Below are 144,179 nucleotides of genomic sequence, written 5' to 3'. Positions count from 1 at the left end.
ATGATAATGCTTATTTTTTTTCTGATGATAAAGACTGCGGAGGAAATGACCCGGATTTGAAGAAGGAGATGGAGAAGCAGTTCGTAGACCTGCTGACCGAGGAACTCAAGCTGCAAGAGACAGTGGCCCAGGAGCATGCCCACCATATGAACATCACATTTTTGGAAGCAAGAAGAGTAGCTTGGCAGTACCAGAGAGAAGCAGAGAAATGCAATGCTGCCACTGAAATATGTGAGGGCGCCAGAGAGCAGGCAGAGGCATTGCTGATAAAGGAGAGGAAGGTGACTTCCCTGTGGGAGCGACGAGCCCGCCAACTAGGTTGGGATGGTGAATGATTGTTCCCATTGTTCCTTTATTCTCAATTTGTGAATTTTTCCCCCCTGCACTGCTCTTATGAGCTGCCTTAAGTCGGCATGCCCCTATCAATTTCTTTCATTACAAAAAAAGTGGCAGCATTTTGAATCCTTCAGCTGTATAATTTATTTATTCTATACATAATTAATTTACACTTTTAACTCGTAATCCAGGAATGCTTATGCTGTGTTTGGGGAGCATGAATTCTGATTCTTGAATTTAGATTTGGGTGGATTTGGACAAATTTTAATACAATAAAAAATCTAGGAATGTTTATGCTGTGTTTAGGTTAGATTTAGGTGGATTTGGACAAATTTTAGTATAATTTTATATTACATTTTATTCAAATTCAATACAACTCTAATCCAAGATTTGTCCAAACATAAGGTTAATTTTTGACATGTTTTGAGCACAATGAAATATGTTTATAGTCAAAGATTACTATTATGACATTATCTTTTTAAAGTTCAATAAAAGTGGAAGAAAATTTTGCTTTTTTAAAAGCAAAAAAATTGTTCTTGGAAAAAAAATAATGCTGCGCTTGAGAGTATATATTTTGGACATTAGATTTGGATTTAGATGGATTTAAATAAATCTCGGTGTAATTTTATATTACATCTTATTCTAATTCAATATAACTCTAAATTTAAGTGCTTTCCAAATATGGGGTAAAAGATTTTTTTAAAAATGAAGGAATTAGAATAATTTTTTAGCGAAAGGGCAAAATTTTATTTTTGGAAAGGGTGAGGGTTTAGAGATTAATTTGAACGAAATTTTATATAATATTAGTGGATGAGAGATTGAACTCTTTGGTGAACTTTTGGCCATTTTAAAATTTTGACAAACTTGCATTGGATTTTAAGGGATATTTATGCCACTTCAATTAGTTTATAGTTAAGTTTTGAGTGGTTAAATCATGTTAGATATGGTTGTCTAATATTTGTTAAAATGATGCAATGATTGACACTTTAAAATTTTCATATGCCTCTCTTCATATATTTGCTTTTGTATTTTAGGATAATTGTACTTTCATAATAACCAAATAAAATTTACATATATGCATGAGAATGAAAAAAAATAATAATATTTTGTGTTAAAATGCCGGGGTGCATGGTTCTACCTTGCATTTTTTCCTCAAAAATGAAAAATATTATTGGATCCAATACAAACATGTACACATGCCAAATACTTAAAATATCAATGACCAAAGTCAGGCTTGGCCTCGAAGATATTGCATAATTGAAGAAAAATTTCAAACCTGTACTTTAAGAACATTTTAAATCACAATGGATAAATGTTTGTAGTTGAAAAATTGGCTTTGAATCCAATAAATGAACACCATGCCCTGTTACGAAGAAGAGGACTTATGATAATGGCTACTTCCATAAACAATTTCAACGACAATTATTTTTAGCAGGCAATTAGTAAACTATTATCTAATCATAATCTATCCTTATTACAGACACCTTATTTTGGCTAGGGGCTTGCTTACAATTTTAACATAATTCATGGATTTTATGTCATGTTGCTAATTCCAAGGCACTTCGAAAGCTCTCTTCGAGCTCAAGTTGACTTGATATCTCCCATATATATCAAGAGATTGGTGTAAAAAGTTTAAAAACAAAGGTAAATGATTGGTGCACTTGCTTAGGGTGTCTTGGTGCTATGACATGCATCAATGTGGTGTAGGAGTTTTGCAACTTTAGTTTTAACACTATGTGTGCCCCTCTTTAGAACCTTATGCCCCTAATTGTCAAGACATACTTTTCTCCAACTATTTTCATTTCAAAGAGGCTATAAATATGACTTCATTGGACCTCTTACGGCTTCAAGGAAGCTGTTAGAAAGGGTGTAGTCCCAAAAGAGGGATGAATTAGGTATTTAAAAATTTAAATTAATGTTTTAACAATTATAACCACAATTTGAGCAAGTGATTTAAATACGCAAATGCAATCAATATTCACAACAAATATGTACAAATATAAATGTGTTTAATTTAAAGAGATTAGTGAAGAGAGAATAAAACCTGTATTTTTGCAAGGCAATCCTTGCCTACGTCATTACCTCAAGCAACTCACTTGAGGATTCCACTATACACTCCTTCAATAGGAGAAATCTCTCTTTTAGTAGACGAAGATGCCTTTTACAATCCCTCATTCACTAGGCAAAGATGCCTCTCTTCTTTGCGTAGGTGAAGTTGCCTCTTTCATTTGCTTGGGCGAAGCACCCCACTCCTTCCCTAGGCCGAGTCTCCTCTCTCCTTTCAGTAGGTGAAGTTACTCTATCCTTCAATCGGCGGAGACACCTTTATAAGTGGAATCAACGAAAATAATGTATGAAGAATGCTCCTCAAATGAGCAAATCAGTACAATGAAAATAGCAAGCTAATACACTCTCAATATGATTATGAAATGAAGCTCAATGAGTAACTAGATGGTGAGCACTTGAAAGATAAAAAAAGAAATTTGCAAAGTGTTTGAGAAAGATTTTCAACAAAAGATCAAAACCTTGGATTTGTATGATGTATGTATATCTTTTTTTTTTTTTTTGATCAGTAAGGGTAAATCTGTATTGACCAAAATGGATGTACATAATACACTGGGCATACCCAAGCGAAGGGGAACCAACTCCCCAACCAACATACAAAGTAAGAAACAACTTACATCAAAAGCCTTGATCAAGGCCAAATCACAAAGCTAGAAAAGCTAACATCAAAACAAAAATTATTTCTCTCCAACATCACTCAATAGCATGGAATCCACATATCTCTCTTTTTTTCCTTCCTAAAAAAAGGTTAGAAACCTTGTATTTATGGGTAAGATGGTCTACTAGCCGTTTTATGGTCGTTGCGGCAATCTGCCACGATTTTCGGTCAACCGAATTGAGAATTTGGTCACGCAAATTTCCTAAAAATTTTAGCCATAAACACCTTTCAGTATTTAAGGCACAACTTTTGTTAAAGAATTCCAAAATAGGGCAATCTTGGTATCAAAAGAAAGCTAAGAAAAAATCTCATAACTTTCGTGTTGAACATATTTGAAGATGAGAAGTTATTGATTTATTGGTTTTGAATAAGTTGGTTAAATCATTTAAAAAAAAAAAAGATGAGAAGTTATTGATCGAGAAAATCGCTCATCAATGTAGCAGCAGAAAAAAGAAGGAAATTTAGAGAATCTTATTTTGAGGTTTTTTCATTTCAAAAATGATTTTAATACTTTGGAATAATTTTTGCACATTTATAAAATAATTTTTAAGGAAAATAGAGTGCCTAAGGTTCAACTAAGTTCACTATGAGTTTCTTCACATAATCAATAATAATGTACTCACATATGTCATATTTGCAAAATATATGAAATAAGTTCTTTAAATTCTTCAAACTTGGACTTCATGTGCTCCATAATTATAGCCATAGTTTTCAAGCTTGGTCTTAATATGCTCCATGTTCATAGTCAAATAACATCGTCTTGTGTGCTTCATGACTTTTCAATTTGCATATGTTATTGTGCTTAATACCTTAATTCCAGTGAACACATTTAGTAACACAATTAGATGCCTTAATTTGTCATTATCAAAATGGGATGAAACCTAAAAAAGCCAACAAAAGCATCAAGAAAAATCTCAAAGAAAAAGTGAGAGGAGAGCATGCTTTGGCAAGGAGTCAAATTTTTTCAACAGAAGAAATGTCAAGAATGAATGGTTTACTAACATGGAGAGTCCTAGGAAATCTCGAGTAAGAGTATACAATTGGAGGTTATTTATCCAAGACATCAAAAGGAAGGACAATTAGTTGATTGAAACTTGACTTTTCAAACAATTCTCTAAACCTAGGTGAGTTCTTATCACATTTTTATGCACAAAGGTGTAAATCTTATTGCTTGATTGATTGTTCGTGATCTTTAATTGGCGTGAGCATGTGCTTGCATGGACAAATAGTTTTAGATTGCCTCTTTACCAAGAGTTTTTAAGTACTATAAATTTGGTTCAGCTTCAAGAATGAGATCAGTAGACACCTAGGGATGTAATACTCCAAGTGCAAATCTACGATAACACTTGTTTTTTTTTTTTTTCCTGTGAATTTAGGTGTAATTCTAAGAGGGGGGTAAGATGGGTATTTTTAAAATTCTACGTCTTTAAGTCCTAATTTTAAAATCGCATAATCACACAAACACAAATTTGGAGATACACTAATTTCAGTATTTCACAACTTAATAGATTCAAGCAATGTATATCCCAAACAATCAGTATTACCCAATCAATTCCAAATGTAGAAAATATTTAGGACATATGCAACTAACAAATATAAAATAAATAATCAAACGCAAACTAAAATAAAATGAGATAAGGGAGAGAGATGCAAACTCAAGATTTTTACGAGGTTCGGCCAAACCCGGCCTACATCCTCGCCTTGGGCAAACTACCCAAGGATTTCACTATACCACTGAGCAGAGCTTCTCATTACAATATGTTGCTTGCAAGAGGCGTAGCTACCTCCTTACAATCTGTTGTTTACAAGAGGCGTAATTACCACCTTACAATTTGCTGCTTATAAGAAGCGTAGCTTCCTCCTCTTGGTTCACAACCCGAACCGTCAATACAAGTAATGTCAAATAATTTTATACACTAATGTTTTTCAACAAGCTAATGAGTACAATGAAATCCTAAACACACTCAAAAGATATAACTTGAAGCTCAATAGAGTAGATGTGTTTTTCTCAATATGATGTTTGTAATAAAAAATATGATCTTTGTAAAAAAAAAAAAAGTGTATAATGAATTTCTTCAAAGATCTAAACCCAATAAAATATATCTCCAAAAATTGATTTTTCAAATAAAGTTTGTTAGAGAACCTAGGGTTTGCTTGCAAATAACATTTGCACAAATAAGATGATATTAAATCTTTAAATAAGAATATGAACATACCTTCAAAGATTCAAGCCCTAGTAAAAACTTTTTCCCAAAATGTTTTTCAAATAATGGATATTTGGAAAACTATGGTTCTTGCACCCTAGTAGAGATTTTAAGTAAAGTGAATGGAAGAGTAGATAGATTTTAAAACAATAAGATTGAATACTCAAAATGAATTTTACCAAACCTCAAAACCTCAAGATCAATGATGCTTTGTAAAATGATGTGAGTGAAAGCCCTTTGAAAACTGAGAGAATGCCCAAAAGTATCTGAATGTGATAGAATGTAGGCAAAAGGTTGTAAACTAGGGTTTTGGGGTTGATATTTATAAGTACTTTCAACATCTAGATGTTTTCTAACCGTTGGATCATTAAAAGATATTTTTAATAAAAAAAAAATGCTCGTTACGTGCTAGAGCGCCAGTCTGCCTGACAAACTCGTCGACGAGTGGACACACAAATTGATGAGTGTCCTTCACTCCATCACCGAAGAGACCTGGGGATTAGTCGACAAGTGGCTTGCCTGAGAAAGTTAGGGTCTCGGTATTTTCTTGTTGACGAGAACAGACATTAGTCGATGAGTGGCCTTAATAAATTCGTCAATGAGACCAGGGCACTAGTGGACGAGTTTCCAATTGTTCAGCCCTATTAACCTTGTAAAATGCTAAACTAACCTAAGATAACTGCAAATGAATATTTCATGAAAAACATGCATCTTAGGGTTAGTCTATTGGTCATTTTGAGCTTCCTATCATATCTTATGAGACATGTAAATATGAATAAGACTAAATATCAACTATAACTGAAAACATGGATTGTTTCATCCTTTTACTCTTCTACTTGCATGGATTTAGCCAAGTCGTATGCACTTCAAGTTCCTCATGGTTTCTTTAGCTTCCTTACCATCCGTGCGTGTTAAGTGATAATCCTGTTCAAAATCTCAATGTATAGGTAAGATATTAAATGATTTATCATTATCAAAACAAAATTGAACTCGTAGAGTCAACAGTTTCATTTTTTCACTCTCCTTTGAAAACTCGTGATTAATTCAATTTTTTTTGTAATGGGTTAGATTGGTCCATACTTTTTGAAATATACTTTACAAGCTCGATTGGTCTTGATAGTAGCTCTTTGCTTGAATGCATAGAAAAATTTCTTTGTCATGTACAATTTACTTGGATCAAGTTAATTGTAGTCGTTGATTAACATAGATTATAGGATTCCTCTCTCCAATGGCCTCCTATGCTGAAATCAGGGTAAATCTACTTGATTTGGATTGTTTCCATGTCAATATATCCTCCATTGAATTAGGTTGCACTATAGTTGGTCTATTATATTCATTGCATCTTGACTTCTTCTCCTATGCCAATTTCAATGATTACCACAAAGACTTTAAGCTTACAAGACTTTGTTATACCCAACTCTTTTTTTAAAAGAAGAACCATAAGAGTTGATCAAGGGGCTACTGAAGTGCCAATTACCAAGTAACAAGGGCACTTTTTTTAATCTAGCCTTTTAAAAAGGTATGAGCTAAGTCCTCCTTTGAAGAAGACTATATATATAACTTAAAAGCCATTATTTTTGCATAAAATGGTTCTTCTCTTGTAGTTGATAGACATATAACCACTAAAAGTTAAAAAAACTTATTTTCTGAACACATTTTCTCCTAAATTATAATAATTTGTAATTTTTGAGATAAATTGTTTGGTTCTTAAAAAAATTTTACAAAATAGAATGTGTTTGTGAAGAAGAGAACGTGTTTCAATCAAGATAAAGAGAAATTATACAAGAGATCCACCTACATGTTATTCACGTGTCTATTTTTCAAATGTAAAACATATAACAAGTGGGTCTCGCTCCTAATACATTTAATACTAATAAATATGGACACACTATCACATGTTTCACATCAAATGCAAAGAGACAAGTTGTATAATATCTCCAAGGTTTATCTTTCGACAACAACATGATTCCTACTAGAAGTTGAAATTATGTTTAAAAATGGCAAATTTCAAAAGGGGAGTACTTTTGGAGAATACAAGAGGCGCACTTCAAAGGTTTATTATAGCTGCATTTAGGAGCATGGATTTCAAATTTTAAATTTGGATTTGGGTAGATTTGAACAAATTTCAATACAATTTTATATTACATCTCATCCAAATTCAATACAAATCAAAAATTAAGACTTCTCCAAACATAACTATAGAGTTTTTCAAGAGACATAAAAAGACATCTCCTTTTTTAACCGTGTAAGTCACCATTAAGATTTAAAATTTAATACAAATTATAGTTTCTCTAGGAATATAAGATTTTTTTTTTCCAAAGAGATAAGTTGTTGACACTGTAGTGATTCTAAAAAAAATTAAAATTAAAATAAATAAATAAATAAATTATTATTAATTAAATAATATAATAATAATAATAATCTAATATTATAATAAAATACATATTATGTAACATCTTCAAAATTTCTCCATATTTTTTTTTATTATATATATATATATATATATATATTCATACTTAAGCAGCGGAACACAAATCATATAACCATATCTATATATACTTTACAATACCAGAATCTAGTACATAGAGACCATAGCCATACAAAATAAATCCCTCCAGTATCATCTACCCCCAAAAATACAAAACTCTGTCAAAAACTCACCCTACAACTAGGGTAATCAAGTAAACTTCCTATCCGCGAGCCTGATCTGCTCGCCTAGCTGGTTCACCTGAAAAATGATAAAGTAATGGGGTGAGACGATGCTCAATAAGTGAAAATATACTATTACTAGTGTGTGGCGATTGAGTCATAAAATTATAATAATAGTATTTAAAACTACATGATCTGGTAAATCTATAAAACACATGTATAATAACTTAAAACATTTGTATCGTCTGAACTTTCTATCATTTATACTGCTATATCATACTATATACAATAAAAACTATAAAATTGTATACATATACATAAATGTGTTCTTTCCTTTAAACTCTGTATGTCATGATTTGACCCCTCATGACAAGGTTGTGCGGCCCGTAGGAGGGACTTAACTTGGTCGGACTTCCAAGAAAGTCATTATACTCTACACTACCTCAGCCCGACCAAACTGCATACTCTCCTAGGCGCAGGACTGGCTGCTACCTCGTCAAACTGGCCCCCTCAATCTAGTGAACTGGGGAGCTACATACTCTCCGAGCACAGTTGACAGTACTCACACACTATCTGAGATATGTGGTTACACTCTATATGTATTAACATCGGTACTGTGCTTTATATTTTATATCTGTACTGTTTCTGTCTGTAACCTTTCCACAAGGATCTAATACTCTATATATATACACACATACTATACTCTTTATATTGTTTTCATTATGTTTCCAAAATAACTATAACACTATATTTATGTACTGTAAATACTGTAATATCTGTAACATCTTGATGCTATAACTATATAATCTGTCTGTATCTTCTATCTGTATAATCTATCTGTATACTCTGAGTGTTATGGCATTTAGGAAAACATAGCTTTCTATACACACTATATTTACTGTTCTGAATAAATATATGTATACTGTTATATACATCTGTCTGTGTAATCATCTAAATAAAACTATATATGTACATATATTCTATTTGTATAAAATCTGCAAATATCTAACTATGTCTGTATAACTTGAAATACTGAAAAGCTGCATAAAATTCCATATCAATATCGTGTACTCAGGCCACACATACTTTAAAAATTCATATTCTGTATAATATGTGGTATACATGCATATATATATAAAATTTCTGATAACGTAAGTTAGTATAACATATTTCTCTTACTCAGTTCTGAAAAGCCCCTTACTGAACTCTAGCCCTACCCCCACAGGGTTCTCCACTCAACACCCTGAAAACTACATCCTCCAGAACAAAACATTAATATTTTTCTACATATAACATTTCTTATAACTGTAGGGAAAGCATACTTTGAATAAAATGTGTTACTCTAAGTTTGGGATGAATTTCAAACCACTTCTACTGATGATCCGCTCCGGCAGACTTGCAGAGAACTTCGTCAGGAGCGTCGTGGTAGCTTCACATCATCAATTTGACTTAAAACAGGGTCGGGATTGAAGAGAGAAGGAGGAAGGGGCGTAGAGAGAGAAAGAGAAAGAGAGGGTTTCCTGCGCTGAACTTCCATAGAAAATCTGGGTTTTCACTATTTATAGAACTGGATTCGTTGACGAGTCCTTGAGAAATTTCATCGATGAACTTCCTCCCTCGTCGATGAATTTCAGATCGCCCAAAAGCCTCTCTCGGTATCTTCTCGTCAACGAGGCGTGACTTCGTCGACGAGGTCCCCTTATGCGCTCGTCGACGAATTCGTTATGTTCATCGACGAGGCCCTGTGTAAGAATTCTGGGTTATTATATCCAAAGTGCAAGTCGACGAAGCCTGCTACCACCTTCTGTTTCTATTTCCATTTCCCTTCCTTTTTATTATTTAAAAAAAACCATTATTTTTCGAGTCGTTACATATTATATATATAACCAGGAAGGAATTCATTTTCTTTAGGAAGAAGAAAGCAGAGGCGCCCCCCACATCTCCTCTGTCTCCTCTCTCCCACTTTCCTTAATTCGGCCGATCGAAAATTCGAAGATTCGTTGGGTTCCTATCACCCCTACCGACAATCCTACTGGAGCGAATTTGTCGTAGGAGTGACGTAGGCATATCTCCTGGGGTAAGGCCAATTTTCACTCTTACCTTAGTTTTTCTTAAACCATAAGCCCAATTAACAAACAACAAATTGTCAGGAGACTCATGGGGAGATTCTCCACAATCTAACCAAAGCGGGTTTTCGAATTGGAGCTCCGGGGCACCAATCCTAAATCAGGGTAAGTTTTATAATTTAGGCTTTTTATAGGCTATTTAGGGTATTTAGAACTTAGGAAAATTGTATGGAAAGTTACTCTGAGGATTGTGATGAATAATGTGGTTAAGTTTGAATTTCAGGGTTTCATGGGTTTTTAAATGCCTAGGGCGTAAGTTGGGGTGTTATCGGGCTTTTAAGGAATCAGGTAAGGGGATTAAGTTAAGTCAATAATTTTATTTAATTTGAACCAATTAAATATATATATTTAAGAATTTGAAGGTTATTTCGAAAACCAACCGTTTGAAATGAATTTTACAAACTTAGGATATATGGTATGGTATTTTGAATAAAAACGAACGGTGGAAAGCTTGGTTGTTTATATGGTTATGTTTAAATGTTAAAATCATGTGGCCGATGATTATTTGGTAGGATTTATTGTTTAACTGGATTTGAGATTGTTTGCGAAATACTGGAACTATTTGTGAAACACTGGAATTGTTGAGAAAAATACTGAAACTACTAGTGAATAATGCAGGAATTTGGTATGACGGCCGAGGGCCGAGTTTTAATTGACGACTATACGTCGGGTTGTATTTTTTGGCTGGGGGCCAAATTTTTGGAATAATAGGAAATATATGTAAATTTATGTTTTAAATGGTATTTTCTATTATCTAAATTGCATAATATGCTTTAGGAATCCTAGGGACCAGTGTATTGTGAGCACAATACCATTTCTAGGGATTTGTTATGTGGCCATGTGCGCCCACACTTGTGTTGAGAGGTGTAGGATGGCCTTGTCTGATTTGCCTATATGAGGTGAATGTACCTCCCTGGGTGAGGGCAATTGGACCAGCAATTGGAGCTGCACATACCCGCGGAGTATGTTAGTGGAGAGTACAGATGACTATTTTCTGGGTGGATCCCCTAGGACAATAGTCCAGCCTTCAGGCCATACAACCCGTGCCATGTGAGAAGTAAATGGCATGTTTGTCACAAGGAGTGTCTCATATGCATATCTATTAATTTATGTGAATACGAATAATTAATAAGATAATTTTGAGGGCTTGCTAAGAAAGGTGAGTGCCCTAGTAGTAGTAATGGTATTAGAGTAGAGGGAAGCTACTTGTATGGGCGGGTAATCTTACCTATCCTCGGTTAATTGTGTGTGTGAGTGTAAAATAAGAATGTTTTCATAAATATGTTTATCTACTTAGTGAACTAGTTATTTTCTGTACGCTAAATGCATGTTGACCCTATACTGACATTAACTTAGTCTTTCCCTTACTGAGCTGTGCCTCACTCGTACTTTACAAACTGCCTTTGTAAGAACCCGACTCGAGATATGTAGATTAACTAAATAACGAAAGGGTAAAAAGGTAAGTTTTTCGGGCTTCGTCGATGAAGCCATTGTTCTCGTCGACGAAGGCCCTCGTACTTTTCATCGCCGAAATTTAGAGTCTTGTTGACGAAGAGATACCGAACGTGTTGTAAAATATCGGAATAGGGTTCGTTGCCGAAGGAGCCGATTTGTCAACGAAATGTATGGATGATTCGTCGACGAAGGTGCCATCTCATCTATGAGGTTGGTCAGGTCAAAAGGGTTATAAATATCCTATTTCATTGCTTCATGGCTAAGTAAGCTAAAACTCTCCCTCCCTCCCTCTCTCTCTCTCTCTCTCTCTCTCTCTCTCTCTCTCTCTCTCTCTCTCTCTCTCTCTCTCTCTCTCTCTCTCTCTCTTCATCTGATTCAACGATTTGACGTTATTGCATGTATCAGGGGAGGAATTTCGTTGAGAATAGTAGATCAGATCTTTGTTTCGGGGATTTTCGAGTTTTAACCCAAAATCGAGGTAAGGGTCCGATTTTAGTTTCTTTTCGGTTTATATGTAGTAGTAAGAATTATAGTGAAGTATAGTTCTTGGATGTTTAGGTTTTGGGAACTCGGTTCGTAGTTTTGGAGTCGTAGAGTTCATATTTTGGTATTCGAGAAAAGGTAAGGGGATTCTGTTTATATCATTTATTTTTGAAATTGGGATCGATAAACCTGTAGTTTACGATCGTATGTATGTTTTGATTACTTGGGAAAATCTATCAGGTAAAACTGTGGAATTTTCTGGTTATAGTTTTTGAAAAAATTTGGGTGTTTCGGGTATCATCTCTATTTTGTTGGAGAAATCGTATGTTGTATTAAAATTGTAGTATTAAGATGACTGTAACCATATTTGTATTAAACTGTATTCTTGAACTGAAAAACGATATGATTTGTTGTATACTCAAATAAGTGTGGAATGAAATGTCGTATGTAAATGTTCTAAGTTTTTTAAAACAGGTAGGGGCGGCTAATTACTGTATGCTAATGAGTATAGGGACATGAGTTCCAAAATTGTTCCAAGTTTTTGTAAATTAGCTAGGGGCGGCTAATTACTGTACGCTAAATTAGCTAGGGGCGGCTAATTATTGTACTCTAACACCATGTCTCGGCTAATTACCGTGGGCGAGAGTGTCCGGCTCTATATCCGAGGGTATGCAATATCGCCTGTTCTTTCCGGCTGGTCACCTATGGGTGTGAGCTACACCGTAGTGGCAACGATATCGCTGTGAGGCATCGGTTATCACAAGTTATTGGGTGCCCGTATTGGCAATGTTATCGCTGTGAGGCTTCGGTTATCACAGGGTAATTGAGTGCTTAGTGTGATGACACTAACCATATGTTTGGTATCGTATGTACTAGAACGGATTTGTGAAAAATATTGGAACCGTATTTAACTATATTGTACTGTATTGTATTGTGTTATGTTTTACGTCGAAATAACACTCATATGTCACACACTGATATAACCCGCATTCTTCTTTACAGAGAGGTGTCTCACACCGAATATACAAATATTTTCTAGGTCCTTCGGGTAGCCGAAACTAGCATCCTAGTGTCTACCAGCGGGAGTGTCGGTTAGCTGCATTTAGTACATGTGTAAGTACGAATTTTGTAACCGGGTTGTTATTGTTAGGTTTTGTAGACACCCGGAGTATGTACTGAAATTTTGGGAACGTATATTCTAGTTCTGTATAGGCTTTGGTATGGTATGATGTATGTATAGAAAGAACATTTTCGCTGCGTATTTGATGATCATGAATATGTATGTGAATGTGTATAGGGTTTACGTGTACCCCTCGAGGTCAGACCCTCATTCAGTGTTGTATCATGTATGTTTAATTGATACAGAGACAAGTTAGGTTACTATATTCACACCTAGGACCCACTTACGGGTTTGGGGCGTGACAGCCTTTTCAGGAATCCTAAAGATCGGATCTAGCAGGCTAGAGGAGCTGGGCTAGTGGTGTAAATTATATGTATGTAGTGTGTAGATAGAGATTTTATTGTTGTTTAGTTTTATGAGATGTAATTATGTGAAAATGGATATACTTGTATATAAAGATAATTAGAACTCTAATAATATGATTTGAGGATTTTGTATTTTATTTTCGCTGCATATATGTGTTTTATATATGATGAACAAGGTATTAGGTACACAGATTACACTAAAGTAACACTCCGGCACACGTGACAGGCCGAGGTCGTTACAGGTGGTACTTCGAGGATTGATAATTACCAGAGTATAGGTTGAGATAAAATGTAACACCCTGAACCTTTAAACCAGGGTTCGGTGCATTATACTTGATAAAATCCCTAATAATCCATAATCAACATATACGTAGCAGAAAACATAAATATAATCTTCATACATATAATACCATAATACTAGAGTTACATGACTCCCAAAACATTTCAGTATTTTTACAATCATTCCTTACTCAACAACCTTAAAACATAAAGACATAAAACATAAATATTTACATTCCCCAAAGTATTATCAGTGTATACCCTTTCTTTTAATACTTCGCAAAAAGTCTAAAAACCCTCGAGCTCTTTAAGCCCGACCTCGAGGATGTCCTGAAAAAAAAATAATCATATTTGGATGAGACACATCTCAGTAAGGGAAGAAATAATATATTAAACACAGTGTGTGGCTAACATAAGGTATATAAATATCATTTTAATAACATTTGTAAAACATTTTCATAAACATTGAAATCATTCTCTTAATCTAAACAATCACATGCAAAGGTTTAACCCACGAGATTACCCAAGGATAGGGGTGATTACCCGCCCATACAAGTAGCACACTTCTGCTCTGATACTTAGGTAACCCAAAGGTCACTATTGAAACATATCAGAGCACTCACCTTACTCAGCAAGCCCTTAGGTGTTAAATTGATATCGTACTCACACTGTTCAACAATAGCTTACCGGCAAAGGCCCTAAGGATGGGGAAATCTACCCGCCCATACAAGTAGGTTCCCTCTACCCTAGTACGTTATGCAGCTACTACCACATCTGAAACTACTAGTGTACTCGCTTTTCTCAGCAAGCAGGCGATGAGTACGCCCCGCCCAAATCATAGCACCTTCTACGTACATAAGTACTTCTAATATCATAATACATCATTCTTTCTGTCTTTATTTAATCATACACATCTATTCATGTTCATAGCTTAACATTGCATTACATTTCACTTTAAGTGACTCTTTCCCATTTGTATCGTTCACGTTTCAAATTTCCTTTAATTACATTGTCATTCCATTGCATAACATTTTCATTTCATTCTTTCATACTACAACTGGTCTTTAGCCATCATTTGTTAGTCCACATAGAAATGCGTTAGAATCTGCTACAATTAGTCCGCATAGAAATGTGTTAGAATCTGCTAACATAGTTGTCTTACATTTATATGGTTACATTTAACATACATAGACAACACCGTCCATATCATATTTTATTTGAAATACTTTACTTGCTTAACCTGAATTTCACACATTTAACATATATTTGCACAGAATCTCATGCCACACAGTTCAACAATAAAATTTATATACATTCCTTACAAAATAAGCCAACCCATAATTAACATTTATATACTGAAAATACATTTCATTTCTTACTTAATTCCTCAGAAAATTCCTTTCACTTTTATTCGTTTACTTTCACACGTACATAGCTATATAAACAATCCTAGGCTCAGAAAACATAAATTTCATGGTTGGCATTTTAAACCCACATAAAAGCATATATATATATACGTAAGTAAGACATAATTCTTTTTAATTCATGAAAAACCTGATTTAATATATAAATTTCCTCTTTACCTGGTTTCTTGAACTACGCCAACAGGAACCCCGAAAAGATACCTGCAGCGCTCACCCGGACCCTGAAATAAAAATCCTAATTTCATTAAATTAACCCTAAATAAAATATTATTTTAATATTTTATAGGCCCATAAATTCTAAATAAATAATTATACCTTTAAATATAGTCAAATTACCAAATTTCTCAAATCCCACTCTCGCTTTGGAGTGGGGACTAGAAAACCTCAATTGGAACTTTACTTATGTCAAAATGACGACGATCATTACTAGGACCTCGTGGTGGTGTCTGATTGTCGATTTAATAGCAAGTTTAATGAGAAGTTGAGAAATTAGGGGAAAGTTACCTTACCCTACGAATGGTGCCTACGCCGCTCCCACGACAAATCCACTCCAATAGAAATATCAGTGGCAGAGTTAGGAATCCAACGACACATTTTGTTTCTCGATCGGCGCTCGTTAGGCTGACAAAATTGAGGAGAGAGAGAGGCGGAAATGGAGACGACGGAGAGACGACTAAGAGAGTTGCGCTCTCTTTGCAATTCGCAGGAGGCTTCCTTATTTCTTTTTTCTTCTTCTTCTTCTTTTTTCTTTTACTTACTTTATATATATTATAACAATATCATATTATATTTTTTATATATATATATATATAACCAACATTTTACTTAATTTAATTAATTCAATTTAATAATATTTAATTAACTAATTAATTAATTAATAATTACTCTTAATTTTTTTCTACTATTTCTTTTTATTTGTTTATTTAATACAGTAATTTAATAATGTTTAACTAATTAATTGATTAATAATTTTAATTTATTAATTAATTTTCTTTAATTTTTTTCCTGAGTTATTACATTCTTTCCTTTTTTAAGAAATTTCGTCCTCGAAATTTTGCTAACTAATCAATCATTTCCTCAACCTCTGAAATCAACTAACCAACCTTATACCACACATTTCCATATCCTCCAATTTAAATATCAAACACCTAAATTATTTCCCTTCAAATATTTTTCTTCCGAAATCAACCAAACTAACCTTCAAGTTCAAATTCCAAGTTCTAATTTATATGCTCAGAAACATCACCATCGATGGATTTACAATGATTTTTTAAAGCTAACTACTTCTTTAGAAAAACACAGAAGACCATCAATAAATTTTTGCCCCAAAACTTACGAAACACGACTCTAAATTCCTAACGGTATTTTAATCTACCCATTCCTATCATTATCACAACTCAATCCTATACTCTGGTATAAATCATTCCTAACCTAATACTCTAATATTTTCATATCCAGGCGATGTGAATCTAATCACATTTTTGGTTGGACATTGCTCTGATACCATAATGTAACACTCCAAACCCTTAAACCTGGGTCTAGCGCATTATACCTGATAAAATCCCTGATAATCCATAATCAACATATACACAGAGAAAAACATAAATATAATCTCCATACATATAATACCATAGTACCAAAGTTTACTAATTCCTATCTATAATCCATAGTAATCATCCATCACCTGCATTTCCATAAATCTACATAACTCACAAAACATTTCAGTATTTTCACAATCATTCCTTACTTAACAGTTTTAAAACATAAAGACATAAAACATAAATATTTACATTCCCCAAAGTATTATCAATATATGCCCTTTCTTTTAATACTTTGCAAAAAATCAAAAACCCCTCGATGTAGTAATCTTAAAAATATATATATATAATTAATTAATTTTAAAAATAATTTTTAAAAAATTAAATTAAAATTAATATTAAAATTAATATTAAAATTTTTTTAAAAAAAATTTAAGTAATTAATATTAATTAAATTATATAATAATAATAATAATAATATAATATTATAAATAATATGTTATATATATATATATACATTATTAGGTAACCTGAAGCTTCAATTGAAGCTTCAGGAACTTTCAGTCGAACAGAAGAAGAAGCAGAGAGAGAGAGAGCCGCTTTCGTCTCCTCCGCCTCCTCTCCCACTCTCCTCCATCACGTCTCCGTTATTCGGCCTATCAAAAATTCGAAAATATTATTGGACTCTGCTCGCCGCCACCAACATTTCTACTGGAGCGGATATGTCGTAGAAGTGGCATAGGCATATCTTCTGGGGTAAGGTCAAATCTTAAACTTACCTCAATTTCTCTTAAACTGTAAGCCCTATTAATGAACGGAAATTGCCAAGAGACTCATGGAGAGATTCTCTACAATCTAACCGGAGCGAGTTTTCAAATTGGAGCTCCGGGATACCAATCCTAAATCAGGGGTAAGTTTGATAATTTAGGATTTTATTAGGCTATTTAGGGTATTCAGAACTTATGGGCATTTTAGGGAAAGTTGCTTTATGAATTATGATGAATAATATGGTGAAGTTTGAATTTCATGATTTTAGGGGTTTTTGAACACTTGGGGCGTAGACCGGAGTGTTATTGGGTTTTTTTCAGGAATCAGGTAAAGGGATTAAGTTAAGTCACGATTTTTATTTAATTTGAACCGATTAAATTTATATATATATATATATATATTTATTTATTTATTCATATGGGAATTTAAATGCTATTTTGAAAACCAACCGTTCGAAATGAGTGTTATAAACGTAGGATATATGGTATGTTATTTTTGAATAAAATGAACGGTGGAAAGATTGTTTATTTATATGGATATGTTAAAATGTGAAAAATTGTGTGGCACATGATTTAATTTGTATGGATTAGTGTATATTTGGATTTGGGATTTTGAAATACTAAAATTGTTGTGAAAAAAACTAGAAATGCTTGTGAAAATATTGGAACTGTTTATGAAATGCAGGGGTTTGAACTAACGGCCAGTGGTCGGGTATTGTTTGATTGGGTAAGGGTCAGGATTATTATTTGACGGCCGAGGGTCGAGTTTTAATTGATGGCTATATGTCGAACTGTATTTTTGGCCGGGGGCTGGGTTTTTGGAATAATAAGAAATATATGTGAAATGATGTTTTAAATGATATTTTCTATTATTTAAATTGAATGATATGCTTTAGGAACCTTAGAGACCAGTGTAGTGTGAGCACGGTACCGTTACTAGATATTTGTTATGTGGTCGTGTGCACCCACATCTATGCTGAGAGGTGTAGGGTGACCTTGTCCGATTTGCCTATGTGAGGAGAATGCACCCTTGGGTGAGGGTAATCAGACCAGCAGTTGTAGCTGCGTGTACCCGCGGAGTATGTTAGCGGAGAGTATGGATGACTACTGTCTGGGTGGATCCCCCAGGACATTAGTCCAGCCTTCGGGCTGCACAACCTGTGCCATAAGGATATAAATGGCGTGTTTGTCATAGAGAGTGTCTTATATGCATATATGTTAATTTATGTGAATATGGTTGATTAATAAGATAACTTCGAGGGCTTACTGAGAAAGGTGAGTGCCCTGGTAGCAGTAATGGTACTAAAGTAGAGGGAAGCTACTTGTATGGGCAGGTAATCTTCCCTATCCTCGGCTAATTGTGTGTGTGAGTGTGAAATAAGAATGTTTTCATAAATATATTTAATTGCTTGGTGAACTGGTTATTTTCTGTTCACTAAATGCATACTGGCCACACACTGACATTAACTTAGTCTTTCTCTTACTGAGCTGTGCCTCACCCCTACCTTGCAAACTGTATTTTCAAGAAATCCTAGAGATTGGGTCGAGTGGGCTAGAGGAGCCAGGCTAGTGGTATAAATATATGTAGGTAGTGTGTAGATAAAGATTTTAATTTTGTTTAGTTTTATGGGATGTAGTTATGTGAAAATGGATACTTTTGTATATAAAGATAGTTAGAACTTTAGTAATGTAATTTGAGGATTTTATATTTTATTTTTACTATGTATGTGTATTTTATATTTGATGAATAAGGTAACAGGTACATTGACGTCACTAAAGTAGCACTCCGAGCCCACGTGGCGGGTTGGGGTCGTCACACTCGAGCTCTTTAAGCCCGACCTTGAGGATGTCCTGAAAAAGAAATAATCATATTCGGGTGAGACACATCTCAGTAAGGTAAGAAACAATATATTAAACACGGCGTATGACTAACATAAGGTATATAAATATCATTTTAATAACATTTGTAAAACATTTTCATAAACATTGAAATCATTATCTTAATCTAAACAATCACATGTAAAGGTTTAACCCACGAGATTACCCAAGAATAGGGGTGATTACCCGCCCATACAAGTAGCACTCCTATGCTCTGATACTTAAGTAACCCAAAGGTCACTACTGAAACATATCAGAGCACTCACCTTACTCAGCAAACCCTCAAGTGTTAAATTGATCTCGTACTCACACCGTTCAATAATAGCTTACCGAAAAAGGCCCTAAGGATAGGGAAATCTACCCGCCCATACAAGTAGGTTCCCTCTGTCCTAGTATGTTATGCAGCTACTACCACATATGAAGCTACTAGTGCACTTGCTTTTCTCAGCAAGCAGGCGATGAGTACGCCCCGCCCAAATCATAGCACCTTCTACGTACATAAGTACTTCTAATATCATAATACATCATTCTTTCTATCTTTATTTAATCATACACATCCATTCATGTTCATAGCTTAACATTGCATTGCATTTCACTTTAAGTGACTCGTCTATCGTTCACGTTTCAAATTTCATTTAATTACATTGTCATTTCATTGTCATTCAATTGCATAACATTTTCATTTCATTCCTTCGTACTACAGGTGGTCTTTAGCCATCATTTGTTAGTCCACATAGAAATGCGTTAGAAACTTCTACAGTTAGTCTGCATAGAAATGTGCTAGAATCTGCTAACATGGCTGTCTTTCAGCTGTCTTTCATTTACATGGTTACATTTAACACACATAGGCAACATTGTCCATATTATATTTTATTCGCAATATTTTTCTTGCGTAGCCTGAATTTCATGTATTTAACATATATTTGTACATAATCTCATGCCACAGTTCAACAATAAAATTCATATACATTCCTTACAAAATAAGCCAACTCATAATTAACATTTATATGCTGAAAATACATTTCATTTCTTACTTAATTCCTTAGAAAATTCCTTTCACTTTCATTCGTTTACTTTCACATGTACATAGCTATATAAACAATCCTAAGTTTAGAAAACATAAATTTCATGGTTGGTATTTCAAACCCACATAAAAGCATATACATCTATATATACATAAGTAACACATAATTCTTTTTAATTCTTGAAAAACCTGGTTTAATATATAAATTTCCCCTTTACCTGGTTTCTTGAACTGCGCCAACAGGGACCCCGAAAAGATACCTGCGACGCTCACCCGGACCCTAAAATAAAAATCCTAATTCCATTAAATCAACTCTAAATAAAATATTATTTTAATATTTTCTAGGCCTATAAATTCTAAATAAATAATTATACCCTTAAATATAGTCAAATTACCAAAATTTTCAAATCTCACTCTTGCTTTGGAGTGGGGCCTAGAAAACCCCAATTGAAACTTTACTTATGTCAAAATGACGACGATCACAACTAGAACCCCGTGGTGGTGCTTGATCGTCGATTTAATAGCAGATTTAACGAGAAATTGAGAAATTAGGGAAAAGTTACCTTACCCCAGAAATGGTGTTTAGCTCCCACGACAAATTCGCTCCAGTAGAAATGTCAGTAACGGAGTTAGGAATCCAACAACACCTTCCGTTTCTCGATCGGCGTTCATTAGGTCGACGAAATTGAGGAGAGAGAGAGAGGCGGAGACGGAGACGACGTAGAGACGATTGAGAGAGCTGCACTCTCTCTACAATTTGCAGGAGGCATCCTTATCTCCTTTTTTTTTTTTTTTTTCTTTTACTTACCTTATATAAATATATATATATATATATATATTATAACAATATCATATTATTATTATTATTATTATATATATATTATCCTTATATATTCATATATATATATATATAACCACCATTTTACTTAATTTAATTAATTCAATTTAATAATATTTAATTAACTAATTAATTAATTAATAATTACTCTTAATTTTTTTCCTACTATTTCTTTTTATTTGTTTATTTCATGCATTAATTTAATAATGTTTAACTAATTAATTGATTAATAATTTTAATTTATTAATTAATTTTAAAAAAAAAATTCTCGGGTTATTACATAAAATAGGAATAGGATTGGGTAGGTTAAGATGAGTTTTGGCCTGGAAGCTTGGAGGTAGAAATCTATTGACGGACTTCTGTGATTTTCTGAATCAGTCGCGAGTTTCAGAAAACCATGGTAAATCCATCGAGGGTTTCGATTCTGGGTTGAGGAACTGGAATTCAGAAAATTTATGTTGGAATGTTAGGATGAGTGGGTATGTGTGTGAAGTTAATGTTAGGATGGAGATTTTTACCAAAATGGTTTTGTGATAGAATTGGAATATGAATTATTAAATTAGAACTTGTATATTATATCAATTCCATTATTCCATATTTGCATTAATTATGTTAAATGTGAAATTTCTAAGTCGGGTTATATCCTATTTACAGGATGGATTCCAAGGGAAAAGATGTTGTGATTGGAGGAGATATCTCTAGCGAGGATGATGCTGATGCTTCAGCAATGCTGCGAAATATAGTGTGGCGGGCTAGAAAGGAAAATAGGAGGGACTTTAGAGAGTAGGATTAGCCAGTGGTTGATAGGGGTTGCACATTTCAGCAGTTCACCCAGGTGAACCCACCGACGTTTGCAGGTGGACCGAACCCAATTGCAGCCGAAGATTGGATTCAGGAAATATAAGAGCTGTTGGGGGTGTTGGAGTGTACTGAGGAGCAAAAGATGAAGTATACCACTTACAAACTAGTAGGGGAAGCAAAGAAATGGTGGCGATCGAAGAAAATGGTGGAGGAACAGTGCCCAGGGCCCGCGGCTATCACTTGGAGCCTATTCAGGGAGGTTTTTTTCGACAAGTATTTCCCTGTTGTCACCCATGTAGCTAAGGTTGAGGAATTCAGGGGCCCATGACTTTGTAGCAGTATGTGGCCAAGTTTGTAGAGTTATCTCGTTTCGCTCCACACATGATTTCAAACGAGCCAATGAAGGCACAAATGTTTAAGAGGGGACTAAGACAAAGCATACACGCGCAGGTGGTGGCGTTGTTGACTCAGAGCTTTTTTGAGTTAGTGGATCGGGCCATGGCAGTTGAGGCCAGCATTTAGGAGGGGAGAGTGGTGAACCAGAAGAAGAGGCCCTTGCCTCAGGGGTTTCAGACCAGCACTAGTCAGGGCTCATGGAAGCGGCCTAGTAGTTTCTCGGGCCAGCAACATAAGATGGGATACTGAGGCCATCAGGGGGTCCGTAGCGTCCTATCTGTTCCAGATGCCATCAGAGGCATTAGGGCGAGTGCAAAGGAGGATCAGTTGTCTACCAAAAATTTGGAAAGGCAGGACATTGGATGCAAGATTTTCGCGTGGTGTTGAACTATGCGCTGCCATAGCCACAGTATTGAGGAGGTAACCAGGCACCCCGAGGTGGTCACCAATGGGGTATGGCTCAAGCGCGAGTATACTCCCTTATGCCAGGTGACGCAGAGAACGTCGGCGATGTGGTGACAGGTATTATTTCCATATTGTCAGATAGTGTCATTATATTATTTGATTCAGGTGCAACCCACTTGTTTGTGTTTCGAGGATTTGTTAAACTATGTGGTGGGTTAGAGGCTCAATTGTTAGAGGTCGAGTTAGGAGTGGGCACACCAAAAAAGTCAGTGTTAATATGTAGCAAGGTGATTAGGGATTATCCAGTAGAGATTCAGGAGAGAGTGCTGCCTGCTAGTTTGATAGTCCTTGATATGCATAGTTTTGACATTATTATGGGCATGGACTAGCTAGCATCCAGCTACATGAGCATTGACTGTCGCAGGAAGGAGGTGGTAATCAGACCTCCTGGGGAGCAGGAGTTTGTATTTGTTGGGTCGTGTGTGTGTTCGACACCATGGATCCTTTCGGCTATCTAGGCGAAGAGGTTACTTTTGGGGGGATGCTAGGGTTACCTTGCAATGGTGAAGGAAGCGCTGAAAGAGGAACTCAAGTTGGAAGATATCATAGTGATAAGGGAGTTCTCTAACGTTTTTCTCCTGATCGGGAGGTGGAATTTTTAATTTATCTGATCCTAGGGACAACACCAATCTCCAAAGCCCCATACAGAATGGCTCTAGCTGAATTAGAGGAGTTAAAGGAGCAACTACAGGAGCTTCTAGACAGGGGTTTATCAGACCGAGTGTATCGCTCTGGGGTGTACCGGTGTTGTTTGTGAAGAAGAAGGACGAGTCGATGAGGATGTGCATTGACTACCAGGAGATTAATTAAGTAATAGTGAAGAACAAGTGTCCATTACCCCGAATTGATGACCTATTTGATTAGCTTCAGGGTACATAGATTTTCTTTAAAATTGATCTGCGATCTGAATATCATCAGGTGAGGGTTAGATCAGACTGCTTTTGTTTTTGCTGCATATATGTATTTTATATATGATGAACAAGGTATTAGGTACATAGATGACGCTAAAGTAGCACTCCGGCCCACGTGGTGGGCCGAGGTCATTACAGACACATTCTTAAAACATGGATACTAAGGTTAAAAGCTACTTTTACACAAAAGAAATTCTTCTATCATATATCGCCATTAAAAATTTCTTCATAATTATATTTACTTTTTTTTTTAGAACAAATTCCTTGTTGATTATTAGAAAAAAAAAAAAAAAAAAAAAATTATAAAAAAAAGAAGCAAATGCTTGTAGAGAATAGGAAATGTTTAAGATATCTCATAACATATGTTACTCTTAAAAATTGAAATCATGTTTAAAACAATATGATTCCTCCAAGTTTACAAAAAAATATTTTTTATTTTCAAAAATGCAAGTGGTCAATGTTTCTCTTAAAGATCAAAAGAAATGTTGAGAACTAGTTTTTGTAAAAAAATAAAATAAAATTATCTTGTAGAGAAAACTCATGTGGCCATTGCAAAATAAATATCTGTATTCTTGAAAAAGCATATGTAAAAAATGGAAAATATTTGCAACAATGCTTTGTAGTTTTTTTCTTTTCAAAAAGATGTTACTTCCCCTCTCGAAATAACATCAATTCTCACTGAATATATAAATTATATTAGAAAATACAATTTCTTTAATACAATATTTTGGAGCATAGAATAAAAACTTTGGATTTGAATGTACATGTATTTGGATAAAACCTCATTTGATTTTATTTTATGTTTTATCAAGATTGTAATGCCCCGAACTCGAAACTAGGGTCCGAAGTGTTATTTGAAATATATCTCTGATACCACCTTGTGACGCCCCGAACCCACCAAGTGGGGCCCGGGTGCCACGTGTTCTATTACCCGTACCTGACTCAAAATTACGTAGCGAAAATAATGACAATTCTTCCATAAAATACCAGAGTATCTACACATACACACACACACACACACACACACACACACATACATCTCAAAATCATCTTCCAACAACCAGTAATCAGAATCATACATCTCAGAAAACATAAACAAACCCAAAAATATACACATCCAAAAGTCTATACCCTCTCTCTAAAAAATTCTATACTAACCTCGAGTTCACTAAGCTTGATCACACGAAGGTCCTGAAAAGATAGAATTTATATCGAGTGAGACACATTTCAGTAAGGATGGAATACATTAAATCAATGTGTAGCTATCATGAGGTTTATGTACAACAAATATATGCATTATTTTCAAATAATACCACAATTAAGAAATCATTCTCTATTCCTACTCATACACATGTATGGTAATTTACCAATGAGAGTTCCCAAGGATAGGGGTGATTACCCGCCCATACAAGTAACACCTCTCTGCTCTGATACCTTAAGCAAACTATGGTCACAACTAAAGCATATTAGGGCACTTGCCTTACTCAGTAAGCCCTTAGGTGGTTAGTTTATCTCGTACTCATGCATTCACAAAAAGGTTTACTAGTTGAAGTTTCTGACAATAGGAAAGATTACCCGCTCATACAAGTAGCTTCCTTCTGCCCTAATACGTTATGCAGCCTAATAAAGCTACATTTGATACCTATCAGGGCACTTGCCTTTCTCAACAAGCCCTCGGGTGGAATGTTTACTTCGCCTCAAATACATACTATAATGACCTGAGGAATAATGGTATTTAAATAATAAAGAGAGAGGAAAATGGAAAAAGTAAAGGGGGCAGCAGACTTCGTCAACGAACACTTTGCATTCGTCGACAATGTGGCATTTTGGGCTCGTCGACGAGAAGATACCGAGATGTTGTTTTTCCAAGTTCGGAATTTCGTCGACGAACCTTCTTCTTGACCTCATTGACGAGGTGACATGGCTCATCGAGGAAGGCCAGATTATAAATAGTACAAATCTTAGATTTTTACGCAAAAAATTTGGAAAAAATTCCCTCTCTCTCTCTCTCTCTCCTTTATGGTTTCTCCCTCCTCTCCCTTCTATTTCGGCTCCGTTAGTCACCAGATCGACAATCTGAGGTCACCATGACGCTCCTGGAAAAGTTCTCTTCAAGTCTGCTGGAGTGGATCGTTAGAGAAACTGAGTTGAATTTCATCCCAGATTTAGGGTAAGGTCTTTTATTCAAAATTAGGCTTTCTAACAGTTGTAAGAAATGTAGTAGACGCAAAAATAATGATATTTTATTCTGAAATATATTATTTTTAGGGTGTTGAGTGGGGAACCCTGCGGGAATAGGACCCATGTCAGTAGGGAATTTTAGCAGGAATCAGGTAAGGGAAATATGTTATGCTAGGCAATTCTATTATGATTCAGTACAAATCATATGTTTTTTGATAAAATTATTATTAAAAACAAATTATTATCAAACCATATATACAGTTTTCAGAGCCTGATAATATTGATATCTAGTTGTGTGACATAAGTTTAATATTAAATCAGTACAAGGTTTATATAATTTTCAGAATACCATAATTTACAGTATGCGTATAGAAACTTGTATTTTATAGTATTTTCAGATTACTATGATATACAAACATCAGAACCATTACATTTAGTTACTACAGTTAATCAAATATTTCAGTTATTCAGTTATGCAGATATCTCAGATATTCAGTTATTACAGTTTATTCAGATCAGTTTATATAATGTTATGGTTATTTCAATTGTTACAAATTATGGTAAAAGCAATATTTTAGAAATATCAGTTATATATATATATAGTATCAGACCCTGATGGACCATAATCAGCCAGCAGAGCACGGTACCATAGCTATATTCAGTTTAGAGTGCAACCACTACTCAGATAGTATGTGGTATTCAAAAGTCGATCGTGCCTATGTCGTGAATAGGCTCCCCATTAGATATGGGTTGAGGGGGCAAATTTGATTGTCAAAGTTCAGTTGACTTACCCTGGTCAGCCAGCCAGGTTAGGTCCCACCTTCAAGGCTGCACAACCCTGTCATGAGGGGTTAAATCATGACTTTCAGTTATCCATCCAAGGAATCTTTTCAGTTATTATTTATGTGTATGATTAGATTTTTAGAAAATAGTCATACCCATAGATATTAGCAGTATTATGAATAAATATTCAAGAAAATCAGTTTATGTTAAGCAACATAGGTATGATTTATATTGCAACAGGTTTACATGTTTGACTCAACTTTGTTATTTATGGTATTTTCTATGTCAGATTGTATTAGCATGTAGCTCACTTGCCACACACTAGCAATAGCATATTTCATCTTACTGAGCGTCGTCTCATCCCATTAAATTAATATTTTTCAAGTGATCCAACTAGGCAAGCAGATCAGGCTCACAGATAGAGGAGGCTACAGTGCTGCCCTGTCAGTAGGGTGAGTGTTTTGGGAAAAAGGAGTATTTTTGTGTAGCCTTAGTTCAGCTGCATATGTGTATTTTGGGGTTATTCTGGCACTTTGATATTGTATATATATTTATGGTTGTGGAAATATGAATTCAGCTTCTCGCTACTTAGGTTGATAGTTAGATTTTTATTGGAAAATATCAGAGTAGTGTAAATTTCAGTTTACATGAAGATTAAAAATAAATAAATTAGCAGGTCGTTACACATACTATAATACAATATATAATACATTTCTTTCTTTACTTTGTATTTGTTATCTCTGTATTATTCACTTCACATTTCACTTTTCACATTCACATTCATATTCTACATTTTTCATCTCTTTATTCATGTTTGCTTTCACATATTCTATTTTCATGTCATTTTCGCATGCAGATCATATATCTGTTATTCCCATGTCTGCTATTTCCATATCAGTTATTCTCATATTATCAATGATTAAAATAACAATTATGCGTTTAGAACTCTCTATAACGGTGAAAAATCATAGTCATGCTTCCGCCCCATGACGGGTTGTGCGGTTTGAAGGCTGGACTTAACCCTGGTAGACCCACCAGAGTTAAATCAACCACATTCTACAATTTGTAGGTCCGATTGGCTGTTCCCATACTAGTTTAGACTCTAGGGGGACACTACCCTTCCCAATACAATCGACCATCCCGTATCCACACTCTATCTAAGACGTGTGGGTGCACTAGCGCTACCATACATATCTGCAACAGTACTGTGCCCTTTTCTAGTCCATTGGAGTTCTCAAACCATACATTGTAATTTAAAATTACCAAACACATGCAAAATAAGTCATATCACATTTTAATTCTCAATACATTTCCAATATTTCCTGCATTTCATACATTTCCTATGCAGTTCATATATTTGTTATCCCCATGTCTACTATTTCCATATCTGCTGTTCTCATATTATCAATGGTTAAAATAACAATTATGCATTTAGAACTCTCTATACCTGAGACGACCTGAAAAATAATGGTATTTAAATAATAAAGAGGGAGGGAAATGGAAACAGCAACAGAAAAAGGTAGCAAACTTCGTCGACGATATTACACTTTGAGAGTAATAACTGAGGAAATTTATCAGGTCCTCGTCGACGAACATAGGGGATTCATCGTCGATGGTAGAAGAGGGCCCATCGACGAAGACAAGTTTTGCCGACGAGAAGATACCGAGAGAGGATTTTTGGGGAAGTCTAAAATTCGTCGACGAAAGTGCAGGTTCGTTGACGAACTTTCTATAGGACTCATCGACGAGGTGACGTGTCTCGTCGATGAATTTAACCCTATAAATAGCAAAAACCAGGATTTAAACATAGAAAATTAAGAAAAAATCACCCTCTCTCTCTCTCTCTCTCACTCTCTCCTTTAGGTTTCTCTCTCCTCTCTCTTCGATTTAGGCTCTGTCGCTCATTGGATTGATGATCTAAGGCCACCACGACGCTCCTGGGGAAGTTTTCTCCAAACCTGCTGGAGCGGATCGTTGGTGGAAGCAAGTTGAAATTCATCCCTGAGTTAAGGTAAGACTTTTTATGCCAAATTTGGTCTATTGGTAATTATAGGAAATGATATTCACGTGAAAATACCGAAGTTTAGTTCCGCGAGTTATTGTTTTCATGGAGTTGAACGGGGAACCCTGCGAGTGCAGGACTGAAAATTTTAGGGGGTTTCTTTCAGTGTCTGGAAGGGAATAAACTAAAGCAGTTATTTTCTATGCAAATTATTATTTTTTATCAGTAAATTAATTTTCAGGAAAGCATGTATTATATCCGTGTATAATGAAGGAAATGCACATTTGGGAAAATACTGCTATTATGTTGAAATGTATATATATGTATGAGATGCCAGAAATTATGATTTTAGAATATGAAGTATGGTTTTATACAGCAAATGTGTGGCATGAATATTACTTTATGTGAGAAGTATTATGATATGACTATGTTATGAAAGAAACATGTTTTCAGGAATATGAAATATTACAGTACAAAATGATGTTGAAAATACATGATAATTGATTTATTATTCAGAATGATATGTATGAGATATTTGGCACAAGATCATGATTGATAGCCGGCGCGAGGCCGTATTTTACATATGATTTCAGCGCGAGGCCGTATTTGTTAAATGTTCGGCACGAGGCCGTATTTATGAAATGTTCAGCACGAGGCTGTATTTATGAAATTATAGAAAATGCTATCAATCCATTTATGTTAAACGCTATATTATCATGTATTATATGTTATTAGAACCTGGATGTTAGTTTAGTTCATTTAAGGAGCACGATACTGTAGCTTATAGATTAGATATCTATGTTCAGATTGGTGCTAACCACCCCACAAGGGGATGGGAGATGGATAGTCGATGTGACTTTCGGTGTAGAGTTATAGACGTCCACCTGACCGTCCGAACCAGGGTGTGGCGGGCCAATCATACTTACAAATATTTTTGATTCGGCAGTGGTCGACCAACCATTGTCGAGTCCCGCCTTTGGGCTGTACAACCCGTCATGGGAGGTAATACATGACATCAGCTAGCTATTCATCTTGGGTATGTTTTCAATATTATTAGCTATACCAGATAGTTATGATTAGTATGATTTATTAGAAATATGAAAGTATATGTTTTTGAAGTTATTAAATGATGCATGATTTCTGGTATGAAGATTATACTGTATATCTATATTATCATTAAGTATTTATGTTGCCACACAGTTGTATTTAGTTTATTTCTCCTTACTAAGAAGTGTCTCACTCCCGAACATTAAATGATTTTCAGGAAACCTAGAGAGACTGACGGGTTAGGGCATTCGTTGAGTGAGTTGAGCTTCCATGCTAGAAGGGTAAGTGTTGATCTAGGATTAGGAGATTTTTGTATGATCTTAGGTTTATTTTGATGTTATGGAGATTGTATATAAACACAGTATTTTGGTGATGTAGTAGACTCTGGTATTATGTAATTATTGGTTGATGAATGTGATTTACATTTACTGCTGCCTAGGTTGCGCTGTGTATGACAAGTGTTCTCGCTACCCATAGATTCGGGTTGACTATTTTATTTATTATGTTTTATTATATGTTAAGATTAGCAACTCGTTACAATACCGATGAAAAATCATAGTCATGCTTCCGCCCCATGATGGGTTGTGCGGCCCGAAGGCTGGACTTAACCTTAGTTGGCCCACCAGAGTTAAATCAACCACATTCTACAGTCTGTAGGTCCAATTGGCTGTTCCCATACTAGTTTAGACTCCAGGGGGACACTATCCTTCCCAGCACAATCGACCATCCCATCTCCACACTCTATCTAAGACGTGTAGGTGCACTAGCGCTACCATACATATTCGCAATAGTACTGTGCCCTTTTCTAGTCCACTGGTGTTCTCAAACCATACATTATAATTTAACATTATTAAACACATGCAAAATAAGTCATATCACATTTTAATTCTTAATACATTTCCAATATTTCCTGCATCTCATACATATATCATAATTCAACACAGAAACTTCATTTTACTCATGCCACACAATTTAACAACATATATTCACACATTCACTGAAAATAAGCTAACTCATAATCATCGTTCATATACTGAAAATATACATTTAATTTCTTACATAATTAACCAGAAAATCTACCATTTTAACTTTTCATTTTCACAAATAATATCTAGTAGCACAACTCTAGGCTTAGAAATTTACAATTCAAAGGGCTGGCATTTCAGAACCCACATGAAAATAATACACATATATACATAATATTTCCATTTTTCACCAATTATTTCCTCAAAAATATTGATTTAATATATTTCCCTTACCTGGTTTCTTGAACTACGCCAGCAGGGACTCTAAAATGATGCATGTGGCGTTCACCCGAACCCTGATTCAAAAACCCTAATTTAATCAAATAAACCCCCAAATAACCTACTATTTCAACATTTTCTCAACTCATAAATCTCAGATAAACATTTTAAACCCCCAAACTAGGAATCCTAACCCTTACCTCAACTTTGGAGCGATTCCTGAAAAACCCAATTTAGAAATCTGCTCCACTAGATGTGTAGAGAATCTCCCCTAAAACACCATAGCGATTTCCGTTTGTTGATTCAGGCTGAATACCTGCCGGAATCGTAGAGAGAAGGCAGAGAGAGGCATTTTAGAGAGAGAAAAATGAAGAAAAAGTAATTTCTTCGCAGAGAAGCAACCTCAGATCTTCTTATACATGATGTTGCCACGTGGCTTCGTCGACGAGAAGATAGGGTTCGTCGACGAACCACAGAAGGAAATTCGTCGACAAGAAGATGTATTCATCGACGAAACCTAAAATTTGAAATTCACCCTCTTGGGATATCTTTGTCAACGAGGGACTGAATTTCGTCGACGATCTCTAGAAGGACACTCGTCAACGAACTTTGTCGACGAGGTCTACTATCTTTTTCTTTTAAATCTTCCCTTTTCCCTTATTATTTATTTATCTACTCTATTTATTATCTTTTCCTAATTATTTTAATAGTTATAATTTTTATGGTCTCTACAAAGATCCACAAAAATCCAAATTTAAGACTTGAAAATCATACTCCCAAACATAGTATACGAGAATAAAAAATATTTTTCTTAAAAAAAAATATTGTAAGGATTTTAATAGATTTTGTGGATGAGATGCTTGGGCACAATTCCACTGAAGTCCTACTTTTAGGAGACATTTATTTTTGGAGGTATAACCATAATACTTTTATCTAATATTGAATTACAATATTTTTTACTTATGATTTTGAAATAAATATATAATAAATATATTATTGACATTAAATTAAAGACTTTGATTTATGTAATCAAATGATTTATACTCTATACACTTCAGATTAAAATTAAAGGACATAACATATCTAAATATTAAATACCAAATAGTTAATATAATTTTGTATTCATATTTAGAGTCTAGTTCAAATTTAAATTAAAAATTTGGACTGAATTTATTACTTCATTTAGTTTTACTAGAAGCTCTAATTTGAGGAAGTCGTGAGATGACTAGACTGTCAACTCTAGAATGTACAACCATAGAATGAATACTAATAGTACTAGTATCAAAACTGAGAATCTAGATCGAGTCTTGCAATATTGATTGGGTTGATGATTAATAAGCATTTCATTTGGAAAAATTAAAAAAAAATTTATATCCAACTAATTTCATGTATCAATTAATTAAATGAATTGAATTCAATTTGTATGGATAAATTTTTACCCTTTTATCAGTTCTATATATTTGGTCTCTTAGGCAATCCATCTAGAAAAGTTTTATAAAAAGTTATTTGACTACACTTGATCATTTTCTCCTTAAATTTAATTCGACAAACCTATCAATCATTTCAACTTGCTAATTCCAACTTTGAAAAGGTGTTTTTTAAAGTGCATTCAAAGCTTAAAACTTGTGTTAGATCTTCTTCCATCTCGCTGTTCTAAGTAAGACAGATGAATCTATTGAAGACTTTGTCGATATATTTATTCCTAACTAATTTTCCCCTAAGCCAAACTGTTGGGTTTTCCCTCCTTGTGGGGCCCAACTATTGGAAAGAGTTTTTTTTTTTAATGGTCGTTGGATTCTCAAGGAAGCAGTACTCACCTTCAACACAAAAGGTCTCACACGCAGCAATAGTTGGCTGCCCCTTCATCTCCCTTTTTCTTTTATCTCCATTTTTCCTGCTTGCTGCCATTCCACTCTCTGATTTTCAATACAAGCTCCCTTTGCCTGCAGCCAGCATCAGTACCAGTTGTCCTCTCCATTTTCTGCAGCAGCTCTATCAGTCACTCCAACTCAAGGTGTTTATTATTAACAACATATTGGTATTTTGCTGGATGTGTTAATTTGTTTGGTTCTTTTGGGAGTTTTGTTTAGAATATTTGGTGAGGCTTTTTCATCTTACTACATTTATTTATACACTCTTGTGTATTTGTAAGGCTTATGCCTTTTGTATCCACTTTGTACAACATATTTGGTGATAGTGATTTGGACTGCCATGCCCCGTGGACGTACCTCAATATTTGAGGGAACCACGTTAAATTTATTGTGTCTTGTTTTTTTTATTTATTGTTTGCATTACACCATTGATTTACTTGTGGGAATTTGTATATATATTATATTTTTCCTAACAAGTGGTATCAGAGCCATGTTATTTGTACACATTAAATTTGTGTAAATCATGGATGGTAATGTTGGCTGTATGATTAGCTTCAATGGAAGCAATTGGGTAACTTGGAAAACAAAAATACAAGATCTTTTATTTTGCAAAGATTTGGATGGGTCTATTGAGGGTGATAGCCGAAAGCCTAAAGACATAAGTGATGATAAGTGGAATAGGCTTAATAGGAAAATCGTTGGTGTTATCCGGCAATGGATTGATATAGTGTTTTTCATCATGTTTGTTGGCCTTACAAAGTTTAACATCTTATTTTGATACTAACAAACAAGTAGAACTTAACATACTTTGTTTAAGTTATGTATTTTCAGGACTCAATGATGAATGCAAGGTTAAAGAATTCATGAAAGCTTATATTTCAAAGAAGGATGATTAATATGAAGCTTAAAGCATGGATTCAAAAATAGATTTAAAGATAAAACTTGAAAATCATGAGAGCATAAGGATTAAAGAGAACTTGATGAAAGCTCAAAGAAAGATGAAGCAAGTATAAAGACCTTAAGGAATTCAAGAATTGAAAATTTAAAAGAGTTTATAGGAAATTTCATGTAAGTACTGCAAATAATTTCAATATGGATATATGAAACTCGTAGTTTAATTTATTGGACCTAAATACCTTTTAACATACTTGTAAAATATTTTTTTAAGGTCAAACATTATTTCAAAAAGGTTAGAATCATTTTTGGAATGAAAAGCATCAAAAAGAGGATTTTCAAAATGCTGTTAATTTTTCTACATTTGCATTGAGGTGTATTTTTATCTATCAAAAACTCTTTATTTTAAAAAGTGTTCAACATGAAAGTTGTAGTATTTTCTTTTAGATTTTATTTGACACCAATATCATCAAATTTGGAGTTACACATAAAAATTTATGACTGAAAAGTAGAAGGGTACTCGAAGCTGACAACAACCAGTAGACTGCCTAAACTAGAACAGGCGCCTAGGTGGTCAAGCCAGGCGACTGGCTGTGTCCTGACAGGCGACTGCCACCCTACTACCCCTGCTACTTATTTAAAAATAACATGGTTGGCGACTGCCAAAGTGTGGCAGGCAACTGCCATGAATAGAATTTTTAAAAAAGAACCTCAGCAGAAACATTTTTTAAATGGTTTGCTTGGGGCTCAAACTTTGTGAAAACTTGGGGAATACTCTAAGTCACTTGGGGAACAAGTTACATACCTTTTAAAGTTTATAAATAAGCCTTAAAGATCATCGAATCAATACACCAAGAATTCAAATTCTGCAAAAATTCAAAATCTCTCTCAATTGCTCTCAAATTCTCATTGCTCTCTTTTGCTTTCAACTTGCACGAATTCAACTAAATTTTTTCTGATCTTCTTCCACCAGAATTGTACTACAAATTCTAAATCTTTCAATCATTGAAAAATTTAATCGGTGATATACTTCATTGAGTTTCAAGTTAATTTCCATATTGTTATTTACTCGGCCATTGGTTCCTTAATATATGCAATGGTTTGCACAAGACCGGATTTAGTTTATGCTGTTGGAGTTGTTAGTCAGTTTCTCTCTAATCCAAGAAAGGAGCATTGGTTAGCAATAAAATGGATTCTCCGATTCCTTAGAGGCACTTCAAAGGTGTGTTTGTGCTTTGGAAATGGTAAATCTATGCTCCATGGATTCACGGATGCCGACATGGCCGGTGAGTTGATTCTAGAAAATCCACTTCGGGTTATTTGATGATTTTTGTAGAGGGAGCTGTGGCATGGCAATCTAAATTGCAAAAATATGTTGCTCTATTTACTACGGAAGCTGAGTTTATTGCCATTACAAAAGCTTGCAAAGAATTACTTTGGTTGAAGAGATTCTTGAAAGAGTCGGGCATGGAACAAGAAAGGTATGTTCTTTATTGTGATAGCCAAAGTGCAATTCATTTGAGTAAGAATTATATCTTCTATTCAAAGTCAAAACATATTGATGTTAGATGTCATTGGATTCGGGATGTGTTGGATAAGAAATTGTTGGACCTTGACAAAATTCACACTAATGATAATGGTTCGGATATGATGACAAAAATATTGACTAAAGACAAGCATGTGAAGTGTCGAGTTTTGGCCGGATTGGTGGAGTTGCCTCCATAAGTTGGGAGGGGGAGATTTGTTGGGTTTTCCCTCCTTGTGGGGCCCAACTATTGGAAAGAGGTTTTTTTTTAATGGTTGTTGGCTTCTTAAGGAAGCAGTACTCACCTTCAGCACAAAAGGTCTCACGCGCAGCAATAGCTAGCTGCCCCTTCATCTCCGTTTCTCTTTTATCTCCATTTTTCCTACTTGCTATCATTCCAATCTCTGATTTTCAATACGAGCTCCCTTTGCCTACAGCCAGCATCAGTGACAGTCATCCTCTCCATTTTCTGCAACAGCTCCGCCAGTCACTCTTGTAACTTAAGCTGTTTATTATTAACAACATATTTGTATTTTACTGGAAGTGTTAATTTGGTTGGTTCTTTTGAAAGTTTTGTTCAGAATATTTGGTGAGACTTTTTCATTTTATTATATTTGTTTATACACTCTTGTATATTTGTAAGACTTATGCCTTTTGTATCCATTTTATACAACATATTTGGTGATAGTAATTTGGACCGTCGTGCTCTGTGAACGTATCTCAATATTTGAGGGAATCATGTTAAATTTCTTGTATCTTTTTTTTTTTTTTTGCATTATTACTTGTGAGAATTTGTATATATATAATATTTTTCCCAACACAAACTGCCCTCCCCCACAATCCACATTTTCTCACGATCCATATACTAAAATACTGAGTTCCTGGATCTGTAATCGTAGCAGTAGTGTTGGTACTGGTGGGGTCTTCTGCGTCAGCCCAGGTGAGCACCATTGACTTCCCTGACAAGGGCAGTCAAATACAAGCAGCTGCCGAGGGACAACCATGACGCGGTTTCAACTTTCATGGCTGTTTATCGTGAATGACCCATTACGCTTAAACATTCAATACAGCTGTGATCCTCAACACAATCTCTCTCTCTCTCTCTCTCTCTCTCTCTCTCTCTCTCTCTCTCACGCAAGCGCTCGGAGAAGTGAGGGAACACTTGGTTTTGTTAGATGCATTCAGAGACTGAATAAACTTGCTTTCTTCCTTCAACTAACAGTCAATACACTTTCCAGATCCTAAACCACTTCGACCCAGATTCAGAAATATCCTCAAGAATGTATTTTTGTTTGATATCTGAGCAGCTCTATTATCTTCCGTGAAGCTTCCAAGAGCATATTTCTTGATCTGTAGAAGTTAGATACATATTTTTTTTTGCGCGGGTCTAAATCTGGAAATATAACTTTTTGAAAAAAAAGGGGTTGGAGAATTCCCGAAATGGAAAGTTCAATAAACAGAAGAGTGGAGAAGAGAGGGTTTACACAGAGTGTGGAAGATGAAGATGGCAACATGCCGCCGCCGAAGAAGCCCAAATTGCCTGCTCTAGCTGGGTTTGTTTTCTGATTCTTATTGAATCTGTTATTGTTAATGGGTCTGCTAATTTGATTGCTTAAGGTCAACTTTTGTTTGTGGTTCTAGGAATGAGATTGGTTGCGTGTTCTTATAAATTTCTGCGTCGTTTGAGCATTGATTTTGTTTTAAGGCAACGAGTTGCTTATTTTCATTTGTTATTTTATTGGATCGTTTGATTCAATCGTTTGCAAATTTTCTTTCGAAATTTTGATATTGAATCACAGTAATTAAGACCCAAAATGGATTTAGATAAGAGTACATATGAATGAATTGAGAAACTTATTCTGAATCAAATTCTATGAGTCATATAATGACATTGCTTATGTGTTTGTATTTGTTTGTTGGTGCTAATGCCCATTAACCATGTAAATGTCCACAGATTTCTCTCTTCATCATCCACAATCCATCACATAGTTTTCACTCCCCCATGGTCCTGGTGGATTAAATACTGATTAGTTCTTTGTAGTAAGTTGTCATTCAATTCATGTATAAATCCATTGGTGGAGGTAATGGCAATGGGGTAAATAGTTCCATATTATACCATCATTATCATCTCTCTTTTTTTCTTCTTGCTTCTTTTCTTCTTATTGTCTTTGTTCTCTCTCTCTCTCTCTCTACATCGCAATCTGCAACCATCAATATCAAGCTCAGTTATTTGATTGCATTTTTTGGGAGCTTGTGGTCTGCTTTTAGTATGGATGTTTGATTGCTTGGCATAAAACAAGCCTGGCTGCATGTTACCAAGTGGTCAGAAGGAATTGAACTACTTTTAGATTTATAGTAATGGAGCTGACTTGTCACATTGCTTGGTTATTAACTCTTGAGTGAGAAAGGATAATTGCTAATATACCTGGTAAAAGAGTGTTGGTATTGGCAGGAAGAATTAAATGAGATCTCTGTGTAATTTTGTGTTTCGCTTCTGTAGTATACAAGGTTTTAAACTCATAGTTCCATGGATTTTTTACTTTGGACTAACCTAAGTTTGATCTTATGTCAGATTTGAAACTTATTTTATGCCCTCGAGGGTCTATTTTGATTGTCAACTTTCTTACTTTTTTTCTTGAATTTGATTAAAGTTATAGTTGTTGCTATTTTGTTGCGTTAACCTTTTTTAGTGTGCTTTTAAAATGATTGTATGTCATGTGTTTTTTTCTGCAGTGTAATTATGGAAGCTTTGAAGTTAGATAGCATGCAAAGACTTTGCTCATCTCTGGAGCCTCTTCTCCGTAGAATTGTGAGTTATAAACTCATTTTTACTACAAATCAAATGCTGCAAAACATAAGTTATAAGTTGTTGCAGATTGAAATTACTCTGTGATTGGGTGTGTTGATTGCAAAATTATGTGTTTTAATGTTAGCTGTTAAATGAGAAGAATTAACTCATTGCTAAACAATACCAAGACTGCTACTGCTTTTTCATGATATGTATTGCTTAATTATTATTATTATTATTATTATTTTCTGAAGAATGGTATTGTATTTTAAGTGCTTAGGCCTACTGTAAAATCACAGACTATGGAAATTGTATGTAAATTGTGCCTAATATATCATCTTCTTCATTGCATGTGTTGCTTTGGAACTAATTTGTTTGCTTGCTAACATATATTTTAATTATTAAATTTGAATAATGAACTTTACAAGTTTTAAGGGGAATTACTACGGAAATTTTGCTTCTCCATTTTGCTGTTCTCTTTTACATTGGTGATGCAAACTGTAGAGTTTTTATACTAAAGAAATGCAGTGGAGTAGCTTCTGTTTGTTACTTCAACTTGCATAGTCATATTCAACTATAAAATGCCTATAAAGTATCAAACTTTTTAATCCATTTTGCAAATCCTGTCTACAGTAGATACTTCATTCTTCTCTAAGCATTATCTTCTTATGCTTTGTAGCGCTTTTCTGTTGTTGAGTCAGCGTCTTGGCCATGATATCATATGTTTGCTTAAGGGATTTGGAATCTTTTTTTCCTGTGTGAAAATGATTACTGTTAGGTTTGTAATCTTTGTAATGTCTATTGAGGGAAATAGAAGAGTCTTTCTAAATCTTGATAATGACAAATTATTACTATATACTGGGAATTTTCAAAGTTCTTACCATCTTTTCATTGCAACTAGGTAATTGCTTATCTTGTAAAAGTCCATCTTATTAGAAGAGAAACATGAAATTGTCAATATTTTGCATGCTGGCTGTTGAAGGTTTTGTTTGACTGCACTGCTTAAGTGTTATTGTGGACACAGACATGGAAGGAAAGAATCAGTTGACTTGGAAAATTTAGCTGCCCCCGAGTATATGTAACAGGGATTTATGATCAATAGTATCAAACCGTCAATTGATGTGGAAAATTGCAAATAAATATGTTCTTCATTACATTACACCAGAAATTGTGCTTCAGTTGTTTTAATTATAATTGTACAGCATATCCTGGGTCTTCACCTTGTGTTAATACTGCATCTTTTATGGGAAAAATACAGGTGAGTGAGGAAGTGGAGCGTGCTTTAACAAAGTTAGGCCATGCGAAGATAGCTGAAAGGTGTGCTGCTACTTTTTTCTGTGGATTTCTTACCATTAGCATCTCTTTCTTTGTTGTTTCCATGAATATACAAGCTGTTAATTTATGACACAGAAGTGTTTATTTTTTTGGTGATTTTGCTTCTTGTTATTGTGCAAACTAAGTGGATTAGCTAGCTGGTCAATTAATGGAATCCCACAAATTGTACTGCATATGAACCACCAAGCAAAACAGAATGTGATGTAGATCAAGTTGTGGTATTTATGGTTTTGGACCAATTAGCAGACACTGGGAAACATAGGTCACAACTTGAAGTAAAATGTTATAAGGAATTGATAGAAAAATTCTCAACTTTAAATTAGATCAACCATCTTCTGGCATGTTATTTCTTATGATGCATCCTGCTTCTAATGCCAACCATTAACAAATTCCTGTCATTAACCAATTGCAAGTTTACGTATGGCAGATCTTCAGCACCAAGAATAGAAGGCCCAGGAGGAAAGAATTTGCAGCTTCTGTTCAGAACAAGAATGCCGCCTCACCTGTTTACTGGTGGAAAGGTTGAGGGAGAACAGGGAGCAGCTATCCGTGTTGTCTTGCAAGACCTGAACACAGACACTATTGTGCAAACTGGACCAGAATCAACTGCCAAACTGAATGTTGTGGTGCTTGAGGGTGACTTCAATGAGGATGGTGATGACGATTGGACCAGTGAGCACTTCCAAAGCCAGGAGGTAAAGGAGCGTGAGGGGAAAAGACCACTTTTGACTGGGGATTTACAGATGATCCTCAAAGATGGGGTAGGGACTCTTGGAGATCTCACTTTCACTGATAATTCTAGCTGGATAAGGAGCAGAAAGTTTAGACTTGGTGTGAAGGTTGCTCCTGGATACTGTGAGGGAATTCGCGTCCGTGAGGCTAAAACAGAGGCTTTTGCAGTTAAGGATCATAGGGGAGAATGTGAGTTTCACAACCTTTGCGGCACCTATATTTTGCTTGTGATTGCTCCAAAAACATTTCAAAGAATTTTTCAAAACAATATTTAATGAGCATTTTTACATATAAACGTAAGCCAAAATCGGAGGCAAAACTCCCTGTTGTAAATCTGTAAATGCGGTCAAGCTATGGTCAAGCCAGCATGTGGTAGTCTGTGGGTGCAATGCTCATTACAGTTGCAAGCCTGCCACTAGAATACTCAAATCTTTCAAGCCAAATCCTATTAGTAGGTGCGCTGCCATCAATTGTGGAAAAACAAAATGATTGAACAGCGAACTGCTCTCTTTTTTTAAGGGAAAATTTGTGGAGGCCTTTCTACATTATGAAATGCAGCATACTAGTTATTAATAATTGAGCAAGTGATATGATCACTGAGTCTTGGAGATCTTCTAGGCAAGTATTACTTTTGTCAACTGATTAAAAAGTAGTATCCATTGAGGACGGCCTGAGCAAATATGGGTATATATCTATAGTTGGACCATAAGCAATAACCCAGTTTCTCTGCATGTCCAGGTATGGTTTAGAACGTGTGCTTAAACATAGTCCTCAACATTTTGCTCTTTTTCTTGTTATTTGTTTTTTTACCTGATTTGAAAGTGTACCAAAACAGTTTGAATAGGTGACAAGCATCTAACTGCAACGTAGTGATTGGTTGTGGATCTAGTAATCTGTATTGTTCTCTTTTAGCAGATAAATCATACTCAACAGACTAAATAGGGCAGCAAATTGGGCGTAAGTGGATAATGGCAGTACAATTAAGTCCTTGATGAAATACTTATACACCTGCAAAATGTCAACTATAATGAAATACTATTCATTTCCATTTATAAATACTAACAGTGACTCCTAAAGTGAAATTTGTGTAAGTTGGAGCACTGTACTATTTGGTGGCTGTCAAATGTGACGCAAATGTCTATTTATCAAGATTAAGATTTGCAACATTAGCGTGTCAGGCCAAGAATCTAGCAACAGATTAGTAAAGATGTACTAAATTTCTTACTGCAAATCAGTCTGATGGTAACCCTCTTAATTTAAAATCAAAATTATGGCTCTTGATTAGGAAAGCTGAGTGCATGTGAGTTTGATGTCTTGCAATGGGTGACTGCATAAGAAAATAAGAGTTTTTGTTTCTCCTTTGCATGCCCTATTTTAAGAAAGTCCACTTCATCCATGTTTTGTATTCATCAGGCTGAAACCTGCCTAATGATCACTTAAAAGTCAAATCTATAATGCATAAGGTCATAGATTCACAACACGATTCATAACTTGATGCACGCCCCAAGTTTGGTGGTCGATCATTAATATGATGATACTGAGGTGTAACACATTGCTGCTAAAGTTTTAGCAATTATCTAGTGAAGATATTATAATCATAAAAATAAATCTTGTCATCTTGCAGTATACAAGAAACATTACCCACCTGCTTTGCGTGATGATGTTTGGAGACTCGATAGAATAGCAAAGGATGGAGCGCTACATAAAAAATTGCTAACGGCTGAAATTGTTACTGTTGAAGATTTCCTCCGGTGCCTTGTTAGAGATCCACAGAGATTAAGAAATGTGAGGATTTCTTCTCTCAGTTTGTTTTTTCATTTAATTAATTATTTTTTTCTTAATTGTTTATGAATTTTCCTCTAAACTTTGACATCTCTTCAGATACTTACTTTCAATTTTCCTCCCCCATTCTCCCTCTTTGTTTTTTGTTTTTTGGTCTTTATAATGCAGATCCTTGGGAGTGGAATGTCCAATAGGATGTGGGAGAATACAGTGGAGCATGCCAAGACGTGTGTTTTGGGTGGGAAGCTCTATGTTTATTTTGCAGATGACACTCATAGCACTGGTGCTGTCTTTAACCATATCTATGAGCTTAGGGGCCTTATTGCTGATGGGCAGTTTTTCCCTCTGGAATCACTTACCCACAATCAAAAGGTTGGATGCCATCTTTCAGAACTCCAACGTTTCTCTTAAATTAGAAATTATAGATCTTTTTTAGTTTTCAGGTTTGATTTTTACTTGAGAACCTAGGTGCAATGGTAAAGTAATCGCCTCTGACCTGGAGGTCACAGGTTCAAGGTGCGGAAACAGCCTCTTGCAAAAATGCAAGGTAAGGCTGCCTACTATAAACCCATTGTGGTCTGCCCCTTCTCACCCTGCATACGCAGGAGCTTTGTGCTCTGGGCTGCCTTTTGTGTTTTTGCAGTTCAATTTCTTAGAAAAATAGGATAAGAAATGAAAACTTGCATTCTTTCAAACTGGTTAGAGTTGGAATGAATGTGCCAAAATCCCAAATTCCTTAGCCCTGTTCAAGTCGTCTGCGTGCAGGACGATAACGATGGACTGATGGCCCTTCAGTTATGCAATTGTTGGGTGTCTGAGGACCATATGTTTTATATACCAGCACTTGCAGTTGTGTCTGAAATTGCATGATTTTTTATCTTAGTTTATTCTAGTCCTTCATGCTTTCTTTTATAAAATAACTGTTTGATAATTTGAGAGACAGATAGAGGAAAAAGGAACTTGTCAACCGTGTTTCATCTGGAACTTTTTTTTTTTAAATCTTGACAGATTTCTGTGGATTCTCTCGTGAAGAGAGCATATGAGAACTGGGGTCAAGTTGTAGAATATGGTGGCAATGCCTTGAACCCGGGGACTAGTAGTATAAATGGAACAAGATCATCAGCCAACAACCACCATGTGGTTGATCACTATTTTACAACAGCTCAGTGCAGGCCGCAGCAGTATATTGCTTCTGACCCGACGCTGCAATGCCAAAATGATGATAGCCAGCAGTCAATTCCTCATCTGATTGAATTCCCATTTGTAAGACATGATCCAATGAATGGTTTATCATTGACTGATCACCATGGAATGGTGCCAGGCAGCACGGACTACCGGCCAGTTGAAGCATCTACTGATGGGGATTCTTATATTTCAGCAGGAGATTATTCCCAACCAAGGGGTGGACAGGGATTAGAGGATTTCTACTCTGAAGAAATCAGGCTGAGGAGTTCACAGATGTTGGATAGCGATGATATGCAGAGGCTACTAATGACTGTTGGTATGGGTGTTGGTGTTGGAATGGGGCATGCTTTTGGTCATTCTAATGACGCTTCTTACTGTTATGATGTTCCATATGAGCCTCAGATGGATGGGATGGCGGTGCAAGACCGTGGCCGGAGCTCAGGAAAGGCTGTTGTGGGGTGGCTCAAGCTGAAAGCTGCACTGAGATGGGGGATATTTATAAGGAAGAAAGCTGCAGAGCGGAGAGCTCAGCTTGTTGAGCTTGACTAAAGTCAGTTTATGTATATTTATATTTACAAGGAACATTGCTTGGGTCTATTTTAGAAGATTTCCTGATTTGGTGCCTCCAAATTTTCAGCTTTGCTTAAATTTAACTGCAGTTAAGTTGGTGATATCCCTTTCTTTAATTCCTATCTTTTTGTTGTTGGCAGAAGGGGAAAATATTAACGAGGGGAAAAAATGAAGGGTGTCTAGGTTAAGTTTTTGGATACAATTTATTTTATCTGAAGATTGTGGATACAAATGAAAGTGTGATTAGTCATTTGTATAAAAATATTTTTAGTATTGTATCAAACTTCCTCGTCTTTAGAATTCTGTAAAACATGTTTTCTGTAAATTTAGATACAATTTGAAACTTTCAACCGTCTCTTCCTATTAGTAGCATTTTACTTTTTTTTTTTTTCCCACCTCTCATCATCACCATCGACAGTTGGCAGCTGCTGTTGCCACAGCTGGTCATTGTTGCAAACCACCACCACCCACCATGCTGCAGCTGCCCGGGCCCGGCGACCCATCCTGATTGTCTGAACAAATAAAAGTAGAACAAGGAAATGCTTTTGAACTATTAAACTTTAAAATCTTCAAAAAAAAACTAAAGTCAGATTGATTATCTAAACACATTTTTAAACACTAAAAATGCATTATACAACTTACACTTATTATTTACCAAGACAAATTTGGAGCAATGTTGCTACATTTATATTACCAATACACAAGCCCCATCCCCTCTTCAATTCCATGTCAAAGCAGGATGCCTCATCTCTATTGTATGATTCAGAAGAACATGGTAGAACAGTGCCCATGTACCATACCATCCCTTACCAATCATTTCATATTGTCATTCACATGAGATTTTGTAGCTCTTTTTTGATTGCTATATCAACCTCTAAATGCTCTTCCAGAATTAGTATTTTTGTTTCAGATGAGAAGAAAACAAGCCTATACAGTGTTGAAAACAAAAATTTATCTGACAAAAAAAATGACCATCCAGGCAATGTAGTGGGTTATGTTATGGCTACCTGGGGTTGGTCTTGTATCGATGTTTCTTTCCTAATGCAAAACAAAATCTTTTATTATTAAGTGGCAATTAGAATTCCGTGCCAAAAGAATCAGAGCAATACCATAGTGTACCTGCCAAATCTAAAAGAAGACAGCAATCTAAAAATTTTCACCTCTGCATCTTTTAGAGGTCCAAACTAGACTCTGGAATCCAAAACTAGATGCAAATGTTCGAATCAGACAAGAGGGCTTGTACTCATTGCAATGTTTTTGTTGCTCTCAATCATGAGATATGACAGAATCTTCATGGTAACCTAGTGCCATTCACACTAAGCTTGAGGGGAACAATGTAGTCTGCTGAAACAGTTGAGAAAGCAAACATACCAGCAGAGAAATGCATTTTAGGCTGACTAATGCACAATAAATAAAACTTCAAATATGCTATGGGTTAAAAACTAGCAATGGCATGATGCAGACAGATATGGTAAGAGCACCGGCCCAGGGGTAGAGAGGATTATAATTTCACACATACAAGTATGCCAGAGGCAAGACATCACATAAGAGAGAACAATAGGAGACAGGAAGTATCTAAAAGAATCACAGGAAATCAAAATTGAGTAAAATAGCAAAAACACAAGGAAGACTAAGAAGAGTCTTTGAACTCCTTTTGCATCAGGGCACTTCTGCTGTGCCAGCGTTTCTTCTCCTCTGGTGAAGTCAGCCCCCAAGAGCTCCTTCCAGAGTGGCCAAAAAGAAACAGAAGTACTTGGTCAGGGCTAAATTAAGTTCTAAAGACTTTTCATTGTCAGCAAAGAGAGACTTGTGCACCTACAACTGGAGCATTCGAAAGATAATTATATTGTGCTCAACTAAATAAGAGAATAGTCATATCTCGTTTTCTATTCTGGGTTGAGGACAATAAATATAGAAATTAAGAATCCTTTCTCTAAAGAAGAATGATAGCAGAACTCTTTCACCACTTTTGTTAAATCCTTATATAGAAATTAAGGATCCTTTCTCTAAAGAAGAATGACAGCAGAACTGTTTCACCACTTTTGTTAAATCCATCCTTCTGAATCACACCAAGGCTTCATAAAAAGCCAGGTTTTAGCCATCAGCAACAGTAGTCCAAATGCCTCAGCTCTTTTGGATCCCTAGTAACTCCAAAAGAAAATTCAATTCAAGTTACATCTGTAAATGAATCAAACTGTTGGGGTTGGGGATGGGGAAAATCCAAGGATGTAAGAAGTTGTTTTGTCACTCTTCCATCAACAGGAGTAAAGGAGATGTGGTGAGAATTAAAATTAAACAAGCATGGCCACCAAAAACTGCAGTCAGGAAATGAAATTGGCTTGGAGTAGAGCCAATAGAAGAAACTACATAAATAAAAGTAGAAGTTACAGAACACCTTGGGAAGTACACATATACTGTTGCAGCCTATCACTAAAGATTAGTGATTAAAAAAAAGTTTCATATACATGACCCCAGGGAGTAGGCATCAATACCAAATTCTCCATCCATTAATATTGTTTCACCTTGTTCCTGCAAAAAAACCAAATCTTATTTTAAAAGACTAGATTTTTTTTTTTTTTGAAAATAGAAAGTTTAACAAGAGTGGGATTTGAACAAATAGATAAGATTGTGATACACTATTTGAAATCACATAAATATTCAAAAAGAAAACAAAAATGTGAAAATTTGGAAATATCCATGCTGTTGAAGAAAAGGAGAAGCAAAGAAGACATTAATTAATCAACTACAAGTACAAGAATTGAGATTCAAGAATAAATTATGAGTTTTCCCCTTGTGTAATCAAAACACACATTAGGACCGCAATACTGCATTAAGTTATACATCATCCAATTACCAGCATCCCTATACTGACAATGGAAATCACAATGTGGAGCCACACTCCCAATTCCTAGTACTTCTTGCACCTTAGATCATGATGGTATGTACTCTGGATTCCCAAAGTGGCTACCTGATCTCTTAAATATTCAATCAAAAAAAGAAGGAAAAAAATTGAGGATACTAAGGAAATCAAATCAAATTCCTAATAGCACCACAAATATTTAGGTGTTAGGGCGTTATGTCGAAAAGCATTTCAAAGCACACCACAATTTGACATATGAACCAACCAAGCACTTCCAGGTGACTGGTGACCACTATTCAAGAAATGACTCTAAATGCAGCTTTGAATAAAAATAGCTATGTCAGAAATGGGTTTTCCTTCTGGGAACAAATATTTTTCAACTGGAAATAATAAACTACAAAACCAGAAACAACAACAACAACAAACCAAGCTTTGTCTCACTAGGTGGGGTTGGTTACATGAATCATTTTCTGCCAATTTACAAAATCATGGGCAATTTGCTCCAACAAATTTAGGGCTATTAAATCCTTACTATCTCATTCCAAGTTATTTTAAGTCTATCCTTACCCCTTCTATTGCCCCTCACATTAACTAACCCACTCTCCCTTACTAGTGCACTATTTGACCTGCATTGTAGATGCCCAAACCATATGAGCCGTACCTCCCTTATCTTCTATAAGAGCTACGCCTAACTTACCGCAAATATGTTCATTCATTATACCACTCATCCACCTATGCATTCTATCTCGATAACTTTTACTATTTAGATATGTTGTTTCTTAATCACCCAACATTTTGATCCATATAACATAGCTGATCTTACAGCCATCATATAGAACTTCCCTTTTAATTTTAAGGGTATTCTAAAATCACACAGCTCACTCGAAGCACATCTTCATTTTACCCAACCTACTTTAACTCTATACATTACATATTCTTCAATTTCTCCTTCAGCTTGCATAATAGATCCAAGGTATCGAAATCTACTAATGTTATTGATTTCTTGACCATCAAGTTTAACCACTTCTCTAATATTCCTCTTACTATGAATGAAATTACATTTCATATATTCTATCTTATTTCTACTCATCCTAAAACCTTTAGATGCTAAAGCTCCATAATGCTAACTTAGATTCTGCTTCACCCCTAGTTTCATCAACCAAGACAATATCATTTGCCATACACCATAGAACCTTATTTTGGATACTCCCCGTAAGTTCATCCATGACTATAACAAAAGATATTGGCTCAAAGAAGATCCGTGATGTACATCTATTGTCATAACTTAAAACCACCGTGCAATGAACAAGAAGACACTTGACATACCCAATGATCAAAATGCGCATAAAAGTACTGAGCCTTAATTTCAAGGTAATTCTTCCTAATTTAAAATTTTCAGGCGTTTAAGAAAGAATGAAAAATTTTGGTAGCAGCCAACAATTATAAAAATTTTACTATCTACTCACTAGAGTTGAAAAAACATTTTCATATAGACATGGCTAATTGTCTGTGTATGTCCAAACATTTTATTTCTTGGACAGGCATCTGACTTGTTAGGGTGTGTTCAAAAGTTTCAAAAAAAAAAAAAAAATTCATTTAGACATTTCTTCAACCCTTCTTGAACAATCCTGGTACATATAATGGAGACTCTGCAAGACAATTTTCCCTTGCAACTTCGACTAACAAAAAATAACTACTGTAACAGAAAAAAAAAATTATTTAACTAATCTATTTTACAGAAGAGAGTGATCTGGCTAGCATTCATAGACTGAAATAGCTTTATTTGTTATCTGGCTTGAATGTCTTAATAGAGAATTGGAGCATTATTTTGGTCCAATGTTTGGAGATCCCAACAGCAGTTGTTAGTCTTGAACATGACAGATTTAGCTTAGCAATTGAATTTCTAAACTTGTGGAAGTAGGAAAATAAAGACAAATAGAAATTTATAGCTAAAAGGGACCCCCTCCGAAGCCAAATTATGTGGACATCTGAGAGAGTCAGAGAACCATGAGTATAAGCCAAATCTCAGGATTGACTGATACAACAACCCTATCAGAGAACCATGTTGACACTCCCACAATGGCTTATAGTGCCTGAATATGTTAAGCATCCACCAAAATATTAAAATACGACTCCAATACAATATAAAATCAAAAACATTGGGTAAATTTTTTTTTTAAAAAATTGCTATAAAAATTTTTAAGACAATGTATTATACAAACTGAGAAAATGTCTACAGCAAATGTAAAACAAAAGCATGAGCTCCATATTTTAGTTACTATTGGTAAAGAATATGCCCTACCTAGCATTGCAAAGTACATCTTTCCCACTCTCACTGAAGTCATCACAAGACTCATCAATTGCTTTCTTGTTTCTAGGTCACTAATGTTGCCCAATTTACAGAGGAAAGTGCTGTTAGGGCTAAAGAACAGGGGGTGCAGTGTAATTCAGTGACACATCAGGGGCTTGCAGTATAATATACCCATCTATTTATTTTATTTTATTTGCTAATTTCTGACTCATTCTCTCTTTTTTCCCTTACATAGATCAATCTCGATTAGCTAATGCCATGATAACAATACACAAGTATTTATTTTTTGCAATATTCACAAGAGATGCATTAACTAACAAATTGATATTAACAATTTTTTGTTAAACAAATTTCATTTTATTTTCTAAATATTAGTAATTTGGAATTTCTTGTCTATGTTGTTCAACTTCAACCTTCTTTTATTTTCTATTTTCTAACACATTCTAGATGTACGTATCCCCCTTTTTAACAAATGAGTTTTGTGATTATTATAACATTGTAGTTTTATGGCTTAGGTTACATAATATGACTATGTAAGTCATTGAAAAAATATGGTATAAAGTACTATATTTTTAAGGCTTCTTCTAACAAAATAATGGAACTTGTAAAATTTATTATAAATTTTATGTGCCTAATAGATTAGTAGTGTATGTTGTATTACAAGCCTAATTCAGTTTGTTTCATTAATTTCTTATCATGTATATGATTAATCAATGATAAGTATATATTTTTTGTCACAAAATAATGAAAAGTGAAAAAGAAATTAAAATTTTCTCTTGATAGCATTTTGAGGCCAATAAAATTTATTACACTCACTACAATCTCATAGGTTGAACTAAAGAAATATTGAAAATACAATAAGAATCTTCTTAGAATGGGCAAGGGGCTTAAAAGTTTTGACATGCAAATCTACCAATATAGACAGGGTTGTGCTGTGCAAGCTCGAAAAAAAAAATTTCACAGCAGCCACACCTACCTCCTGCTAGCTTCTGGCTACAGACGCATTCTTTTTCTATACATGTTACCACTATACACTAAGCTAAGTACTACCACTATTTAAATCAAGATTTCTTAGCTACATTTTGGGGATAGGTTCCACTATTTATGAGCTAAAAATGCTTCCCATCAAAGGATTTATGACCACCTGTGTGATCACCAGAACAGATGTCCAAATCTTCCAAACAGAATGATAAAGTTGGGATTCACTTATAATTATTCCCACATAAATAAAAACATATGAGAGGAATGCTTGAAGGAAACAAATTCAACTCAAGGCAGTTAATATGGGAAAGAAATCTCAGTATTATGTATCCAACAAACCTATAAAACTAGGATTCACTGAAAACTTCAACCAATGTCCTTGAATGACTCAATATTTAGATAGATAATGAAAACATTGCTCCAAATCCAAGCACCCAAAAAAAAAAAAGTAGATGGCATATCTTAACGATAATAGGATCCATCATCCATGGGTTTCTTTTCCTTTTCTTCTGAGACATGGTGGTGGTAGGGTTTTGTTAACTGGCCAGTTAAATAAGCAGTAGGATTGCCAAACCGACTTTTCAAAATGCATCATCATATAAGTTTAAAAAGATTAAAAAAGATAACACTTGCATGAAAAGCATCATCATTGGCAAATTAGATATTATGAAAATGGATTCATGTCCCGTTTTGACATGGAAAGTCAAAACACTGCAACTACACATGCACCCCTAAACATCATGCATTTTATCACTTCTTGCTTTGTGTGGTTGCGCCATAGACATAATTCAATACACAAGACTAGTGGTGATGAAAAGATGTGAGATTCAGGTAGTAAATATAGAATTTTTGAAGTCAAAAAAGCATATCTTTTGGTTAACTCTGGTCATGCTAAAGAAACACTTTAATATCATCAGACTCTGGTTGAAGTGTAGCATGTCTCTCATAGGATGAAATAAGGAAGTAAACATAAAAGATTATGGTGAATAGATTCATCATTTCCTCTGCCCAAAGAAGTAAAGCACAGAAACTGAATTTTTTTCAATCATAAGCTGAAGAGACTCATTGTATGCATTGTCTATTTATGGTTTACTACTACTGGAAAAATACAAACAAAAATTCAGTTGAATCACCAATGAGTTTTTTAAACTGGCAAGGTAAAGATAACAAAGAAGAAAACAATGACAAATAATTAACACCTTTTCATATATGTACTCCACACTAGGCTACATAAACATCAAAACCGAGAGTCTTAGTTTTCATGCTTCACTCAAACTAATATACCATGCCAATTCTAGAATTAGGGCATGAAACAAAAGATTTTTTGCAATAGATTAAGAAAGTTGAGCAAAACATGTAATCATACCCTTTTGATCATAGCAGCCATTAGATCTTCCAGTGATTCACATCTGTTCCGAAGAAAATCGTCTTGTGACTTTCTTTGTTCCAAGAGGTAGTCTTCGTTTGACCTGATTTTTGGGTCCATAGCTAATTTATCTATCTCACTTTGCTGCATGGGAGGTAGAGCACCACTATTCAATTGGCCACTCAAAGACATATCCATCTTTCTATTGCTGGCAGCATCTTTTTGGTCCAAGCTCTGGCTCAAGGAACCCACAACACCACTGGCAGGAACAAGAGAGTTCAAAGTGCTGAAAGTATGATCTGAGTGAAAGGTATAATCTTTCCTGCATTCTTCCCATCTTTGTGCTGGTGCAAGGTTAACATTCTGAACAACATTATCAAGCAAACCTGCTTGGCATTGCATGTCTCCTCTTGAGTTCCCAAATGGTGTTGAAACTGCACTGGTAGAGGTAAAATCAGTTGAGCTGTTCACAATATGTGGTCCTATTGAAGAAATATTGTCCATCAAATTATTAGGAGATAACTGACTGTTATTGAATTGTTCACTCAGTGGAAGAGGATTTGATTGAAATTTAGGTAACTGAACTGCACTCTGCCAGTTTTCATTAATACTACCATGATCCAGAAAATTAGAACCATAGGTGCCAATCTCGTGAGGTTCCTGTTTCAGAGAAGCGCCTTTTGGAGATGCTTGATTTACAAATTCTACCCTACTTAATGTTTGTTGCGGATTTCCATGTAACAACAAAGGGTTGTTGGGGACACTTGGTAGAGAATTGCTTGAGCTACTAACAGTCATTCTGGTGCCTGAGATGCCATTGGCAACAGTAAAAACTGCTGGATCATCAATGGGATTGAAATCTCTGATATGGGGAATGCACTTGCTCTGTTGCAACTGGTCAATCTCCAATGTTGCTGAAACCCCTGGAAATATACTTCCATTTTGGTCGGCAGACAAAGTCACTGGCTGAAGCTTAGCCAATGTATTCATTGAGTTGCTTGAATTTTGAGTGTGACTTGATTGTATCATTCCGGGAGAAGTAAGCCCATGCAGGTTCATACCAGAGGCGGTATTTAATCTACCAAGCATACCGCCATGTGGATATGATGGCAAAGCAGTATTAGAAAGCCTTCCTGGTCCAGCCAAGGCACGAAAATCACCAAATCCATTTAGTGAAGTCACACGCAGATATGATGTATCTTTGCCCCCAAGTGCAGCAACTAAGTTAGCTTGCTGGGAAGCTGCAGAACTGATCCTTTTCAGGTAAAGCCTATATTTCTGCAACACAATATAAGCCAGTAAGATTCCACTGTAAACATTGTGAAACAAATCTGGATCTCTCAGAAGTCCAAAACAAAGCATGACTTCTTTGTGCGTATACATAATATAGGACACATGACCCAACTGTCATGTTGAGCACACAAAATAAAACTAGAATCCCCAAATAGCTTAAATGAATGCTATTTGTACTTCAAGAGTCCCCGTTGTTAATAAAGATGGGTGCTCCTAATAAAGAAGTTGCAAGGTCATAGTACCATGACCTGTTCAATAATCCATCACTTGCACTACCAAGTAAATCATTTACATATTCAGGCTTAGTTTATGATGGGACTATTGTTTTTTTTTTAATTGAAAACAGGATTTAGGAAGTCTGCTAATAATAGGAATACTTTAACAAAGATAACATTTAGTCTGTTTTTATGCAATGCTTTCCCCTCAATAAATTCATTTTTGAAATTTTCCCTAAGGAACCATGGCTATTCTTGTGAAATTTTTGACATTTGCAATAGCTTCTTTAACATTTAAAAGTATTATTTCCAAATCTGCAAATTTGGAAGAAATTCCTTTTTTCCCAGGAATTCAGGGGTTCCAAGCAGAAAGTTACGAACAAAGTAAAGAAGGAAATGGAGCGTGCCTGCAGATGACTTGCTACATTTTCCCTAGTGAGCCCCTCCACATTCATGAGGTCAAGAATCCTCTTAGGAAAAGCCTCTGCAATAGAAACAAGAGGGAAAGGGGATGAAAACATTAGGAATGGGAAACTTCAGATACAACATGTTATTTATCAGCAGTCAACGACTCACTATCAACGCCCAACTGATTAACTGCAGCAACAAACTTCTTGTGCAAGTCCACTGACCAAACAACGCGAGGCTTCTTCTGGGATGATGGATCATCATTCTCTTGTGCATTCTCTTTCCCCTCTTCTTCCTCATCCTCATCTTGGTCCTTCCGTTTTCTATTGTGTTTCCCATTCTGATCAGCATTACCTGCGGATGCAGGTCCTTGTCCACCTTCTCCAGCACTATGGTGACCCTTTTCTTGATTCAAACATTTGTTCTGATTCTTTCTCCGGATTACATGTTGCCATATGTTCTGCAGCTCTTCAATACGAACAGGTTTTAGCAAATAGTCACAAGCACCATGAGCAATCCCTTTCATCACAAATTTGGTATCACCGTATGCAGACAACACTGTGGACATGTTAAGAAATCAGAACAAAGTTAAAAGCATATTAGCTTAAGTTTTAAAGAATTGTTATATACTGCACAAGCTGTACAATCTTCTGTGGGTAATTAAAGAAAATCCCGAGGACTTGTACAAGTTTGCAAATGAAATCACTCCTTTTATACAAACAGGAAATTAATCTTTTTTTCCTTTTTCTCATGTTTTTAAAGAAATGTTTTTCCTTTTGGAGGGGGGATCATGCAAAGAACAAAGTAGGGAGACTCCTGACAAGGGCTTTTTGCTTACTGATGACAGGTAGGTCCATTTCGAGCCCCACAAGTTCAAGGAGCTTAAACCCATCCATGTCCGGCATTTGAACATCACTGATAACAAGGTCAAACTTGTTCATGTTCTCCCTTAACATGTTCAGTGCCTTGACCGCTTGATTGGTTGTTGTAACTGCAAAACATAATTTTGCCAACAAAGAAGCAGAATAAATTCGACAGCCAAAAGCATAATTGCAATCATTTTTTACCAATACAATTATAATCTAATATCAAAAATATGATATTGATGAGAAAACCAGTATATAACAGTTCAAAACTGCTCAGCCAATGCTAATAAAATCAAAATTAAACTACAATAAATCAAAATTCAAGGAGACAAATCGAATACGCATGATCACAATCTCTCACATGAACCCAAATTATTTTCAACGATTCACAGAAATTCTCAAGTGAAAACTGGGAGCAGGCATGGGATCAAATCAATAATCTGACGAAACAGAGCAAGTAACCAAATATCAACAGAATTTTAATCGAAGTTGGAAGAAAACAAATGTAAACGTTTCATCTTTGAAGAATCAAATACGAATCCATGAGGACGAGAACGCGTGTGTGTGTGTGTGTGTGTGTGTGTGTGAGAGAGAGAGAGAGAGAGAGAGAGAGAGAAGAGCGCTCATACCATGGTACTGGCATTTGCGAAGCAGAGCCTCCAACACCTTCAAACAACCTAGGTCGTCGTCCACCGCAAGAACACGCATGCCCACAGGAAACCTGTCCTTCGCTCCATCTTCGCCCGCCAGACAACCCCTACCCTCCTCCACGGTCATTCTTGAGCAACAATCTCGAAGACCCAGATAAGAAACACCACAAACGAACAAGAACCGCAAAAACAAAATCACAAATGCTATAGTCTCAGGTCCGGAAACTCTCGTTTCTCGCCGATCCCAGAAAGCAAAAACACGAAATTTGGGAGATATCAAGAGCAGAAAAAAGTGGGTAGTGAGACAGACAGAGACTGGCAGCAAGCAAAGCAGTTCACTCCTACAGTGACGGAGAAAGATTGGCCGATCGATCCTTCTCAACCCAACAGAACAGAAGCCCAATTGTGTTCTAGCACTCCAACTCTCCCCTTCCTTGTCTGCAACTGCAACTGTCTTCAGCTTTTTCTCCTCACAGACCACACTAACCTTTTCCTTTTTTTATTTGTCTATGATCATAGACTTTTGTTTTATATTGATTATTATCATGATACATACAACCCTCTCTCTCTCTCTCTCTCTCTCTCTTCTCAGAGTCCAGCCTTTGATCAATCTGGACCATTCATTGCTTTCATGGCATAAGCCATTGAATCTGCAGTAAAACTTGAACTGGGTCTCTTTAGAAAATGAGATCTGGTATAGAAATTTAAGGTTCAAGGGTGAGTGAGAATGATGGATCTTAGTTCCGTAATCGGTATCACAGATTTGTGAAGAACTCTATGAAGGGCATTACATAGAAACGAGGAAGCATATGCAGTAAATTTATCTTCAAAATATTTCACAGAATCTCTTAATTACTCAGGTCTTTAATGTTAATGATGTTATCATTGTCCATTTGTGGGATTTGATTTACTCCCCCCCACACCAAAGAATCCTCCTCTATTTTTGGAAACCTCCATGATTTTAGCTCTCTCTCTCTCTCTCTCTCTCTCTCTCTCTCTCTCTCTCTCTCTCACTTTTTTTTTTTATTGTGGGAGCTTATAAGTCACATGTGCATAAACCATTTAAAAACTTTATATGGCATAGAACATGTGGGTGGTAGAATTTTTTTTTCTTTAAAAACAATTACATGAAAGTGCATGCTAGTGCATCACTTCACACTATTAGTCCAAGAGGCATCATATAGTTTTCCTAACCTAAGTAAATAGATATAAAATCATTGATAAGGATCGACACATAAAGTCAAATTGATATTGCCCTAGAGGAGTATCGTACTATTATCTACTACAATTAAAGGATGTATCGTTTTTTTATGTATATTCGGATTTCAATTCTTAAATATATTTGATTTTCCTTTTTGAAAAAGAAGATGACGATGAAATTGCAAGTGAGCTTGATAATAAACCAGCAAACCCTCTTTATATATTGTTTATACATTATAATTAAGTTTTTAGCTTTAAAGTTAATATTAAGAGTAGCAATCACTTAATTAAGCACTTAGATATACTACTTTTGGTGTGGGATGGAAATTTCAAGATTAATGTTAATGCTTTAATAGGAACTATGTTTGGTCATGTTGCTATGTATCAACTTTATAGGAGAAATTATTAGATTGGATTAATTAACCATAACACAATTGGAGGCTACCAATCAATTTCGAGGGTTTTAGAAAATTGTATCTAATAATTTTTCATGTTTCAGTGTCAGATCATCTTGCTAATAAGATTTGCCATAAAATATTATTATTAAAAATTTATAAGATTTTTTCGTTAATATATTAGACATTTATATTATTTTAGATGTTATTTATATACAAATCAAACATAAATGATGATATAAATTAATATATTTAATATATAATAAATAGGATTCCTTAAATAATTAAACAAGAATTATACAATATTAAGTGAATTTTTTTTAAGTGTTACATGGAAAATAGCCTTGAATTTTTTTGGCATACCGAGTAAATCTTTGCTACGAGATGATCTCTAATCTCTAAAATATAGTCCAACAAGCATAGTAATATAAATCATAAGAGATAGACTCTTAAAAAAAATAAGACCTAATAAAGATAGAAAATGTGTATTTATTTATGATAACCGCTTCTTAATAAAATTGACAAAGTCATCTCTAAATTAATAATATATTACCCTCCGGCTTAACACCCCTTAATTTTTACGAATTTAAAATTTACTTCATTGATAAGAACTACTTAAACCCTGTTTCAACGTATAATTCTTTAGGACAAAAAATTTAAAAGTAACAAATAATAACATTTACATTAACTATCGTTTTCTATGTGAAATGTTTAATATAAGAACTACTTAAACTCTATTTTAACATATGATTCTTTAGGAAAAAAAATTAGAAGTAACAAATAATAACATTTACACTAAGTGTTGTTTTCTATGTGAAATGTTTAATATAAGAACTACTTAAACTCTGTTTTAACATATGATTCTTTTGAACAAAAAACTTAGAAGTAACAAATAATAACATTTACATTAATTGTCGCTTTTCTATGTGAAATGCTTAATAGGCTACTTAGAAAATAACCAAAATAAATGTCATAACATTTGTTTGAAGTATTAGTGATGAGTGAAGCATTTGGAGTGAAAATTAGCAATGTTGTACCAATAATTAGGCAGTTAAATTTTATCGTAAAAACTATGTTTAGGGTTTCGATGTACACACACACACACACATAACTTAATTTGTCAATATTTTGAATATTTGAACTTCAAATCTTGGCTATTAGTATGATAATGAAGTTTTTTTTTGTGTTGTATATGTATGCGCGCATGCACGGTGTATCAGAATTCTATTGCTACAAGAATTACCTTTGTCTCAATTTCTCAAAAACCAAATTAACAAAGCACGATTGTGAAACAACAAGACTTCATCAAGTCGATAAGAACAGATGAATATACAAAAAAAACTTACTTAGTCTAGCATAACTAAGCATCACTTATATTATAATAATCAGAAATCAATTTATAACCACACAATTTTTTGAAATTTGTATACAGCCTAAAATACAAAAAAATAAATAAAAATTAAAAATTATTAGGTGTTTTGATAGCCTCTCAGATAAGCTTCGACCCCAGACTCCCCACGACACGATCCCAAAAATCCAATCATTATTATAAATACAATGATGCTATGAATCACTGCGAAATATTTTTGATGATATAAATTGATTAATCTTACTATAATTAACTCCATTAGTAATACACTATAATTAAATTGATCTTACTTGCTAAAATTAGGTTTATCTTAATGGATCTTTTTTTACTTTAGGAAAGTAACTTTTATTTCTATCTTAAATTTTGAACAAAATAAATTTTTAATAAAACCAAGAACCAATCACCGAATGCCACGTCACTTTTACTTTAGAAAAGTCAAAATTATGTGAAATTTTCCAACTTTTTTTAAATATGCAAATTAATCGAAATATTAAACGTTTACTTTTACGCGTAAGTGTTCTTAAATTTCATATCTAACGGATATAAAAAGTAAAAACATTGCTTGATCACAGCGGGGTGAGTCCACGCTCTGCAAGAGCGAGTGGGAGGACACGGCGGCCTCTGTGAAAGGAAAAGTCCAAAAGGTACAGCTGGTGGCATGCAGGGGAGGCCACGTTTCGAATGGTGATTGGAGGGTAAAAGTGTAAAAAGGACGAACAGCTGACGCAGAAAGATATGCAGCTTCTCTCATTCAATGGGAAAGTGACGACTCGGTCGTAGGATATCATTTCCCAGGTTATGATTCCACGCTCCGCAGCCGAAATCTGAAAACTGCTCATTCATTTCTGGCCATCCGATGCGGAGGGCTGACGTCATTGATCCGTTGCCATGGATCGTGGAGCCTACAGTGCATAAGGAAAAAAAGATCCGTGTTATATGTCACGGGCCGCGATTACATGAGCTCACATGACAGACATCGATTGAATAATATAGTTTGCGTGCATTATGTAACTGATGTCTATCATGTGAGTTCATATCGTCACAGACCATAATTTTAAGAATTTTTGAGAAAATATTATCATTGAATTGCGAGCGCCAATTATATTCTGTCATGTGTCCACATAGAAGAAATTATTAGGATAAGTTATGTACTTACGTTTCTTTGTAGAGTTCAGACATTTAATTTTAGTTTGATTTAAGATTGATAATATTTTAATTCAAGATCATTTAAACTTAAAAAATATGATTGATTGTTTAAAATTTGAATTTTGACTGACCAAACATTAGTATTTTCTTTTAGTTTGACATCTCGATCATATGGTAGAACCAAATCAATTACAGTAAATGTATTTAAGTGCACTTAAATATCTTATTTTTCCTTAAAATATAGTGAGGATGGAGTTCTAATTATTTAAAATTAAAGAATATGATTGGTTATCAAAACTCAACATGATTATATTAATTTTTAGATGAAAGATTTATTTATTTTTACTAGACTGGACGTTTAGTATCTTCTTTCAATGTGACATCCTGGACCGAATTGATTACGGTTTATCAAATCAATTCACTATGTTATTAATATATACACACACAAAGCATACATTTCATTAATGTAACAAACCAAAACGAGTAAATGCTATAATCAATGTTATTAAATTCTTCTTAAATATTGACTTAGTATATGAGTTGGAACAATTGTACAATTGTCCTATGGCGGGGCAATGGTCAAACTAGTGGATCGATGCTATTCTAATTAAAAAATTTATAATATTTCAAATCGTAATTTTTAACTTTCATTGATTCGTTTACATGTTAAAATTTTGATTCACAATTCACTAATTGATGAACTAGAACAATAGTACATTGGTTCTATGGTGGGGCAATGGTCAAACTAGTGGATCGATACTTTTCTAATTAAAAAAATTATAATATTTCGAATCTTAATTTTTAACTTCCATCGATTCATTTAAATTAATGCGTAAGTGCAATGATAGTTAGACACTAACTAGAATATTATTACACTCTTTAATAATGTGTGTGTTCCAATTATGATTAAAGCATTATAAAAGTACTTTTTTTTTTTTACTTAGGACTTAATTGCATACGTCGAATGATGTCATTAATGCAGTGACAAACTATTATTCAACGAACACTAGTACTGTGCAGAGTGGCCTGAATGCCAATGTCAATGCCAATGCACAGCGGAAACCAACAAATCGAATTGGAACAAGTAATTTAAGCAACCAACAATGAGTACATGGAATAATCAATTACAATGATAATAATGGAAAGTAATAAAAACAAAGACATAAGAATTTACATGGTTCAGCAATGTGCTTACATCTACGGGAGCAAGCAGTTGATTTTCATTATCAAATTGTCAAGCTTATATCAAAAGGTTACCAAATATGGTTTATATTCTAACCATATGTGCATAAGACTTAGAATACAACTAAAACACTTCTGTAGAAAATCCTAGAGGAAAATCCTTCAAATCTCCCAATTTACTGATCTCCTGTTTCAAAATGTGTAATCTACGCTGAAAAAAACAGTCGACAGTTTCAACAAACCATCGATGGTATGGACTGAAACTGCTTGAAACTGTTGACGGTTATCTACCGAGAGTTGTTCCTTCTATAGACTAGAACTGTCTACGGTTATCTCCCGAGACCAAAACTGTCAATCATCGTCGACCAAATAGTCGACGGTTTAATACTGCAACCAACTTTTTTGTTCTCTGCTTTACTATGTTTTCCCAGTGCATGTGTTCCACTCAATATGTCTCATATATCCAACTGTAAAGACCCGAAAAATTAAAATGATTAAAATCATTTAAAAAATAAATAAATAAAATAACTGATAAATAAATAAAAGGAATGGTGTGTGAAAAAGAAATAATAATAATAATAATAAAAATTAAAGAAATTAAATTAAATTAAGATGAATTAAATAATTAAATAATTAGTTATTAAATTAAATATTTTTACATGGGATTAAAAAAAAAAACTAATTAGAATGATATATATAAGTAAGTTATTATAATATATATATATATATATATATATATATATATATATATATATAAAGTAAAAGAAGGAAGAAGAAAGAAGAAGAAGCAGAGACGTCAACCCCTCCCCCCCGGGTGAAATTTCCTGCGCCAACCACCTCTGTCTCCGTCTCTCTTCTTCTCTCAATTTCTCGGCCAGTTTGCGACGGATCGGGAAACGAAAAGTGCCGTTGGAATCCTGGTTCCACTGCCGACATTTCTATTAGAGCAGATTTTTCATGAGAACGACTTAAGCTCTGCTCCTGAGGAAAAGTAATTTTTTTCCATTTTTTTAATTTCACTGTTAATATGTTGTTAAATCGACGATCAGACACCACCACGTGGTCGTAGTCGTCGTCATCATCATTTTGACGTAGATAATTTTTCAATTGAGATTTTATAGGCCCTACTCCAAAGCGAGAGTGAGATTTGGGAATTTGGCTAAATTTAAGGGTATTATTATTTATTTAGGAATTATGGCCCTAGGAAATATTTAAATAATATTTTATTCATGATTAATTTATTAGAGTTATGAATTTTTGATTCAGGATCCGGGTGAGCGCTGCAGGTATTTTTCGGAGTCCCTGTTGGCGTAGTTCAAGAAATCAGGTAAGGGAAAAAATATAAATTAAATCATAATTTTTATGAATTAAATGAAAAATAAATTGTGTTATATGTACGTGTAAATTTTTCAGTATAGGTTTAAAATGCCAACCATTTAAATTATGTTTTTCCAAATTTAGGACTGTTTATTAGATACATATATGTGAAATTGAACTGATGGAAGTGAAATATTTTTCAGAATAATTATGTAAGAAATTAAAAGTATTTTTCTAGTATATGAATGTTAATTGTGAGTTGGCTTATTTTCAGGCAATGTATAAATTTTACTGCTAAATTGTGTGGCATGAGTAAATAGAAATGCTGTGTGGAAATATGTTATATGTATGAGATGCATAATATACATGGAATGAATTGAGTATAAAAATGTTAAATGAAATATGCTGCACATGTGTATTAATGCAACCATGTAAACAACTGAAATATACTGGGTAAAACAGCTGAAATATGATGAGTAAAATAGCTGAAAGTGGTTGGGTAAATGTGTAACAATTGAAAAATGTTTGATAAAACAGCTAAAAGATGCTCGATATGAAATGAAAATAGAAATGAATGGAATGGAAATGAAATGTGAACAATGTAAAATGGGAAAAAGTCACTTAAAGTGAAATGAAATGTAATGTTTAAGTTATGAACATGAACGGATGTGTATGATTGAATAATGATAGGAAAGTATAATGTATTATGATATTAGAAGTATTTATGCTAGTAGAATATATTACGCTTGGGCGAGGCGCACTTTTCGCCTTAGGGCTTGCTGAGGAAGGCGAGTGCACTAGTAGATTTAGATGTGGCGGTAGCTGCATAACGTACTAAGGCAGAGGAAACCTACTTGTATGGGCGGGTAGATTTCCCTAACCTTAGGGCCTTTGCCGGTAAACTTTTGTATGAACCGTGTGAGTACGAGATCAATTTATCACTTAAGGGCTTACTGAGTAAGGTGAGTGCCTTAGTATGCTTTAGTTGTGACCTTTGGGTTGCCAAATGTATCAAAGTAGAGGGGTACTACTTGTATGGACGGGTAATCACCTCAATCCTTGGATAATCTCGTGGGTAAAATATCTTACATGTGTTTGAATAGGATCAGAAAATGATTTCGAAAATTATGTTAAGAATTTGCAAATGTTAAATATTATGTTGATTATAAACTCATGTTGGCCACACATTGTTTTAATATATTGTTTCTTTCCTTACTGAAATGTTTTTCACCCGAATGTGAATTTTTTTTTTTCTTCAAGATTTCCTTGAGATCGAGCTTTGAGAGCTCGAGGTTTTTATTACATTATTGGGAAATAGAAAAAGAAAATGGTATATTTCTATGTTAATTTTGGGGAATGTAAATATTTATGTTTTATGCCTATATATTTTAAGACTATTGAGTAAGGAATGATTGTGAAAATGCTAAATTGTTTTGAAAGTTATGTAGATTTATGGGAATGCAAGTGATGGGTAATTTAATATGGATTATAGTTAGAATTAGTAAACTCTGGTATATTATTATATGGAGATTATAATTATGTTTTCCGCTGCGTATGTTATGGATTATGATTTATCAGGATATGATCAAGTATAATACACCGAACCCAGATTTAAGGGTTCTAGGCGTTGTTAGAAATGTTAGAGTATTAGGTTAGAGATGATTTATACCAAAGTATAGGAAACAGTTAGGATAAAGATGCTAGATGGATAGGTTAGATTAGGTGTTGAGCAGTAGGTATGGTGTAGGGAAGTGTAGGATTTTGTCTTATAGCTTGGAGGTGGAAATCCCTTGGCGGACTTCTGTGATTTTCTGATTCATTCGAAAGTTTCTGAAAACCACGGTAAATCCATCGAATGTGATATTTCTTAGCCGTGAGACTGGTCCTTATATGGAGAATTTGGATGTGCATTGGATTTAAAGTATATAATTGTGTTGTTGAGATTATGGTGTGGGATATGGTAAATCGTAGAATTATGGGAATGAAAGATCGGGTAAAAAATTTTTAAGGATGAAATTTTTTAAGAATGGGAGAATATAAAGACCCGAAAAATTAAAATGATTAAAATAATTTAAAAAATAAATAAATAAAATAATTGATAAATAAATAAAAGGAATGGTGTGTGAAAAATAAGAAAATAATAATAATAATAAAAATTAAAGAAATTAAATTAAATTAAGATGAATTAAATAATTAAATAATTAGTTATTAAATTAAATATTTTTACATTGGATTTAAAAAAAAAAACTAATTAGAATGATATATATAAGTAAGTTATTATAATATATATATATATAAAGTAAAAGAAGGAAGAAGAAAGAAGAAGAAGAAGCAGAGACGACAACCCCCCCGGGTGAAATATCCTACGCCAACCACCTCCGTCTCCGTCTCTCTTCTTCTCTCAATTTCTCGACGAGTTTGCAACGGATCAAGAAACGGAAAGTGCCATTGGAATCCTGGTTCCGCTGCCGACATTTCTATTAGAGCAGATTTTTCATGGGAACGACTTAAGCACTGCTCCTGGGGAAAAGTAATTTTTTCCCATTTTCTTAATTTCGCCGTTAATATGCGGTTAAATCGACAATCAGACACCATCACGTGGTCCTAGTTGTCGTCATCGTCATTTTGACGTTGGTAATTTTTCAATTGAAATTTTATAGGCCCTACTCCAAAGTGAGAGTGAGATTTGGTAATTTGGCTAAATTTAAGGGCATTATTATTTATTTAGGAATTATGGCCCTAAGAAATATTTAAATAATATTTTATTCATGAATAATTTATTGAAGTTAGGAATTTTTTATTCAGGGTCCGCGTGAGCGCCGCAGGTATTTTTCGGATTCCTTGTTGGCGTAGTTCAAGAAACCAGGTAAGGGAAAAAATATATATTAAATCAGAATTTTTATGAATTAAATGAAAAATAAATTATTATATGTACGTGTAAATTTTTAAGTATGGGTTTAAAATGCCAATCATTTAAATTATATTTTTTCAAATTTAGGACTGTTTATTAGATACATATATGTGAAATTGAACTGATGGAAGTGAAATATTTTTCAGAATAATTATGCAAGAAATTAAAAGCATTTTTCTAGTATATGAATGTTGATTGTGGGTTGGTTTATTTTCAGGTAATATAGGAATTTTACTGCTAAATTGTGTGGCATGAGTAAATAGAAATGCTGTGTGGAAATATGTTATATGTATGAGATGCATAATATACATGGAATGAATTGAGTATAAAAATGTTAAATGAAATATGCTGCACGTGTGTATTAATGCAACCATGTAAACAACTGAAATATACTGGGTAAAACAGCTGAAATATGATGAGTAAAATAGCTGAAAGTGGTTGGGTAAATGTGTAACAGTTGAAAAATGTTTGATAAAATAGCTAAAAGATGCTCGATATGAAATGAAAATAGAAATGAATGGAATGGAAATGAAATGTGAACAATGTAAAATGGGAAAAAGTCACTTAAAGTGAAATGAAATGTAATGTTTAAGTTATGAACATGAACGGATGTGTATGATTGAATAATGATAGGAAAGTATAATGTATTATGATATTAGAAGTATTTATGCTAGTAGAATATATTACGCTTGGGCGAGGCGCACTTTTCGTCTTAGGGCTTGCTGAGGAAGGCGAGTGCACTAGTAGATTTAAATGTGGCAGTAGCTGCATAACGTACTAAGGTAGAGGGAACCTACTTGTATGGGCGAGTAGATTTTCTTATCCTTATGACCTTTGCCAGTAAATTTTTGTATGAACCGTGTGAGCACGAGATCAATTTATCACTTGAGGGCTTACTGAGTAAGGTTAGTGCCCTAGTATGCTTTAGTTGTGACCTTTGGGTTGCCAAATGTATCAAAGCAGAGGGGTGCTACTTGTATGGACGAGTAATCACCTCTATCCTTAAATAAGCTCGTGGGTAAAATATCTTACATGTGTTTGAATAGGATCAGAAAATGATTTCGAAAATTATGTTAAGAATTTGCAAATGTTAAATATTATGTTGATTATAAACTCATGTTAGCCACACACTATTTTAATATATTGTTTCTTCCCTTATTGAAATGTTTCTCACTCAAATATGAATGTTTTTTTTTTTTTCAAGATTTCCTTGAGATCGAGCTTTGAGAGCTCGAGGTTTTTATAGCATTATTGGGAAATAGAAAAAGAAAATAGTATATTTCTATGTTAATTTTGGGAAATGTAAATATTTATGTTTTATGCCTATATGTTTTAAGACTATTGAGTAAGGAATGATTGTGAAAATACTAAATTGTTTTGAAAGTTATGTAGATTTATGGGAATGCAAGTGATGGGTGATTTAATATGGATTATAGTTAGAATTAGTAAACTCTGGTATATTATCATATGGAGATTATGATTATGTTTTCCGCTGCGTATGTTATGGATTATGATTTATCAAGATATGATCAAGTATAACGCACCGGACCCAGATTTAAGGGTTCTAGGCGTTGCATTATGGTATCAGGGCAATGTCCAACCGGAAGTGTGATTAATTTCACATCGCCTGGATATAGAAATGTTAGAGTATTAGGTTAGAGATGATTTATACCAAAGTATAGGAAACAGTTAGGATAAAGATACTAGATGAATAGGTTAGATTAGGTGTTGAGCAGTAGGTATGGTGTAGGGAAGTATAGGATTTTGTCTTATAGCTTGGAGGTGGAAATCCCTTTGCGGACTTCTGTGATTTTCTGATTCATTCGAAAGTTTCTGAAAACCACGATAAATCCATCGAAGGTGATATTTCTTAGCCGTGAGACTGGTCCTTATATGGAGAATTTGGATGTGCATTTGATTTAATGTATATAATTGTGTTGTTGAGATTATGGTATGGGATATGGTAAATCGTAGAATTATGGGAATGAAAGATCGGGTACGAAATTTTTTAAGAAGGGGAGAATGTAAAGACTCGAAAAATTAAAATGATTAAAATAATTTAAAAAATAAATAAAAAAATAACTGATAAATAAATAAAAGGAAGGGTGTGTGAAAAATAAGAAAAAATAATAATAATAATAATAATTAAAGAAATTAAATTAAATTAAGATGAATTAAATAATTAAATAATTAGTTATTAAATTAAATATTTTTACATTGGATTTAAAAAAAAACTAATTAGAATTATATATATAAGTAAGTTATTATAATATATATATATATATATATATAACGTAGAAGAAGGAAGAAGAAAGAAGAAGAAGTAGAGACGTCAACCCCCCCCGGGTGAAATTTCCTACGCCAACCACCTCCGTCTCCGTCTCTCTTCTTCTCTCAAGTTCTCGGCGAGTTTGCGACGGATCAGGAAACGGAAAGTGCCGTTGGAATCCTGGTTCCGCTGCCAACATTTCTATTAGAGCAAAATTTTCATAGGAACAATTTAGACACTTGCTCCTGGGGAAAAGTAATTTTTTCCCTTTTTCTCAATTTCGCTATTAATATGCGGTTAAATCGACGATGAGACACCACCACGTGGTCCTAGTCATCGTCATTGTCATTTTGACGTAAGTAATTTTTCAATTGGGATTTTATAAGCCCTACTCCAAAGCGAGAGTGAAATTTGGGAATTTGGCTAAATTTAAGAGTATTATTATTTATTTAGGAATTATGGCTCTAGGAAATATTTAAATAATATTTTATTCATGAATAATTTATTAGAGTTATGGATTTTTGATTCAGGATCCGGGTGAGCGCTGCAGGTATTTTTCGAAGTCCCTGTTGGCGTAGTTCAAGAAATCAGGTAAGGGAAAAAATATAAATTAAATCATAATTTTTATGAATTAAATGAAAAATAAATTGTATTATATGTACGTGTAAATTTTTCAGTATAGGTTTAAAATGCCAACCATTTAAATTATGTTTTTCCAAATTTATGACTATTTATTAGATACTTATATGTGAAATTGAACTGATGGAAGTGAAATATTTTTCAGAATAATTATGTAAGAAATTAAAAGTATTTTTCTAGTATATGAATGTTAATTGTGAGTTGACTTATTTTCAGGCAATGTATGAATTTTACTGCTAAATTGTGTGGCATGAGTAAATAGAAATGTTGTATGGAAATATGTTATATGTATGAGATGCATAATATACAGGGAATGAACTGAGTATGAAAATGTTAAATGAAATATACTACTTGTGTGTGTTAATGCAACCATGTAAACAGCTGAAATATGCTGGGTAAAACAGTTGAAAATAGTTGGGTAAATGTGTAATAGCTGAAAAATGTTGGGTAAAACAGCTGAAAGATGTTCGGTATGAAATGAAATGAAAATAGAAATGAATGGAATGGAAATAAAATATGAACAATGTAAAATGGGGAAAAGTCACTTAAAGTGAAATGAAATACAATGTTTAAGCTATGAACATAAAGGGATGTGTATGATTGAATAATGACAGAAAAGAATAATATATTATGATATTAGAAGTATTTATGCTAGTAGAACATGTTACGCTTGGGCGAGGCGCACTTTTCTCCTGAGAGCTTGCTGAGTAAGGCGAGTGCACTAGTAGCTTCAGATGTGGTAGTAACTGCATAGCGTACTATGGCAGAGGGAACCTACTTGTATGGGCGAGTAGATTTCCCTATCCTTAGGGCCTTTGCCGATAAACTTTTGTATGAACTGTGTGAGTACAAGACCAATTTATCATTTGAGAGCTTACTAAGTAAGGTGAGGGCCCTGGTATGCTTTAGTTGTGACCTTTGGGTTGTCAAATGTATCAAAGCAGAGGGGTGCTACTTGTATGGGCGGGTAATCACCCCTATCCTTGGATAATCTTGTGGGTAAAATATCTTACATGTGTTTGAATAGGATCAGAAAATGATTTCGAAAATTATGTTAAGAATTTGCAAATGTTAAATATTATGTTGATTATAAACTCATGTTTGCCACACATTGTTTTAATATATTGTTTCTTTCCTTACTGAAATGTTTCTCAGCTCAATATGAATTTTTTTTTTTTTTTCAAGATTTCCTTGAGATCGAGCTTTGAGAGGTCGAGGTTTTTATAGCATTATTGGGAAATAGAAAAAGAAAATGGTATATTTCTATGTTAATTTTGAGGAATGTAAATATTTATGTTTTATGCCTATATGTTTTAAGGCTATTGAGTAAGGAATGATTGTGAAAATACTAAATTGTTTTGGAAGTTATGTAGATTTATGGGAATGCAGGTGATGGGTGATTTAATATGGATTATAGTTAAAATTAGTAAACTCTGGTATTTTGTTATATGGAGATTATAATTATGTTTTCTGCTACATATGTTATGGATTATGATTTATCAGGATATGATCAGGTATAACGCACCAGACCCGGATTTAAGGGTTCGGGGCATTACACCAACAATTAGGTTTTTCACCTCATAAATCATTACAAAAGTTTGCGTCTTTTATGGTAATTGTCAAAAGTCAAGTGTACAATGTACTACTTTTGAAAACTCAAAATGTTAGTGAATTTTACCTATTTCTGTTCCTGATGAGCAAGAGAACACATTGATCTTGACCATGCTACTAAAGTTTTAGATCATATACCTTAAATATTAAATTTTTAAGTAATTATAAATCTAAAATTTCATTGTTAAAAAATGGTGTAATATTAATTTATAATTATATATAATTTTAAATTATAAAATAAATTTAAAATTGAGTCATACTTCCAAACATCCCCTAAGCAACTTTGACATTATTTACCTATCCAAATCAAAATAAGAAGACCTAGATTGAGGTGAATCAAAGTCTGGCCTTCCATGATATTTTTCTTAGGTGTGGTGTGTAAGTTCATGATTTTGTGGGATAACAGTTTTTAAATTATCATAATGTATGGTTTGATATCTTACGAATAAAGGGAAAAAAATATCATCATTAAACAAATGACAATTCAAAAATTTTCATTGACTCATAACACAAAATCGAGAAAGATGGTTATTTTCATTTTAAATAGTGGAAATATTTGTTATTATGCTATCCAAATATTATGAAATTTTAATTTTTAAAAATAGATATTTAATGAAACCAATGTGGCTAACGTTTTTTTAATAATTACATGCTGATGACACTTTGTTATAATGTCAGACTCTATATATAATGCCATTAACGACAAAAATGAAAATCCTACAACAACTTTTGAGATTAAAAAAAAAAATTATTTCAATCCACAAGGCATGTATAAAAGTGTGTTTTAACAATAGAGTTTCTTTTCCTCTCGTAAGATATGACGTGATGATGTTTATGAAGTTCGAAATGCAAGTTAATTTGAATTTTTTTGAATAAAAATCATATTGTTGTTATGTTAAACCACTTATTTATTAATGGTTAAGTAATAAAAATATAGAATGTGCTATGTGTCACACCCCGAACCCGGAAATGGGCCCTAAGATGTGATTTAGTAACCTAACCTGTCTCTGTATCATACAACCATTCATGATACTACACAACATAAGGGTCCGACCCCGTAGGGTTCGCCTATACCTTATCCACAATCACATACATAATATACATAGCGGAATAATTCAACTTATTCCATCATAATACCACACCTGAGTCTATACAAAATCAGGCTCTACTCCCATAATACAACACATACCCCCGGGCGCCTACATAACCCAAAAATGATGACCAAAGATCAGTACTTACACAAGTACTTCTACGCAGCTAACCAACAACCACGCTCCTGAAACGCTAGGACGCTAGTGTCAGCTACTCGAAAGACCTGAAAAAATATTTGTATGATAGGAGTGAGACACCTCTCAGTAAGGGAGAAACAAGTTATATCAGTGTATGGGCGCATGAGTGTTGTTTCAACGGCAAAACATAATACTTCACCATCTAGTATTTTCACAACACAATTCTAGTATAGTTCACAACATAATTCCTGAAATAATTCACAGCACAGTGAATTCACAAACACATAGTATTTTTCACCACACATAGTATATCTTACAACACATATCCACATCGAAAATAAACCAGATTTCCCAACTCATCAATAACAACCCAGATAAGCGACTCGCCAGTATCAAACACATCAGAATTAAACCAAATGTCCCAACTCATCGGTGACAACCCAGATGAGTGACTCGTCAGTATTAAACACATTGGAATTAAACCGGATGTCCCAACTCATCAGTAACAACCTAGATGAACTACTCGTTGAAATTAAAATCGGATGTCTCTGCCCATCGGTAGCGAACTGGATGCCTTAGCTCGTCGGTAATTAAACTGAATGCTCAGCTCGTCGGTAATTAAACCGGATGCTCACCACATAATAACAATCATCACATAGAACCCTCAGTATTTAACCGGTATTAGTTTTCCACAGATTCCTAAAAATAGTTTTGGAACCACCGTTCCTATATCTCATTTCACGATTTCATAACTCAACTCATTTCAATATACCAACTCATGCCACACTTATTTGGGTAAAACAAATAATCATTTCATAATTAATCCGAGAATACAATTTAACATAAAATGAAGGTACGGTCATCTCTATATTACCATTTATTCAAATACGTGATTTTCCAACAGAAATTGAGATGAAACCCGATAACCCTAATTTTCCCAAAACCGTAAACCCAAAAATCCTGTAATTTCACCCGATAGATTTTCTCAAATAAGTAACCAAAAAATTTGCATAATCGTAAACCAATGTTTTACCGATTCAGATTATAAAAATAACTAATATAAACGGAAACCCCTTACCTTTCTCCGATAACCAAAACACGAATTAAACGGCTCCAAAAGTGCGAATCGAGTTCCCAAAACCTAAAAATTGAAGAACACAACTTCAATATAATCATATCTACTACATATCTACCAAACCAAAAACAAAATCAGACCCTTACCTCGATTTCAGGACAAATCCCAAAATCTTCAAAACGAAGATTTGATCCACTATAACCATAGAGATTCTTCCTCTAATCCACGTAGTAACGTCGGATCGTCAATTCGGGTAACAGATAGCTCGAATCTTAGAGAGAGAGAGAGAGTTGGTTCGAGTTCTAGAGAGAGAGAGAGGGAGGATTTTGGTTTCTTCTTCATTAAGAAATGAAATAAATATTTATAATTTAGTTGACCCGGCCAGCCTCGTCGACGAGACGACGTCCTCATTGACGAGCATAAGAAGGAAGTTTGTCGACGATGGAGTTGGCGTCGTTGATGAGCCTGAGATTTCAGAATTCGCAAAATCTCTCGGTACTCACTCATTGACAAACCTCTAAATTTATCTGTCGAGCTGTAAAAGGGACTTCATCAACAAGAGAAGGAGCCTCGTCGATGAGCTTTGCTATTTTTCTCCTTTCAATTTTCCTTCTCTTTTTTTATTTATTTAATCCACATTTTTCGGATCAGGTTCTTCCACTATGGGCAAATAATACCAAACCAAGCTTGAGAGTGTAATGCACTTTTACTAATCCAATTTGAAGTTGGAAAGTGTCTATGAATGTCAAAGCTTCAAGGAAAGTTCTTTTGACTTAATTACCTATTTTTATGTGAGCTATAGTAGTGTTTAGTTGAATCTCAAAATTAAATATTTATGACATGAAATGTGATGCGAACCTCAATCGACACGCATTGAGACTCAGCAAACAATGTTGGAATGCTTGCCCAAGAAAGCTAAAAATCAAGTTTTTGATAGAAAACCCCGACCCAACGTTTATAAATGAAACGCGAACCGTAGGTATAAAGTAACAAACCTTGACCCAATTATTATAATTAAATCACGAACCAAAGGTATAAAATTTGAACGCCATAAGAAAGAAATCCTTGATGAGTTCACAAGTTCTCTGAAGAACTAATAGAAGAAACAAAACCTCACATTTTTTATTCAATGTCCTTTTTTTTTAGAATGTGGCTACAAGTCTATTTATAAACCCCTCCAATTAAATTCAAATTCAAATTCAAAATCAATTACAAATTCAAATTTTAATTTTAATTTTAATTTGATTCAAATTCAAATTCAAATAACGTAACCCTAAACACCTATAACTAATAAACATAAAATAGGCCCACATGCCTATACTTATTGAAATAAAAAGTCTACACTAAACACTAGGCTATGTCGTCACCCGTTGTAATGGATTGCACCAATCCTTACATCGCTTCCTTGATCTTCTTAACTCTTGACCTTGTGATTGGTCCATCTGGAACTTGCAATGGATCCTTTAGTGGTACTTGTCAATTCTCATCGACATGCTTTTCAATAACTTCTTATTACATAAATGTAATATGTCACAACATAGTGTTCGAGACCCTTTGAGCACTCGACTAATCCATCGGGATAACGAGTCTGCTCCTCTACATTTCTCCGTTTAAATACCAACATATTATTTTAAATAGAAAGTCATAACTCTCAAAACTCGAATCCTGATCATATAACCAAGAGAACTTTTAGTTTACCACTTAAGCCACTGTTAGAGGGCAGTGTCATAGCACTGTTAACAATTACTTCTTATAAGTTAAAAATGTGTGCATTTGATAGGAATAGGATGACTCCACTTTAAAGTTGTAAGTGATGACACAACTAGTGACAAAGACTTTGTTTAATTTGGTCCGATTATGTATTAAAATCCTCAATTGTTCAAAACAAATGTACTAATTAATTACAAGTAGTGTTCTAATGCGCGTGTCCAAAATGTAATTAGTATTTGAAATGATCATTTCTCATTTTGTTAAAATCAATAGTCACTTTATTAAATTTTTAGTTTTAGATGAAGTCACCACCTCACCTAATGAGTTAGAAATTTTAATGAATAGTGAAGTTAAACCTTAATTAATGAAAAAGTGATATCATTGATAATGAATAGTGATATTATCGATACAATTTCTTAAACCTTGTGCTCTAAGCAAGATTCATGATTTAGAAATTTTAACAATGACTATTTTAAAAGCAAATCATTTAGGCTATGTTTGGAACTTGGAAAATCTAAATGAAAGGAAAGCAAAATATGAATAAATACCCTTTTTTCATATTTGGTTATCAAGGAAAATTACAAGCTATATTCAAGAAGAAAAAAAAAAAGCAATTCTAAAATTTTATTTGTTTGTTTGGTGGGAAAATCATTCTCGTTCCCTAAAAAAATATATATTTCTACTAAAAAATACAAGATATTCTTTTCTTATCCTGTATCTAGGAGTATGTAATCGAAACCTTTGAATTTGAATTTCTAAGGATTTGTATAAAATATATTACAAAATTATATTAAGTTTCTTTCAAATCCACACAAATTCAAATATAAGTCCCGAAATTCATACTACCATGGGATGGATCTATTATTTCAATTTGTTACTTGTTTTGTTACTTAATTGAGTTGGTTGGATTTCTGTAAGTATAAAAGGTCATTTTTGTGAACAAAAACAGTTTCTTATTTTCGTTTTATGTTTGTTCCGTATAGTTTTTGCTCGAATGAGCACTCTGAAAAAACTTCAGTCAAGTTATGCTGTAAATAGATTCTTGAGTTTTATCCCTCCTATTTAGAAAGCATTCACATTCTTCAGTTCATTTTAATTCCATTGCTACACACAAGAAATAAGCCAATTTGGCAGTCTGCCTATATATTTTGAGCAGTATTCGATATTTTGAACAATATTCAATATTTCAAAGGAAAATTTTCAAAGACATATCGTAAGCTAATTTTAAAAATTCCCAAATTTTTGACAACAACTAAAAATTAAAAGCTCAGAGATTATAATCTTTTTCCACTTAATGTTTTTCTTCTTCCAAATCTTTTTTTTTTTTTCCAAAAAATTTTAGTAGTTTTCCCAAATTAAAGCATTGCAGTGTGAAAACTCAAACCCATTATAAATAATGCCTTGACCACACACAAACATGAGTCCCACACCTTGAATGTTGCTTGGGGTGAAGGAAACTAAAGGGCATGAAGAATAATCTTAGTTAGTGTAAAAGGATGATGAAGTAGGAGTAGCCAATCACTTGGTGATAAAGTGCCATGACCTTTTTGTGTGGAGGGCAAGCTAGCTTTTTGAGTGGGGAAACATCATGTATCTTTCCTAGATTATAATTTCATAATTTATATATGTATTCACTTATGGAGTTGGAAAGTTGGCATTCATTTAAAGGTGCTTTGGTTTGTTTTCACCCCCACTTATGTAAAGAAAAGGTGGTGATGGTCATGGGGATTCATTAAAATATATCTTTTTCCAAGTGGGTTTTGTCTTAGTCATACTATATATAATCAAACCTAATATTTGGAGCCATCATGGGTCTTAGAAATAATGTTTCCTTCAAAGAATTTCCATTGTGTTACTGTTTGCTTCTAAATTGTATATAACTATGGCCTACAAGGCTTTGGGGTCTTGATATTATTGTCTCACTTCACTGTTTATTAGTATCTTCTTCTACTTGACTTCTTATTCTTCTCCCACTTGATTGTTTCTTTTTGTATGTTTGATAATGATTTGCCACCTATGCATTATTAGCTTAATTTGTTCAATCATGTCCCTATCTTTGAGAAAAATGTCTAAAATATGCATGCAAATTGTATTGGAATTTGGTTCAATCTTCAGGTAGAAAAAAGTACTTCTAAGATACTGTTTTGTAAGATTTATAACTTGTCAGTTGTAAGATAACATATTAACACTCAGATGTATATAAGTGAGAGGTATAATTTGACATGAGTCTCACATCACTGATTCAGTAGATCCAAGAATTAACATAAAATATGGTGATGGGTGGGCTCCAAATCTTACATGAAAAATAGTTCCTTGTAAGTATTTCTCTCCTTAATTATATAATCTAAGATTATGTTTAATATATGAAATGTCTATTTTTGAAAATTAAATAAAATGAAAGAGAAATGTAGCAAAATAACTGTTGGGTTCGTTGATAGAAAAAAACTTATAAGGTACAATTTTTGTATGCAAGATTTGTAACTGGTCAATTGTAGGATAACACATTAGTACTTGGGCCCATACAATATATATTATCCTTATTGAAAAGGCTTGTACTTGGGACCCTTATAGATAATGCAAAACATTTGCTACACTTCAATCAAGTCATTTTTCCCTCCCCGTTGGAATGTTTTTCACATAAAATTTGGTTGTCTGTTGTGGATTGATTGTTACTAATTATTTGTGGTTGTTCATGTTTTTCATTTGTACGACTTGATTGTTTTTGAGTCATTTTTATTATGTTTTGATTTTTGGGTAGATCAATTTTCTTGTACTTAGCCTTTTTGGTGTCACCCAAACAAGATGATATGGTAATACAATAATTTAGAAAAATATCCTCTCACACAAAAATTTTATATTATTCCATGCAACACAAACAAGACATTTTTATAGTCAAACTTGAGAAATAAAAAATAAAATTTTGACCACAAAGACCAAAAGGTCAACTCTTATTAGATTAGCAAGTGATGAGTCAACAAACTTAGCAACCTTAGGTATTAGTGGAGCATTAATATATATATATTTGTTAGCCCTAGGGGCTAAGGGTTCTCATTCCAACTTGTTTTGATGACAACAACTCATTAGTGGTTATAAGGTTTACTAATATTTTTCCTCAAGTTCAATTCAGATATATAGGATAGTTCCAAGGCAAACATATGGGTCAGACATCTATCGAACAAGCAAAGAACAAATGACCATCAACATAGTTCCACACATGGCACATCTGGAGCTCAACGACCCAAACTGAGCATAAATAAAACTCTATGTAAATTGTATCTTTGTTGGGTTGTGTGTGTGAGAGGTAGGATGTATGTTACAACTCTTGTGAATATGGTGTGGTCAAGAGTATCTTGCAAAGAGATGAATTACATATGCATATAGTTCATAATATGTTAGAACATGAATTCTGAGTTTACACACGCACATCGAGTCACTTAACGACATAAGATGTCAAAATGGCTTTCAAACGTATTTTATCAAATCAAGACATCTTATAATTGGTAAAAATTAATTCTGGACAAGATTGAACTTTAACTTGAACAAAAATCATTTTTGGACTTGTCCACATCCATTTAGGTCCTTATTTAAGTAAAACAAAGGGACTCGTCAAATAATCCAAGGGATTCGTCAATGAAAACATGAAGGGAACTCATTGACGTATACAGGGGAATCATCGATGATGAGATCCCGAGACCACCTAAAATCTCAAAGTAAACTCATTGACGAATACAGGGAATTCGGCGACGAATGTACAGTGGTGACTTGTCGACGTATATAGAGGAATTGTCGACGAAGAGAAAACGAGACCTATCTGAATTCAGCAGAGAATACTCATCAACGAACACAGGGGATTCATCGACGGATGCATGTGTAAGACTCGTCGACGAGGTCATGGAATCATCGATGAGTGTTGAGCAGCAGAATGCATTTAATGCGAAATAACGGCTAGTTTTCAAATTGTCTTTTCTCCATTAATGCCCAATGGCTCTCCAACGAGCTGCTCCTCCCTTTGCCCTTTAATATGAGTCTTATGCATTCATTTCACACTAGTTGAGCACTTGATTGTTAAGCACATTGATTGAGCATTCATTTCTAAGTTTTCATATTTGCTCATACTCTCTTGCTCTTTACTCTTGTCCTACACATCATTTACAAAGAGAGTAATGGGAGGTTTGATTTGTATTATCAGCTCAAAAAGGAGCACTTTGAAGTTGCATCTAGTTGTTTTGATTTGTTGTATTGAAGGGTTCTTTGTGAGCCTTTATAAGGTAATTTTTGGTGAGCATCTTGTTGTAGCTCTTAGTGAGCAGCCGGGGTGTGTACCCATGATTGTAAAGGCTTCTCCGTCTTGAAGGAGGATTGCTTAGTGGATTTTAGGAATCCTTGAGTTGGTCTCAAGGCATGGACATAGGCTTGGTGTCGAACCACGTTACTGTCATTGTGTTGAGCTTTTCTCTCCCTTCACTATTTATTTATTGTGAATCTTTTTACTTGTTATTTATTGTGATATGTTTCACTTGTCTCTAGTCCAAAATCATTTTGTAGAAAAAGTTATATATCTGTGAATGACGTCTATTCACCCCCCTTCTAGACGCACACCGGGGCCGACAATATTTGTGGGTGTTATGTGTGTTTCGATAAACTATATTTAGAAAAATATTATTGCCTTTTAAAATAAGATAATTTTTTAAAAAAAATTAAATTTAGTCAAAATTATATAAAATTAAATTTACTAGACTAGAAGGTTGAACCTAAAAAATTTTAGGCAGGATCTAAATTTGCTTCTTATAATAATCAATTAAGTGTTTTGTTTCTCTTGCTAGCACAACACTAAATAATTTTTTCGCAACTAAAATTTTAGTGATTTATTTGAATTCTATTTGTAGGTTTCCTTGTAATCAAATTAAAAATATTTAATGAGAAAATCATAAACAAAACACAAAAATAACTTAAACAATTAATTTAATTATGAGTTACATGGGGGCACACAACTAGCAAATTCTACATTAATATAACAATCAACTAGTTCTTTTAAGTATAAACTAGTCTATTATATAATTTTAATATTATATGAGTAAAAAGTATGAATCAAAATTGATTAAACAAATACTATGCAAAACCAACCAAAAAAAAAAAAAGAGCAAGTTATAATACTTATATTTTCTATCAGTAATAGTAGATCGATAGGGCAAAAATATTAATAGAAGGAAGGCAAGAAAATAAAATTCAAGAATAAAGGTCAAACTCAAGCAACTCCAAACTCAAAAACAGTCATTTTTACTTTGTTATTGTGAGTCGGAGAATTATCAAACTAGTTTTCAACTTTATTTTGTCAAATGCAATGTTCAAGGGCATGGTAGTCTATGATCCAAGCTTACTAAACTTTCAAGCAACATGAAGTTCTCTTACAATATTAGTAGCTTAGCAATTATCTCTCCATTATCGTATTTATTTTTTTCTATTACTCAATCATCTTTCTTAGTTAAACTTCCTCACGAATCATAGAATGATTGTTAGCATTGGAGGAGTCCATGAGTGGACTTGATGTACATGGTTGAACATCAACTTGACTTAAAAGCTTAAACTTATTGGATTTCGGGTCCAACCATGTATATAAGCATCCATCATCCACTCAATTTTTTCAATGAGTGACAAATTCATAAGTGGAATTCTCAACAATTTTCCCCTCACTTGTGAAATCCAATTGCTCTCCATCTTCCAAGCTTAGATGATCCTTCTTGGCCTCGGTCACACACTTGGTCTTACAACTATTAGCACGTCAGGAGAATTAGTTTCATGCCTCAATTTTTATGATGTTGCTCACCCAGAGTTACAAATCATCGGCATTGATATCACTTGTTAGCACCGGAGGAGTCCATGGGTACATGGTTGAATACTAACTTGACCTAAAAGTTTAAACCTATTGGATTTTGAGTCCAACTTGTATATAAGCACTCATCATCTACTCAATTTTTCCAATGTGAGACAAATTCACAAGTGAAATTCTCAACAATGATTTCGGACAAAGAATTTTTTTTTAAAAAAAATATGATAGAAAATATTTACAAAAGTCTAGAAAAAAGAATTTGTTAAGTTTATATCTAGGAGCATAAATATAATTGGGATTCAAATATGAAATTATGTAAACTCGGGTAGAGCTTCGTACAATTTTATATAACAGTTTATTTAAATTTATACAATGATCTCAATTTTGTATTCCCAAATACTAACTTCCTTTTCTGTCCAAACAAAGCAATTTATAGTTTCATCCTTAATTACTTTATGTTTTTTAAACCTAACCTTGATTGTTGAGAGCGGGATTTTGAGTCTCCAAAAAATAATAAATAAATAAAATTAAAAATTCCTTGGAAATTTTTTTTTTACCACTTTACTAGCTGTATGAGTGGCGATCTTAGACGGATCAAGTTATTATATATGAATATGTGAGCTTACTTTTTGACCAAAATACAAAAGATAATGAAGAAAAAATAATCTCACATGTTTGGAATAAGAATGGTCTGAGATCATCACTCATATAATAGACATTAGTATTCTAAAGACTATCCAAATTTTTTTGTCTGTGTGTGTGTGTGTGTGTGAGAGAGAGAGAGAGAGAGAGAGAGAGAGAGAGAGAGTTGGAATTATATGATGCTGCCCACCTAATGTTGTCTCCCACAAGGAAGAGTTTTTTGTGACAATGTGAATTGAACCATATTAGGTGGCTTCACATGACCTGCACCTTAAAATGGCCAAAATCTAATTGCAAAAGTTGATTGACTTCATAAAAAATAATAATAGTAAACCCTCTGGGCTATAATTATTTATACCTATGATCATGGGCATCATCATCATCATCACCATGTGATAATTTTTTCAAAAGTTTTTAATTAGTTAACTAGTTGTTTGGAGAGGACGAGTAAGTTAATTACTGTAACGAACAATAAAAATGATTGAAATAAATCTAAAATAACTTAAAATGAGGTAATGAGTACAGATTTAATAGTCCTGAACTTGTAAAAAAAATTGTTCATAATAATATAAATTAACGAAAAAGATTCATGCAGCCGAACCATCTATCGGGACTTGAGGCTTAATTTTTTTTCCCCCCTTTTTGTTGTTGCTGCTGTTGTAGATTTTGTCTTCAGCCCCTGCACCATGTTAATTAATTTGAGAATCCCCTAACATGGTACCTACAAAATGGAAGGGGACCCGCTGCACCACTTGGTGATAATATATTAACATATATTCTAAATAAGGTTTATGATTATTTAACTTTATCATTCCTTGAACCAAAAAATTCAATCACATTTTGCCATTATATATATTGAGCTGACTCCATTGTCTTGTAAAATATGATGCATGCATAGTACCATTAGGATTTGTCTTATAAAGTACCATTATTGAGAGAGAGAGAGAGAGAGAGAGAGAGAGAGAGAGGGAGGGTCCCTTTTAAGTTTGATTTGTCTTGATCAAACTTTTATTTATGTAGGGTTACAAAAGATTTTCAATCAAGTTGTATGGGAGAAAGGGAAGGGGATTGTTTTGAGCTTTATTTAATCTTATAAGTAGAGATTTCGCAAAAGAGTTTTTTTTAAAAAATTTGATCAATTTTAGGTTGACTCATTTCTTAGTAAAATACACCTATTATAAGCAAAATATTATCTTATGTAAAATAATGTATTGATTCAACTCGGAAACTAATAAAATGACCAAACCAAGCCTACCAATCAATTTAATTAACAACGATGATAACAAGAAATCAAACCTTAAGCCCACTAATAAAATCAGATATTTGAATTATTTTTCACCCTTACATGCGTTGGTAATAATAATTATTTACATTATATCATGGTAGAATAATAATTTTATATTTTATTCTCATAAACTACATCTTTTATCTCTTATAAAACCTTAATGAGCCTTTTTTCCTAATCTTTGCTCCTCTTTGATTCTAACATGGTATCAGAACAGTGTGATTAGGTTACTTTGTGTCTCCCGTCTTTCCCGTCGCCGTCATGCTGCTCCCGTCGCGTTGCTCTCCTCACCACTAGGCCTCTCGTTCTGTTCCCTTCACCGTCACCGTCGTGCAAAAGGCCTCTTGCGCTCGCTCCACTGAAGCGGCGAAACGGAGAATAACACAGGCTCGCACTTTTCGTCTTCGAAATCGTAATATGTGACGAACTCTGGCAGGTTTGACATTGCCGAGGGGGCGGCCGAAGGTGGCGTCGGAGCTGGTGAAATTGTCTCATGGGGAGGCGACCTTTGAGTGAATTGAGTCGACTTGAAGTTTTCTGCAGACGAAGTAACGCAGCCGGTGGTTTCACCGGCGGGCGCTATTGACTTCTTCACCGAACATTGTAGAATCGTCGGACAGAAGTTCGATCCGAGAGGCCTTCTTGGGCCGGTCGGCTTTGAAGGAAATCCATCAAACCTTTGATAACACTCTGTATATGCAGATTTAATACCAATCCAGCACCAAAAGCTATAGAAGCCCAACGGAGTTTTTTCTTGGTTTGTTATTGTTTTAAAATAATATATTAAATAATACCTTATTCATGAAAATATTTCTTAGAATGACGCTCACATAATCTCGCTATTTAGTTCAATGAGATTTGCTTGCCACGCGTCAACATTGAATTGAACTACCATTTAAATTTCAGTGCTTGGTCCAGCGAAATTTACTATGCATTCAATTATTTTTTTTATTAATAATCCTAAGTATTCCATTTTTAAAAATCTTTTTAATTGCAATTTGTAACATGGGATTAACAAATTTCAGTTCAACCAGGTTTTGAACATTGAGTTGGATCAAATTATAGAGGTGTTTGTGGTTATCCAAGTACCTTTTTTACACTTGTTACCCCCACTATTTCCTTGGATTAATTTGAAATAGATATGTGATCATAAATTTTTTTAACAATATTTTATATGTGTAGGCATGTAAGTTCCTTGATGAGAAGTGGTGTCCCAAATTTGGGGTAATTGTTGCTCGGAAGAAACATCACACCAAGTTCTTCCAAGCTGGTGGGTGTCCAGATAATGTTCTTCCTGATAAGCTACTCTATAAGCTCAAACTAGAAAATTGTTTACAGCATTGCGCATACATGTCCCTCATTTTGTTTCCTTTTTGTTTTGGTTTTTCACTTTATAGGAACTATCATAGACAACAAAGTTTGCCATCCCCGAAACAATGATTTCTACCCATGCACAAATGCTGGAGTGATTGTGAGTATAAACATGAAGTTGTGGTATTAATTAAGAACTTGGTTTTTGACAGTCGAATTTTGATGTTTTTTGTTTGTATTGAATTTAATGTACATGATTGATCTTGAGCTGTAACTAAATTGTCGGTGCATTTTTGGTTGTCTATCTCATCAGTTTTCATTTATCTTCCCCTCTCATATTGCCCTACTAGTTGGATTGCTTCTAATTAATACTAAAATCAATGCATCTTAAGCCCTTCCATGTTTTATCTATGAGATCAACTAGGTCGTCTCCAAATTCGAAACAAATCTCGCTAGATGGACCAGCGAGATTTGCCACATGTTCACCGCTGCATCATTTTCCCAAGCAGCGAGATTACGTCAGCGTCATTTTGGGAAATATTTTCCTGAACAGGGTATTATTAAATATATTATTTTAAATTAATAATAAAATGGGAAAAAGAAACTCAGCCCAACGTGTCATAGGACTCTTGAAGAAAAAGAGGCCCCCAAAGCTCTAACGAAGGAAAAATACACGAATTGACAAACCGTTAGATCGAGACAGGCGTCCCAAGTGGAGATTGTTATCCTTCTGCCCCTGTGACGGCTTTTGTTTGTGTGGTACCATAATTGTTTTGGAGGCTTACACATTTAGCTTGAAGTACTTCGAATTTTTCATGAGTTATACTGCATTTTGCTTTGTAATTCTATTACCAATTAAAGCTTAATAGGACTAAAATTTGAAGAATTGGAGGGAATTTAAGTCTTGTGATATGATCAGTTCTTTTTGCAAGTGGGGGTCGTGGGACCATCTAGGAGCTTCACGTGATTAGTAGTTGTGTTTCAAGGATGCCTCATTTTTAAGACCTGAATTTTGCTTTTGGCGAATCTGGACGTGGTTTGCTTTTGGTTCGAGTTCAACTCATGATTTGTTGGATTCTCGCTTGGCTCGGTATTGGCAAGTTTGGTTTCGCTCTTAGCATTCTCAGATTAATTTGTTTCTTATATCTTGGGTATTTTTGTTATTGTTCCTCATGACTAGTGAACGGGATGATTCTACACAATCTATTAGTGTGCGATTGAATGGTAAAAATCATTCTTATTGGAGTTATGTGAGGAGAAATTTCTTAAAGGGTAAGAAGATGTGAAGTTATGTCTTGGGTCTAGTTCGTAAACCTGTGGAAGGGGTTGATAAATATGAGGACTTATTGGATGCATGTGATACTCATAACTCTAAAGTTATTACTTGCATCAATAATTCTGTTGATAGTCACATTGGGATTCAATTGACTAAATATGAAACTGCTAAGGAAGTTTGGGACCATTTGACAAAATTGTATGTTCAGTCTAACTTTGTTGTTCAGTATCAATTAGAGATGGATATTCGAGCACTTGCACAAAAGGATAGAAGTGTTCAGGATTTTTATTCGTCTATGACTGATCTTTGGGATCAATTGGCTCTCACAGAATCTATGGAATTACAAAAGTTTGCTCCATATGTTGTTCATAGGGAAGAGCAACGATTGGTCCAATTCTTAATGGCTCTCCGTGATGATTTCAAGGGCATTCGTGGATCAATTTTACATTGTGTTCCACTGCCTTCAATTGATTCGGTGGTCAGTGAGTTGTTGGCAGAAAAAACTTGTCTCAAATCTCAGACTGGAAAAGGAACATATCCCACATCTGCATCCGTTTTGCCTATTCCTCCCAAACCACATTCATTCAGTCAAAATCGATTTTCGCCTCGCCCAAACAATGAGTGCAACTTTTGTAAGGATAAGGGACATTGGAAGGCTCAGTATCCAAAATTGTTGAATAAGACTCAAACTTCACAATCATGGCGAAATAGAGGAAAGCCATCTCAGCGTTCAGGGGGCCCAATGCCCCAGCAGTGGCGACTAGGAGGGCACCAGTCTAATATAGCAATTGTTGCTCCTTCATCTGATAACTCAGGGAATGATTCCTCATTTCATCCTCGCATGAGTGCTCTTGCAGAACAGTTCCAGCAGTTTCTTGTTTCACAACCATATGCCATGACCACTTCATCTGCAAAAAGTTTGTCATCGTCTACTCCCTCAGGTATATCCTCTTCTTTGTGGGTTTTATATTCTGGTGCGTCTCATCATATGTCCCCTAAATTTTCTTCATTTGCGTCTATACGTCCATCATGTTCTTCAAATTTTGTGCTAACTGCTGATGGCACTCCTATGGCTTTAAAGGGTGTTGGTTCCTTTCATACTCATAATTTCTCACTTTTAGATGTTTATTGCATTCCTAACCTAACCATGAGTCTTGTCTATGTTGAGCAATTGTGTGATGCTGGTTATTCTGTTAATTTTTCCTCTACTTCTTGTCATGTACAGGATCCTCAATCCAGGAAACTGATTGGGATAGGCCGTAGAGAGGGTGGCATCTATGTTTTGAATGAGCTGCGTATTCTTGATCATGTGGCAACATCGGGAGTAGACCTCTCCTCATTCCACTTGAATTCCTCATCTTCTATTTTTTATTTATGGCATTCTATATTTGGCCATGTGTCGGCCTCTCGTTTAAGATTTTTGGTATCTAGTGCTATTTTGGGTGACTTACAGATACATAATATTTCTGATTGTAGTGGTTGCAAATTGGCAAAGTTTTCTGCATTACCTTTTAATCACAACATGTCTAAGTTTGTTGCACCTTTTGATTTAATTCACTCTAATGTGTGGGGTCATACCCCTATTGACACAAAAGGGGGGTCTAGATACTATGTTTCTTGTATTGATGATTGTACTCGGTATTGTTGGGTCTATTTAATGAAATATCGATCTAATTTCACTCATATCTATATTGCCTTCTGATCATTCGTTTGTACTCAACACTCTACTGTAGTCAAGTATTTTCGTTTCGATTTGGGTGGGGAGTATACTTCTAAGGCATTTTCTGAGTTGCTCATCTCTAATGGTATTGTTCATCAATCTTCTTGTACTAATACTCCTCAACAAAATGGTGTTGCGGAAAGAAAATATCGCCATATTATTGAAACAACTCACTCTCTTATCTTATCTACTAAGGTTCCTAGTGAATTTTGGGGGAAAGTGGTTCTTACCACAATACACTTGATTAATAGAATCCCCACATCCCACAAATATGATCTCTCCCCATGGGAAAAATTATATGTGTCCCCCCCTAATTACGCCTCTATAAAAGTCTTTGATCGCCTATGTTTTGTCCTTCGTCCCACTGTTGAGCGTACTAAATTATTGCCACATTCTACCATGTGCGTCTTCCTTGGTTATGGAGAGGGACAAAAGGGTTATAGGTGTTTTGATCCTATTGCTCAGAAACTATATATCTCTCATCATGTTGTTTTCCTCGAACACATTCCTTTCTTTACCGTTCCTACTAGCTATCCTCATATGGCACAGTCAGACCTTTTTTGTATTGACCTTTTCTTTGATGATGAAAATAGTGATGATAGTGGTGGTGATGACGATGCAAATGGTGGTGATGATGATGCCCCTTTTGGAGTCCCCCAACAATCTCCTATGGATGTGGATTCTCATCAGTCTCACTATCCCCAAGCGTACTTGTAAGTCCACCCAGTTACCTAATTTTTCTTATTCTTGTTATTCTAGTTCTTTCACATCCTTTTTAGCAACTATTCACCCACTTTGTGAGCCTACCTCGTATAAGGAGGCTATTTGTGATCCTCTTTGGCAACAGGCTATGGCTAAGGAACTTTTTGCGTTGCATAAAACTCATACTTGGGACTTGGTGTCACTCCCTCCTGGTATGAAACCCTCCTGGTAAGAAATCGATTGGTTCTTGTTGGGTTTACAAGATCAAAACGAAGTCAGATGGTTCTATTGAGCTATACAAAGCTCATTTGGTTGCTAAGGGTTTTACCCAAGAGTATGGTATGGATTATTAGGAGACTTTTGCCCTGTTTGCCAAGATGACAATTATTCGTGCTTTTATTGATGTAGCTTATGTTCGTCGGTGGGCTATTTCTCAATTGAATGTTAAAAATGCCTTCTTGAATGGGGATCTGAAGGAGGAAGTTTACATGGTACCTCCACTAGATGTCTCTTATAACCCAGGTGAGGTTTGTAACCTCGAGAAGGCTTTATACGATCTCAAACAAGCCCCTCGAGCTTGGTTTGAGAAGTTTTCAATGGTTGTCACTTCTCTTAGATTCTCTTCCAATGCTCATGATTCAGATTTATTTGTTAAGCATACTTCTGCTGGACGTATCATTCTTTCTTTGTATGTTGATGCTATGATTATTACGGGTGATGATGTTGATGGTATTGTGGACTTGAAAAAAGATATTGGCTCAGGAGTTTGACATGAAGGATTTGGGGCCACTCCACTACTTCTTGGGAATTGAAGTAGCCTACTCCCCAAAAGGTTACTTGTTCTCCCAATCAAAGTATATTGCAAATATTCTTGATCGTGCTCGTCTCACTGATAGTCGGACTATTGATACTGCTCTTGAGGTTAATGTCCGCTACACTCCCACTGATGGTATTCCCCTACCTAATCCTACCTTGTATCGTACTATTGTTGGTAGTTTGGTCTATTTGATTATTACTCGCCCAAATATTGCTTATATTGTCCACATAGTGAGTCAGATTGTTGCTTCGCCTACATCTATGCATTGGTCTGCTGTTTTGCGCATCTTGCAATATCTTCGAGGGACTCTCTATCAGAGTCGTTTATGCTTTTCAACTACATGAATCATTTTCTATCAATTCTCACAATCGAAGGCATTTTTCAAAACTAGTTCTTAAATTCTTCCTTTCTATCTCATTATATTGCATTTTAGGTCTACCCCACACATTCTAATATTAGTAACAATGACTTACCAACTCCTCACTAGTGCATTATTTTATATGCATTTCAAATGCTCAAACTATCTAAACCGTTCATCTCTTATCTTATCTTCTATGGTGATGCACATAACTTATTGCAAATTCATTTGTTCATTAATTTATCCTTTATAATGTTATAACTTTCATTAACCTTGCCTTTACATTTCAATAGTTTTTTACATGCTTTCCAATTGATCACTTATGAGAAAAGCTTATTTTATTTTATTTTTCAAAATTATACTTTGCATAAGTTAGAATGGAATAGATTCAGAGAAAAAAAATTGTATAATGAATATATAAAATTATAGATGAATATCATTTCATTCTATTCTTACATAAAAATAAAAATAAAAATAAATCTCAAATTAATTTTTAATAAAGTATTCTTCGTGTACTTCTTTATTTTCCTTATTTTTTATTATATTTTTTTTTTCAAATCAACTTAACCGATGGCCACCCCAAAAAAGGCCATCGGGTCAATCGGACCGGTCAGATATGTGGTCAAACTAGTGACATCAGCGTCATAATATATTTTTATATATTCATAATTATAGACAATGAAAAATAGAAAACATCTAAAATTTGTCATAAATTCATAATATATTTAGCTTTAGGGTTTGTTAATTATTATTTTGCTTTATTTTTTTTATTTTTTAAATTTTTTAAATTTTTGTTTACAAAATTACCCTTCAAATAAATAACACAAAACATTTTTAAAAAATAGTTTTTAAATTAAAATAAATCAACCTGGGTTGCACCAGTTCCAACCGGTTAGCACCGGGTTCGCTGGTTCTCAGCCAATTCACACCATTCCCGATCTTCAGCCAACACATGGACTGGACATGTGGCTGGTTCTGGTTGAACCAGGTTGGATCGGCCCATCCGGTTTTCAGAACCATAGTTAAACCAACCATGCTTATGCTCATCCTAAGCTCGGATATGCCTTGGGGTGTGTGGCACCCAAAAGATAAACTGACACAAAATTTACCAAATCACAGCTGAAGAAGTGGCATTAAAGAACAAAGGCTTTGAGGGCATCCTGATAATTAAGAAAATTTTAATATTCTGTTTTAAAGAGAAACAATTGTTTGCAAGGAAAACCCAAATATATATGTATTGGAATAAGAATTTTCACAAAGAAAATAACCCATTATATACCTTTTTTCTTATGGAATGGTCATCTTTACACAGAACTCAACATTGTTGATTATACATGGAATTGAGACCAGAAGCAAGTAACTGCAGATTCTCTGATAAAAGAACATTTGCTCGGTGAATGGTAAGGGTAGCAGCAGGAGCTCCTACATCAAAAATGGTTAACCTGAACAGGATCTGGATCAAAATGACTAAATATGATTCCTATGACTTCATGATTTTGAGAGATGTATTGTACCCACTGGCTGGCTGAGCCAAAGAAGCTTGGCTGCCACGCACAGGGTCCATGAAGCAAGCATACCTTTCAGTTCAGACAGGTCTCCACTTGCAGAGTAATTAGCTCATTCAGATCACTACTTCTCAAGTGATAAGAAAGAACCAGTTATCTTCTTCCAAATCTCAAGCATTTGTTGTGTTTGGCTTCCGTCATACTTGAGTTGTGAGCAAGGGTTTTTGTCTGTTTTGTAATTGAGATTTTCTCCATTGCATTAATGAATTTTCTCAAGTGCCTGATGTATTCAGGATAAGTTTCAAGATTGCAATGCCCCCCACCCTTGACCCATAAGGGATCGTATTTTTCCTTGGAAAGTTCCCACAAGCGCTTTCCGTGAGACCAATCAACTATGTCGTCATTTGTTCCCTGAAAATGATCCATTAACAGCAGCAATGATTGGACTACGTAATAATAATTTAAACAGGAGAGACGTATATGCCAAAAACAAAAAATAAAAAACCAAAAAGAAACAAAGTATTGTTGTAGATGAGAGGGAACTGCATTGCGGCAAATAAGATCAGTGGAAAACGGATTTGATAATCTGTTAACACACTCTTAAGTGCTTAATGCAGAAAATCTTCTTTTATTTTATTATTGAAAATTGTCTCAAAGAATATAGGCAGGCAATGAGCCTTAATACATCTCAGGTCATGCATTAGCCCAATATACCATACGCAAAGTTTCCAGAGCTGCTAGTGAGATCCTCCTATTGAGAATTACCAACAATAGCCCAACAGAAAACTCATGACTTGTTTGTCAAGAAACCACTTGCATCCAAAGTGAACTCAAAATGTCTAGAACAATAAGCTTCCCACCAAATAAACAACAAAAAAACCAAGCCTTAACTCCCACTAGGTGAGGTCGGCTATATGAATCCTTTTCTGCCAATTTATGCGATTATGGACCATTTATTTTGACAGATTCAGGGATATTAAATCCTTACTGACTATCTCCTCTCAAGTTATTTTAGATCTACGCCCAAGCTTCCCACCAAATAAAGGGGCAAAAAAAAGCATCATATATAAAGCCCAAGTGTGCAAAATTCTAATACCTGTTTCAAATGACATTATCTGGGCCAATCAACACGGAGAGAAAGGGAGAGAGAGAGAGAGTGAGTGATGCTATCCTACTTGCTTCTAAGAGCAATGACCCTATAATTATACTGTGCAATTAAGAGTAAGTTCATTGGAAGTTTTTTTCTTCAAGTGCCGGACAACAAAAAACCACCAAGCCTCAAGTCCAACTAGGTCTGGTGCAATCATTAAAAAACACTGTGCAAAATGGGGTTTAAGTCTGAGGCTCTAAGCTGTTCATGAGAAGCACCATCATTGGGCAATCCTACATGAAAGGCATTACGGCAGTTATGAGCAAGTCATGAGAGTTGGGAAGCAGATTGTAAGGCTAAATGAGTAACATCAAGTTCAGTACATTCAGAACCCCAGGAGTGCCAAACCAGGTTTGACTGCAGGACAGAAGGTTTCTGTTGAAGGAGTAATACTCCTTTCAATAAGAAGAGCTAATTCTGACAAGACGAATGGAATAAAAGGGAACATATAAAGCATCAGCACTAATCAAGAATTTGGAAGATGAGGCATATATGTATATATCCCAAATAGCTGGGTCCTTACGTACTGAGGGTCTGCGGAAAAAAAAAATGTTAACAATGTCTGCAATGACATGGGCATACCCATAAATTAAGACAGAATATTATAGACTATCCCCACATCAGTTCCCAAGAGAATTGCTGCATTGAAAGATACAAGCAGCAAACCACACCCACCACCAACCCCACCCCCCCGCGCCCAAAAAAAAGGGCTGTTAGGTTTAAGTTGTTTCTGAAGAATTCTTGAGAATATGGCCTCTGGAATTAAGGATTCCCACATTTAGCAACACACGAAAATCTTCACATGGTGGGATTCTGGAATCCAAGAATATTCTCCAAAACATGGGAATCTAAAACCACCTCTCCCCGTCTCACTCCAAAGTTATCTTAGATTCACATGGGAGTCCAACAAGTGGGACCATCTTCTTCAATGTGTTCCAACTTAAACATCATCATTGTTATTATCATTTACAGGACATGTTCTTCTAATGTACATATATGATGTAACTATTAGGTACAGTTTTAGGGCACTCAAAAAAAATAAAAAGAGGAGAGGTTTAGGGCCTTTTTGGTGATCAGATTTAAATCACTCAAGAATAACTATGTTGAAAGCCAAACATAATTGTCTCATATTTCTAGGCATTTTAGGGTCTGATAGGATCAAAGATTTTACTTGGAGAAAGAAAGGAAAGATAGGAGGAAAAATCTCATTTTCCATTGCATTTTCCTTCTATATTAAATACTATTACAGATGAAAGTTTGCTTTAATATGATTAAAAATATAAAAAACCAAATATTAATGATGAGTAAAATTAAAATTTAGTTCTTTGGTATATTTTTTATTTTCTTTTTCACTTTCGTTGATAACCGAACATGAAAACGCAAATTCCTTGATATTTTCCTTCCTTTCTTTAATGTTTTATGAGTTTCAAATGGGGCCTCAAGAGTATGGACCAAACAAAAATATTTATGCGAGACATTAATTGTTCCTAGTTATACGATTTCCAATAAAGTGATTCAGGGGGGGATTCAAGATAACTGAAACTACAAGCCTTATGATACCTGAAGGGCTCAGTAATTTGAAAACCATGCAAAATGACTTCAAATCTGTGATACTTGACTCACTTCAGCTTCAATGCTGTCTTTTCATTGCCCATAACAGCATCCACGAGTGAAATGGTCCCAATAGAAAGTGCCACAAGGAATAGAAGAAGCAAAAATGACATAGATTGAGGTAGTCAAGTAATTCATTGGTATGCTTACCAGAAGAAAGGCACCATGGTACATGAGGACTTGTGTAGGTGACATGAATTATTTGCACAGGAGCTTCTATTGAGTATAGAGTTGAGTTAGAATAGACGTATGCGCCCCAAAAAAAAATTTGGGAGGAATACAAGTACAGTTATATCTTAAACTAGAGATCCTCGACTCTCAAGTTTTCATAAAGATGGCCACAAAGTCATGATATTACACTTCAGATGCTCCATGAATAAAAAGGAAGAAATGTGATGATAAAGTCTTCATGCATGATCAATATCCAAAAGAATCTGAAGGAATTTTAACTGAAGATGAGAAACCATCGATGGGGTTTTGGTTTCACATTGGAAAAAAGAAAACATTGAGGCTTGAATCTACTTTCCTCACATTTCCCTCAAATACGTCAGCCAAGTGTTCCCCTTAAGTCAACCATATACTTCATGCATTCATGCACAACGGAAAATAACATAAGACTATGAATGCTTTGTTAATGCACAATGCAGTGTGTCACGGTCCCACATCGGATGTGCACTAGGGAGATCTTGGGTTTATAGGGATGGTTTGGGCTCCAACTATATGAGGCGCCTTTTAGAGGACAAACCCGTGAGGCCAATGGGTCAAAACAGACAATACTTCACCAGAGTTGGGCCCAAGACTATTACATTTGGTACCTAAACCATCCTGGGGGTACTATCATGTGAGTGGATCCACCCTAGCGGTGCAATCATGTGAATGAATCCTACACATAGGTGTAAGCCACTTTGACAAGGATGTCAAAGATCAAATGAGAGAGTCTATCACAATCTCACATTAGATGTGTACTAGAAAGATCACTCTGATGAGGACGTTAGAGATCAAGCCTATCACGGTCCCATATTGGATGTGTACTAAGGAGATATTGGGTTTACAAGGATGTTTAGGGCTCCAACTATGTGAAACGCCTTTCGTAAGACAAACCCATGAGGGCCAATGGGCCAAAGCGGACAATACCTCACCGGAGTTGGGCCCAAGACCTTTACATAGTGCACTAGTAAAATGTCATATGTAACTTAAATATGCCACTTACGTTTTGGTTGATCAAGGTTGTCGATCAATAATCTAGATCAATCGAAGGCTCACAAGAATATTAACAGTTGAGGCAACCTATTGCACCCATTTGGTTTACTACAATTTGAAATTGGCTATTAACAAAAGCATCTTATCTATGTGTATGTCCTCACACATCAAGTGTATCTCCTCATTGATAGCTTAATGCCATGCCATTGAGATGCACCAAGATCCACAAATTTAATGATTATGATTGACGTAATCACAATCAGTTACCTAAGGAAAAGGAATCCAATATCCTTCCAATATAAGATCTCTCTCTCTCACATGCGCACGCCCGCGCACACACGCATCTTTTTAATATTTTCAATGACTCTTTTAAGATAAGTTAGGGACACCTTCCATTGAGCAATCAAGATATCTTTGTTTCATTAGATCAAAACAAAAGAGATCACTTGCGAAAAAATAAGTAATTAGATCTTAAAAATTAAGATATATGCTTTTAATCGGCATGAGTTTTAAATGTGCAAGTCCATTCCCAAAGCCAAGCAGTACAAAAGGAGCCCAATCAAAATTTTCCCCCTGCATTGTAGTTGGTTAAGGTGTCCAGATAAGCATATGAATGTGTTGTGTGATCAATGTGGATAACAAGCAATGATCTTACTCTATTCACGCATGGTAAACAACAAAACCAGATGTTGCATCTTATCATCTAACTTAACTGCAATGCTGAAGAACTCATCTCTAACACAGTTTAAAAAAAAGAATTAAACGAATTTCCATCATTCTTGGGAGCGGCCTCTCCAAAAATGGGGGTAAAGCTTGCCGACATCCACCTCTCCCAAACCCCATTCAAAGTGGGAGCCTTGTGCACTCGATACGGCCTTTTCTTATCTTTTTTGGTTTTCCTATTTTCACATTTCACATTTATTGTCCACATAAAACAATAACAACAACAACAACAACAACAAAACCAAGCCTTAGTCCCACTAAATGGGGTCGGCAATATGAATCTTTTTCCACCAATTTATGCGATCATGGACCATTTCTTTTGATAGATTCAAGGATATTAAATCCTTACTCACTATCTCCTACCAAGTTATTTTAGGTCTACTCCTACCCCTTCTACTCCCCCCCCCCCCCAACAGTAACTAAGTCACTCTTCCTCACAGGTGCACTATAAGACCTACGTTGCAAGTGTCCATACCATCTGAGTCGTTCCTCCCTTATCTTATCTTCTATAGGAGTTACACCTAACTTACCACGAATATGTTCATTCCTTAATTTATCTTTCAATGTTATACCACTCATCCATTTAAGCATTCTCGTCTCGGCAACTTTTACTTTTTGGATATTATGTTTCTTCGTCGCCCAACATTCCGATCCATATAGCATAACTGGTCTTATAGCTGTCTTATAAAACTTTCCTTTCAATTTTAAGGGTATTCTACAATCACATAGCACACTTGAAGCACTTTTCCATTATACCCAACCTGCTTTAACTCTATGCATTACATCATTTTCAATTTCTCCTTCAGCCTGCATAATAGATCCAAGGTATCGAAATCTACAAGTGCTATTTATTTCTTCATCATCAAGTTTAACTTTGTCTCCAATATTCCTCCTATCATTACTAAAATTACATTTCATATATTCTGTTTTATTTCTACTTATCCTAAAGCCTCTAGATTCCAAAGTTTCTCTCCATAATTCTAACTCAGCCTCTACCCTGTCCCTAGTTTCATCAATTAATACAATATCATCTACAAAAAACATACACCATGGAACCTCATTTTGAATACTCTTAGTCAATTGGTCCATCATTAAAGCAAAAAGATAAGGACTCAAAGCAAATCCTTGATGTACGCCTATGGTAATTGGAAATTCTCTAATTTCTCCATCTATAGTCCTTACACTAGTCATTACTCCATCATACATATCCTTAATGACATCAGTATACCTACAACACACATCATTTTTTTCTAAAACCCACCATAGAACTTCCCTAAGTATCCTATCATATGCTTTCTCAAGGTCAATAAATATCATATGCAAGTCCCTCTTCTTTTCCCTAAACTTTTCCATTAATCTTCTTAAAAGATAAATAGCTTCTGTGGTAGAACTCCCAGGCATAAAACCAAATTGATTTTCTGAGATCTTCGTTTCTAACCTTAATCTTTGTTCAACGACTCTTTCTCATAGTTTCATCGTATGACTCATAAGTTTAATTCCACGATACTTATTACAACTTTGAATATCTCCTTTATTTTTGTATATAGGTATTAAAGTGTTTTTCCTCTATTCATCTAACATTTTCTTAGTTTTTACAATTGTATTAAATAAATTAGTTAAGCATATAATTTCGTTATCAACCAAGCATTTCCAAACTTCAATTGGGATGTTATCTGGTCCCATAACTTTCCCATTTTTCATCTTTTTTAATGCAAACTTAACTTCATTCACTCTAATTTTGCAAATAAATCTTATATTTTCAGTCTTTTCCTCATTTGACAATTCTAAGTTTAAGCTTTCTATTGGGTTTTCGTTAAACAACTTACTAAAATAACTTCGTCATCTTTCTTTAATATCTTCGTCCTTAACCAAGATAATATCATCCTCACTTTTTATACATTTTACATTTCCCAAGTCCTTACTCTTCCTTTCTCTAACTTTAGCAAGTTTAAATATATCTCTTTCCCCTTCTTTTGTACCGAATCCATCATACAAACTATTAAATGATCTATATTTAGCTTCAGTAACGGCCCTTTTTGCATCTTTTCTTACCTCCTTATATTTTTCAAAGTTATCTCTATTTCTACATTTTTGCCACATTTTATACCAATTCTTTTTGTCTTTATGATTTTTTGTACATCTTTATCCCACCACCAACTTTCTTTGCTATTCGAGAATCTTCCCCTTGATTCACGTAAAATCTTTTTTGCTATCTTTTTAATAGAGCTAGCTAATCTATTCCAAAGAGTATTTGTATCTATCCCATCCTCTAAGGTCCAATCCCCATCTTTGATCATTTTATCTTTAAATTTTATTATATTTTCTCCTTTTAGGTTTCACCATCTAGTTCTCCTACACTGGTTTATTTTATCATTTTTCTTCCATTTTTTAATACATATATCTAACACTAAGACTCTATATTGTGTGGTTAGGCTTTCACCTGGAATAACTTTACAATTCTTCCATGATAAATGATCTACCCTCCTAGTTAAAAAAAATCTATTTGATTTCTATTTTGACCACTTTTAAAGGTTATTAAGTGTTCTTCTCATTTTTTAGAGCAAGTATTCATTATACTAAAATCATATGACATAGCAAAGTCTAAGATCATCTCCCCAGACTCATTTTTGTCTCCATATCCATATTCTCTATGTTTCCTCTCATAATTTTTATTATCTCTTCCAACGTGTCCATTCAAATTTCCTCCTATAAATATTTTCTTAGTCCCTGGTATACCTTGTATAATACTATCCATATCTTCCCAAAATTGTCTCTTAAGATTTTCTGCTAAGCCAACTTGAGGAGCATAAGCACTAATGATATTTATTATCTCTTGTCCTAATACCATCTTAATTTTTATAATTTTATCCCTTACTTTAGTTACATCCACAACGCTATCTTTTAAGTTTTTGTCTATAATAATGTCTACTCCATTCTTATGTTTTTCTTTTCTAGTGTACCAAAGTTTAAATCCTGATTTATCAATTTCTCTAATTTTCTCCCCCACCCACTTAGTTTCTTGAAGGCAAATTATATTAATTTTTCTTCTAATCATTGTATCCACAATTTCCATGCTTTTACCCGTAAGTGTCCCTCTATTTCAAGTTGCTAATCTAATCCTAGTTTCCCGAACTAACGTGTTTACCTACCCACGTCCAGAATGATGTAGGTACCCTTGCATATTTGACACCGTACCCAGGCGCCGACATGGCGTGTCGCTTCGGGGCGATGACCTAGCCCACCCTCGCCCACTTTTTGCTACACCCGGGTGGTTCAAGTGTAACGCGTCGCTCGTAGGGGACGCCCCAGCAAATATTCGGTAAATATTCATATCATAGTGATCTGACAAATTTTACGCTGGCTGTCAGCTACCTAACGCAACCCTCCTCCTTAACCCGAGCTTGGGACCGACTATGTGTGAAAAAATTAGGACATTAAGTGCATCACAGGCGGAGTTTTATTGTCCACATAAAAATAAACCAAAATTGTTGATTGTGGCTCAAATTTAATGCAAAATTACAATTCAAGGTAAAGATAGGCCAACCTGCACAGATGAAGAGCACGGAGTTCTTCTAGGATAGGACCAGCCTGACTAGATCTAATGAAACTGGTGGACAATGGACAGAGATTCTCCCAAAGCAACTGGCCATGAAGAGACAGATCAACCAATCTGAAGAAGGAACGGTTTCTTATTCCATTTCAAAGTTGTTTTTTAGTATGGTTTTGCTTTTCTACTTTGAGAAGACTAGTGCCTCATGCGCAACAGTCTAGGTTATCTAGAATTTTAGAATAGTGCACTATATGTTTTTGAAGTAGCATTGGATGCATGTAGACGTGTGTGTTGTCTATGGTTTATGCGAGATTGTGTGAGGTCCTCTTTAACACATTTTAAACTCTAGGGTGTAAGGAGTGTGAGGATTGAGTGAGAGTGTGAGTGTGAGTGCATGTGGTTGATTTAAGTTCTATTCATACTGAATTTTTTTGGAAGAATAAGCCAATGCCAAACCACTTATTTTTGCTTGTATGATATTCCTTGTGCTTTCTCTAGTGTGCATTGATCCATTCTAGCCCAGCAGATATGATACAACAGGCAGAAGAAGATGACTTCGTAAAGCTCTTGGGATTAAAATAATGATGGTTCTTTATAGAAAGTCTCTAAAAAAAAACACACGAATGCCAAACAAAGAGTAAATAAAATAAAATAAAGACTCACATGGATAACTAGAACTGGGCAGCTGACATGCCGTATTTTGTCTATATTCTGAAAACAATGAACAAATATTTCATAATATGAAATCAATTTATTAAAGCATGGAAAAGAAGAATTTCGCCAGATGCACATTCAAGTACAACTTACTTTGAAAATGTCAAACCAGAAGGTCATCTTGACGGGATACAAGACTCGTATGCCTGAGAGGATTGCACTATGAAGCACAACACCTCTCAACTTCTGTAAACGTGAACCCAAGTGTAATGTGGGTCCACTCCCAACAGATTGGCCATATAAAATAAGATCCTCCTCCTTAATTCCATGTTCGCTCTTCAAACAATCGTAAACAGCCTCTATGTCGTAGTATGTGTTCAACTCAGATGGCTGTCATGATAGAGACAACTAGTAGTCATTAGGATAGAAAAAGCTAGAATATAGAGTGGATGAACTGCACATAAATGAATTATGCAGCCAAAAGGTATTTATTGTTACTTATTTGAAAAAGCATTTTTACTGTCTACATATTTTTTTTATTGTTTTTTATTTTGAATTTTTCCTCTCTCTGTTCTAATCATAACAAGTCTCAAGACCATTTAAATGCCAACGCAAAGCCTATATACCAGTTCTTCAAAGCAACAAAAACAAGGAGTCTAGATGCAAATTAGTTTTATAGATTCCTTACCCTACCAGAAGAACCTCCATATCCTGAATAATCATAGCTGCAATATAGCAAGAGATGATTAGCAGAACAATCAAAAGGACCTTAGCCATTCTAATTGCATCATATCTGCACCTTGTGAGCCTCTCTATCATTGAAAATCATGACAACTGCAGATTAAGACAACAGAAGTACGCCAATTTCACACTACATATGAATAGAACACCCTCAAAGCTTTCAGGGGCATCTAATATTAATGAATTTACAAAATTAACCATATTTAAAGAACAACCTCAATCATTACAAAAGAAAGAGTAACACAAATGCCAAATAGGTAATGCATTAATGATTTTACCCACTTAAACTTAAACATCAACTCAGAAAATTTCAAGTGGCTTGTACAATAAGAATTGAACAAACAAGCTTTGCATGAAACAGTGTAACCTTCAAATCAACAAATTCCACATGGTGGGGTGTTCGCAAAAACCATGCAAGCGTATTGCTAACTTTTATGTAGTGAACAAACTTCACTAATGAAACAAACAAATAAATAAATAAATGATATTAAAGCCCATTCCGTACCATAAAATACAATCAAAAGAAATCCCAAGTAGAATAATTATTAAATCATGTATCCACGATGAGTACAGGAGAATATTACAAATTGGCTACATGAAACTAGCCATTCCATCAACAAAATTTACGATCAGAGCTAGGAAAGCAACAGGACAAATGTACAAAACCCACAATAATTCACGTCCAAACAATCAAGTCAATATCGGTGTTTTAACAAGAGAAAAAAAGCAGTTTAGGTGGGTATTTTAACAACTACACCAGAAATAAAATCCACAAAACAGCATTAAATTCTGAATTTTTTTTTTTTTTAAAGGCCGTGACCAACTGTTCAACCAAATTCACCAAAAGCCCTAACAAAAAAATATAGAGATTGAAAACAACAGAGGCAAAACCCAAGGTATGAAAAGAATTTTTTTTTTTTTTTAAAAAAACCCAAAACATAAATCATTCAGCTTGAACAAACTATCCCAAACCAGAACCAACAAAACCCATCAGTATGACCAAAATCCAAGCAAACCAATTCATACCCAGGTTCCATACCAATGAAAATCAAAATATAATCAGTATGTCGATAAAGAAATACCTCACCTCATGATGTTAACACGCAGGTGTGCTCTGAGCTCAATGAAAAGCTCCTGCATCTGACCCAAATCGGCAGCGTTTCCATGAGAATACAGAAGGGTGAATCGGGCAAAAGGGTGTCTCCAAAACGTTGCAACAATCTTGTTCCCACCCTTGGTGTCAAGCAAATGAACGTCCATGTTCTTGTCAGCCGTGACTCCCGAAAACACAAGCCTCCCATCCTGTTCCCTGCAAACATCGTACGTCGGCGGGTCTGGAGGGAAAAATGCAAATTTCGCAGCAACACTCGACGTTACATTGCCCATTAAAACAAAACCAGAAGCAAAAAACCACGGTAAACAAATTTAAGCCATGAATGAGCTCAAAGGGTCAAAAACTTTCCTGCCGTTTCTCTCTGTTTTCCCATAGAAAAATTGTAAGAAACTGTGAGGAAAAAATGGGAAATTCTCACTGGGGCTGATGAGAGGAAGGCCAAGTGGCGGCAGGTGAAATCAACGAAGAAAAGTGGTGGCAACAAATAGATCCGATCTAAACGGGTGAGCTGGAGAAGGAGAAACGAAGGCAGAGCCACTCCCCAAGAAAATAATAATAATAATAACAAAAATTAAAGAACAGAAAGAGAAGAAGCACTTTCCAATTTGGGTTGGGAGACACCCCATGTTGAATGCAAGCAGCGAAAAGTCACTTTTGCCCTTTCTGGATTAAAATTTGGAACTAAAAGATATTTATGCATGAAACCCATTTAGGTGATTTGATGGAAATAGTTCACAATGTAAAATTAAGGATATGTTGGCAAAAGCTTAACAAATTTTTCTAAGATTTCAAAAATAAAGTTTTCAAAAATTTCATTTTCCTCTTCTAAAATTTATTTTAATATTTTTGAAACTTGATCGGAGGTTTATGTATTTTTAAAACCTCAGGGAAGATTTCTAAAACTTAGGAGTGGTGAATATATATTTTGTCTTAAAATTAATTATATCTAAAAATAAAAATAAAAATAAAAAATCAGTTATATTCTCTTTTTTAAAAAAATTAGACTCAACAAATTGAGATATTTAAAATATGTCAATTTGGTAAATTTTGAGTTGTACTAGTAAAGTATGTTTAAGTTAGGGCTGCAAACAAGTTGAGTCATTTGCGAGCTACTCAATGCTTGACTCGATAATGACAGTCGCTTGAACTTATTTATTGAATTAAATGAATCAAACTCAAGCTCAAATTTTTGAGCTCGTCGGCTAAAAGAGTCAAGCTCGAACTAGTTCATGCTCGACTTATTAAACTCATGAGCCGATTCTTTTACTAGCTTGCGAGTTAACTCGTTTAACAGCTTATTTACTAACTCATTTATTAATTCGTTAGTAACTTGCGAATTACCTCGATATTAGGCTTGTGAACAAAATACATATTAGTCTCATTAAATATTTGATTTAAATTTTTTTTTTAAATATATTTTTTCAAATTATATTTATTAATTATCAATTTATTAATTAGCTTAGTGGCTTGGTTCATTTATTAGTTTGTAATGAATTTCAATCGAGTCAAGTTTGAGTTTGAGCTTGACTCGTTTAAGCTTTAGTCAAGTCAAGCTTGAGCAATATATATGCTAAATGAGCTGAACTCAAATAGAAAACTTTAAACTCGAGTCACAATCAAGCTCGCTTATAAATAAACAAACCGAGCTTGAACTCGCAATAGCTCAATTCGGCTTATTTGCAACCCTATTTAAGATACACCTAATTGTTGAATAATGAATTGTAGCTCATTAAAAAGTGTTTACTTAAGAATAAGAAGATTTTATAGGTAACTTGTATTTTATACAAATTTATTTTTTGTTAAAGTAAGACGTCATTATTATTTTTGGTTGGTTGTTGGTATTGTTTTTTTTTAAGAGGGTTTTTTTATAATCTTTTTTTTGCTTATCTTGTAACCACAATATTCCTCCATCAAAAGTGAGGGTATATTAATAAATAAATGAAGGTGTCGTCCTCTTTTAGTAAAAAAAAATGTCATTATTATTTATATTATTACATAAAAACCATATTTGAATTTTCACTTGATACCATTAGTGAGAAATTATTAGATTAGACTATACTATACTATTAATGAAAAATTATTAGATTACTATTTATGAGAAATTATTAGATTATACTATCTAATCACATTGCATTTAATATGGCTAATGAAGTTTTGTAATTTAGGCTTCTCAATTAATGCTTATTGGTCTAAGTCAAACTTTCTGAAATTTTACAAAAACCCAAATTTTGATTTATTGCATAAAATGGAATATGATTAGACTATCTAACCTAATAATTTTTTATTATTCATATAATTGAAATGATAAGACAAATTGCTCATAATTATAAAAGAGATTTTTGTAGAAATTTAATTAATATATTGCCAAATCACATGAATTGCTATATTTGTCTTGTTTTTCTCCTGTTTTACTTTTGATATTTGTAGAATATGTGTACACATGATATATTTACAACAACAATTATTTATATTACTAATCTTAGAAATATATATTATATAATTTTGTTTGGCGTGTGAGAATGAAATGGAATTCGACATTATAATTTTACAATTTTGCTCTACAATTTTCGCTATATTACTTTTTCAATTAATTCTATTTTAACGTACCAAATAGGCAATTATGAGATAAAGCTAGGATGCTACTAACTAGGATTTTAAAAATTATTTATTTATTTTGAAACAATTTTTCTTTCAAGAAGATTACTAATCCCTCAAAAAAAAAATTGTTAAAATGCAAATAAAAAAAAAATTAGCTAAATTACAAAACAAAGCCAAACCAAACTAAAAATCAGTTAACCATTTTTTCGGCTCGATTTCAATTCAAAATTTTTATTTATTTTTTAATTATCGGTTCAGTTTCATTAGGTCTGTTCAATAACCACAAATAACCGAACCAAACTAATATACTATATATATATATATATGAAAAATACATATTATATATAATATTATACAAAATTTTAATAATTTAAATTTTAAAAAGTTGTATTGATCAAATATTCATGCCAAATTTTTACTTTGAATATTTAAAACGTATGTGTTGATTATTATGAAAGAAAAATATTATTTGTAGTGACTCTAAATTTTTAAATTATACTTAATTATTTGATTCGATTAACTAATTAATCGATATTAGTCTAAAAACCAGTTAACTGAATTTCAATTACCCATTGTAAACGGTTCAGTTTCGGATTGCATTTTCTAGTGACTTAAAACTTCAGTTCGGTAATTAGTTTGGGGGAAATAGTTTGATTAATCGAACTATGTCCACCCCTAATGTAAATAACAATAAAATTTTCTAACCCCCAGGGTGTGGTTCAGGTGGTAGTGCGGACTGCGGGAGTGCCTTTCATGAGGTCAGGTGTTTAAACCCTTCCGAACTCCTTTTCGCTCCTGGACTCCTGAATTTACCTTCCCTTTGGAGTTGTGGGGTCAACTTCAAGGAGCGCAGGTTTAGTCACATGGACCGTAAAACGGATGCGTGGATATCCAGTGCGTATTCCAAAAAAAAAAAAAATTTCTAATAAACAAAGTGAGTCAGATACACTTTTAATTATGGGAATTAACTGTAATAACAGGACACACAAGAGAATTGCTCAATAATTGATGGGCAGTTTTGGCTTATAACATAGAAGCTTCCACTGTTAGGTATGCCCCTTTGTTGAAAATTAGGGTTTGTGTCCTCCAAAATTAGGGTCAGTGTCTTCCAAAATCAATGCCACCAAACCCCAAAAAGACAATGGGAGGTGTGCTAAGGGCATATGGGCAAGATCTTGAGGAGGGAGATGGACGGCTACGATTTGGTCAAAGGCTGCTGGGATCTTCTAAAGAAATGTAGATTGGGGTGTCACATGGTCAGAGTCAGACATTCTTCACAATTTGGTTTTGCCTAGCCAAGTTGGTTCTCTCTCTTTGGGGATTCTTTTTTTTTTTCACCACCGTACAAACATGGCCTTGATGCTGTAATTAAAATTTAGGATAATTTCGTATCACTGTTAAAAATTAAAGAAATAAAAATTAAAAATTAGAAATAGAAACTAAAAATTAAAAATAGCATTCTATTTGATTAATATTTATAAAACTAATACAAATAAAAAAAATTTAATAAAAATACTCATTTTCTTCTTTAAATCAAATAATATTATAAAAATATTATTAAAATAATAAAATTATAAATAATACACATTAAAAAGTTATTATAATAAAAAAAATTATTATAATAATTTTTGCTTAATTGTTCTACTTTCAATATTTATTGAATATTACAGTTGAAAAATAGAAAAATTATTTTGTAATTAGTTTTATTATTATTTTTTAAAAGTTATATACATAAATACATATATATAAATATATATATATATATATATATATATATATTTCTTTGAGACAAACTATGGATAAAAGACATGACTTTTCTTGAGATTTGAGAAACAAATACAAATTTTTCTTACAATTTCAAGAATCTTATAGACCTTTTTGAGATTTCAAAAAATTTTCATAAGTTTACCCTAATATTTGATTTTTGAAATATTTATGCTACTAAAAAAATTTATCTTTTAACAAATGTAAGGAAAAATATAAGAAAAAGTTTGTGTTTTTTTTTATTTTTTGGCAAACTTCATAAAATGATTGGTAAAATTTTTATAACCTCCGGAGAGGTATGTGTCTTTTTACGAGACTTCTAAACTTCAGTAGAGAACAATGTCTTTCCCTATAATTTATTTATTTTTATCAAGTTATTTATATTTTTATTTTAGGTTGTGGCATAGGGATGGGCATGGTTCGATTAATCAAACCATTATCCCCAAGCCATTAACCGATCTAAAGTTTTGGTTCGTTAGAAAATGTGAATCGAAATCGAACCGTTTAAAATAATTAATTAAAATTCGGTTAACTGGTTTTTAGATTGATATCATCAATTAACCAAACTGAACTGTTAAGTGTAATTTTAAATTCCAAAGTCACTAACAATAATATTTTTTTTATTTCATAATAATTAGCATATAAATTTAAAATACTCAAAATCAAAATTTAGGCATGAATATTATATTAATCCAATTTTTTTAAAATTTAAATTATTAGAATTTTATATATACGTTATGTTAGATTAATTGTGGTTTTAACTTTTTCTCTCTATATGAAAAATACTATTAAAAATAAAAAATTGTTCTAACATGATTAGAATTAAGAAAAAATAAATGTTAATAGTTTATAAAATCATGTTTTCATTCTCCAATTTGACATTAATTCCTTGATTATTAAATATAAAAAAGTGAATCCTTCTACAATTTTTTAAATATTTCTTGAATTTTAAATGAGACATTAGAAAAAGTAGACTCTCGTGCACCCTTAGTCACTATAAAAAAATTTATCAATATTGTGAATAAAGATATATTAATATTTCTTTATTAAAACATTTCAATATTTAAAATATAAGACTACATTAAAAATTTTAAGTCCGAATACAATAAAAACAACAAATCAAGTCTTAAGTTTCACTAGGTAGAGTTAATTACATAAACTCCACCTATGATACACTTATATTGCGTTTGGGAGCATGAATTTTGAATCTTAAATTTTGAGTTCAGTAGATTTGACCAAATTTTAATTTAATTTTGTATTACGTCTTATTCAAATCTAATATAAAGTTAAATTCAAAATCTCTCCCAATATAGAACATCTTTCCAAATATAGTCAATTTCAATCTTGAGAAAAGCATAAGGGCTGCTTTATATAATTAACCGTTAGTGTAAATCTCATCAGATCATTATAATATGAATTCTTACGAATTATTTAAATTTAAATTATAATAAAAAAATATATAAAAAATAGATATGGATGATTCCCCCTTCATTAATAAATGCATTCATTATGGTGAGAATGATTTGGTTGGTAGGGTTTATCCCAACAGTTATTAACTGCAAAACCCTTTCTTTTTTTTTTGGGGGGAGAGTCAAAGGGGAAGGAAGTGATATATATATTTTAAGGATCATTGATTTTCACATCAAAGGTAGCCGCCACCAACAGACCAGTGCTGGAGGATATGTCTGAAATTGTCACAAAAGAAAGAGGACATGGGTCCCTTCTCTCAAAATATCTACATATGTATAGTTGGGAGTAGAGAAAATGATTTATTTTCGAGTGGAAAAATATTTTTACAAAAAAAATTTAGTAAAAGGGTAATAATCTTTTTTGAATTTTCAAAAATTTCAAGTATCGCTCATAAACTTTCAAGAATTCTAAAGATCTCGTGTGAGATTTGCGAAAAAAACTCAAACTTTCTTACTTATTTTGTAAATAATTTTTTTAGGAGGAGTCTCTATCTTTTTGACAAATCTTAGCAAAGATATTGGATATTTTTTAAACCTCAAGGGAGGTCTGACATTTTGGAAATCCTAGAGGAGGATTCTATCTTTTTGTCAAACCTCGGAGAGGCAAGTGTCTTTTGCCTAAATAAAAAATATACTAAATTTAAGAAATAAAATTTAATTTTTCACATAATTAATATTTAGTTTTTTTAAAAAAAATAATCATATTACAATAATTTTTTATTTTTGATAGTATTTAATGGAAAAGGAAAATATAAGGAAAAATAATTTTTTTCTTTATTTTTCTTTTTTTCTAAGCAAACTTTCTAATCCGAACAAACCCTTAATAAGAAAATTATTGGGATTCATCGGATTTTTTCGATTGAATTTTTTTTTTGAATTTCTCCATTATTCAGAGTTAACATTTCCAGAAATGGAATTTGCCCACCATGGAAAACAAAAAGGGCAAAAGAAAAAAAAAAGGAAAAGGGAAATCTTAAGAGTAAAGCCATCTATCTTAGTCCCTATTGCACCATGTGGACCAAGATTCATCAATGGCATGCTTTTAATAGTAGTGCTGTACCTTAAATTTAAAGGTCAAAGATGGGATTGAAGATCTTCCCATGCACCAAATTTGAATGTCCAAAACGAACTAGTAAAATAATTGGAAGCACACCTCTTCATCATCACCATCATCATCATCATACATATAATTTTTTAACCAAGGAGTGTTTAGTCAGTAATTGATGTCCATAGATTGAGTGTATATTGTCGAATACACACAACAGTATAGCCATTTTCGCAAATTTTGTCTCCTCCAAAACCCTACTTTAGTCTTGAAAAACTATACTCTGTGTTTGAAAGTTAAAAAATTTAAAAAGAAAAATTAGGTCCCTACTAAAGCAGAGTAAAATTGCTCCAAGCAATTGATCGAACACCCCTAGCAAGACCCAATGTTTCGAATGATTTCATTGGTCGAAGAGGGCAAACCAGAAAACCACTGTATTCCTCTGAAAAGGCTTAATTCAAAGATCAAAATATAAACTGAAATATATGCAAATTTGAACAAAATACAGTTTAATTTTGTATGAGTAAGGTTATCGTCGTGTAACCTAGATATCACGGGTTCAAGGCGCGAAAATAACCTCTCACAAAAATGTAAGGTAAAACTACATCCTATGGACCCATTGTGATCGATTTTTTCCCCCGAATCCGCATACGTAGGAGCTTTGTGCATCGGACTGCTCTTTTTTTTTTTTTACAGTTTAATTTTGCACTGCAAATATCCTTGGGTTCTAATTCAGTAATTTGTATATGCTATGATTATTCCAAATTGAATTTTTTATTTGTTCCACATGCTCAAAAAGGGGGTGGTCAAAAGAAACTTTGATGCTAGGGTTTCAAGGATCCCATTAACAAACTCAATCTTGATTGTTTTTTTTGTTTTTTCAATAAAAAATTGGCGACCGACTTCTGAACCCCCAACAGAGATGTTGGGCAACATGTTTTTTCCCCCTGTTTACTTAATTTTTTATTAATCAGCGACAGCAGGCTTTAATCAGTCCAAAGGAAAAAAACTAGGTCAAAAAGCCATAGAATACTTAGAAGTTGCTGCATAAGCAAAAGCACCTAGGTCATCAAAATAGACTATCAAGGACACAAGAATGAATGTGAACTAAGTCAAGGACACAAGAATGAACGTGAACCATGTGTTGGAGAGAGAAGCAACTGTCACAGATGTATTTTAAAGGAGAGTAATGTGAACTGTTATTCTTTTAATTGTTTATATAATTGGAGAAATCTAGGGAATGGGTCATTAATTTCAATGTGAAGGTTTACCTTTTAGCAAACAAGGTTGCTTAAAGTTCACAACCCATTAAGAAAAACAAATGGAGCTGTCAGCTGGTCAATCTTAGCACTACAGAACTCAGACTCAGCAAATGGGCAGACAGATTATTTCTTGCTCCAACCAACCTGCTCCTACCCATTTGCCATATTAGCCTACTGCATAGCACCAAAGCAAAAAACACCAAACATTACTAAACATGCACATGGAACGGTTCATTGCTTCGATTTGGGGAAACCCACTCCTTTCCAGCATCAAATTTCCAATTGCATAGGGAGCACATTACAAAAAACTGTATTTCTCTAGCAGCTATAGAAACAGCCAAAATTGCAGTAACCCATAGGAACTTGAGAATTACTAAAAAGCGAATTTCTTAGCAAAAAGATTAGCATGCATGGTACAGGAGCAATTTAGAGGACAGGCGGTGGCTGCACCGCAACTGGGACACCATCATGGAGAAAGCTCAGTGCCGCTCTTGAATAATATGTGCTCTTCTTCGAATGTTGCTTCATCTCCAATAACTGACACCCAAGTTTCTGCAATTCTCTGCAGTCTTCCATTCAAAATCTCAACTAAAGTGAAAGCTCGTGTTGTGCCTTTTGAGTTGGGGTTCAAAATAGGGGTTTCTTTATTCATGAAGCATCTCTCGCTGGTTCCTTGTTCATCAATCATTTTAACCCTAGGAACAATGGCCCCATTTAGATATATAGTGTTGTCGGTCCCTACGACAATCATTCTTCGAAGACCATTTCCATGTGCTAGCTCTTTGTGCATGTGACCAAACACAACCAAAGGGATAGATAAGTTGGTTGTCTCTTTCAAGTGGGAAATGGCTAGTGCTAAATCTGTAACAGAATACACCATGTAAACATTACCTTCTACAAATGGATAAAATGGCATGATAAAATAAGATTTGTCTCTTTGCTGCAATAAGCTCTTCAAGTTCATTAGGTTACCAATCACAGGGCACCACCGTGCACAGGGCAACAGTGATGCCATCTCAATAAAAAAGATGGCCACAGAAATATAATTTCTCAAGTACCCAATTCTTCCTATCGAAAAGTCCCTCATAGATATCCACATAGAACAGGGATCATATCAACAGAGGCCAAACCTCAAGAGGATATTTATTACCTGGGTCACCATGGTCACCACCTCCAAAGACCCAATCTCTGCCACAGATGTCATTTATCTTAGAACCTAAACCTGCATGCAACACAGATGCTACTAAATTACTAGGGGTTAACTTTGCAGGCAGCTGAAATAAAATTGATTTTGTCCTATCAATGCACCTGTGGGTCCATTATGTGCAAGAAATATAACAGAATGATCCTCCGGCTTCGGCAGAGCAGCTTTACAGATTCTCTTTGCACTTCCATCCATGTCAGCAACTCCATATCTGCAGAAGGATGTTCCACTTCATTAATTGGGAAATTAGCCAGAATGAAAAGAACAAGAAAGAACCTGTGGATCTCATCTCTCATTTTTCAAGTATAGGAAGCTGTCTCATTTTCAATTCTGCTAATGTTTAGCCTGTAATTTGGTTAAATTTGGTTCGAGTCCTGAAGAATTCAACTATAATTTGATTTTAAGTTAAAATCTGAATCCAATGGATTTTTAAAAAAATATTTCTACCTTAGAATTTGATTCTATATTTGAATATCCAAATTCAACTCAAATCCAATAAAATAACATTATGTAATTATAAAAATATATTATGTATCATAAACTCAATCAAGTCTGAATCCCAATTGGATCTAATCAAACTGTGTTTGAGATTTGCAATTTACCAATTACTAACACATTAGCAGAACTCTGAAATATGCCAATCATAAGCGGTACAAATGAACTCAAATCCAATAAAATAACACTATGCAATTATAATTTTCTCTATAATTATAAAAATATATTATCTATTCATAAACTCAATCAATTCTGAATCCCAATTGGATCTAATCAAACTGTGTTTGAGATTTGCAATTTACCAATTACCAACACATTAGCAGAACTCCAAAACATGCCAAAGAATTATGTTTGGGCTCCAAATTTAATCAAAATAGGTACAAATGGCTGACAAAGTCCGTCAAAACTGCAGTTTCTGTACTATAAAGCAAAAGGATTCCATAACAAATGCAGCAGTGTGCTTCAAGGTTCAAACTCACTCCGAGGTACTGAACATCTTTCTTTTGATAGAAAAAGAATATTTATTGAAAGCGGAAAGAGAGAGAGAATAAGAATCCCCTCCTAGGAGAAAAATAATAAGAGAATGGAAAGAGAGATAAAATCTAAGAACCAAAAAACAAAAGAATCAACCCAACAAAACCATCCAATCCTGTTGGAAGTCCATAAAACAAACTCTCTTGAAACAACCAAGGAAGTAAGACTATAAAGATGCAAGAAAACATATTCTGTCCAACAGAGAGGGGGAAAAAAAAAAGGACATAGTGATGGTGGGACGCTAATAGGAACAGAAACGAAGAGAGAATAAGGGAGATAAAGAGAATGGAAAGAAGAAGAAGAAGAAGAAGAAGAACAAACTCTCTTGAAACAACCAAGGGAGTAAGACTATAGAGATGCAAGAAAACATATTCTGTCCAACAGAGTGGGGAAAAAAGGGACATAGTAAGAAAGAGAATGGAAAGAAGAAGAAGAAGAAGAAGAAGAGGCTAGATGAGAGAGAGAGGAAACAGAAAACAATTTCTGAATTCAAATGTGAAAACTGTCTAACACAATAAACAAATAACTTCGTACACACAACATTACAACAAAAACAAAAAAAAAAAGCCAAAAATACTTTAAATACACAAAATAACCCTAGATTAACTAAAATTATAAATTTAAAAAAAAAACCAAAATTTTCCAAACTAAAATAAAAATCCTAATTTCTAAGATCATAGATACAATATAAGCATCTAAAGTTCTCCACTAGTAGGCCACATCACATAGTCCTTAAGAAAAGGTCCAAGCATTCCTCTCTAACTAAATGCCTTGAATCACTGCAAATACAACCATCAACCTTCTAGCATCCTTGCCTCATCTGAAACTTCTAAAAAGAAATAAGCAAAAACTGCCTCCAAAGAATCCAGATATCAACATTATCCAAAAGTAAGCAATGCAGGGCAACAGATTAAATGATGAAAATGTAACTCATTACAACCAAGAAACATCACACAAATTTCAGGAGATAAAGTCCTGTGCCTCCTGCCCCTGTGAGATCTCCTACTCTCTAACAGACTGTCAACACTATTAAATATTTTTGACAAAATAAAAGCCCTTGCTTTGATGGAACCAGAGCCCCGCAAATGCATTGAAAAAAGGAAAATGAATAGATGAATAAAATCAAGTTGAAGTAGAAGGAACCAAATCTTTTAAATCATGAACTTCAAGGGATAAATAGAAAGAGGATTTTCCTTTTCTTTCACCTTTTTTTGGGGGTAGTGGGTGGGGGTACATTGTATGTTTTATACTAAACATACTACGCATGGTAAAGTATGAATGTGCTAAGGATGTCTAAAGTGTAAACGCTCTCTTTCCCTGTTGCAAAACCTTCTATGTTCTCTCACAAAAGATTGCGCTATTGAATCGGCAGAAAATGCCACTAGAAATGCGCAAGCATTCGATTCAGATCCAAGGAAAGCCCTTCCATCTGAGGTTGGACAAAGTGGGGGAGCATCAGCACTTGTTCGTGCTCGAACAAAAACAGAATCCCCACAAGTGAGTGAGTTTCCCACAGTTGCTTCTAAATGGGTTTCTGATGGGTTGTCTATTTTTGATTGATCAGGAAGACTTCAAAGAGGATTTTGTAGCATTTGTTTGGTCGTGCGTGGTACTGGTTGACGATTTATCATACAAAGGTGAGAAATTTCTGGAGTTTGGGTTGGAGTCAAAAGAGAAGAGGCATTTGGTTTTTGTCCGCGGTGGATCTAAAAGTGAAAGGTGGTCAAGTTTTTAAAAAATGAGTTCCGTGAATGGGCTAGGGATCTCTATCAAGAAGCTGGTGGTGAAGATGAAGGTACGCAGTGAGATCAACAATTGTGGAGCCATATGGTGATGGTGGCTGTGAAGAATGTTGAAAGTAAAGGATGTAAAAGTAGCAATTTCACATGGAGTCAAGGGTGTGGGAGGGGGAGGGACAGATTTGCTCTCAATGTGGTAGTCAGTTGCAATTGAAGGATTCAGCACCAGAAGCCATCAGTTCTTTTTCAGAGATGATGACTCCTACAATCAAGGTGACTAAGAATTACAAAGGTGGTAGAGGTGGCCAGGGTTTCTCGTGGGGGGGATGAGGCAATGAAGATTGAGCTAGGGAGCATGTTGATTGTATAGACTTGGGCCAGTTATTTGATAAAGGACTACTGTTTTAAATCCTGGACTGGTGACCAACCTAGCAAACTGTTCAGACCAGTGGGTCAAACCAGTAATATATAAATACACACACACACACACATACATATATAAGTAGTATCTTTATTAAGATTCGAAGTAATATTAAATAATAGTGAGAGAATTTAATTCTATTAAAATTTATTCAAGAGTATAAGACATCAATCGATTCATACATATATTATATAAAGGCAAGAGAGGGTTTGATTTGGTAAATAATTTTTTATAATAGAATAATTTATAATTTGATTAATTAATATATACTTATGCATATATCCATGTATGAAGGTTTGTGCATATACAAGACTAATAAGGGCCAGGGGTTTGTTTTAGTGAGGGCTCATGCAGTAGAGAGGCCCAAGAAGATTCTTATAGCAAGAACCAAGGCTTAAGGGATAAGTGTGAGAAGGACTGTTTGGATGGGGGTGATGCTTTGAGAAGAGAGAGTTTAGCCAAAGATACAAAGTGGGGGATCTCTCTGGTGGAGCAGGAAATTCAATCAAATGGAGGAAAGAATGAGGAAGTCTTTACAATGGTTCATATTAAGACGTTAGTTTATAAACTTAATTGCGACAATGTATTATCATTTGTTTAAAAAACATACAAAATATTCAAGTAACTATCAAAAAATGACTTAGTAATTCCTATTATTTGGTAAATATGTTTATTTGTGAAATTAAATGATATAGAAATTAGAACTTTTTCTTAAAAAAATGATACAGAAATTTAATAATTTCAACATACTTGTTCAATATTATTCACTTGCAATCTTGTGCAAAGCACACGACAAATTTATTAGTTCCTCTCAGTATAAACTAATGCTAACCATACATGATCAGGAATGGAAAAAGACAATTCCTGCAAGTACCTATATTGAATAGAGCAACAAGGTAATGAGATAAAAAACAAAGATAAATTAAGTCCAAGAGAACCTGTTTCACATCACTACCAACCTTGCAGTCAAAAGCTTTTTCCGAAACAACTGGTCACCACCACAAGAAAATGGTCGTCCACCAACAATGCTCAGCTTTAATGCAGGAAAGTCCAGGCGTCCGTAACCTACATGCTCCTCACCGAGACTGACAATCATTAAAAAAAAAAAAATGAAACATTATCTTTTATTTACTCATACTACAATTCTAATGGTCCAAGCATGACAAGTAAGAGTCTTGAAACTGCCGTCTGCATGTAAATATAGCAGAAATTACAAACATAAATATATAAGAATCACAAGACAAACATCTATTCTACGAAGTGCCATGAGCTTTGCTACCTTTTTTGCTATTATATTTCATGTTTAATTTTTTTTGACGGATAGAAGCTCAATCAGAGAAGAAGTGTTTAAAAGTCAAATGCGTCAATAGCATTAGATTATAGTCATTTTAAAATTTACATTCTAGACAAAACCATTCTCTAAAATCATATTCAAATCAAGAAGGTTCCTCAATCTTTTCCTCTTCCAGCAATCTGAGCCTGATTAGTAACAAGATATCAACTTCAATCTCATTCCATCTGTATTTTTAAAGGCTTTTTTCCCTCAGTAAGAAAACTATACTTAATAACCATAGGGCAGCAACATGACCATTTTTTGGGTCTCATTTCATCCATATTTTTGAGCTTTTTTTTTTAAAAAAATTGATAAGAAAAGAAGAAAATATCCATGAGAGACATAAATATGAAGAGCACAGAACAAGAAGATCAATAGAAAAATAAAAGAAAAACAAAAATGAAAGATAACAGAGTTAACTAAATCAAAGGATATCCAGCAATAACACCCACCCTGAAGACCAAAGCAAAGAACACCACTCTATCCCAAAGCATGTGAAGGGAGACAAGTACCCCAAAAATCCTTGGATGCCTTTCCAACCAAATGCACCATGAAACCAAGGCACATTTCCACATGATTCTACAGTCCTTCCTCTTTACTTAAAACAAGCAAATCATACTTAATAACCATATAGTAGCAACTGGAGAATTTTTTGTGTTAACAACATGCAATAATAGGATTAACATTAAGAACTTCAATCTGGAGATGCTTTGGATTCAGAGCCATTTAAATCACATATTAGAGCTTACAATCCTTGCAAAAGGATTTATTTCCTTACAGCCCACAATGGCCAATAATTGCAATATTTTTCTGGATACATTGCAGATCCTTGTGAACATAGTATTTTTGTTCCAAAAGTTCTCAAGAAATCCAATAAAAGAATCCCCACTGAAAATCTAGAATTTTTTTCCCTAACAAGGCAATTCAGAACCATTTACACCACATCTTACTGCTTACCCATAACCCTTTTTGCGAAAATGATTTCCTTCCCGATTAGTCCACAGTGGACAATAATTGTAATATTTCTATGGATACATTGCAGATCCTTATCAACCTAGTATTCTCATTCCAAATGTTTTCCAGAAGCCCAATAGAAGAGCCCTCCAATGATAATCTACACAAAATTTTCTTGACTAGTGAACTCACAGAAATTCTCTTACGTCACAAGCAATTCATCAGAGTTGGACAAAACGTTTCAAAAGAGCACCTTTGTTGGTGTCTTGCAGTAGTCTGTTCTCGTCTTCTTGTATGAAAATGAAAATCCTAACATCCTGGAGGAGTTTATTGACCTAATTAACATAGATGGAGTCCACAAACAAGGCTGCTCACTGGGTAGAGAAAAGGTTCATAGTAAGACTGTCCAACAAAAAGGTACAGCACTACAGCCACTAATTTGAATGGAAATATAGATGCTGGAGATCCTGTAGCAAAACTAGGGAGAAAACCCTGTCACCAACTCAACTGCTTTATATCTTTATTTATCACTTTGAGGTAACTAGATTTAGCCAGTGTTAAGAGTTCATATATATACATATATAGATTCTACCCTAAACTAACTTTCATCAATTAAAACAATATCATACGTAAACAGTATACACCATGGTATCTTGTTTTGGATATTCCTAGTAAGTTTATCAATGACTAAAGCAAATAGACGAAGGCTTAAAGTAGAACCATGATGTACACCTATTCTTATTGGAAATTTTCTAGACTCTCCTCCTGAAGTCCTAATACTAGTCGTTACTCTATCATACATATCCTTAATGACATCAGTATATCTACTGCAACTGCATACCTTTTTTTCTAAGAAACCCACCATAGGACTTCCCTAGATACTCTATCATATGCAAGTCCCTATTCTTTTCTCTAAACTTTTCCATTAATCTTCTTAGTATGTAAATCGGTTCTATTGCCGATCTCCCAAGCATAAAACTAAATTGATTCTCTAAGGCCCTCGTTTCTATTTTTTTCTTTGTTCGATTACCCTTTCCCACAATTTCATTGTAGGATTCATAAATTTAATACCGCGATAGTTATTACAATTTTGAATATCACCTTTGTTTTTGTAAATAGGCATTAACGTACTTTTCCTCCATCCCTCTAGCATCTCCTTAGTTTTTATAATAATGTTGAATAGATTAGTTATATATATATATATTTCCTTTATCCTCTAAACATTTCCAAACTTCAATTGGGATATTGAACCTATAGATTTCCCAGTTTTCATATTTTATTTAAAACCATCTTAACTTTAGCGACTTTAATTTTGCGAATAAATCTCAGATTCTTATGTCTTTTCATTTTTGTCACTTCTAGGTTTAAACTTTCAATTTGGTTTTCATTAAAAAATTCGTTAACGTATCTTCACCACCTCTTTTTTATGTCTTCTTCTTCTACCAAGATATTATCGTTCTCATCCTTTATGCATTTTACATTCCCTAAATATTTGCACTTTCTTTCTCTAGCTCTAGCTATATATGTTTCTTTCCCCTTCTTTGTACCTAGTTTAGCATATAGATTATCATATGCTCTATATTTAGTTTCACTAATGGCCTTTTTTGCCTTTACTTTTGCCTCCATATTTTTCAAAGTTTTCTATATTTCTATAGTTTTGCCATGTTTTATACCAAATTCTTTTTTTTCTTTACTTCTTTTTGGACATCTTGATCCCAGTACCATCTTTCAAAATTTACCATATTTTCTCCCTCTAGATTACAGCACTGAATCCTATTGCATTGACTTATGTTGCTCTTTTTTGTTCATTTTTTCTGCAAATATCTAACACTCAAACTATACTTGTGAAGTCAATCTTTGCCCTGGGATAACTTTACAATCCCTACAAGATGAACAATCCCCCCTACTAGTTAAGAAAAAAATTATTTGGCTTTTATTTGTCCACTCTTGAAGGTTATTATTAAGTGTTCCTCTCATTTCTTAAAGCAAGTATTCAAAATGACAAGATTGTATGACATAGAGAAATCTAAAATCATATTCCCAGGTTCATTTTTTTTCTCCATATCCATGGCCTCCATGTACCCTCTCATAACCTCTATTATCCTTTCCAATGTGTCCATTCAAATCAGCTCTTATAAATGGTTTTTCAAATCCTAGTATCCCTTGTATAATACTATCCATATCTTCCCAAAATTGTCTTTTAAGATTTTCTGCTAATCCTAGTTGGGGAACACATGCGCTAATGACATTTATTATCTCTTGGCCTACAACTATATTGATTTTTATGATCCTATCCACTATTCTTTTTAGGTTTAAAAATAAAATTATTTCCGATATACTTCCTTCTTCAATTTCTTTTCAAAGTAGAAAAAAGGGCAGCTACACAGGAATTTTTGGGATACAAAAGACCAGGCCAAGAATAACTATAGAATGGGGAATCCTTCCTAGTATTAGCTTGGCTCCTCTTTTTCATAAGCCTTTTTACCCATAAAAGTCACTTAGCATGACATCAAAGTGTTTGAAAAATAATTATTCAATATTTACAATCACCCAATTAGAGGAAAAGAGGAATAGAATGGAAAAAATAGTAACTGCTGACAATGCAAAACACAATACAGCAAAAGAGTTAGCAGATACTTGTTCGCACATGAAAACTGATGTTAAGAATAGGAAGGAATTAGACACAACATGTAAAACATAAAAGCTAATTACAATTGAAAAAAAAATTAATAAAAGGAAAATTTCCCTTGAATTTACACCGAATTTTTCTCAAAAACGATGAAAATTAGATGCACTCACCATTCAAGCTGAAGTTGAACAGAGTCTTTTTTCCTAATATTCAAACCAATGACATAATTAGAATGAGAAACATGGATTCAATTAAATCTTTTATTTCTTTTAAGCAAATTAAAACCTACACATAAACTCATCAAAAATAATTTTAATTATTTATATATCCACAGTGTACTTCTCTGTATTTGTGTTTGTGCATGAGCATTTGCGTGTGAATGTGTGTGTGTGTGTGTGTGTGAGAGAGAGAGAGAGAGAGAGAGAGAGAGAGAGAGAGAGAAATAACTCTCTGAATGGCAATTAGTGTTTCATCCTCCAAAACAAATTACTTCCGTGAAATATTTTCAAATGCATACACATTTACTGGGTTACTCTTAAGTCTTCGTAAAAGGGAAAATATCTAGAAACAAAATTCAAGTAAAGGGTACCCGAAGGCAAGAGGTATTATTAGAGTATAGACCGTAACATCCAAACTTCTTTTTATTTTTTCAAATAACAGATGGTGTGGTTGTAACTTAGCCGGCTATTCCAGACACCATGGTATCAGCAGCTGTGGTACCAAGCCCAAGCAAAATATGAGACACAACAATAAAATGGAAGCAATAAGCTAGACACCATCCATTTGAAAACATCAAAACTTACGTTGCTGAAAATTGTTTAGTAGTCCAGGTGTCATGATTACCCAGTATTACTGCTTTAGCCATTTCAAGATTTGCAACGCTTCTAACAAGTTCAACATTCTCGTTACCAAAATCACCTGAACAAAGAAATGAGGAAAACAAGGAACAAAAGAAAGGTAGGTTGAGGAGCTCAAAAACCATCACACTTTAAAATTTAAAATAGACAAAAAACTAAAGTTGTCAAGATGAGAATGCTTAGATGGATGAGTGGTATAACATTGAAAGATAAATTAAGGAATGAACATATTCGTGGTAAGTTAGGTGTAACTCCTATAGAAGATAAGATAAGGGACGGACAACTCAGATGGTATGGACACTTGCAACGTAGGCCTTATAGTACACTTGTGACGAAGAGTGACTTAGTTACTGTGGGGGGCAGTAAAAGGGGTAGGGGTAGACCTAAAATAACTTGAGAGGAAATAGTGAGTAAGGATTTAATATCCTTAAATCTATCAAAAAAAATGGTTCATGATCGCATAAATTGGCGAAAAAGGATTCATATAACCAACCCCACTTAGTGGGACTAAGGCTTGATTTTGTTGTTGTACAAAAAACAAAAACAAAAAAAATAAAAGAGAAAAATTTGGAGGAACAACTGGAAGCCGCTTTGCCCATCGCATCAAGTATATAAACAGCAATGGATGATGATAGACCTGCCTGTAAACAGCACCAAATCAGGCTGCATTTCCATATAAAACGTTTGTCAGTTTGGTATATGAGATATATAGGCAAGAAGTAAATTAGTCAGTCCACTATCCTGTGGAAACTAGAATGAGTTTCCATAAATTAAAAAAATGGACTTAATAGAAAAAAAATAAAAATAAAAATAAACTTTCAAGTCAAGTAAAATTCAAATATCAAACCAAAAAACAGCAAATCTACTTGCCAATTAGAACTAAACTATTAGTTCATTAGAGACTAATTAGACTTTTTTTCCCAGACGGTTTTTTCCACATTGACATTTTTTGAAATTTCAGTGAGGTGTAAGTGAGGTGCAAATATATAGGCATGGCTTTCATATTTCCTCAAACTAGTTGTATAAGCAACTTGTATCCAAGTCACTGAACACTGCCAACATTTTTATCATATAAAAGTTATCAATAAAAATATGTGTCATAACAACTATTAATTTTTTTTTACAGCCAGAAACTAATGAATAGTAAAAAAAAATTGAATTAGCAGAAAGAGACAGAGAGGAAAAGCATACATGTACCCAAAAACATTCATAAACATGCATACCTATGTACACACGAGCATGTTGTATGTAACTAAATACATACATGCATGCATGCATACATACATACACCCACATATTATATATATACAGACACACATTTGCCCTCTGATATGCCACTTGAAATTTCGTTTAGAAACAAAAATTGGCCATGGCTGAATCACTCGTTCACCTTTTTTTTTTTTGTTAGTTTCTCCATTTTATTTATTTTAAAGTGAAAGCTACCAAAATGATTACCTCATATTATGTTCCAAGAAAATAGCCAAATGGGACATTTCTTTTAGAAACAAAAATTGTCAATGGCTAAATCTCTCATGTTATGGTTTCCAATACCCATTCACCTCTTTTAATTTCTCCATTTTATTTATCTTCTAAACAAAAATAATTTGAAACGATTATCTCATATTATGTTCCAAGAAAATAGCCAAATGGCATGATGATAAACATAAGGAGCAGTCCTAGTTTGTGTATACTTGCTGCAAAACAAAACATTCCAAATTAATTAAGAACAACTGTTACATATAAACTCTGAATCCGATACTAAACATTAAAGTACTATACAGATTCTCACTCAACAAATATGGATGCAAGTAATCAAACAAAAAGAAATGCAAGACAAAAATTGACAAGTCAGAGAGAGACCTGCAAAAACTGAAGTGCCCTCGTATCTTCCTTTAGACTCCAATCATCGTGCTTCAAAATCCAGAATATACATATATACGTAAGCAAGATGCTCGTGCATATATAGCTTTTCTTACATTCAAGAAGTACAATCACTGCAACTTTTAATTTCAAAAGCATGCAAAAGCATTTTAAAGATGCCAATCGAAAAATTACCAAATAGCCAGTTACACTTCGAACAAAAAAAATCCAAAAAAAAAAGGCTAAAGCTACCAAAAATCCTTAGATCAGCAAATCCGATGTGTGTGTGTGTGTGTGTGTGTGTGTGTGTGTGTGCGCGTGCGTGCGTGTGTGTGTGTGTGAGAGAGAGAGAGAGAGAGAGAGAGAGAGAGAGAGAGAGCTCACAACGTCTCCGACAACCGCGATTCGAGCAGACGCAGCCATGGATGAGCAGCCGAAGGGCTCAGACGACGGGGAGAGAGAAGATCCGTGGAGACAGCAGACGGGTGGCGCGTTTGACAACGCGCTCCACATCGCCGTTCTGATCGCCGTGAGCCACCGGTCCACTCCAAATTTCTCCTGGTTTTTGTTTTTATTAATCTCGTTTTTACCGTGACTTTGTTGTAACGGCGCGTTACCTAGCATTTTTACCGTGCCTATGCCAATCTTATTTTTGGAAAAGACAAAGAAATGAAATTAAATTTGTCTATAAAACTTTGCCATAATAATATTCAAATTTGAGTTGAATTCGAAATACTCGAATAACTTAACAAGACTATAAATAAAATATTACATATATTATATTTAATATTTTAAGTATTTTATATTTATATTTATATTATTTTATATTTAAAATAATATTAATTAAATATGCAATCAAATTGCACTTTAAAAAAGTTATAAAATTCATCAATTTCAAATTGAGTTCTGACCTTAAAAATATTTAGTTGAATCAAGTTCAAAAATATCAATGATTTAATCGACTCGATTTGGGTATGTTTTTATTAACATATCTATCGGATGATAAATTAGTCAATTCAATTTTTTTGGGTACTTTTTAAGAATATGAATTTGAAGAAATCACATTTTCACATTAAAAAAAATTAATATTTGAAATATATATCAATATTTTGTTGTGAACAATTTTAATGCCTAATTAAAAAGTGATATTTTTACATTATACTTTATATATATACACTTCAATACCCATCCTATCTCATTACGTTAACATCCAAATTTTTTAAAGTAAAATATATTTAAAGTCTCCATACGGGAGGATTTAAAAATGATTCTTACAATATTTATTACTTAAAATGCTCATTTTTTACAAGTGATGTTTGACTTATACTAAAAAAAATAATAAAAATTCAAAATAATGCATTTTAAAAAGTACTATAATAAAAATAAAAATATTATAATTATTTCAATTAATTGTTATACTTTCAAAATTACTTTACAATAAAAATTTCTGTGAACATGACAATTAAAAAATAGTAAAAATATTCTGTAATTGACTTTTTATTTTTTAAAAAAAAATTAAATATGTTTTTATTTTAATTATTTTTAAATTCATATGATTGTTTTATTTTAATTAATTTAAAAGTATATAAAATGAATGATCCAATCCAAAAGAATTTAAATTTCTGGTAACATGTTGCCAAAACAACTAAAAACATAAAATCAAATTTTTAGTTTTTTTTTTTGAGAAACAGTAGAAAACCAATAACAAAAACACAAATTTGGTAACATAAAAAAACTCATTTTTCTAATATGATTTTTAACAAAAACAAAAAAATAGAAAACAGTAACGATACCAAACAGAAGTAAATTTTAAGAAATAATATAAAATAACTTTTGGCCACTTATAAGCGATACTATTTATAGAACTAGTCAATTTTGTAAATATAAAAAAATTTGTGGTTATTTTATAATTTCAAAAAATATATTGTAAAATAGTCATATATTATTTTTATTATATATTATAATATATTGATTATTAATGAAACATAAATTAATTATATAATGTGAAAGAAAAATCATCTATTAATTTAAATTAATGATAAAAAATTTAAAATACTAAATTAATTAATAATATTATTTTATCATAATTGAATACGATTTATATGTTATAAAAATAAACTAAGAATAGTATTATTGTTAATTGAAAATAATATTACATTATTTTTTCTTGATAAATATATTTAAATTCTAATTAAAAATAATAATTAACATAATTGTTAAATAATTTTTTAATTAAATTTTTTATATTTTAATTATAAAATCAATATATTTATTATTCAAATTTTAATTATTAAATATTAATTTTTTATTTGAAGTATATTTAAAAATAATTATATATTATTTAGTATGTGTTATGACATATTATTTATTATAATTCAATTTTGAATTAAATGAGAACTATCTATTAATTTAAATTAATAATATCTATTAATTTAAATTAGAATTAAATAAATTAAAAATTTTTAATTCGATTATTATATTATTTTTATCATAAATTAGTATAATAGTATGTTATAAATGTGCATTAATAACAAGATTATTATTAATTAAAAATAATATTATAATTTTATTTTATAGAAAATATTTAAACTTTAAATAAAAAAAAAATAAAATAGTTATTAATTAAATATCCAAATACCAATCATTTACAATATATTGTATTATTACATGTATAATGCTATTATATTTATAAAGGATATAACAATTCAATTATCTTATAATATTGTAATATTTACGATAATAAATTATTATTACATTAGAAAAATGTAAAAATAAGGTTATACTATGTTGTATGGCAAAAAAACATAAAGCATGGTTTGATAGAGAAATATTAGGTACACTAGGTATATGTGTCGGATTTAATATGATTTTGTCATGTATAAAAAATTATCTAATTTAATTAAAATATATACACACGATAAATTAAATTAAATCCGATATTATAATACTTCCATTTTGATGATATAGAAGTGAGTGATTGGTTGTGGAGACAGTAGCTTGACTGCAGGGGGTAGTTTCCTTATTATACAAGGAAGAAAAGAAAGAGAGATAAATGTACACAAATTAGAAGAGGGAAAAAGGAGATAGAAGATAGTAAGAGAGAGAGAGAGAGAGAGAGAGAGAGAGAGAGAGATGTGTCATTTATTGACTATTGATATGTGAAACTCACTTAGCCATTTTGTTGGAGGATTTTTTTCTTGTAGGAGGGTTGTGCAAAAATTGAAGGTCCCATTTGGAACTTAGGAAATTTTAAGGAAAGGAAAGGAAAAGAAAATTTAAAGGAGTTCTCACTTTCGTGTTTGGTTATCAAGGAAATTCAGAAAGAAAATATAAAATATATCAAATCTATAAACAAAAATTTGATTTTATATATCATTAATATTTAGTTTTTCTTAACTTTTAGTCATATTAAAACAAATTTTCATTTCTGATAGTATTTAATAGAGAAAGAAATTATAAGGGAAAATGAGTTTCCTCCTTATTTATTTTTTATTTTTTTAATAGAAAATCCTTAATTTAAAGGGACCCTGAAGTTTAGTGATCTAAATGAATTTAATCAATCAATCATTCAGTGACCATAGCAGTATTTTTCTCAAATATTACCTTATAAACAAGTCAAAATCCACCCTCTCCATGTAGTAACCGGGAAAAAAATAATAATAATAATAAAATTTAATTTAAAAAAAATATAATAATAAAATAATAAAATAAAATTAATTAATTAAATTAACAAGTAAAATGAATAGTATGATAAGGAAAATATATATATATATATATATATATATATTGAAGCATGTATATATATATGTGTGTGTGTGTGTGTGTATATATATATATATATATATATATAAGTAAGTTATTATGATATGTATTTAATATATATGTTTAATGTATATATATATATATATATATATAGAAAGTGGAAAGCTTCTTCAAGAAGCTTACTTAGATATTTTTTGGAAGTGCTCTCTCTCTCTCTCTCTCTCTCTTCTCTCTCTCTCCTACGACTCTCTCTCTTCGATTCCGAGCTAATTTTACGCCGGATCGACAAACCGAAGCTACCACGACGCTCCTGGCGAAGTTCTCTACAAGTCTGCAGGAGCGAATTGTCACTGAAACGAAGTTGGATTTCATCCTAAATCCAAGGTAAGGCTTTATATTCAATATTTGAATTTTTGACAGTTGAAGAAAATGATATACGCGTAAAAATACTGAACTTTAATACTGAAAATTTTCACTTCTAGGGTGTTGATTGGGAACGTTGGGAATCATCCCTAAGTTGAGGTAAGACTTTTTTAAGTCGAATTTGACTTAGTGGTAGTTATAGAAAATGTTGTACGTACGAAAATACTAAACTTTAATTCTGCGAGTTTTCATTTTCAGGGTATTGAGTTGAGAACCTTGTGGGTACGGGGAATATTTTCTTAGGGGCTTTTCAGGAATCAGGTAAGGGGATAAACTAAGCTAGTTTTATTTTGAGAAAATGTATGTATATATATATAGCATCTGGTTTCAGGAAAAATAAATATATTTATATATATGATTTATATTTGGAAAATACTGTTTAAATGATGATATGTTGAATACGTAGAAAATTTGTTTAGTGTGGCATGAGTATAAAAATGTTGTGAAATACTGTTTTTTTTTTGTAATAGAGATGATATGGATTTCTATGATGGAAAACCGGCGTACGGACCAAGATATTTTTATATGTATATGTGATTTGCTGGCGTATGGGCTGTGCTATGTAGATGAGATTCGCCGGCGTACGGGCCGTGCTATGTGATTTGCCAGCGTACGGGCTGTGCTATGTGATTTGCCAGCGTACGGGCTGTGCTATATGATCTGCCAGCGTACGGGTTGTGCTATGTGATTTGCCGGCGTACGGGCCGTGCTATGTTAAAATGTGTAATACCGGAGTACGGGCCGATGATTTTTATGATACACGTATATATGTGAAATGATATGATTGATGTGAAAATAAATGATATGAGATATTTATGTATCACGGTTTTTGTATATGTATATGATATCAGAACCTGGTTGGCTTGGTCTAGGTTAGCACTTGCACGGTACCGTTGCTATATGTCCATGGTCCTCGTGATCATGATATCTATGTTAACGCCACTGTACGGAGTGGTGTGAGATTGGATGGTCGATGTGGTTATTTTCAAGAAGTGTGCTGTTATCGCCCCTAGTGTACAGACCAGTCTGGGTAGACCCATCGGACCTACAAACTACTGTTTGACTTGGCAGTGGTCGGCCAACCATTGTCAGGTCCCGCCTTCGGGCCACACAATCCAGTCATGTGGGGGTAATACATGACAACAGCCAGCTAACCTACCAGGATTGTTTTTATGTTATTATTATTATGATGTGAGATGAGAAATGTTTATGAAAATGCAGTATGTTCTGCCATGTTTTGATATGCATATGTTTTCCCAGATTTGATAAACAGTATTGAATATGTTATGTATGGTATATGTAGAACACAGAATACTCATGTTGTCACACACTGGTATTAGTTTATTTCCCTTACTGAGAGGTGTCTCACCCCTAAATCTTATTAACTTTTCAGGAGCCCCGGATAAAAGAGCGGGAAAAGCCCCGCTGATATAGTACGGTCTATCTACCCTTTTTGAAGGGTAAGTTTTGTAGGGACAGTTAGATTTTGTGGGAAATGTCCTTAGGTTTTATTTTTGGGATGTATATATGAAAATACAGTGATTGTAGTAACTCTGGTATATTGTGGTATATAGTATTGAGATGTACATGTTTGTATATTTTCTGCTGCTAGGACTTCTGCTTGATGCTTTGATATATCCCTGGTGCCCACGGGCCCAGGTGGATTGTGACCTGCTGAGTTGGAATGTATGATGTCATGATAATTTATTTATTTAAAAAAATATATATGTGAAAAGGAGCAGGTCGTTACAGTTGGTATCAGAGCCTAGGTTGCTAGGTTCCGTAGACTTTAGAGTGTAGCAGGAACAATACCAGAGTTTAGAAAATGATTTGAGGTTTTGTTCTACAGTCTAGAGGCAGGACTTCCGTGGTAGTTTTTGTGTTTTTCCTGGGGTGATGATTTCAGGAAAACCATAGTAAGCTATTATCGGGTTGTGTTCCTAAAATGTAGGACTGGGGATTAACAATGAATTAGAAATGTTGAGATGAGTGGTGAGGATAGGTGGGTAAATTATGAGGATAGGATTACTGAATTGCAACTGCTATTTTCCAGGATGGATCCAGAAGGAAATAGTGCCCATGCGAGTGGCAGTGATGGAGCAGGACCATCAGGTACAGCTAGGACCGACTCTGATGCAGTATTACGTAGCGTGGCTCAGCAGGTTATGGCTGAGATTGCTAGGAGCTCGAGGGAGTAGAGTGGTCCATCTACAGGCCATGGGTACACTATAGAGAAATTTACAAAGATGAATCCTCCGGCGTTCTCAGGTGGAGTTGATCCTGTAGCCGCTGAGAACTGGATGCAGGAGATTGAGAAAATCTTGGCTGTGCTGTAATGTACTGAGGAACAGAGGGTCCTCTTTGCCACCTATAAATTGATAGGAGAGGTTGAGAGGTGGTGGACTGCGGTGAGACTATTAGAGCAGCAGAGGGTGACTCCAATAGCTATGACATAGGACCGGTTTAAAGATCTGTTCTTTGACAGATATTTTCCAGCTACTGTGAGGGAGACTAAGGTAGAAGAGTTCCTGAGTCTGAAGCAGGGACAGCTATCCGTCCAGCAGTATGCAGCACGTTTTATCAAGCTTTCTCGATTCGCCCTATACATTGTTCCTGATGAGGTGAAGAAGGCGAGGCAGTTTGAGAGAGGCTTGAGGCGGAGTATATTTAGGCAGGTGGTGGTGCTGCGGATTCAGGACTTCACTGAGTTAGTCGACAGGGCGGCCTTGGCAGAGATTGATGAGCGTCTTGATGCGGATGAGCCGGCATAGAGGAAGAGATCTGCATCTACAAGCTACCAGCAGGGTCTCAGGCCTAGTCAATGGAGGAGAGGTAATCATGGTAGAGGGCGGAGACAGGAGACCGGAGGACGCCAGGTGCAGACAGGGCAGGGTCCTCCAGTTTGTCAGACTTGTGGTAGGAGGCACTGGGGAGAGTGTCGAGCTGGTGGTGTAGTGTGCTACCGCTGTGGTAGATCGGGACATATAGTGCGAGATTGTCCTACCCCGCTAGATACAGCTCCAGTGTGCTATCGCTGCGGTAGATCGGGGCACATGGTACGAGACTGCCCTACTCCACCAGATGCAGTTCCAGCTTCTAGACCATACCGGGGAGGTTATCAGGCACCACGGGGAGGCCAGCAGAGGAATACGGCTCCAGCCAGGGTGTTTACTCTGACGCCGAGTGAGGCTGAGGCATCAGGTGACGTGGTGACAGGTATGGTCATTATGCTTTCTTTTAAAGTTATTGCATTATTTGATTCAGGAGCTACACACTCGTTTGTGTCCTTCGGGTGTATTAAATTATGTGAGGCTGAAACACAATCATTAGATGTTGAACTGTTGGTATCTACACCAACTGGGTCGGTAGTGAGGTGTGGTAGGGTACTCCGCAACTGCCCAGTAGAGATTCAGGGGAAAACATTGTCTATTGATTTGATAGTGTTAGACATGCATGGGTTTGACGTTATATTTGGCATGAATTGGCTAGCGGCTAATTTTGCTAGCATAGATTGTCGTGCACGAGAGGTGATATTTAGACCCCCGAGGGAAGCAGAATTCAAGTTTGTAGGGTCGCATGTACAATCCTCGCCTCAGCTAGTTTCATCTATTCAGGCCAGGAGACTACTGCTGAGTGGTTGTCAGGGATTTGTGGCGGTTGTGAAAGAGATGTCAGAGAATGAGTCGAAACTTGCTAGCACGCTTGTAGTGAAGGAGTTTGTGCATGTTTTTCTAGATGAGTTACCAGGCTTGCCACCCGATCGTGAGGTGGATTTCTCTATTGATCTACCTCCCGGTACAGCGCCGATTTCTAAAGTACCTTATCGAATGGCACCAGTGGAGTTAGCAGAATTGAAGAATCAGTTGCAAGATCTGCTAGATAAGGGCTTCATACGGCCCAGTGTATCTTCGTGGGGAGCTCCAGTTTTATTTGTGAAAAAGAAAGACGGGACTATGAGGATATGTATAGACTATAGGGAGATAAATAAAGTGACAATCAAGAATAGGTATCCTTTACCCCGTATCGATGATTTGTTTGACCAGCTCCAGGGTACACGGGTGTATTCGAAGATTGACCTCAGATCTGGCTACCATCAGGTGAAGGTGAAAGCAGAAGACGTCTCAAAGACGGCCTTCAGGACTAGGTATGGGCATTACGAGTTTCTAGTGATGCCGTTTGGTTTGACGAATGCTCCTGCGGTATTTATGGACTTGATGAATAGAGTCTTCCACCAATACCTAGACCAATTTCTTGTTATTTTTATTGATGATGTACTGGTCTATTTTAGGAACTATGAGGAGCATGAGACGCACTTGAGGCAGGTTTTGCAGACACTTCGGGAAAAGAAGTTGTACGCCAAGTTCAGTAAATGTGAATTTTGGCTGGAGAAGGTCATGTTCTTAGGGCATATTGTATCTGGAGGCGGTATTTCTGTGGATCCTAGCAAGATTGAGGCTGTAGTGAATTGGGCTAGACCGAGAAATGTCCAGGAGATCAGGAGTTTCTTAGGGCTAGTAGGCTATTACCGTCGTTTTGTTGAGGGATTCTCAGCTTTGTCAGGGCCCTTGACAGGACTGACGAGGAAGAATGTTAGATTTGAGTGGGACGATAGTTGTGAGCAGAGTTTTCAGGAGCTTAAGTAGAGACTAGTCACAGCACCAGTGTTGATCATCCCATGTGGGGGTAAAGGGTATACCATTTACAGTGATGCGTCCTTGAAGGGACTTGGCGGTGTATTAATGTAGCATGGCAGGGTAGTGGCGTATGCATCCAGGCAGTTGAAAGAATATGAAAAGAACTACCCTACCCATGATCTTGAGTTGGCTGCAGTGGTACACGCACTGAAGGTTTGGAGGCATTACTTGTACGGTGAGCAGTGTGAGATCTTCTCTGACCATAAAAGTTTGAAGTATTTCTTTACGCAGAAAGAACTAAATATGAGGCAGAGAAGGTGGTTGGAGCTAATTAAGGATTTTGATTGTACCATCAGTTATCACCCAGGGAAAGCAAACGTGGTAGCTGATGCGTTGAGCAGGAAATCCAGGGAGCCAGTGTTGGCGGCTATGGGGATCCAGCATCCGATCATAATGGATCTGGAGAGACTCGGCATAGAGTTAGTGGAGAGTGATCTCCCAGTATGTATTGCCAGCCTAGTGGTACAGTCTACCCTGCAGGAGAGAATTAAAGCTGCCCAGAAGGAAGATCCAGAGCTAGTGAAGGTGATAGACAGAGTACAGAGTGGGCAGGGGGAGGAGTTCAGTATTGCAGATGACGGAGCTTTGCGGTTCTGTTCCAGGTTATGTGTTTCTTCCGATACTGAGATCAGGAATACTATTCTAGAGGAGGCTCACAGATCTTTGTATACAGTTCATCCCGGTAGTACGAAGATGTACAGAGATCTGCGAGAGTCATACTGGTGGAGTGGTATGAAGAGAGAGATTGCCGAGTATGTAGCGCAGTGTTTGACGTGCCAGCAGGTAAAGGCTGAGCACCAGAGACCGGCAGGGCAGTTGCAGCCGTTATTCATCCCGGAGTGGAAGTGGGATCACATATCGATGGACTTCGTGTCAGGACTGCCGACGACGTTATAGGGTCATAATGCCATCTGGGTGATTGTTGATCGATTGACGAAGACCGCCCACTTTATTCCCATCAAGATCAGCTACTCCCTCAGCCGTTTAGCGGAGATTTACATTCAGGAGATAGTACCTTCTCATGGGGTGCCTGTATCTATTGTATCAGATCGAGACCCACGATTCATATCACGATTTTGGAGGAGTTTGTAGGAGGCTCTGGGGTCTCAGTTATCGTTTAGTACGGCATTCCATCCTCAGTCAGACGGGCAGACTGAGAGGACGATACAGATATTAGAGGACATGCTCAGAGCGTGTGTACTAGACTTTGGGGGTAGTTGGACTCAGTTCATGCCATTAGTAGAATTTGCGTATAATAACAGTTATCAGTCTAGCATTGGCATGGCACCATTTGAGGCTCTGTACGGTAGGAGATGTCGTTCTCCTTTGTTTTGGGATGAAGTGGGTGAGCGGCGAGTAGTGGGACCAGAGCTGGTTTAGCAGGAGTGTGATAAAGTTCGTCTTATCAGGGATAGGATCAGTGCAACTCAGAGCCGACAGAAGAGTAATGCCGACCATCGCCGCAGGAATTTAGAGTTTGATGTAGGTGATCACGTATTTTTGAAGATAGCTCCGATGAAAGGGGTTATGCGATTTGGGAGGAAGGGTAAACTTAGTCCTAGGTTTATTGGTCCATTTGAGATTCTAGATAAAGTGGGACCTGTAGCCTACAGGCTAGCTTTGCCACCTGTATTGTCCAGGATTCACAACGTATTTCATGTTGCTATGTTGAGGAAATACGTACCAGACCCTTCTCATGTCATCAATTATGATGAGTTGGAGCTTAGTGATTCACTGGGATATGAGGAGGTACCAGTACAGATCTGGATAGGAAAGTGCAAGAGTTACGTAACAGGACGATTCCTCAAGTAAAAGTCTTGTGGAGGAATCATGCAGTAGAAGAGGCTTCTTGGGAGTCTGAGGAGCAGATGAAGCAGAGGTATCCGCATTTATTTCAAGAAGTCTGAGTGAATAAATGTAAATAGTTAACTAGTTTTCTGTTGCAGGTACATGTAATGGTTGAATAGTGTAGTACTTTAGTTTTGGGAGAATGGTTTTCTTTTGTATATGTAATCTTCCAAGACTCGAGATGTAACCACGGTATTCCTCCGCCATAAGTGAGGGTAGGTAATAAAATGAGTAGACCCTTTTTCTTGATTAAAGGATGGTGAGTTACAGAAACAGTAAATTTTGAGGACGAAATTCTTTTAAGGGGGAGGAATGTAGTAACCGGGAAAAAAAATAATAATAATAAAATTTAATTTAAAAAAAAATAATAATAATAAAATTTAATTTAAAAAAATATAATAATAATAAAATAATAAAATAAAATTAATTAATTAAATTAACAAGTAAAATGAATAGTATGATAAGGAAAATATATATATATATATATATGTGTGTGTGTGTGTGTGTGTGTGTGTGTATATATATATATATATATATAAGTAAGTTATTATGATATGTATTTAATATAAAGGTTAAAGGTATATATATATAGAAAGTGGAAAGCTTCTTCAAGAAGCTTACTTGGATATTTTTTGGAAGTGCTCTCTCTCTCTCTCTCTCTCTCTTCTCTCTCTCTCTCTCTCCTACGACTCTCTCTCTTCGATTCCGAGCTAGTTTTACGCCGGATCGACAAACCGAAGCTACCACGACGCTCCTGGCGAAGTTCTCTACAAGTCTGCCCGAGCGGATCGTCAGGGAAACGAAGTTGGATTTCATCCCAAATCCAAGGTAAGACTTTATATTCAATATTTGGATTTTTGACAGTTGAAGAAAATGATATACGCGTAAAAATACTGAACTTTAATACTGAAAATTTTCACTTCTAGGGTGTTGATTGGGAACGTTGGGAATCATCCCTAAGTTGAGGTAAGACTTTTTTAAGTCGAATTTGACTTAGTGGTAGTTATAGAAAATGTTGTACGTACGAAAATACTAAACTTTAATTCTGCGAGTTTTTATTTTCAGGGTATTGAGTTGAGAACCTTGTGGGTATGGGGAAGATTTTCTTAGGGGCTTTTCAGGAATCAGGTAAGGGGATAAACTAAGCTAGTTTTGTTTTGAGAAAATGTATGTATATATATATAGCATCTGGTTTCAGGAAAAATAAATATATTTATATATATGATTTATATTTGAAAAATACTGTTTAAATGATGATATGTTGAATACGTAGAAAATTTGTTTAGTGTGGCATGAGTATAAAAATGTTGTGAAATACTGTTTTTTTTTTGTAATAGAGATGATATGGATTTCTATGATGGAAAACCGGCGTACGGGCCAAGATATTTTTATATGTATATGTGATTTGCCGGCGTATGGGCCGTGCTATGTGGATGAGATTCGCCGGCGTACGGGCCGTGCTATGTGATTTGCCAGCGTACGGGCTGTGCTATGTGATTTGCCAGCGTACGGGCTGTGCTATATGATCTGCCAGCGTACGGGTTGTGCTATGTGATTTGCCGGCGTACGGGCCGTGCTATGTTAAAATGTGTAATACCGGCGTACGGGCCGATGATTTTTATGATACACGTATATATGTGAAATGATATGATTGATGTGAAAATAAATGATATGAGATATTTATGTATCACGGTTTTTGTATATGTATATGATATCAGAACCTGGTTGGCTTGGTCTAGGTTAGCACTTGCACGGTACCGTTGCTATGTGTCCATGGTCCTCGTGATCATGATATCTGTGTTAACGCCACTGTACGGAGTGGTGTGAGATTGGATGGTCGATGTGGTTATTTTCAAGAAGTGTGCTGTTATCGCCCCTAGTGTACGGACCAGTCTGGGTAGACCCATCGGACCTACAAACTACTGTTTGACTTGGCAGTGGTCGGCCAACCATTGTCAGGTCCCGCCTTCGGGCCACACAATCCAGTCATGTGGGGGTAATACATGACAACAGCCAGCTAACCTACCAGGATTGTTTTTATGTTATTATTATTATGATGTGAGATGAGAAATGTTTATGAAAATGCAGTATGTTCTGCCATGTTTTGATATGCATATGTTTTCCCAGATTTGATAAACAGTATTGAATATGTTATGTATGGTATATGTAGAACACAGAATACTCATGTTGTCACACACTGGTATTAGTCTATTTTCCTTACTGAGAGGTGTCTCACCTCTAAATCTTATTAACTTTTCAGGAGCCCCGGATAGGAGAGCGGGAAAAGCCCCGCTGATATAGTACGGTCTATCTACCCTTTTTGAAGGGTAAGTTTTGTAGGGACAGTTAGATTTTGTGGGAAATGTCCCTAGGTTTTATTTTTTTGATGTATATATGAAAATACAGTGATTGTAGTAACTCTGGTATATTGTGGTATATGGTATTGAGATGTACATGTTTGTATATTTTCTGCTGCTAGGGCTTCTGCTTGATGCTTTGATATATCCCTGGTGCCCACGGGCCCAGGTGGATTGTGACATGCTGAGTTGGAATGTATGATATGATGATAATTTATTTATTTAAAAAAATATATATATGTGAAAAGGAGCAGGTCGTTACACTCCAAGTTTATTTTCCATTGAAAGGCCACTTATAGCTATCTCAATGTTAGTAAAACTAAATTATTGCATATTAGGGCGTTAAAATATCCAATGTTGCTATTCAATTTAGCTAGTGATACCCTCTATTTATTATTCTTTCCTAAAAAAAGAATTGCTATTTATTTTTAAGAATATAAATTTTCAATTCTTATCTTTTAATCATAATGTGATGTACTATGATAATTAATGTTGTTTATGGTGTGACTCTTATACTTTATGCATTTATAAACAAATGGAGGAAAAACATATGGATGTGTTCTTGGTGCACAGTAGCAGCAAGGACTCGTTGACGAGTGCCCTGTACTTGTCGACGAGTATATCCCGAAAGTAAGGAAAACTCAGAGTTTCTGAGATACCGGGAGCAGATTTCAAGGATCGTCGACGAGTGGACTAACTAGTTGATGAGTAGTCTTCACTAGATCGTCGACGAGGGTCCTATTCTCATCGACGAGTGTGCTTGGGCTGCAAGCAGATTTTTGAATTTTGAATTTGAATGTTGGGGTGGTTGGAAAAATGGAGGAAAATCTTTGAGGGACTATTACAATCCGACTCATTTTCAACTTGCCCAAACCCGGCTCGTGAACTCGTTTTACCACCCCTACCTAGAGAGTTTTCTTCATAAATCTTAATGTTCTTTTATTGTGTATATGGCTAATGTCGATGTTGGGTTCTACTCAAGGTGCCATCGAAGAGGGGTTGTTGGTTCTCAAACAAGAAAAAAGGGTAAAACAGTTAAAAATGGAGTCACCACTTTTTTTTAATTAAAAAAAATAAGTAAAAATCGTAAAATGTGTCCGAAAATCAGTAAATAAGTTTGGGAGTACATTCATGCAAGAGGAAGGTATTAGCACCATTTATGACTCCCATTTGCAGAATGATTATCACAATCACGTAAGTGTTGCCTTCAAAAAGCAAAGAAAAAGAAAATAAAAGAAAGAAAAACCACTTTTGGTCATCCCGTGACAAAATCACTCTTTGAGCACTCCAATATGGTTTCAAGCAGTCTAGTGTAGCAAACTGAACAAAAAAAATAAAATAAAATAAAATAACAAATAAATAAATAAATAAATAAATATAATAATAAATATCTTGGAGGAGATATTTTTAGATATTTATATATAAATATTTTGGAACAGATATTTTAAATTACTTAAGGGCTAAGTTATGTTTTTATTTTATGACTCTCATTTCCTCTCTCTCTCTCTCTCTCTCTCTCTCTAAGTTCCCCGGATCACTCACGAGTGCTCCCCGATTCTCTCTCCCTCCTCCTTGATGGGGATCAACATGCCTTATGTATCCCTTTTACTGATATGATGACACATGGACGACCTCCCGATGTCCACTCCTTTGCTGACATGGTGACACGTGGACGACCTCCAGATGTCAACTATTATTTGTATCTTTTTTACAGGAACACATGGGATCAATTGACGATCTTTTACTTCTTTGATGGAAGACTTTTTTTATATGAAAACTTTATTATTGTGTTAATTTATATTTTTCGTGGATATGTTATTTCAAGATTATTATGTACTTGAAGACCAATGCTTGAAGACCCAAGTGAAATATTGAAGCAAAGTTCAACTCAAAACCATGTGGGCCTCACATGGCATCTGGGCCCTACATGGCTCCAATGGGCCCCACACAGTTTTGGCCTTTCTTTTTTAATATGTTTATATTTTAAATTTGAATTGTAATAATGCAAGACAGCTAAGCTTGACTTGTGTGCTTATAAGTTGGAGTTCCTTATTTTTTAGTAAGTATTAATTGTGTTAGGTTAATAGTTGTTAAGAGTTGTTATTGAAAGTTGTTGAGAGTGTTTAATACTTTGTCTCCCAGGCTACACTTATAAATAACTTTCTTATTGCAAGAACAAGATATGAAGTTGAATATAGAAGAAACATTTTTTTGCTTGAGCTTGTAAAGCTTGTCCCTCTCCTTGTGTGTGAATAGTGTGAGGCTATGATGTTCTCTCCGGAGATCAAGTGGTGAGAGACCACTAAACTATCCAACGACTCCATCATCCCCTCCTCCATCTAATACTCTCATGGCCCCCATCAACACCACACGGCCAACACCTTCATAGACCCACACGACGATCATCATCTACACTTCATTGTTGCGTTCATCTTGTGATTCAAAGCTTGTACGAAGGACCTACGGTGTGACCTAACTATGTGTGGAACAACATCAAGTCATCCAAATCAATTGCTTGGTAATTTCAGTACTTATGTTTGAATCCTTTGCATCTTGTGAACGCTTGCTAGTAGATTAAAATCACATCTTTGAATAACCCATTTGATTCATAGATTGCAATATTGGTACTTGCTAGTTAAAATCAATTGTATGAATATTAGTTTGCTAACATAGAACTTTTATTCTTGAATATTTGAAATAACAACTTTTAAGCATATAACTTGATTCATTTGTGAAAGAACCAATTGGGACTTAATTGCTGGACAAGTCATACACCTTTTCAAAATCCTTGAACATGTGAAATAAAGTATGATTTATTGTGTAACGCCTCAGAAAATGATATGTTTGGGAATGTAAAAATAAAATAAATAAATAATAAATAATAAATAAATAAATTATTTAAGATTTAAAATTAAATTGAATAATAAATTAATTAATTAAATAATAACAATTATGAATTAAGTAATATATATATATATATATATAATGATACTACCATAATACATTATTTTGTCTGTAACGACTTGAAAAAATTTAATTAATAAAAATAATAAAAGAAGAGAAAAGGGAAGAGAGATAAATATTTTAAAGGGTGTCAGCAAAGAATCGTCGACGAACCAACTTGTCTCATCGATGAGCATTCTGTCTTGACTCGTCGATGAGGGCACATGTCTTGTCGACGAGGAGATACTGAGAGGGATTTCACATTACTGAAATTCGTTGACAAGTTTTTGATTTCATCGACGAACGATGTGCTTGGACTCGTCGACGAGTCCACGTGTCTCGTCGATGAATCCTTACCTATAAATAGCGAATCCTTTCATTTCAACGTGAATTTTCTGCATGCATCCTCTCTCTCACTAGAAAAACAGCCCTCTCTCCTTCTCTCTAGGTTTCTGGCCCCATTTCTACTTGGTTCGACGATTGGAAGCTATCACAAGACTCCTGAGAAGATTCTCTGCAATATAGACATAACAGAATTTTGATTTGAGAGGTTTGGGAAACATCCCAAAATCAAGGTAAGTGAGAAAATTTAAGGTGTTATTATTATTTTGAGATATTTGGAATCTAGAAAGTATTAAATGGGTATTTTTTTGAGATTTGAGAAAGTTGAGATTTTTGGAATATAGGGTCTCGTTTTGTTCTTTTTAGACAGGAATCCCGAGGAGCAGGTAAGGGGAAATATTTTATAACAACATTTTTATTAATTTTAACCTGCTAATTTTGGGTATAAATTCTACATATTTAGGTATAATTTTTTGAACCGTGTAAGTATTGGAAATATTGTTTTTGTATATATAATATATTGGGGAAAAATTGTATGACATGAAAATAGCTTTGAAAATTTAATGGTTGCGAGTATTGTGGAATGATGAATTATTGTGATTGTGAATACTATTTGGGCTGCTATTTCTGTTTGGTTGGAAATACTGGTTGGTTGTGGATACTGTTTCATTGTGTATACTGTGGTAGATGTGTGGATGTGTTGTGTGATTGGATTTGCTTTTGATTTGTGCCATGGTTTATGTAAATTATGATATAGCGTTGGCAGTGGTATGAGGAGGTCATTATATCCTACCTGATATAATTGTCATATAATGTTGGCAGTGGTACGAGGAGGTCGTTATATGGGTATTTATATTGGGGGGTAAACATTTGTAATGGTATGAGGAGTTTGTTTACCTATTTACCATGAGCAGGGTGTTTGTGTTGTAATTTGTGTGATGATTAGTCATGTGTAGATCGTGTAATATGTGTGGTTGATTTGTCCTGTGTGGACCAGTCATATGTGGACATGTACATTGTATGTATGACAGTCCTATGTGGACCAGTCCTATGTGGACGTGTATGCTGCATGTACTACAGTCCTGTGTGGACGTTACATTCTGTGTGAATATGGATCATGTGTGGGTGGGAATGGATAATGTGTATATCCTGTGTGGAGTGATTTTGATGTGTGTGTACATGTGAAACTTTGTGAAATGGTTATTTTTGGTTGCGGGAGACTTTAATCACTTAAGTATTTTTGGTAAAGTAGAATACTCTACTCAAGGGCTTGTTGAGGAAGACGAGTACTCTAATAATTATTTGTGAATACCATAGTAGAAGGAAGCTACTTGTTTGGGCGGGTAGACTTTCCTATTATTGGGAATTATCAGTAAAAATAATTATATGTGTGCGTAAATGATTTGGTGACAAAGAAGTTGACAATGATATGTTTAAGAATGTGTTTTCTTGGCTACAATTGGTAGTGAAATACAATTGTGTGTATCATTTAATTATATATTAAACACTTCAGCCACACACTGTTATAACTTATTTCTTCTTTACTGAGAGGTGTCTCACCCCATCGATTTATCAATCTTTTTAGGTCTTCCAGGTGATTGAGCTTAGATAGCTCTAGGGTGGGGTAGTTTTTTGAGTAAATAAAAAGAATGGATATGTATAGTTTTATATTTAATTATTCTAGTTATGTAATATGGATAAAGTGGTTGTACATTATGGGTTGTATATGTAAATATAGAACTCTAGTATTATGTTTAAGGTTATTTAATTATTTCCGCTACGTGAATGGTATCAGAGACTCGTGTTTGGTCTCTTAACACTCCGGGCCCCACGTGGTGGGTCTGACACGTTACATTGTCTGTCATTATTTTGCAATTCTCATTTGTTCATGTTCTCAGCTTTGAAATTTCATAACATTTCACTTTATGTAGCTTTTTCCCATTTCATATCGTTCACATTTCACATTTCATTTCTATTTCATTCATTTCCATTTAATTCTCAATTTCATTTCATTTCATAATGTACCCAGCATCTTTCAACTGTTTTTGTGTTAGTCCCAGCATCTTTCAGCTGTTTTTGTGTTAGTCCACATAGAAATGTGCTAGTATGCTACCCAGCATCTTTCAGCTATTTTTGTGTTAGTCCCAACATCTTTCAGTTGTTTTTGTTTCAATGGTTGCATTAACACTCACATGCAGCATATTTCATATATCGTTTTCATACTTAGTTCATTTCCTGTGTATCCTTCATCTCATACATATAATATAATTTCACACATAATTCTATTTTACTCATGCCACACTATTTTGCAGTAAAATTCATATATATATTTCTTATAAAATAAGTCAACCTACATTTAACATTTATATACTGAAAATATACCTTTCCTTTACATTATTATCCTAAAAATATCATTCACTTACATCAGTTCATTTTCACATATACTTATCTAAATAAACAACCTTCAGCTCAGAAAACGTAATTTAAACGGTTGGCATTTTAAACCCATACAAAAACATATACACATATATTCATAACATATTTCATTTTCTAATTAATTCATAAAAATTTGGTTTAATGTATATTCCCCCTTACCTGCTTTCTTGAACTACGCTAACAGGAATCCCCAAGATGATGCCTGTGAAGCTCACCTGAACCCTGGTTCAAAAATCCTAGTTTAATCAGATAAACCCGCAAATAACCTACTATTTCTGCATTTTCTTAACCTATAAACCTCAAATAAATATTTAAAACCCCAAAACCAAAAATCTTAACCCTTACCTCAACTTTGGAGCATTTCCCGAGAAGCCCAGTTTAGAAATCTGCTTCGCTAGATGTGTAGAGAATCTTCCCTAGAACACCGTAGCGGTCTCCGTTTTCGATTCGGGCTGAATCTGGGTCGAAAACTTAGAGAGAAGGCAAAGGAGGCGATTTCTAGAAAGAGAAAATGGAGGAAAATGTTTTCTTCACAAGGAAGCTTTCCTGGTTCCTTTTATTCTTGATTTTGCCACATGGACTCACCAACAAGAAGACAGGATTCGTCGATGAGTCATAGCAGGAACTTTGTCTACGAGAGTTGCGTTCGTCGACGAAACTTCTCTCATTCAGGATCTCTTCGTTGACGAGGGACTGAACTTCTCGTCAATAAGGACAGGATATTCATCGACGAGTTTTTCTATTTTCTTTCAAAAATTTTCCTTTTTCCCTTTATCCTTTATTTATTTATTCCATTTATTATCTTCCTAATTATTATAATTTTTCAGGTTGTTACAAGCATTGTGTTTAATGTTAAAAATCTAACCCCTTTTCTTGAAGCAGCATTTTTTATGGAGCCTTCAAATTTTAACCATGCAGGTGATCCTACTTCTTTTCCTAATCCTCTTGAACCAGAAACCCTAGAGTTATCTTTGTCTCCACCTTTACCCATACCAAAAAACCTTGATGAGATCAAAGAGATCTTGGATGATAAGGCAACATTCACATGAGCAGGATCATATCAAAAGTTCTTTGTCAAGTGGAGAGACAAGCCAATTTCGGAGAGGAGTTGGATGCTTAAAGAAGACCTCCTTCATCGCACCTCGGAGTTGTATTCCCAATACATCACCTCTAATTCTTCGGAGAAGAATTCTTTTGGACCCAGGAGAGATGATGGGGATCAACATGCCTTATGTATCCCTTTTACCGATATGATGACACATGGACGACCTCCCGATATCTACTCCTTTGCTAACATGGTGACACGTGGATGACCTCCAGATGTCCACTATTGTTTATATCTATTTTTTCAGGAACACATAGGATCAATTGAAGATCTTCTACTTCTATGATAGAAAACCTTTTTTATGTGAAAACTTTGTTATTGTGTTAATTTATATTTTTCGTGGATATGTTATTTCAAGATTATTAGGTACTTGAAGACCATGCTTAAAGACTCAAGTGAAGTATTGAACCAAAGTCCAACTCAAAACCCATATGGGTCCCACATGGCTTCTAGGCCTCACACGGTTTTGCCTTCTTTTTGGAATATATTTTAATAGTTGTTGAAAGTTGTTGAGAGTTGTTGTTGAAAGTTGTTGAGTGTTTAGTGTTGTGTCTCCCAAGCTATGAATTGTAATAATGCAAGACAAATAAGCTTGACTTGTGTGCTTATGAGTTGGAGTTTCTTGTTTTTTAGTAAGTATTAATTATGTTAGGTTAATAGTTGTTGAAAGTTGTTGAGAGTTGTTATTGAAAGTTGTTGAGTGTTTAATGCTTTGTCTCCTAGGCTATGCCTATAAATAGGCTTCTTATTGTAAGAACAAGATATGAAGTTGAAGTTGAATATAGAAGAAACATTTCTTTACTTGAGCTTGTAAAGCTTGTCCTTCTCCTTGTGAGTGAATAGTGTGAGGCTACGACATTCTCTCCGGAGATCAAGTGGTGAGAGACCACTAAACTATCCAACGACTTCATCAACCCCTCCTCCATCTAATACTCTCACAGCCCCTATCAACACCACACGACCAACACCTTCATACACCCACACGACGATTATCATCTACACTTCATTGTTGCTTTCATCTTGTGATTCAAAGCTTGTACGAAGGACCTACAGTGTGACCTAACTACGTGTGGAACAATGTCAAGTCATCCAAATCAATCGCTTGGTAACTTCAGTACTTGTGTTTGAATCCTTTGATACATCTTGTGAACCCTTGCTAGTAGATTAAAATCACATCTTTGAATAACTCATTTGATCCATAAATTGCAATATTGGTACTTGCTACTTAAAATCAATTGTATGAATATTAGTTTGCTAACATAGAACTTTTATTCTTGAATCTTTGAAATAACAAATTTTCAGCATATAACTTGATTCCTTTGTGAAAGAACCAATATGGACTTAATTGCTAGACAAGTCATACACATTTTCAAAATCCTTGAACATGTGAAATAAACCATGATTTATTGTATTTATGTTCGGATAATTAAATTCTTAAGTTAAAATATTTAAGTGTGTGTGTTTGTGTGAGGGTTGAATCGTAGGACATAGGTCGACCATTCCCATCCTACATCACTCCCGTCTCGTGGCATCTCGTTTTCAGGCCTCGCTCCAAAAGTTAGGGTTTCGTTTTTTGGGAGTTTTGAGTTGTTTTTCTGGAATCAGGTATGGGGATTATATTATGTTAGTTACTTTTGCAAGTTTTAACCGATTGAAATGCTAGATATGTTTATATATATATATATATATATATATATATATAGTTACGACTTTTCCTAGGTTTTCGACTCTAGGGTTTAGTTAAAAGACTTTATTTTTTAAACCAACAGATTAAATTCGAATATGATATTTTTGGATTAAAGTACTAGACTTTCTGAACATTTTCACCAATTGAAAATTTGGGGTTTCAAACCGTAAGCGTGTTTTAATACAAACTAAAGGCGATAGGGTTGATTATCTCCGTTTTTCCTATACTTAAATTACGTATCTATATTTTACTAAAATAACAACTTGAAGATACTCATACCCCTATTTTCAGCACAATGTCTATTTTCTCAAGTAGTTATTTTATTTATGATTTACCAGGTGAAAAATTGTGTGACATGAGTACAGTTTTAGTTGGCCTGAATGAATATGTTTTGTGTAATACTGAATTGTAACGGCTATGAGCTGAGATTAGATATGACGGCCGGGGGCCGGGTGACGATTGACGGCTAGGGGCCGATGTTAGTAAATAGTATACGACATATATTCCACCGAATTACGAACAGTTTATATTTTATACAGTTTTATGAAAATGAATTATGATTTAAGTTTTATGATGTAAATTTCCACATATGATTTTAGAGCCTCGTGAATATGATGTTTTGTTATGAGCACGGTACCGCAGCTATATGTTGGGAGATAGTGCAACCACATGTCTTAAAGAGAGTGTTGGTATTGGATAGTCGATTGGAGTCCTGGGTAGTACTCCTCGATGCAGAATTTCGGGGCCCCATTTGATGCAAAATTCTGGGTGACCCTCCTAATGCAGAATTCTGGGTATATGGTAGGCACAATCGTACTTACTACTTAGTTTGACTTAGCTATAGTCGGTTGGCTATATGCTAGGTGTAACGACCCCGACCTGCCACGTGGGCCCGGAGTGCTAGTTTAGTGACGTTAGTGTACCTGATACCTTATTCATCAAATATAAAACACACATACGCAACGGAAATAAAATATAAAATCCCTAAATTATATTACCAGAGTTCTAACTATCTTTATATTCAAATATATCCATCCTCACATAATTACATCCTATAAAACTAAACAAAAATAAAATCTCTATCTACACACTACCTACATAAATTTACACCTCTAGCCCGGCTCCTTTAGCCCGCTAGACCCAATCTCTAGGATTTCCTGAAAAGATAGTTTGTAAAGTAGGGGTGATGTCACGCCCCGAACCCGCAAATGGGTCCCAGGTGTGAATTTAACCTAACCTGTCTCTGTGCCAATTAAAACATACCTGATACAACATACAAAGAGGGTCCAACCCTGTGGGGTGAACAGATGCCCTACATACATACATACAAACGTCCATACTATCCAGAATACGCAGTGGAATACGGTCTTTTATATATAACCAGTACCATACCAGAGTCTATACTATACAATCTAGGATATACATTCCCATATTACAAAATATATCCCAGGTGTCTACAAAACTATCCTTACAACCTGGATACCAAAACTCGTACCTAGAGGGTACTAGCAGTAGCTATGACACCCTTGCTTCTAGATGCTAGGATGCTACTTACCGCTACCTGAAGGCCCTAAAAAATATTGTACGTACATTCGAGGTGAAACACCTCTCAGTAAGGAAGAAAACAGTTTATATTAGTGTGTAACATACTAGTGTCATTTTACATATTTCATAACACTATACATACGATACAGTTTGAAACAATTCGTACAGTTTCATACAAATACATATAATTCTAGTATTTTCAGAAAATCATTCCAGTTCATACGATACCCAACATACATACATACAAACATACATACATACAGTCAGTGTTGTCACACTAGTTCGCAACTACACCAGGTCACCTCGTCTCACAGCGATTATATTGCTACATACGCAACTACGCTGCGAAGATCATGGCCCAATGGCGAATCCATTGCCTCATACGCAACTACACAAGGTCACCTAGTCTCACATCAATTACATTACTACATATGCAACTACGAAGATCTACGACTCAGGCCCAATAGTGAATCCATTGCTACATATGCAACTACACAAGGTCACCTAGTCTCACCCCGATTACATTGCCATATGCACAATTACGCTGCGACGACCTAGGCCCACAGTGAATCCATTGCATCATACGATGTAGCATATAGCTCACACCACTTCAGTGACCAACCGGAATTAAACTGGTGATATTTCTGTAACGACCCGAATTTTAAATGAAATTTAAATAATAAAGAAAGGGAAATGGAAGTTGGGAAAAGAAGGGATGCTGCCAAACTTCGTCGACGAACACGGGGTTTCGTCAATGAAGGCTTTAAAGGTTTCGTCGACGAACACAGGGCTTCGTCGACGAGAAAGTGCCGAGAGGGGTTTCTGAGCTGACTGAATTTCTTCGATGAGGAGTGGATTTCGTCGACGAAATTTGTGAAGGACTTGTCGACGAAGGTCGGGCATGTCGATGAATTTTGCTGTTCTATAAATATGGGAAATCTGAAATTTAAGCTTCTTAAGGAAGCTAACACTCTCTCTCTCTCTCTCTCTCTCTCTCTCTCTCTCTCTCTCTCTCTCTCTCTCTCTCTCTCTCTCCCTTTTGGTCCTCTCTCTCTCTTTCGTCGATTTTGGGCCAGATCTTCACCGGATCGACAATCCAAAGTTACCACGATGCTCCTGGAGAAGTTCTCCACAAGTCTACCGGAGTGGATCGTCAGGGAAACGAAGTTGGATTGCATCCCAAATCTAGGGTAAGGCTTTTTACTCAATATTTGGATTTGTAACAGTTGAGAAAAATGTTCTACGCTTAAAAATATTGAACTTTAATAATAGGAATTTTCATTTCCATGGATTTTAGTTGGGAACATTGGGAATCATCCCTAAGTTGAGGTAAGGCTTTTTAAGTCGAATTTGACTTAATGGTAGTTATAAGAAATGTTATATACGTTGAAATACTAAAGTTTAATTCTGTGAGTTTTCATTTTCAGGGTGTTGAATTAGGAACCCTGCAGGTGCGGGGAAGACTTTCTTAGGGGCTGTTTAGGAACCAGGTAAGGGGATAAACTAAGCTAACTCTGTTTTTGAGAAAATGCTTATATATATACTTATCATTTGATTTATGGAAAATGTATATGTTTATATATATGTTTTATATTTGCAAAATACTGTGAAAATGATCGTATGTTGAATATATGGAAAATCTGTTGTGTGACATGAGTAAAAATGTTGTGAAATACTATTTTTTGGGAATGTGGATAATACGGATTTTTATGATGAAAAATCGGCGTACGGGCCATGTTATGTGACTATGATTTGCCGGCGTACGGGCCGTGCTATGTGATGTGATTTGCCAGCGTATGGGCCGTGCTATGAGATGTGATTTACCGGTGTATGGTCCATGCTATGTGATTATGGTTTGCCAGCGTACGGGCTGTGCTATGTGTAGCTGGCGTACGGGCCAAGCTATGATAAAATGTGTAATACCGGCATACGGGCCGATGATTTTCATGATACACGTGTATATG

General features: G+C 34.5%; 6 protein-coding genes across 11 annotated transcripts in view; 3 read left to right on the top strand and 3 right to left on the bottom strand.

The window, feature by feature from the left end:
• Window positions 1-522, top strand: part of LOC131157497 (uncharacterized) — a 3,579-nt gene extending 3,057 nt beyond the window's left edge. Inside the window, exon 3 of the mRNA XM_058111701.1 lies at window positions 34-522. Coding sequence (XP_057967684.1) covers window positions 34-335 — 302 coding nt within the window. The 3' untranslated portion in view covers window positions 336-522. The remainder of the gene's footprint in view (window positions 1-33) is intronic.
• Window positions 523-36,142: 35,620 nt separating this feature from the next.
• Window positions 36,143-44,003, top strand: LOC131157496 (calmodulin-binding protein 60 E-like). The gene is made up of 7 exons (XM_058111700.1): window positions 36,143-36,881; window positions 38,062-38,137; window positions 39,375-39,433; window positions 39,879-40,372; window positions 41,808-41,968; window positions 42,134-42,337; window positions 42,974-44,003. The coding sequence occupies exons 1-7, from the start codon at window positions 36,769-36,771 to the stop codon at window positions 43,697-43,699; spliced, it is 1,833 nt and encodes a 610-aa protein (XP_057967683.1). The 5' UTR covers window positions 36,143-36,768; the 3' UTR covers window positions 43,700-44,003.
• Window positions 44,004-45,981: 1,978 nt separating this feature from the next.
• LOC131157495 (two-component response regulator ARR12-like) lies at window positions 45,982-55,513 on the bottom strand. 3 transcript variants are annotated; one of them, XR_009137274.1, is made up of 7 exons: window positions 54,650-55,432; window positions 53,993-54,145; window positions 53,323-53,712; window positions 53,154-53,230; window positions 51,239-52,516; window positions 46,116-46,249; window positions 45,982-46,035 (listed from the first exon to the last, which is right to left on the bottom strand). XR_009137274.1 is itself a non-coding variant. In XM_058111699.1 (7 exons), the coding sequence occupies exons 1-7, from the start codon at window positions 54,795-54,797 to the stop codon at window positions 46,178-46,180; spliced, it is 2,025 nt and encodes a 674-aa protein (XP_057967682.1). In that variant the 5' UTR covers window positions 54,798-55,430; the 3' UTR covers window positions 46,046-46,177. The 3 variants fall into 3 exon arrangements, 2 of the variants coding, with proteins under 2 accessions (XP_057967682.1, XP_057967680.1); XM_058111699.1 differs by lacking the exon at window positions 45,982-46,035 and having other exon boundaries at window positions 46,046-46,249; window positions 51,239-51,672; window positions 51,766-52,516; window positions 54,650-55,430; XM_058111697.1 differs by lacking the exon at window positions 45,982-46,035 and having other exon boundaries at window positions 46,046-46,249; window positions 54,650-55,513.
• A 30,744-nt stretch (window positions 55,514-86,257) lies between these two features.
• Window positions 86,258-86,647, top strand: LOC131158765 (uncharacterized mitochondrial protein AtMg00810-like). The gene has a single exon (XM_058113619.1). It carries the CDS (start codon window positions 86,258-86,260, stop codon window positions 86,645-86,647), a length of 390 nt encoding a protein of 129 aa, XP_057969602.1.
• A 1,147-nt stretch (window positions 86,648-87,794) lies between these two features.
• Window positions 87,795-99,511, bottom strand: LOC131157494 (uncharacterized). Of its 2 annotated transcripts, XR_009137273.1 has the most exons (6): window positions 98,883-99,511; window positions 97,743-97,779; window positions 97,208-97,444; window positions 97,064-97,111; window positions 88,239-88,577; window positions 87,795-88,083 (listed from the first exon to the last, which is right to left on the bottom strand). XR_009137273.1 is itself a non-coding variant. In XM_058111696.1 (5 exons), exons 1-5 carry the CDS (start codon window positions 99,179-99,181, stop codon window positions 88,320-88,322), a joined length of 879 nt encoding a protein of 292 aa, XP_057967679.1. In that variant the 5' UTR covers window positions 99,182-99,511; the 3' UTR covers window positions 87,795-88,319. The 2 variants fall into 2 exon arrangements, 1 of the variants encoding a protein (XP_057967679.1); XM_058111696.1 differs by having other exon boundaries at window positions 87,795-88,577.
• A 7,779-nt stretch (window positions 99,512-107,290) lies between these two features.
• LOC131157492 (uncharacterized) lies at window positions 107,291-119,636 on the bottom strand. 3 transcript variants are annotated; one of them, XM_058111693.1, is made up of 9 exons: window positions 119,458-119,636; window positions 119,074-119,124; window positions 117,855-117,876; window positions 117,160-117,274; window positions 116,527-116,559; window positions 112,400-112,525; window positions 108,356-108,462; window positions 108,198-108,269; window positions 107,291-107,908 (listed from the first exon to the last, which is right to left on the bottom strand). In XM_058111693.1, the coding sequence occupies exons 1-9, from the start codon at window positions 119,584-119,586 to the stop codon at window positions 107,514-107,516; spliced, it is 1,050 nt and encodes a 349-aa protein (XP_057967676.1). In that variant the 5' UTR covers window positions 119,587-119,636; the 3' UTR covers window positions 107,291-107,513. The 3 variants fall into 3 exon arrangements, with proteins under 3 accessions (XP_057967676.1, XP_057967677.1, XP_057967678.1); XM_058111694.1 differs by lacking the exon at window positions 116,527-116,559 and having other exon boundaries at window positions 119,458-119,626; XM_058111695.1 differs by lacking the exons at window positions 119,074-119,124; window positions 119,458-119,636 and having other exon boundaries at window positions 117,794-117,875.
• Between the last annotated feature and the right edge of the window lie 24,543 nt (window positions 119,637-144,179).

Source organism: Malania oleifera, chromosome 6, assembly GCF_029873635.1.
Source record: "Malania oleifera isolate guangnan ecotype guangnan chromosome 6, ASM2987363v1, whole genome shotgun sequence".
In the NCBI taxonomy this organism is placed as follows: Eukaryota; Viridiplantae; Streptophyta; class Magnoliopsida; order Santalales; family Ximeniaceae; genus Malania; species Malania oleifera.
Note: the sequence above shows the minus strand (reverse complement) of the source record. Positions and strands in the feature narration are given on the sequence as shown.

Bases quoted from the DNA above. Each gene is read 5' to 3' on its own strand.
- LOC131157496 (XM_058111700.1), top strand. From the start codon at position 36,769: ATGGAAAGTTCAATAAACAGAAGAGTGGAGAAGAGAGGGTTTACACAG. The intron at 39,434-39,878 runs GTGTGCTGCTAC...TACGTATGGCAG, and splicing joins CATGCGAAGATAGCTGAAAG to ATCTTCAGCACCAAGAATAG. The intron at 40,373-41,807 runs GTGAGTTTCACA...GTCATCTTGCAG, and splicing joins TAAGGATCATAGGGGAGAAT to TATACAAGAAACATTACCCA.
- LOC131157495 (XM_058111697.1), bottom strand. From the start codon at position 54,797: ATGACCGTGGAGGAGGGTAGGGGTTGTCTGGCGGGCGAAGATGGAGCG. The intron at 54,146-54,649 runs GTATGAGCGCTC...TATGTTTTGCAG, and splicing joins TCGCAAATGCCAGTACCATG to TTACAACAACCAATCAAGCG. The intron at 53,713-53,992 runs GTAAGCAAAAAG...ACATGTCCACAG, and splicing joins AATGGACCTACCTGTCATCA to TGTTGTCTGCATACGGTGAT.
- LOC131157494 (XM_058111696.1), bottom strand. From the start codon at position 99,181: ATGGGCAATGTAACGTCGAGTGTTGCTGCGAAATTTGCATTTTTCCCT. The intron at 97,780-98,882 runs GTGAGGTATTTC...GCTATATTGCAG, and splicing joins CTGCGTGTTAACATCATGAG to CTATGATTATTCAGGATATG. The intron at 88,578-97,063 runs GTGAGTCTTTAT...GATCATTTTCAG, and splicing joins GCCCAGTTCTAGTTATCCAT to GGAACAAATGACGACATAGT.
- LOC131158765 (XM_058113619.1), top strand. From the start codon at position 86,258: ATGAAGGATTTGGGGCCACTCCACTACTTCTTGGGAATTGAAGTAGCC.
- LOC131157492 (XM_058111693.1), bottom strand. From the start codon at position 119,586: ATGTGGAGCGCGTTGTCAAACGCGCCACCCGTCTGCTGTCTCCACGGA. The intron at 112,526-116,526 runs GTGAGTGCATCT...AATGATTGTCAG, and splicing joins GTTCAACTTCAGCTTGAATG to TCTCGGTGAGGAGCATGTAG. The intron at 107,909-108,197 runs GTAATAAATATC...ATTCTGTTACAG, and splicing joins TGGTGACCATGGTGACCCAG to ATTTAGCACTAGCCATTTCC.